Genomic DNA, 132,908 nt, shown 5'->3' with positions numbered 1-132,908 from the left:
ACTGCTGGTGAGAATGCAGATTGGTACAGCCACTGTGAAAAGCAGTGTGGAGTTATCTCAAAAAATTAAAAACAGAACTGCCTTATGACTCAGGAATTCCACTTTGGGAATATATCTGAAGAAACTCAAAACACTCATTTGAAAAAATATATGCATTCCTATGTTCATTGCAGTGTTATTTACAACAGATAAGATTTGGAAGCAGCCTAAGTGTGCATCATTAGATGAGTGGATTAAAAAGCCATGGTAAATTTACACAATGGAATACTACTCAGTTGTAAAAAAGAAGGAAATCGCCCTGGCCGGGTGGCTCAGTGATAGAGCATCAGCCTGGCGTATGGATGTCTTGGATTTGATTTCCAGTCAGGGCACACAGGAGAAGAGCCCATCTGCTTCTCCACCCCTCCCCCTCTAGCTTCTCTCTCTCTCTCTTCTCCTCCTGCAACCATGGCTCAATTGGAGCAAGTTGGTTCCAGGCACTGGGGATGGCTCCATGGCCTCTGCCTCAAGATGCTAAGAAGAGTTCAGTTGCTGAGCAATGGAGCAACACCCAAGATGGGCAGAGCATCGCCCCCTAGTGGGCTTGCCCGGTGGATCCCAGTTAGGGTGCATGCAGGAGTCTGTCTCTCTGCCTCCCCTCCTCTCACCGAGTAAAAAAACAAAAACAAAAAAACTTACCTTTTGCAACAGCATGGATGGGTCTGTAGAATACCATGCTAAGTGAAATAAGTCAGTCAAAGATAAGTACCATATATTTTCACTTATATGTGGAACCTAATTAACAAAATAAACTAACAAACAAAATAGAAACAGACTCATACATACAGAGAACAGACTGACAGCTGGCAGATAGGAGGGGTATTGTGGAGCTGGGTGAAACAGGTGAAGGAATTAGGGACAAAAAACCAAAACTCATCAGCACAGACAACAGTATAGCAGAGGCAAAGTGGGATGCGAGAGGTAGAGGAGCGTAGAGGGAGGATACAGGTTGAAGGTAGGAGACTGGACTTGAATTGTGAACACACAATACAATATACAGATGATGTATTACACACATATACACAGGAAACCTATACAATTTTATTAAACAATGTCACCCTAGCAAATTCAATTAAAAAAAAATACATCTGCGAGAAATCAGAGAGTGGAAATAGAAGGAGGAAGAGATAGTCGTTCTCTCTGCCTTTTCTTGTGTTGCCCCAGCTCTGCATCCTACAGTCATAGCTCTGGGCAAACAGTCTGCTTCCAAAGGTTCAAGCTCTCTGTGGACTCCGACAACAGTTATCTCCCTCTGTTCATTAAGCACTAGGTGTGGAGGTTTCTCTCAGTTGCTAGATCCTAAGGCAGGGGTCGGAACCTATGGTTCGCGAGCCAGATTTGCCTCTCTTGATGACTCATCTGCCTCGCAGACAAATCTTTAACAAAAATAATAATAATAACGTTAAAAATATAAAACATTCTCATGTATTACAATCCATTCATTTCCTACCGCTCATGTTCATGGTTGCGGTGGCTGGAGCCAATCACAGCTGTCCTCTGGGACAGCACCAAATTTTTATTGGATAATGCGTAACATACACGGGTAGTTGTATAGCTCTCACGGAATTACATTTTAAAATATGTGGCGTTCATGGCTCTCTCTCAGCCAAAAAGTTTTCCAACCCCTGTTCTAGGGGTTTCACCTTCCCTTTCTGATTCCCTTAACTTTTCCCTCATTAAACTCTTCTCAGTTAAACACCTTAGAGAGGATGTCTTCTTTCCCTGTTCATATCTTGACTGGTATATAGGCCTTCCCAAAGATTTCTTCACTCCAGAAAGTCTTGTGGTCGCATGTTCATTGCTGCCCAGGCATTCCTACTTCTTCCCTTCACAGATCTAAACAAGAAGCAGCCTCTTTACTGGTTTCTAAACAAACCAAAATTTCACAAAGAAGTCATTCACAGGCATAGTGAAGTTTACTGGAAAGTTGGGGGTAATGGGAAATGGTCATATTCCACACCATACACTCAATAACTTAAAAATCTAATTAGAAATCTATATCCAAGTGCTTTAGACCAGTGGTCCCCAACCCCCGGGCCGCGGACCTGTATCGGTCCATGGGCCATTTGGTACTGGTCCGCAGAGAAAGAATAAATAACTTACATTATTTCCGTTTTACTTATATTTAAGTCTGAATGATGTTTTATTTTTTAAAAATGACCAGATTCCCTCTGTTACATCCATCTAAGACTCACTCTTGATGCTTGTCTCAGTCACGTGATACATTTATCCATCCCACCCTAAAGGCCGGTCTGTGAAAATATTTTCTGACATTAAACCGGTCTGTGGCTCAAAAAAGGTTAAGGACCACCTCTTTAGACCATAGCTGCTAGAATCAACTCTATGAGCCAGACCCCAGCTCTCCCACTTATTAGCTACTATGTGATCTTGGGTAAGTTGACTCACTTTTCTGGACCTCAATTCCTTCCTTCCTTCCTTCCTTCCTTCCTTCCTTCCTTCCTTCCTTCCTTCCTTCCTTCCTTCCTTCCTTCCCTCCCTTCCTCTCTCCCTTTCTCCCCACTTTCTCTTTCGTTAATTGGGATGGTCATAGCTCCTACCCTTAAGGTTATGAGGACTAACAAGTTAGTATATGCAAATTCTTAAAGGCCTGGCAATGATAAAGATACTGTTCATTAGCTATCATTTATTATATATATTATTATCACTAGATATTCTCCCAAGTCCTTAATCATCTGGGTTTCTTGGTTTCTCTCAGGTCCTTTGTCAATTTGGCACCCTATTTTTATCTCCTGCTTTCCCATTTATTTCTCCTTCCTCTCACTTGTTTTCTCCAGGGCCATTGCTAGGGTGGGAGTGGGTGGGTGGGGGAAAGCAACTTTTGGCCAAGGCCTTGTCTATATAACAATTTAAATCACTCAGACTTAGTGTCAGGCCCATACTGGCTGCCCAGTCTCATGCAAGTCCATGTAAGAAAGACTGTGCTGCACAGTGGAGATGACCCCCTTGCCAAGCCTCCCTTCTGTAACCAGGGCCAGGCCCCAAGGTCTCCATAGGCATGAAGCCCCCCAAGGTCCTCAGGACATCTAGTCAACCAATCTAGAGGACTGGAGAGTGTCCCCAAAAAGAGAAATGCCTCTTGGGAACCTAGGCCTCTAAAGAAGTCCTGGTCCAGACTCAGGACACCCCACCTGGCAGACTCTGCCAACCCCATCAGTCCCGAGCCCTGAAGGATGACTCAGGAGACTCTGAGAATGTCACCAGAGTGTGGGACCCTCTGAGCCGCTGGACGGGTCTTCCCCTCGCTTACTTCCTTCTGGATTGCCCTGCAATCTTCTCCCTCTAGGAAGCAGGGTAGTCGAATGTTCCACATTCTCACTCCCAGGCTTCCATGGCTCCACCAGTCAAGGTCCTTCAGAGACAAAGAGGCCTTCCAATTAGCAGGACCAAGCCTCTTTATAAGGCACTCGCAATGATAAACTTCTGATCACGACAAATGAAGAGAAATAAAAAGAGAAAACTTACCTTTGATTCTACTAGTGAGGGTGTCACCTGGCCACACTCAGGCACGTGGAACACTGCCAGCTTACACAAATGGAGGGGTGTCGGGGTGTCGGGGAGTCGGCATGCACAGAGACAAACCCGTTTGTAGGATGTGAGACAGGACTCCCGGTTAAAACTGAACGTCAGATCAACAGTGGGTCATTTTTAATATAAGTATATTTCATGCAATATCTGAGACATATTTATACTAAAAATGTGTTGTTTATATGAAACTCTCATTTAACTGGGCATCATGTTTGTTTGTTTTTTACTTGTTAAATTGAACAACATTGTTAAGTGAAAAAAAGCAAATCACCAAACCTTATTTTTAGATTGCTTCATATACGTAAAGAAAATTTTTTCTATATGGAACATGCTTATGTAGACAGACACACACATACCTTCATAAGTAAAATGCTCTAGAAAAATATATATATAAGAATTAATGCCTCTTGAGTATAAGCTACAGAAGGAAGGGAGTTTTTATACTTTTTATTTTACATGCTTTTATGTTATTTGCATCTTTACATCTGAACATATTTTGTGACGAAGTAATTTGAAAGAGGAAATGAATATAATATGGGTGAAAATATTTAAGAAACAAGTAAAAAATCAAAAGGTATAAATGTAACCCTATATACATTAGTATAGTTACACCTATAATTATTAAAAACCCTCTGTAAGAACATACATTTAAAGAATTAACAGTGGCTCCAGACCTGGTACTGGGGCTTTCTTGTATAACATCAGTCCACTTGAATAGTATGTATTTTATTCTCCTGTTCGATCTGCTTACCTCTCGTTTAGATGACCTCTAATTTTCTGAGAGAGATGGGAAATAAGAGGAACCCTAGGCAAGGCTTCAGGCTACGAGCTCATGGGTAAAGTCCAGGGTGGCCTTATGCATTTGGCTACAACTCAGTTTGCACCGCGGTAACACCAGAAGTCCCTGGGAGGAGGGGAGCTAGTGTTCTCCAAAGAGTTAGAAAACTTCTAGGGCCCCGACACCATTTTAAAGGCCTGTAGTTTCCTCTGAAGACTGAAAATCGTGTCCCTGAGGTGCCAAGGACTTTGCTATATATGAGACATGTCTCGGCAAACTTTAAAACTATCTCATATTTGCAGTGTTTTGTGTTAATCTAATATCTCCAGGTGGCACATAGCCGTGACTTTGGCCAACTGAGCCTTTTTGTTAAAATCACATTCCAGACTTCCCCAGACTCCATACTTCTCATTCCACTTGATAACATCCTTTCATTTTCGTGTCCTCCAACCTCCAGCCCCTCAGAATACTCAACCAGACAGACCATTTGTTGTTCCCTTTGATTCTATTTTTAGAATCGCTTTCCTCTGGGCAGGGCCACGAGAGCAGCTGCAAGAGCTGATGTCTGTCCTGCTGTGACTAAAAAACTGTCACCAGAGAGGGAACACCAAGGCCCACCCCAAGCCATTCCAAATACGGCTCTGCACAGCTGGGCCCTGCTGGCTGGGACAGAGGGTCCCCTCTGCCGAATCGGTTGGTGCTGGATTGAGGGGTATTATATATAACAAAGAAAGAGGACTCATTTATAGCAGTGAATAGTAAAACTTACTTCTTTAGGATATGTCATCAGATAGTATCGTAGTCTTAATAGAAGTAAAGAATATATTTATGTCTTGTGCTAGGTTATATTCAAGGAGGATTCAAATGTTCTGCTTTATACTCTCTCTAGTACTCTCTCTCAAAATAATAAAAGCCTGACCAGTGGGGTGCAGTGCATAGAGCAGGGGTCGAGAAACTTTCTGGCTGAGAGAGCCATAAACGCCACATATTTTAAAATCTAATTCCATGAGAGCCATACAATGACCCGTGTATGTTACACATTATCCAATAAAAATTTGGTGCTGTCCCCAGAGGACAGCTGTGATTGGCTCCAGCCACCTGCAACCATGAACATGAGCGGCAGGAAATGAATGGATTGTAATACATGAGAATGTTTTATATTTTTATTTATTTATTTATTTATTTATTTGTATTTTTCTGAAGCTGGAAAGGGGAGAGACAGACAGACTCCTGCATGCGCCCGACCAGGATCCACCCAGCATGCCCACCAGGGGCAACGCTCTGCCCACCAGGGGGCGATGCTCTGCCCCTCCGGGGCGTCGCTCTGCCGCAACCAGAGCCACTCTAGTGCCTGGGGCAGAGACCAAGGAGCCATCCCCAGTGCCCGGGCCATCTTTGCTCCAATGGAGCCTTGGCTGTGGGAGGGGAAGAGAGAGACAGAGAGGAAGGGGGGGTGGAGAAGCAAATGGGCACTTCTCCTATGTGCCCTGGCCGGGAATCGAACCCAGGTCCCCTGCACGCCAGGCTGACGCTCTACCACTGAGCCAACCGGCCAGGGCCAGAATGTTTTATATTTTTAACGTTATTTTTTTTTATTAAAGATTTGTCTGTGAGCCAGATGCAGCCATCAAAAGAGCCACATCTGGGTTGCAGGCCATAGGTTCCTGACCCCTGGCATAGAGCATTGACCTGGGATGCTGAGGTCCCCCGTTCCAAACTTAAGGTCACTGGCTTGAGTGCAGGGTTGCTGGCTTAAGCCCAAAGGTCACTGGCTTAAGAAGGGGTCATTGACTAGACTGGATCCCCCAGTTAAGGCACATATGAGAAAGCAATCAATGAACAACTGAAGTGCTGCAACTATGAGTTAAAGCTTCTCATCTCTCTCCCTTCCTCTCTCTCTCTCTCGGTCTTTCTCTCAAAAAGAAAAATATATGTGTGTGTGTGTGTGTGTGCTTTTATATGTACATATGCTTTTACACACACACACACACACACACACACACACACACACACACACACACACACATGCTTTCAAGGAGTTAATGCGCTGAGACCCAGTAGTAAGTGACAGGTTTTATATATGACTTAATGTTTCTGCATGCTCACTGTGTGCTCTGTCTCTAGCAAGCATTTTAGCCTATTTTCTCCCACCTTCCAAACCTCCCTGTGAAGTGGGTTGCTAGAGAAACAAACAAGAACAGAGAGAATCATGCAGTTATCGGTAGATTAAGTGACCTTGACAAATGTGACGTTTTATTTCTTCGTTTCCACGTCATTGACTATGTAAGCCCATTTTAAATCCGAGTTAATGGAAGCTCAGGGGAAAGGAGGGCTCCACTTGCTGGGTGTCTGGAAACCTGACCTGCTCCTCTGTTCAGCCTTTGGACCTTCTGTGCCTCTACTGTCTACCCATAGGATCTGAGACCATTCTGGGCAATTCCCTTAAATGGCCAAGGCCAGCAATGTCAGGGTGAGTTTCTGAGATGAGGGACGGAAGAAAAGGGCCAGTCTGCAGTCTGAAAGGCAGGTAGCCACGGAAACTTGCCTCATAAGTGGTAAGATATTTGGCCCCAACCCTGCGCCCATGGTAAGATATTTTTACCCTGACTGCCTTAAAGGAACCTTATTTCTTCCCAGAGGATAACTCAGGCATAGAGAATGAGGCTCACACAATGTGATTCAAATCATATTAAAATGCTTTCAACTCATGAATGCCATTAGGGCAGAGGTTGGCAAATGATGGGTCCACCCATACGCCTCCTTGCTGCGGCTGCTAATATTTAGATCACATAAGCCTGAGCGATAAGACGGGGACAGAGACCCCGCCTCCAGCCCTCTGTGTCCCCCAAAGCACATGGCAGCGCCCGGACACACAGTGCCGATTTAAAACATCAAAACATCGTGGCTGAATTTACCATAAACATTAATTCATCACGGCGTGTCCTGATGTTGAGAGGGGACTCAGAGATACCAGCGTAGAGGATGTATTCTATTTCCTGGTTGGCAGAGGGAACATTTCCATTTATACTTTCCCCTCCTCCAGCACCTGCCATCTGTCCTGGAATATCACCATTCATGCAGGGTTAGCCCTCACGAGCCTTGGGTTTTGTCATGAACTATAAGTAGCAATGATCCAGAAGAGAGATTAGAGACGAATGTACTCCTCACCCCCTTCCTCCCACCAGAGCAGTACTGTAGGGAGGCACGATACTTAGATAGCTGAGGAACACCCAAAAGGAGTGCGTGCTAGAAAGTGCCGGGTAAGTACATCCTTAACACGCGCTTGCATCACTCTTCCCACCAGCTGATGGTCTTCGTTCGCCAACGGAAACCACACACGTCATTCGTTCGTGAAGTGTCTGTTGAGCAGCCTCTGTGGGCACGTAACAGTGGGGGGCACGGGATGAGTAAATCACAGACATTTCTCCACAGAACTTAGAACGCAAGATGGGAAGTAAAATGTGCAATTATAATAATACAGGCAAGAAGTAATGAAGTGCAGGAAGAAAGATACACATAGAGTGATATGGGAGACCTTGCAAGAGACTCGTTTCCTATGTTTAGGAGTATGTGGGGGGCGGTGCCTTGAAGGCATTTGAGCCAATTTCTAAGCCAAGGGTAGCATTTAGTCAGGTGCAGTCAGGACCTGGCAGGGAACAGCAGAAGAAGCACAGGTATGAAGGTAGGGAATTGCACGGACATGCTCAGGCAATAGCTAGTGAGCAATTTGGTTTCATCAGCACAAGGATACTTGAGAGGGATGAGAGATGAAGCTTACATGCCTGTCAGATCAGGGGCTATGTTAAATTACCCTATAAATATAGACTTCCTCCATGGGCAAGTTTTTGTGCACAGAAGTGACATTAGAGCTGAGCTTAAAGAAGTCGGAACCAATGTGTGGCCTCCTAGGAGTCAAGTGTATGAACTGACCAGTGGGTCCTTTTATATGAAACCAGAGGGCAAGGGTGCTTACTGATGCCCTTGGGGCACAGAACAGGGTGGAGAAGGGTAGAGTGACATCAAATGGAGTACACAGAAGGTGTCTAGCACACCAGGTATTATAGCCCAATTTGACAGATGAGCCAACTGAGGCACAGAGAGACTGTGTTGTGTAAGTCTGTGCAAGCTGCCAAGTGACAGAGCTAGGATTTGAACCCAGGTCCATCTGACTCCAAAGCTGGTGCTCTCAAATAGTATTAGCCACGGCATCATTGCAGAAATGCTGATGTTTCATTTGACCACTTAGATATTCAAATTATTAACCAGATCACCCATTTCAGCAGCTAGCCTTTGGGTCATGGTGGCAGATTCCAGCGTGCTGGGAGGTGTTACTGCAGAATCACAGCCTGAGTGCCGGGTTTGGTAGGAGGAAAGAGCACCCAGACCGGTGCTGAGCATCTGTAAAAATAGTGAGGGGTCTAGGTCATGCAGGATAAATGAAGAAATAACTGTACAAATAGTAATAGTTAGCATTCTAATAAGTGCTAGTGGATGGCGAAATGCTGTACATAAACTATCTCCTTTCATAGCAGCTGGATGAGGTGGATGTAATTAACATCACCCATGACACAGGGAGGTTGATTAACTTGCCTAAGATCACACGGCTAAGAGAATGGCAGACTCAGGATACAAACCCAGGCATTTCAGACCTCAGGAGCACCGAACTTCCACACACTGTCCATTTGAAAGATGTCAAGTAACGTAGGGAAAAGACAGACCCTCGAATACGGTGGCCTCCCTTTTATCTGTGGCTTCAATTTTTATAGTTTCAGTTGCCCAAGGTCAATTGCAGTCCAAAATATTCAATGGAAAATTCCAGAAATGAAAAATCCATACATTTTTAATTGCGTGCAATTCTGAGTAGTATGATGAAAATCTGCCATCCTTCCTGAGTGGTGAATCATCCATTTTTTTTATTTTTAATTGAATTTATTGGGGTGTATACTGTTACCCACTCCTTAGTCATCTAGTCGCCCTCTCGGTTATCAGATCAACCGTCCCAGTATCACAGTGCTTGTGTTCCAGTAACCCTATTTTATTTAATAATGGCCCCAATGTGCAGGAGCAGTGATGGCTTGAATATGCCAAAGAGAGGCCATGAAGTGCTTCTTACATATCGCCAGAAGGTCAGTAGCAGCCTGTGGCTACGTCACAGTGCCTACATCATTCCCCTCACTTCATCCCATCATGTAGGCGTTGTGTCACCTCACAACATCACAAGGGTGAGTACAGTCCAACCAGATATTCTGAGAGAAAGAGAGAGAGAAACACACTCATATAACTTTTATTACAGTATATTGTTATAATTGTTCTATTTTATCATTAGTTATTGTTCATCTCTCACTGTGCCTAATTTATAAGTTAAACTTGATCATAGGGATGTATGTAATGGGGGAAACATAGTATACAAAAGGTTGGGTACAATCCCTGATTTCAGGCGTCCACTGGGGGTCTTGGAATGTAGTTCTTGTGGATTAAGGAGGGACTACTGTTCAAAAGAAGACTAGGATTTGGGGGGGGGTTATGACTTTAGGATTTTGGAGGCCGTGCTTACTGATACATCATGAAGCCTGGGACTATCTAAAGATGAATTCTTCCAAGATAAGCATTCATTATTTCTGTCTAGTCAAAGTTTTGTTTCCTTCAAATTTGCCTTCACAAACTGTCCCCCGTGGCACCCTCTCCAAGACAATATCGCCAGTCCCGGCCACGTCTCAACCCCCCTTGCCCCCCACTCCCGTCTTCCATGGCTTCCTCCTTTCTCTCGTGCCTGGGAACTAGCAATTCTGCTTCTGTCCCTTTTTGGTTAGCAACAAAATGATTGGGTTGCTTGAAGCAGAAATTTCAAGTGTACTGTTGGACATGTCTCCCTTTTCTTAAATAACACTTTTCTATCAGTGAATTCAAGACTTATTTTACTTTGGAAAATTCGTCTCTCATGGCATCTCTCTACTGTGGGAAGGGACAGTTGACATTGCCTGGAGCCTATGGTGTGTTAGCTCATTTAATTTCCATAAATAACCCGATGGGAGGCTTATCCTCTCCAATTTGCAGATAAGGAAACAGGATCAGAGAAGTTAGTTTACCTCTTATCTCCTGGTTAGGTATATGTTGGAAGCAGGCAGAATTCATGTTCTTAAATCCTAGGGTTGAGTCAGGGCTCATTTATGGTTCCCTAGAGCCCTGTCGCTGGAAGTTAGCATGGATGTATCTACTCTGAAGTGATGGGTTGGTAGCCCTAGTTCAGGACAACATTCCCAAAAAGCATGGGACTCCGTACACTTCAGTCACTTTTAAAAAGTCACACTTGTAGACCCGAAGGCTTATAAATACACCTGCCAGAGGCACTGTGTTATACGAGGCAGGAAAACTGATGCAGCGTACTTACAGGTGTACACAGCCCAGCGTCCACCTGCCCTGCTGCAGAGTCGCGCTGCCTCGCACAGCGCCACGGACAGGCCGTGCTATGGACTCCTGGACAGCACCATAAACAGCAAGACCCACTGAGACACGTAGTTTCTATTCTTCTTCTTCTTCTTTTTATTTTTAATTCTGTACATTCTTAACAAATGGTCTTTTCAATCTTGGCCTCAACTAACATATTGGCCAAACACACCATGTTTTATTTGTGGTGGGGCATAAGCCCGTCGAGCCACAGCCCCCCGAGGAAACCAAACAATGCGGCATTGCCTGTCCCCCGGCGTTAAATTCCTGAGTCTTTGATGACGTGAAGGGAATATGCTCTCCCCACCCCCCACGCCCTAAATTCCGTGGGACCACGATACTTCGTGATGGACCTGGACCAGGAAAGAAAAACACATTTCTTCAAATAAACAGATTGATTTGCACCCTCAGAAAGAAACATGAAGAGGAACTCCTTCAGGAATGAAAATAGCAACCACCCGTTCGAGAAATGATCTTTTGCGCAAAGTCTAAATAACACCGTCGTCATACCTGATCTGATTCTGCCCTTCGTCTAAGTTCCTGGCAGTAGAACTGTGGTGTTAAAGGGAAAGGCCTATAATACATTTTGCATAACTGTCTTGTAGGGAGGTGTCCTCCGGCTTTATGGAAAAACCCTGCTTTTCCCCATGCTCACTCACGAGTCTTTCTAATTTTAGCACTGAAAAGCATGTTGGAATTCTGCTTACTCTGTTTTTCTTCACTCCTTGGGCTTGTGCTGCACAGACTCTACCCACCTGCTTCGCGTCACACTCTCAGCTCCTGGTAGCAGGTCTCTGCTTGGGCTCGTGCTGCACAGACTCTACCCACCTACTTCGCGTCACACTCTCAGCCCCTGGTAGCAGGTCTCTGCGTCTTCCCCTGTCTCCCAGCGCACAACCCTCTCCCCGCGATCCTTCTCGTCCTGGTCCTCGGCTCTCTGTTTAAACACCTCTTTCTCAGGAATACCAGCTCTGTTCCTCTACCTAGATCAGATACTCCTGAAGGTCCTTTCAAAGCACCCCTTTCTGGTGAAGTTTAATTTACCATCCACTGTACTTTTTAAGGTTATATCTCCATACCTAAACCGTACCTCCATGAGTTCACGAATTTGTTGTTGTTGTTCATTGTATTCTTAGCCTATAAAGATGCCTAGAACATGCTAGACACCCAACAAATAATATTTGAATAAATATTAAGAAAGAAATAGAACTTTCCTTCAAACTGCTATTGATGCAGGAAGAGAAAAAATGCCAAAAAAAACACCCCAAAATTGTTGGCAATGCAATGTGATAAATCTGTAGAATAAAAAAACCCCACAAAGTTCAGTTCAGAAAAGAGAAGGGCTAGGTGACTAACGTTATCTGGAGCAATCCCAGAAGGCATTATGGGTAAGGTCACCTGAACTGAAATGTGAAGGGTTTGCTCCTAATAAATAAACGGTCAGGAACAGGTGGGGTGAGAGCGGAGACAGAGGAGGAAGCAGAGCTGCACAGACCAGAGAGCGCAGAGTGCACAGGCGCTGGGGAACCTGGGAACAGATAGGGCTGGAGAGGCCGCTGAACCTTTACTATGTGCTTCACACAGGTCAGAGAAGATGCCAGTAGAATCTGCATTTTTAAAGGTTGCTTTTGCAAACTGCAGAAAGCTTTGAGAGGGCATCAAGACAGGAAGCAGGGAGACGCTGATGAGGCCGTTGCAACTGCCCATGAGGTCGACTTGGGCTGGACCCAGGGAAGTACATGGTGTTGGAGAAGATGGGGCAGAACAGGATGGGCACGTAACTGGCCGGGCCCAGTGCCACTGGAGAGGCGGGGCCCCTGTTCATGGGAAAGTCGCCCGGGAAGTACACACAAAGCTTTTTCTTGTCTTCCACAGCCTCCCCCTCTCACCTTGTCATGGTATTTTTTGTTTGTTATTTAACACTTTCTCAGCTAAGAAAACTTAAATTCTACATTTTAAAATAAATTTTATTCTTCATCTTTATATCATACAATGCTAGTTTTAAATGCAAATGTAGCCAGACCAGTGGTGGCACAGTGGATAAAGCATCGACCTAGCCTGACCAGGCGGTTGCAGACAGCATCAGACTGGGACTGGAGGACCCAGGTTCAAAGCCCCGAGGTTGCTGGCTTGAGCGCGGGCTCATCCGGCTTGAGCCCAAGGCCGCTGACTTGAGCGTGGGATCATAGACATGACCCCATGGTCACTGGCTTGAGCCCAAAGGTCACTGGCTTGAAGCCCAAGATTGCTGGCTTAAGCAAAAGGTCATTCGCTCTGCTGTAGCCCCCCTCCCCACCTCCTCATCAAGGCACAGATGAGAAAGCAATCAATGAACAACTAAGGAGACTAAGGAGCCACAACAAAGAATTGATGCTTCTTATCTCTCTCCCTTATTGCCTCTGTCCCTATCCATCCCTTTCTGTGTCTATCTCTCTGTCTCTGTCACACACACACACAAAAAAAGCATCTACCTGGGACACTGAGGTCCCAGGTTCAAAACCCTGAGGTCGCTGGCTTAAGTGCGGGCTCACTAGCTTGCGTGAGGGTTAGCCAGCTTAAGCTTGGGATCATAGACATGATCCTGTGGTTGCTGAGATGAGCCCAAAGGTTGCTGGTTTGAAGCCCAGGATCACTGGCTTGATCAAGGGATCACTCGCTCTGCTGGAGCCACCTCCCCCCCCCCCCCCCCGTCAAGGCACATATGAGAAAGCAATCAATGAACAACTAAGGTGTCACAACTATAAGTTGGTGCTTCTCATCTCTTTCTCCCTTCCTGTTTGTTTGTCCCTATCTCTCTCTCAGCTAGAGCGGGCATGTCCCGCCTGCAGACGTTCACATCCACGTCTTAAACACTGTTCTGGAAAAATACGAACTTGTGATGGGCTTGGAGTGGCCCAGAGGCAGTCAGTTTGAGCCCCCCGACATAAACCCTCTGACATCCCAGACACCCTGGAGGGAACCCATACTCCAATTACGTTTTCTAGTCCTTACGACTGAGGCTATTGCGGACTGCCTCTGTGTTGTAGAAGGAACAATTCAAGTGCATTTTTTGATCCTCCATTCCCCACTTGCTCCAGCTGAATGAATAATCTTGTTCTGGAACATGAGATCCAGAGGGCAAAGCCTGTCTGAAGAGATGGCATGGGAACTGAGCTATGAATGACAAGGAGGAGCCTTGTGGAAGGAGTATTCCAGGCAGAGGGAGCAGTAATCCCTCATCCAGCAGGGGGCTCTCTCCTGGGAGGTCTACCGGGAAGACAGTCAGTCCCAGTGACCTTCCATGTCCCCCTCCCTTCAAAGAGATATTTATGCCAACTGGTACATGTAGAAGGTGCTTTTCCACCCATGGCTCACTTAGCAGCCACATTAACAGGGTGCCACTTCTCCGTTTACAACCTTTCAACAGATGCCCCTTATCAGAGTCCACAGGGCCCTTTGTGATCTGACTGCTGTGTCCTCCTCCCGCCTCTTCTTGTACCTTCATCCCCCTTGCTCAGAACTCCTCGGACACATCAGCCTGCTTTCTGTTCATCACACAGGCCTGTGGGCTCAGAACGCCTCGGACACATCAGCCTGCTTTCTGCTCATCACACAGGCCTGTGGGCTCAGAACGCCTCGGACACATCAGCCTGCTTTCTGTTCATCACACAGGCCTGTGGGCTCAGAACGCCTCGGACACATCAGCCTGCTTTCTGCTCATCACACAGGCCTGTGGGCTCAGAACGCCTCGGACACATCAGCCTGCTTTCTGCTCATCACACAGGCCTGTGGGCTCAGAACGCCTCGGACACATCAGCCTGCTTTCTGTTCATCACACAGGCCTGTGGCCTTTGTACTTGCTGTTCCTTCTGCCTTGAATGTTCCTCGCACAGCTCGCTGTTTCTTCTCGCTTAGGTCGCAGCTCAAATGCATCTCCTTAGCGATGTCCTCCCTGGCTTCGTTTGTCACTGCTCGCTCTTTATCAACTTTCCCAGGACAAGAACTGTCGTCCTCTGGCATTCTTTGTTTATTTGCTTACTGTCTCCCTCTACTAGAGGCAGTGACTTAATGTGTTGTATTGACCACCATGTCCCCAGTACCTGCTCACGTCCCAACTAATTACTGTTGAGTGAATGAAATGGATGTTATTTTTCTCCTGCCATTTTTTCTATTCAGGTTGTGACCAAAAAACAAACAAGCAAACAGAAATCACAAAAGTGCAACATGTGACAGTTGAAAGAAAACTGAGATCACCTATCACAGCCCTTCCTCCACTTTGGGACGGAGAAGTAGAGGCTGGAGTCCCAAGGGACAGGCCCCACAGCGCACAGCTCCTCAGGGGCGGAGTCCAGACCAAAGCCAGTGCCCCGGAGTCAGTTTGGTGCTCTCTCTACAAACACAGTGGACAGGGCCAGGCTCCAAATCAAATGGATGTTGTGGCTCCGTGAACAGTAAAAAGGGATGTATGATCAAAGGTAGAAGGAGAGAAGGAGAGCCTGGGAAAAAAAATGTTATAAGATCTCTTAAAATAACCAGGCTGGTAACAAGGTCCCGTAATAACAGAAAAAGGAAAATATGTGTGTGAGGAAGAGGAGTGATTATTGTCAGCAGTGGAAGTGATGGGTACAATCTGGGCTCCACACCAGGAGCCCCACGACAGGCAAGGTGTGTGTGTGTGTGGGGGGGTGTCGTGAGACTGTTGGTGAGGAGACGTTGAGGCAGCTAGAGCGGGCATATCCCGCCTGCAGACGTTCACATCCACGTCTTAAACGCTGTTCTGGAAAAATACGAACTTGTGATGGGCTTTGAGTCAGTTTGAGTCCCCGGACATAAACCCTCAGATTCTGGTTGGTTCCTGGGTTATACCATATACATAATGAACTTGAATTGTGGTCCAGGGCTAAGCAGATTTACTCTGTGGGGAGAAATGATAGAGAAAGCCACTGGGTCACTTCTATATTTAAAGTCAGGGGTCTCAAACTCGCAGCCCGCGGGCCGCATGCGGCCCGCCGAACAATTTTGTGCGGCCCGCAGACTAATCCACGAAGTTCAAAATATTTTGGATAAAATTAAGTAAGCCTAGGGACCTACTTGTATTTTTCATTTCTCTAGCATCCTAGCTAGATATTAGCTTAGTTAACAGCAGTTGTGATGCAAACTACAGTTTCTGGTCGTTTTGTGACACTGAGTAAACTGCATGTACGATTGTGCTTGTTGTACTGATTTTTTTTTTGTTTTCAACTGCAGTGAGAAAAGTGTTGCGTAACAGTTGTCTTTTGTAGACCTAGTGCGGCCCGCCGAATGGCTGTGATCTTGCTCTGCGGCCCACATGCTGAGTTGAGTTTGAGACCCCTGATTTAAGTCATCTTTTCTTCCTCCCAAAGCCATGCCCCGGCTTTGACAAATAAGTGACTGTTAAGGCAGAAAATGAGTCAGGAAATAGTGAAGAGAAGAGGGAGTTTGACTTGTTGGCTAGTATTATGCACTCTGCACTCTAAACACACACACACACACACACACACACACACACACACACACACGCTCTTTTTCTTTATATGAATTCCAGCTTATGGCAGATTATGTCTGGGCCATGACAACTGTCGAAGACTCTAGAAAGAAGTCACCTCTGGTCCCTGGGGTAGGATCCCAGAATTTTTATGGGGTTAGAAAGGGATTCTAGGATTGAGTTAGGTAATAAAAACCGTCAAGGGAAAGGGTACAGGCATTAATATCAAAGATGGATATAGTGAGAGGAATCACACTGGTAGCAAGTAATTAAAGGGAGAACCCTGCTTTAAACGAAAGGATTTTGGAAGGTGAGACAACTTCTCAGGGTTTCACCGATCAGTCTACTTGAATGAGGTTTAGCTCATTCTCCCTGGGAAATGGACTGTGGAGGGAGTTTGAGTTATAAAACATAACTCAAAACCAACCAACAAAACACCTTCTCTAGGGGCCATCAGAAGTAGCCTTGCTTTCTTTGCAGGTCAGCTTGACTCCAGAGGAATTTTCTGAATAGCAGTACGAGATCCCAGGACTTGGCTCTATTCCGGTGGGAAAGTGTTTGCAGTACAATAGAACTTCCTCTGACTCACTGCACTGGTTGACAATGATTACTGCTGTTAGCTACATTTCAATTCAATTAATAGAAGAAGAATGTCTTTAATAAACTGGGAAGGAGGAAAGTTAGAGTAATGATTGCTTTATGGCAGGAGGAGCTGCTCATGCCAACCTTTCGCTCTACTCCCTTAAATAATACAAAGGACAGCTTGGTGGTCTTTGTTCTCTCTTTTATTGCCCACTTGACAATGCAAATAAGAGGGCAGGCTCTCGAGCCCGATGAGGAGGCTGTCCATGTGGAGGGGGTAGCCTGCGTGGGGCTCATAGCCCAAGCGGGGTAGGGAGGTCTGTCGCCCTGGGCCAGTTGGAGCGGGCACTCGGGGCTCACGTGGAGGGAAGGGGGCATCACGTGTGTTGGGGACTGAATAAATAAACAGGACCTTGCCTTCAATTTTTCATGGCTCTCTTTGCTTGAATGCTTGCTATTCATGTTCTTGACCTTGGGCTACATCTCATTGTACATAAACACAGAAATTTGACTCTTTTTTTGACGTAGCACACCCAGAAGGAAGAAATTTAACTGAAAGAAATAACAGAACTTTGGCATCAGAATGGCTCGGACTGTAATTCAAGTCCCATATTGACTAGCCATGCAGGCTTGACCTGGTCTTGAAAAACAATGCTTATTGGGATTAAATAAAATGATGACTGAGCAATGAGTCTATGGCAGTGCTGGGACATCTTAGACTCTCAATAATCTTAGCCTTTTTTCTCAGAGCTGACCACATGATTTCCTAGACTAGGGGTCAGCAACTGATTTCAGTGAAGGATCAGAGGGTTAACAGTTTTTTCTGTGCAAACTCACAGCTACTCACTCAAGCCAGTGAAGCTCATTAGCTATAAATTCGCACCAGTGCCTGACTGGGCAGTGGCGCAGTGGATAGAGCGTGGGACTGGGATGTGGAGGACCCAGGTTCAAGACCCTGAGGTCGCCAGCTTGAGCGCGGGCTCATCTGGTTTGAGCAAGGCTACCAGCTTGGACCCAAGGTCGCTGGCTCGAGCAAGGGATTACTTGGTCTGCTGAAGGCCCACGGTCAAGGCACAAATGAGAAAGCAATCAATGAACAATTAAAGTGTTGCAACGCGCAATGAAAAACTAATGATTGATGCTTCTCATCTCTCCATTCCTGTCTGTCTGACTCTCTCTCTGACTCTGTTAAAAAAAAAAAAAAAATTCGGACCAGCATTGTACATGAGTACAGTATTGCATTCCAAATCATATTGCAACTTAATATTAGCATTACTATAATTCAGGCATTAAGAAGGTCTCTAAATCTTTCTGTCTCCCCTATAAATTCCTACATAGAAATGTAAATGAAGCAGTTTCTTTGTACCTTATTGTGCTTTTAATTTAGAGGAAAATCTACAATGGCATCACCTTTCCTCCAATCTGTCTAGCTTTATAGTCTTAAAACTGAATTACTGATATATAATAGTTTTTCTACTACTCACGGAATAACTCTCCTTTGTTGCAACGCGGGGAGAAAACCCATGCTAGGCATATTATAGCTATGAATTCAAACTGGCCAGAAAAATAATTAGAGAAAGAAAAGGCCGTCTACGTGCCGTATAATATTTATACAAATTTTTTCAAAGAGAATAGGTACCACAAAGGGGTGTCGCTGGACCCTTCACCGTTAAAGAGCCGTGTGCACACAGGAGAGTCTGGTTACGCAGTGCCCCCTCCGTGCTCGGCAGCAGAGTAACCCTGACTGGTCTGAGATCCACACAACCAGCACAGCGTTTCTTCCTTCTGTCTTGGAGACACAATTCATCATGGCTCGTGAACAGTCCCGGAGCTGTCAGTGTAGCAAAGAAAAAGCAGTGTGCTACATTTAATCTAATGCTAAACAAGAACGGCAATCAATATCTTATGGAAACTCTGCCACCTACTCAGTGCCAACTAACCCCTAGAAGAACCCTTCAAGGGTGGTTGTCACCATTTTATATTTAAAGATACTAAAGCTCAGAGTTTAGACATCTGCCCAAATTCATTTAAATGGCACTTAATCCAGGTAGACTTAAAATCCTAGACTTCCGTTGCTTCTCGGCCTTTTGGCTAAGATCAAGTGTAAAATCCCGGACTTCCCAGATCTGAATGATTATTCTGTTCATACCACACCCAGATGCGCCTTCCAAAGACTAGGAAAATAATCATGTAGTTAAGCACCTTGGAAAACCTGCCCTGTGGTGGTGCAGTGGATAAAGCGTCAACCTGCATTGCTGTGGTCGCTGGTTCGAAACCTCTTGCTTGCCTGACCAAGACACATATAAGAATTTGAGCTGATTCTTCTGCTCCTGCCAGCCCCTCCCCACACCTTTCTCTCTTAAATCAATAAATAAGATCTTAAAAAAAGAAATAGCCAACTCTCTTTACCTCTTTGTTTTCTAATTAAAACCGCTTTTGGCCCTGGCCGGTTGGCTCAGTGGTAGAGCGTCGGCCTGGCGTGCAAGAGTCCTGGGTTCGATTTTCAGCCAGGGCACACAGGAGAAGCACCCATTTGCTTCTCCACCCCTCCCCCTCTCCTTCCTCTCTGTCTCTCTCTTCCCCTCCCGCAGCCGAGGCTCCATTGGAGCAAAGATGGCCTGGGCGCTGGGGATGGCTCCTTGGCCTCTGCCCCAGGCGCTGGAGTGGCTCTGGTCGCAACAGAGTGACACCCCGGAGGGGCAGAGCATCGCCCCCTGGTGGGCAGAGCATCCCCTGGTGGGCGTGCCAGGTGGATCCCGGTCGGGCGCATGTGGGAGTCTGTCTGACTGTCTCTCCCCGTTTCCAGCTTCAGAAAAATACAAAAACAAAAAACAAAACAAAACAAAAAAACCGCTTTTACATTATCATCAGCCTTCAAGAAAATAAACCATGTCTTTAATTCAATTTTGCATAATAAGTTCTATTCAAATAAATATTTCAGCTACATTGTGGGTAATATAATCCCTTCTGAGCTAGCCTGAAAATCAACCCTTCTAATTAAGTTTCTTTTCCCTATATAAGTTGGCCAAATTCCTGAGGAAACTGACATAAATATACATTTAGACTAATTTTCAATTGCATACTAGGAATTTTCAATGTCAGTGAGTAAATATTGTCAAACTGTTACATAAAGTATTAAAAGTTCTGCATTTCATTTACATCTATTCATTTTTATTATACAAAAGTATAAAAAGGCAGTTCTGAACAGCTGCACTTTATGATTTGGAGAGATGAGCCAGAGAGTTAAAAATCAATTTAAATCTCAACATTGGCTGTACCTTGGAATCCACTGGGGAGCTTTAAAATGCACGATGTCTGGGTCTCACACCTAGGGACTCGGATATGTCTGCTATGGGCTGAAGTCCTGGTGTCAGGTGTCAAGCTTCCCAGTAAGTCTAAAGAGCAGCCAAAGTTGAGAAGGAATCAAAAAGAAACAAACGAAAAACCCATAGAATGTACAATACCAAGAGCGAACCCTAATGCAAACTATGGTTTGGGTGATTACAATGTATCAATGTAGGTTCATCTCTTGTAATGAATGAATTGTAACAAATCCTCTGGTGGAGAATATTGATAAAGGGGGATGATACGGACATGTGCGGAGGCTGTGTACCTTCCTCTTAATTTTGCTGTAAACCTAATGCTGCTCTGAAAAATAAAGTCTTCAATGATTTAAGAAAGAATATAAAAGAAATAAATATTAGGAAAAAAGAAAATTTCTTCTTTAAGGAAAGCAAATAAATATGAAAATGTTACTAGGAAAATGTTCAGTAAAGATAAGATAATATTAATTTAAGCAGTTCTTTTATTTTCTTTTTAATTTTTCCATTGATTTTGAGAGAGAAGAAAAAAGGTAGAGAAAAAGAGAAGCATCAACCCGTAGTTGCACTTAGTTGTATATTCATTGGTTGCTCCTCACCTGCACCCTGACCAGGGATCAAACCCACAACCTTGGCCCATCAGAATAAAACTCTATCCACTGAGGCTCAGTGGTAGAGCGTTGGCCTGGAGTGCAGGAGTCCCGGGTTCGATTCCCGGCCAGGGCACACAGGAGAGGTGCCCATCTGCTTCTCCACCCCTCCCCCTCTCCTTCCTCTCTGTCTCTCTCTTCCCCTCCCACAACCGAGGCTCCATTGGAGCAAAGATGGCCCGGGCGCTGGGGATGGCTCCTTGGCCTCTGCCTCAGGCGCTAGAATGGCTCTGGTTGCAACAGAGCGATGCCTCAGATGGGCAGAGCATCTCCCCCTGGTGGGCATGCCGGGTGGATCCCGGTCAGGGCAATGCGGGAGTCTGTCTGACTGCCTCCCCGTTTCCAACTTCAGAAAAATACAAAAAAAAAATTAAAAAAAAACAACAAAAAACTCTATCCACTGAGCAGCCAGGCCAGGGTCTAATTTAAGAGTTTTTTTTTAAAAGACTTATTGTATGATATATAAAAACATACTTTAATAAAGAGGTACCTACTATGTGCGAGGACTTTTCTAAGTGCTTTACATTTTCTGTCTCATGTAGCCAAATCATACTTAAAGGAAACTTATAGCTTTAACTGTACAGTTATATATATATTATATATTGGAAAATAAGAAAAAAATAAAAATAAATGATTCCAAAAAATAAAAAATAAAAATAAATGATTCCAGCACAAAATTTAAAAAACTAAAAGATAACAACAAATAAAATCAAAGACAGAAGATAAGGAAGGGGAAACAAAATGAAGATAAAGGCAGAAACCAACCAAATGGGAAATCTAAAGAGAAAATTAAAATAACTTAAAAATCAAATGTTGAAAGAGAAATAAAACAGGCAAGTCTATTCTGGCAAACAAACAAAAGAAAAGAGATACAATATTATGGATAAAAAAGAGTCTAGCCACAGGAATAAAACAATTACAAGAGCATATAGTCAGTTAACTTAAAAATCTGTATAATTTTAAGATACTATTCTTGAAAAGCATAAATTAGTTCAAAATACTTAGAATACCTGACTAGGGAGAACTCGTCTTCAGCAGAGAGGACAACGAGGTAGTTAATCATTTACCTCCAGCAGGAACATTCTCATTAAAATGAAAGATCTGTTCTTTCCTTCTTCCCCTTTTAGGAAACAGACCTCCTCCAAGTCCAGTGTCTGATTTCCATTGCTGTCTCATTGGCCAGAACTTGGTCACATGGCTGAGGGAACTTGGAAAAGGTAAACATTCAGCTGGAAAGGAAAAAGAAGGGGAGCAAAGAGAAGAAGATGAGGAGATATTGGGAGGCGGCTAGAAATATCTATTACAAACGGTAACAATCACCTAGACAAAGTAATGGTAAATATAGATAGTTGAGGTTTTTTAAAGCCACAAAAATGACACCCCAGGAGATACAAATCAGAGTATTAAAAAAAATCAGAAAGCTATACTTAAAGATAGAAAAGAGACCTAAATGAAGGCTTTGGATGACTCAGAATTCAAAGATGTCAGTACTTCTCAAATTAATCAATAAAGTAAATACAATGCCAATTAAGTGTATAAGAGAATTACCTTATAAAATTTTTGAAAATTGTTAAAAAGTTCATCTGGAAGATCAAGGTCACAATATGGAAGATAAAATTTACAAGAATAGAGTAAGAAATTTTGACAGAGAAAAACAATGAAGAAGCAATTGCCATCTCAGGTATCAAACATACGCTAAAGCTGTTACAATTAAAATGCTGAAGTAGTTGGCTTAGGAATGGATAAATAGACCAACAGAACATTGTATTCATGAGAATAAATTCATGTTAATTTAATATTTATGAATAAGGAAGCATTTCTAATGTGTTGTATAAGATTGGACACTTCTACCTGCCCAGGCGGTGGTGCAGTGTATAGAGTATTGGCCTGGTACATTGAGAACTCTTGAGTTCACTGGCTTGAGTGTGGGATCCTAGACTTGATCCCATGGTCACTGGCTTGAAGCCCAAGATCACTGGCTTGAGCCCAAGGTCACTGGCTTGAACAAGATATCACTGGCTCAGGTGGAGATCCCCCACCCCTGGTCAAGGCACATATGAGAAAACAATCAATGAACAACTAAGGTGCCGCAACTATGAGTTGATGTTTCTCATCTCTCTCCCTTCCTGTCTGTTTGTCCCTATCTCTCGCTCACAAAAAAAAAAAAATAAAAAAAATAAAAAAAAATAAAGATTGGACATTTTAGCAAATGAATTGGAATAATTGGAAAATAAAAAAGCTGAACCTGGCCCTGGCCGGTTGGCTCAGCGGTAGAGTGTCAGCCTGGCGTGCAGGGTACCCGGGTTAGATTCCCGGCCAGGGCACATAGGAGAAGCGCCCATTTGCTTCTCCCCCCCTCCCCCCCTCCTTCCTCTCTGTCTCTCTCTTTCCCTCCCGCAGCCAAGGCTCCATTGGAGCAAAGATGGCCTGGGAGCTGGGGATGGCTCCTTAGCCTCTGCCCCAGGCGCTAGAGAGGCTCTATTCGCGGCAGAGCGACGCCCCCTGGTGGGCAGAGCTTCGCCCGTGGTGGGCGTGCCCGGTGGATCCCGGTCGGGCGCATGCGGGAGTCTGTCTGACTCTCTCTCCCCGTTTCCAGCTTCAGAAAAATGCAACAAAAAAAAAAGCTGAACCTACATTTGTCTTATTTAATTCTCACAATTTCACCAGTTACGTGTTATATTGAATTAAGGTATTTAACTAAGGGATGACAGAGTCAGAGAGACAGGAGATACGAGGCAGAGTTCTGCTGATATATTCCATTGCACTGTCTGTTGCTACCTTTCAGACTTCCAGATTTTCATTGGATCCCCTCTACTAATCCTATGAGGGTTATTCAGAATAGCTCAAACTCCATTCATTCTACAAATATTAATTAAGCATCTGCTTTGTTCAAGGCACATCTAGGTTCTGGGCCTAAAGCAGTGAACAAAATCAAGTTCTTTTCTTGTGGAGCTTACTTTACTACGAAACTGACAAAGAAGAAAATTATGAAATGTCAGAAAGGAGTAAATACAATGGGGAAATATTTAGCAGAATACGGACAGTAAGGAGTGCCACGGGCACTGCCATCTGTGGGCTCAGGCAAGAGAGGCCTCAGGCCCCCACTGCAAAAAGGCCCCTGCTTTCTTCTCGCCATGCCCCTTCCCAAGGGGCTGGGAGTTTGGGGGCTAAGGGGTCACACCCAACTGGAGCCCAGGCAGTCACACGTGTGTGCGTAAAGCCCTACTGGGCCTTTTAAATGCTGAGACATACATGTGGGCCTCCATTCACACGCTTGCCCCATCCCTGCATGTTAGGGGCATGTCTGGCCAAAGGGCGAGGGTGGGGATTCCTATTTAATACAAGTAGAACAAGGAAGTCCTCTTTCGTAAAGAAACTGAGTAGACCGCTGAAGGAATGAAAGAGCAATCCTTGTAGGTAACAAAATGAACAAGTGAAATGATCAGATTTAAAGTAATTTAAAAGAATGTCTGACCAGTGGTGGCACAGTAGATAGAGTGTCAACCTGGGATACTCTCTCTCTTTCTCTCTCTCTCTCTCTCTCAAAAAAAAAAAAAGTAGTGCAAAAGAAAAAGTAAATGAGCCTATCGAAATGCAAACCACATACACATTTGTTTAACCTGAAAGCCACTGAGAAGTGGATTCTTTTTATGTTTCTGAAAATCTCAGTTATGTCTATTGTGATCTAGTCAGCCTTTTAAACAGAATTATAAACTCCCAGCAACCTCCACGTCACCTGTGCTGTACGAGTGATTCCAGCCGAGGCCTGAAATGGAATGGCTGAGTGTGCAGTGAGGTCAGCAGCTATGTGTGGTGTGCGGGAGCAAGGGCTTCCTTACACTGAACTATAATTGGGCAGCATAAAGGCCAACAAGCCAGACTGGCAGCAGAAGAAGGGACTGAACTGAACTCAGTAATCTCAGGAACAGAAGTTGCATTAGCATTTCTGCCCATTAGTGAGAAGCATGAGGTTCCTTATAAATATGTAAACCTTCAGCAAAAACAGTTCTGGCATACTGAATGCATTTATTCTTTTAAAAATTACACTCAGTGCCCTGGCCAGTTGGCTCTGCGGCATACTATTGGCTTGGCATGTGGAAGTCCCGGGTTCGATTCCCAGCCAGGGCACACAGGAGAAGCACCCATTTGCTTCTCCACCCCTCCCCCTCTCCTTCCTCTCTGTCTCTCTCTTCCCTTCCTGCATCCAAGGCTCCATTGGAGCAAAGTTGACCCGGGCGCTGAGGACGGCTCCATGGCCTCTGCCTCAGGTGCTAGAATGGCTCTGGTTGCAGTGGACCAATTCCCCAGATGGGCCAAACATTGCCCCCTGGTGGGCATGCTGGGTGGATCCTGGTTGGGTGCATGTGGGAGTCTGTCTCTCTGCCTCCCCGCTTCTCACTTCAGAAAAATACAAAAAAAGAAAAATAATTACACTCAGTTAATCATATAGTGTGACTAAAATTATGTAGAAGAAGCTATATCTGTGATGGGGAACGTATGACACATGTAGCCATTTTCGATGACACGCAGCCACATGTGGCTGCATACCAGAGAAGGACATTTCGTCCTCGGCTCCTACACAACCAAGTGCAGTAGCCGAGGATAAAACATTTGCTGTAGGGTAGAGACTCTGTGCCGGAGGTCTGTAGGCCAAAACAACAGAACTCTGGCACAGAGTGTCTAGTTCTGGGACTTCCGGTTAGGCCGTTAGGGGACCTTTGACCTCACTTCAGGCCAGCAGAGCAGGGAGCAACGGAATGCCACTGGGGACGCATCTCTGGGGGCCCTGTGATCGCCATTACCAGCAACCACATAACCACAGCAACCATCATCCAATCTACTGTTCTGGGGTGTCGTGGATTTCTAATTGACCATCATTACTGAGATAAGTGAGGGGGAGGCTGGGAGAGGTGAGGGCCTGTGCTATGGGTGCCGTTTCCCACCATTAGAAATAGTGGCAGCCATCTTAACTTACATAAGATGCAACTTGCAGAATTTCAGGACAGCATCTGGGCTCAGGTGTTTGTCGACTTGAGGTCAAAGCTTGAGAATCTGGAAAGGTGCCACTTGGAGAATCAAGAGGAGTGCCACTACGAACAGGAAATTTGGAGTGCCTGCAACTGATTACCAGACACTTTTAGCACCCTGAAAAATATAGCAATGGCTTTACTCACAATTTTTCCCTCTACGTACTTTTATGAGACCTTATTCTCAGCATTAAATAATATCAAAACCAACAAAAGAAACAGATGGACAGATGAAGTTAGTAGCACTTGCTTGGGCTTGAAGTGTACAAAATACAAACCTTCAATTGAAGATTTAGCCAATGAAATTCAGCAACAAAAAAGTCGCTAGTAGGCAGGTTAGTTAAAGAATTCCCCCTCCCCCTCACTTATCTTAGTTCACGGCACCCCACACAAGTTAAATAATATCAAGACCAACAAAAGAAACCGACTGACAGATGAACAAAGTCACTAAGCAGGTAAGTTAAATAATTAGTTTTTGGTTTATTAAATACAGTTATATATTACAATTATACATATTTGTTATTTAAACTATAAATATCGCAAAATTATGGTTTTTTTCTCAAAGTGACACACCATCCGATTTATGCTTGTTTTTTTGGCCAATTTTGACACACCAAGCTCTAAAGATTGCCCATCACTGAGCTATATAAATAAAGAATGAAAACAGAGACGAATAAAATGATAATGGTTGTCCTTGGTTGTTGGTATCATTCTTTTCTACATTTCTAATATTTTCTATTAAGTACTTATTAGTTTCACCGTTTAAAAAAGAAACTTTAAAATGCATTTTGTCAAATCCAAACATTATAGCTCTATAGACAGTCAATTAAATTGTTAGACTGTAGGCCTGACCTGTGGTGGTGCAATGGATAAAGAAAGTGTTGACCTGGAACACTGAGGTCACCAGTTTGAAACCCTGGGCTTGCCCGGTCAAGGCACATACTGTACATATAGGAGTTGATGCTTCCTGCTCCTCCCCCCTTCTCTCTCTCTCTCTCCTCTCTCTAAAAATGAGTAAATAAAATCTAAATAAATTATTAGACCTTATAAGAGTCTGATAAGCTGGATATAAACATATTTAAGTCAGTAGCTGTTATATATCATCAATAATCTATTAGAATAATGATTTGAAAAAGTATGTATATATCACCCAGGAATAAACTTAAGAAGAAATGTACAATTCTATATTTGTGATGAAAATATATATAATATAAATCAATAATGTGCTACAGAATTGGCCACCCAAAGTCTGTATTACTTTATTAACCATTGTCATTCCATTAAGTTCAGTTTAAATAAATATATCATATATGTGTTAATAAAGGGATAATACCTTGTTTCTTCATGAAACACTCAATACTAAAAAATGTCCATTCTTCCCACATTAGTGGACCATTAAAATGAAATTTTAGTAAAAATTCCAATGGGAATTTGCTTTCGAGTCTGACATGGGCATTCCAAATCCATGTGGAAAAAAAATAAATGAGAATTTTTTTTAAAAAAAGAAGAAAAACTGGCCTGACCTGTGGTGGCACAGTGGGATAAAGCATCAACCTGGAACACTGAGGTTGCCAGTTTGAAACCTTGGGCTTGCCTGGTCAAGGCACATATGGGAGTTGATGCTTCCTGCTCCTCCTCTTCTCTCTCTCCCTCTCTCTCTCTCCCCTCTCTCTAAAAATCAATAAATAAAATATTTTAAAAAAGAAGAAAAACTAAATAATGAAGAAAAAGTTATCTTTCCAGAAATTCTATAAAATTGCAGAAATTGTAACAGCTTTGGACAGGCACAGAAAAGAGAGAGAGAGAGAGAGAGAGATCAAAGGAGACCAGCCTGTATATGTATAATTGACTATATGACAGAGGAGGCAGTTCACATCCCAGAATAATAATGCCTGTTCAACAAACAGTGGTGAGAACAGTATTTGGAAATAAAAGCAACAACGTATGTGTTCTACTTCAAGTCATAAAGAAAATATGTACTTTGCATATGGACTAATGATCATATGGATTAATGAATGACAAATGTGTGCAAGTAGTAGGTGGGAACACCAGTGATGTATTTTATAATCTTGGGATGAGTCTTTGTTAAGGAAGAAGTAAAATTCAAAAGTTGTGAACAAATATAGACAGACTTGACTCTATAAAAATTGAAAACTTCTATCAAACAAATTAAAAAATATAAAACAAATTGAAAATGAACAGTAGGCTGGAAGGAAAATATTTGTAGCATATATAGTAGATTTAAGATTAATATAAAAGGAGGAATAATTTAATAGGTAAATCAGCCATCATGCATTCAATATGACATGCAAATTAAAACATCAGTGAGAACCATTTTTCATATGTAGGATTGGTGAATATCGAAAAGATTGATCATACCCAATAGTTGCAAAGTAATGGAAGAAAGGCATTTTTATATGTGATGGTAGGAGTGTAATTTATTTTTTTTTAATCAAGAGAGACAGACAGGGACAGCCAGACAGGAAGATAGAGAGAGATGAGAAGCATCAACTCATAGTTGTGGCACTTTAGTTATTCATTGATTGCTTCTCATACGTGCCTTGACCCAGGGGATCCACCTGAGCCAGTGACCTCTTGCTCAAGCCAATGACCTTGGGCTTCAAGCCAGCGACCTCTGGGCTCAAGCCAATGACCATGGGGTCATGTCTGTGATCCCATGCTCAAGCCCACGACCCCGCTCTCAAGCTGGTGAGCCCATGCTCAAGTCAGGCAACCTCAGAGTTTCGAACCTGCATCCTCAGCATCCCAGGCCAACACTATCCACTGCGCCATCGCCTAGTCAGGCAAAAGTGTAATTAATATAGTGAGCCTTTTGGAAGACAATTTAAGTATAGCTATTTAAATAACCCAGCAATTTCACATCCAGAAGGCTTTCTGCAGAAGGACTTATGCACATACCCGTGGAATTTTTTTTAAATGGAGAAATGAGAGTTAACTGAATGGCCACCTCTGAGGGGTTGGGGAGAGAAACTGGTGTAGCCATGCTGTGGAATACAATGCAGGGTCAACAGGAACAAAGCAGTACTGATGATGAAAGTTCTTGATACATCTCTGAGTTAGAAAACTGTTGCATAAGCATGTGCAGGGACAGCCTGATTTGATTTTTTAAAAATTCTTCCTAAGTTATGAAGAATAGAAGATTTTTTTTTTTTTTCATTTTTCTGAAGCTGGAAACAGGGAGAGACAGTCAGACAGACTCCCGCATGCGCCCGACCAGGATCCACCCGGCACGCCCACCAGGGCGATGCTCTGCCCACCAGGGGGCGATGCTCTGCCCATCCTGGGCGTCGCCATGTTGCGACCAGAGCCACTCTAGCGCCTGAGGCAGAGGCCACAGAGCCATCCCCAGCGCCCGGGCCATCTTTGCTCCAATGGTGCCTTGGCTGCGGGAGGGGAAGAGAGAGACAGAGAGGAAGGAGAGGGGGAGGGGTGGAGAAGCAAATGGGCGCTTCTCCTGTGTGCCCTGGCCAGGAATCAAACCCGGGTCCTACACACGCTAGGCCGACGCTCTGCCGCTGAGCCAACCGGCCAGGGCAAGAATGGAAGATTTTTATCTTTTATAAATTTCTATATTTTTTTAGGTTTACAAGCCAGGACCCGGGGCCAGGGCCACAATCACAGCAACCCGGCCTATGCAGGTTCGCATTGGATTTGGACAGTTGGTAAAGAAACAACGGAGCCAAAAGCTAATAGGCCATAGTCTTGAATCCAAGCTTGCACCTGGCGGGGAAGTAAAAACACACACTGGGCTCCAAAACCCAATCACATTCAGTGCTCACAAAGCCACTGACTTATCCGAGTTCCCTAGAATCAAAGGTTTCTAGCTCACCAGACTTATTCGCCTCTGTTCCCCATCTCTTTCCTTATCCCAAATACAAGCTCTACACAAACTGGCATCTCACTCAGCACTCCACCATCTTGGCTGCTTCTCCTGGCCTCCTCCACATGGCCTTTCTCTGCTCTCCTCTGCTCTCCCTTCTAATGATAATCTCAGGAACCAAGAGCAAACTTTCGTTCCGCCCCCATTTTATATTGTAGCTTCACAACCTCTAATCCAATATACAAAATAGGGAAGTCTCCAATACAAAGTCACTTCTCTGAGGCATGATTGGATTGTACCACCCCACATCAAAAAGGGTGGGAAAGGCTTAATCCCAAAACCAAGCCCCAGGCTACAAGGATACTCAACACACATTAATATCACCTGGGCGACGGCCTCCTCATGGGCAGCGTAATCTTTAACAAAGTGAGCATAATATATTTTATCTGCCCAACAAGGTTATATCGCTCTTGACTTTTTAAATTTTTATTTATTTACTTTTTACAGAGACAGGGAGTGGGTCAGAGAGAGGGATAGACAGGGACAGACAGACAGGAACGGAGAGAGATGAGAAGCATCAATCATTAGTTTTCCATTGCGCATTGCAACACCTTAGTTGTTCATTGATTGCTTTCTCATATGTGCCTTGACCGTGGGCCTTCAGCAGACCGAGTAACCCCTTGCTGGAGCCAGCGACCTTGAGTCCAAGCTGGTGAGCTTTGCTCAAACCAGATGAGCCCGTGCTCAAGCTGGCAATCTCCAGGTCTCGAACCTGGGTCCTCTGCATCCCAGTCCTACGCTCTATCCGCTGCGCCACCACCTGGTCAGGCTTGACTTTTTTAAACATTTGTTTTAGCTTAAGTATCTCTGTATTAGTCCACTTCTTAACTTTCCTGCTCTCCCTGGGGTCTAAGCTCCCCACCATCTCTCCTCTGTTTATAAAAGACCCCTGGAGAGCATTAGGAAATAAGGAGGCCTGGGCTCAGACTCAGAACAGGTAAATCAGAATCTGGGGGTGGGTGGTCTGCAAACCAGCAGCATCAGCAGCATCTGAGAGCTTGTGAGAAATGCAGGACCTCAGGCCCCACCCCAGACCTTTTCCATCAAAATATGCATTTTAAATCATATCCCCCAGGCGATTCATTTGCACATTAGAGATTGAGAAGTGCTGACTGTTTCACTTACTGACCTAGAGTAAATTAATCTCTGTAACCTCCACTTTGCTCAAGTGTGAACGAGGCAGGACAGGTGAGGAGTTGGGGAGCATCTGTGAGTGCTAGCTGAGCTTATGTGTGTGAAGTGCCCAGTGCCCCACCTGGCACACAATGGTTACTGAGTAAGTGGTAGCTTTTTTATACTGGCTAATTCAAACTTTGCACCTCAAAAGTGGGGGCTCACTCAATTGACTTCCATTTTCCAACTCAGCAGACTCCGGCGCTCTCCGTTCTGAGAGATACACAGATGGAAAGCCCAGCGTAGTTAAGCGCTCACAGCAGTGGCTACTCTCCAGGACACCCATGGGCTTCTGCTCCAACAAATTCAACTTCTGTGTGTTTACGAAGAGGGAAGAAGCAGCTAGGCGTGTCCCCAAATCTGTTTATGCCAGTAGTACTTGTACTTGTTACTGAATTACATAATATAATTAAACATTATGTAAACTGATGAAATTCGAGCACAAAAAGAAAGTTGTTTCTTTGAAATGCTAAACTGAGTATTGTCAAAAGATATGATAAATGCAAGTTTCCAAAAATGGGTGTGGGTGAGACAAGGGTAACACACATGAAAGAAAGAAATCATACACATTTATAACTATATTCAGGTTGCTTGGCAAGTTTCTTAAAATCTTTACTCCAATGTAAGGAAACCAAAAATAGAAATCACAGCTGTGGTTTTATGGGTGAGTTTAAGAATGAACTGTTCTCCGGTCCTCACAAAGGAGGCCTTGATTCTACATCAAGAGACTGGGGATGAGTGTACATTTATACATTTCAAGTCAAAATAAAGTGTTTCAGGTATGGATAAGTATTTCTTTTACAGATTTCCCATGTGGTCTGGTTCCCCAAGGCTTGATGCACAACAGATAGGAGAAGGAATTCCATTGTCTTCTCTCCACCCTCTCCTGCTTTGTACCCACTGAACAGCTGATTCTTCCTCTGTCCCTATGTGAAGTCTCAAGCAGTTCCCCCAGGCACTCTTAGGTGTTAAATATCCTGAGGTCATCTTGGTCTTAAAGAAGTCTTGTTTTAGTAATTACAATGTTCAGTGTGGTATAATAAACAAACTCCAATTGGTTTCCCTTCCCTGAGCCTGATTCAAACAAACAAGCCTGGGGTGGAGTCTTGGGAGGCAGAGATACAGAGGCCATTAGAGCAGGTTGGCATCCTTCCCCTTCCAACACCTTCCCTTACTAAATTCTTTACAATCCCCCCAGGGCTGGGCCCAGGACAAGGGGGTTAGAACAAAGGGCACAGTCTTCTATGATAGTTACTCTGTGATCTGGTGGTATTGTTCACTGGACATAGTGAGTACTCAGGGTTGACTCTCTCATGGGATACTTTTCCCCATTGAGAACCCCCCACTTCAAGCTCCATCAGACAAGGGTGATAACTCCTCTGCCTGTCCCCTCTCACTGTCAATGCTCAATCCTTCGGTTTTCAGTTTGAGAAACCCTCTAGAAAGCCACTTTTTAGGCTAGAGAGGTCCTTCTTAAGAAGGCTCCAGGCCAGCTCCCCCACATGAACCCATACAACCAACCAGAAAAATTCTCAACTGCCTTGCCTGTCCCATTGTGGGTAGAAAGACAACTTGCTCCCAGTGCTACCACGTAGCTGCAGCTCTAGCCACTGTAGTTGGCCACTTGGAGAGTCAGGCACCCAGAGTCCCCGAGTACAGCTGTGCAGATAATAAACGTTGTTGTTGATGTGACTAGCACCCTGTAGAGTTATGCAGTGCACACCCTGGACAGCCATCCTTAGAGTTCAGACACTAGTCCACTCAATTCAGGGGACCCAGATTAAGCTCCTCAAGTGACCCCCTCGAAGCCTTTCCCACTTGGGATGAGAAGAGAGGAAGCACACCTCTCTACCAACTAAAATAAAAGTAGGAAATGACGTGGCTTTCCAAGAACTTTCTCCATAAGAATCCTGTCTCTGATATCTAGTCTTCTTCATCAACTCCTAGCTCAAACTTAAATTACTTCTAAGGGTCACAAAAAGAGGTTTCTGGCCACCTGATTTACATCGGACATTTGGAATATGAGTGTATGTTTTGTTCTTATACCTCCCTCCAAATGAAACAGGAAGTGCTCTTGTTACACCTTAAAGTGACTCTTAAAATTAATTGACCAACTGTGGACTCAGCTGCTACTGTACGTGGAAACACTATAAGTAGGAGGATGAGCCATCAGAAGGAAGTCAGAAAGAAATACTATTTTCCATGAACACAGTAGAGATTATCCTTGAAACATCTGTCAGAACAAGTCTGAGTAGATGGATAAGGGAGCCAGGTGGGGGTCCTCCTGGTGTAGAGATTGACTTTGAATGTCCATATTCATTCAAATTATGTTAGCATATCTATTAAAATTTTGCTAGGCAAACATCGAAAAGACCTAAGAATGGAATATTCTTAGCTTTTCTTACCACTCTATATTTAGAATGATTGTTTAAGAGGTATCAGGCAAAATATTTACTAATTTGTGTCATGTAACAGGTTTGAGCTATATCAAAAGATCTTGGCTCTTAAACCACCTATGATGTGATAAGAGCCATTTTTAATCTTATGACTCCTATCCTTTTATTCAAGTCATCTTGTTGCTGATTGGAATCTGTTTTTCTATAACTTAGAAGCCGACCTCTTCAGGGATTCTGTACCATAATTACAAAATGATTTTGATAAAATATAAAATAAGTTCAGAGAAGAAAAATAAATGATGATATATTACCTGTTCAATTGTTATTTTTGCAAATCTCTCACTGGAGAAATTTTCGACTATGTGGCTCTGCTGTTCCAGTTTTGATGATTACCTAGTTAAGCAGGTGTCCCCAAACTACGGCCCACGGGCCGCATGCAGCCCCCTGAGGCCATTTATCCGGCCCCCCACTGCACTTCCGGAAGGGCCACCTTTTTCATTGGTGGTCAGTGAGAGGAGCACTGTATGTGGCGGCCCTCCAACGGTCTGAGGGACAGTGAACTGGCCCTCTGTGTAAAAAGTTTGGGGACCCCTGAAGGTTTCACACTGATTATTGATTTAAAATATAAATAAATAATTTTATCAGCACCATTGAATTATTTTTAAGAAGTCTGTTTTTCTCTGCCTTTATTATGACACTTGTCACACAATGCACATAGCTGCAAGAGAAGCTGGGAAATAAAGAAACTTTATTCTACGTGGCCATGTGCCTTGCTAAAAACTAGGTAGTGCTAATACTAAGAGAAATAAGGAAAACAGATGTTAAGGGAGGTAAGTAACAGCCTCTGGTACAATTCAGCTTCTCACTTTTTAGCCCTATCCTCATCCAAACTGCCAGATTTTGCAAATCAGAAGGATTTTATCACAACAAAGACATTACTCCTACAAAATGGCAGAGAAAACTGGTCCTGGTGGGTGTCGCCTACAATCTCATGCTTCTCCAGAACCAGCCTCCCCCTGTGTGACCTCAGGCCAGTGGCCTGACCACCTTTTCTTCCTGCTGAGTTCCTCTTGGGCCCATGTTGTCCTGTTTGGTCAGATTTTTATATTAGGGTTAGCACTGCAAGAGGCAAATCTCCATCACACCCTTTTAACTGCAGTGAAACTTCATTAATGACCCTGAGGTCCAAAGATACTAGAAAGTAGGAGTTGCAAATCTGTGGCCTGTGTTTTTGTTTTGTTAACACAGATGACTTCTTTTTTAAGTTTCCAAGATTTAAATATTAGAACATTATCCACAGAAAACCTAAAATTTCTACTTGCCTTGAAATTAAAACCTAGATATTTATTGACTCTTTTCACATACTAGGCCTGATTCCTGCCTGGCAACAGATAGTTAAAACATTGCTTCTTGGTATCCTATAATAGAAAACACATTTGAAAATGTAGGTCGAGTGATAAAGTGTGTCATACAGATAATCCAGGTAAGCTTAGCTAACTTTCCAACAATTATTCTATAACTAAAAGGTGAAATTAATATTCTTATGGAGGATTCAAGGACTCCCAAAATGCATCATAATCTCCTCCACCCACTGAAGAAATACACACTAGTGGTGTCCTTACCTGGCTCACTTAGCCCAGTCCTCCAATTCCTTCAGGACCTTCCCAAACATTATGTCCTGTGCTGAAACTTCACCAGGTTCCTTAGGCCAATTCCCTGTGTTTCCATCATACTTAATACTGGTTAGCCTTTTTCTGATTGTGTAGTCCTCATTCATTTTTCTACACAATTGGACTGTGAGCCATTTGAGGGGAAGACGGTAATTTATAGTGCATTCCTAGTCTCTGAGCCATAATAGCTGATTAATGCTTATTTAATAGCATATTATCCTTCAGGTCTCAGATTAAATACCATTTCTCTGAAGAAATCTTTCCCGACTCACTTGCTATACCAGAACCCCTTTTGTGTCTCCCAGATGATGGTGAACTTCTTATTCTCAGCACCCATCTCAATGGTAGGTAGTTATTGGGGAGAATTATTTGTTTCTCATTGCCTTTCCTGCTGGACACATGAGGCTAGGGTCTTTATCTTCCTGTTCTCCTATATAATCCCCCCTCTGCCAACCTAGTACAGGTCCCCAGTAGCTACTCTCAAGTGGCTGGACAGCACACTCACAACAGTCAAGGGCCATGAGTGTCCAATGTAAATAGTTCTGTAGCTGCCCCTGGGCTCCTCTTCATTGTCACCTATCTGCATCTACAAGTTCCATGAGGAGGGCCCCAAGCCTCCTTTACTGACCACTGTGGGTCCAGTCCATTGCCTTTTTCAGTGCTCTGTGATCACACCCTCTCAGCCCACCTCTCACTCTAGCCCCCAGTTCTGTGCAAACTCCCACCCATTCTGCATAGGTGTAACCTGTCAATACCTTACCTGGGCCCAGGCCACCTAGCTCTCCCATCCTGCCCTGTTGCTTCATTGGCCCAAGGTGTGGAATCTTGGGAGAACCCACTAGACACACAAGCATCCATAAGCCAGATGCAGGATGTTGATGCTTGGGAGGGTGCATTTGGCCAGTGTGGACAAATACTCTGAGATCCACTTCAGAAAGCTTTTCAGTAGGTCCAGGGGGTTAATTCACAGTAGCCCACAATATTGGCCAGCACCCTAATGAATCTTTGAACTATCTTTTCCTCTTTCCTTTTTCAGTCTCCTGAGTTCTCACTCCTGCCTCCTGGGTCACTTCTCAAATAAACTACCTGTCTCAAGCTCTGCTTTCAGGGAAATCCAGGCTAAAACATAATGAAAAAACTTTTTGTTCAATAAATGAATAAGTGAATGAATAAAAATTTAATCATTTTGGATATGTGAGCATAATTGAATCACCAAAAAAGAACATAAATGATTATTTGCATTTGATATGACTTCTAAGAACAAAATTACTCCCAATAGTAAAAAAATTCTATCCTGAAGGACTCCTTTAAATGAATTCACTTATTAAAAAGAAGAAGAGAATCATGGTTGTCAGGGGCAACAAGAAAGAGGGATGGGTAGTTATTATTTAATGAGAACAGAGTTTCAGTTTGGAAATATGTAAAAGTTTTGGAGATGGATGGTGGTGATGGTTGCACAACAATGTCAATGTACTTAATGCCACTAAACCATACACTTAAAAACTGCTAAAATGATAAATTTTATGTTATATATACTTAAACAACAGTAAAGAATTATAAGCCAGCCTGAAAGCATAACCCACCCACAAAAGGGCCAAGTGCATTCAATACTCACATTCAATAGGAGGGTAAATATAACCCTCAAGAAACATAGAAACATTGCTAGAACAAAGAACTCAGGTAGCCTGGAGTTCAGTACCACTGAGCCATCTTCCTCATAGAAACACCAAAACAAATTTTATAGACCAGAGCCACCTAATACACAGACAAAATTGGAAGACAAAGAAATATGACCCAAATGAATCAACAAGAAAAATCCCCAGGTAAAGAACTAAATGAAATGCAAGTAACCAAACTATCAAATGCAGAGTTTAAAATAATAGTTATTAGGGTACTCAAAGATCTTAAAGCAACAATGGATGATCACAATGAAAATATAAACAAAGAGATAGCAAGCATTGAAAAGGACATTGAAATCATAAAAAAAAGAACCAGTCATAAATGACAAGTACAATATCAGAAATGAAGACTACACTAGAAGGAATCAGCAGTGGGCTGGATGAAGCAGAGGATTGAATCAGCAATTTAGAGGACAAGATAAACGTAAGCACAGAAACAGAGCAGCAAAAATAAAAGACGCTCAAAAAGACTTAGAGGAAACTCTAAGAGAGTTGTGACAACATGAAGAGAAACAACATCAATATCATAGGGATTCCTGAAGGGGAAGAGAATGGACAAGTGATAGAGAACTTGTTTGAAGAAATCATAGCTGAAAATTTCCCTAAGTTGTTGAAGGAAATAGTCACACGCATTCAAGAAGCACAGAGAGTCTCATTAAAGAGGAACTCAAGGAGGCCTACACCAAGACACATCATAATTAAAATGCCAAAGTTAAGAGACAAAGAAAGAATACCAAAAGCTGTAAGAGGAAAACAGTTAATTACCTACAGAGAAACCCCCATAAGGATGACATCTGACTTCTCAACAGAAACACTTCAGACCAGAAGGAATTAGCAAGAAATATTCAAAGTAATACAAAACAAGAACCTACAACCAAGACTACTCCATTCAGCAAATCTATCATTTAAAATTGAAGGAGAAATAAAAAGCTTCCCAGCAAAACAAAAGGCTCCAGTAATTCATTACAACCAAACCAGTACTGCAAGAAATGTTAAAGGGCCTTCTATAAAAAGAGCAAAGAAAAAAGAAATTGAGAGAAAGAGGATTGTAGGTTTAAAGAATAAAATGGCAGTAAATAAGTACATATTAATAATCTTAAATGTAAATGGATTAAATGCTTCAATCAAAAGGAAAAGGGTAACTGCATGGATAAGAAAATAAGACCTGTCTAAAATCAATAAATAAAACCTTTAAGAAATAATAATAATAATAAAAAAAGAAAACAAGACCTGTATATTTGCTATCTACAAGAGACCCACCTAAGAACAAAAGATACACATAGACTGAAAGCGAAAGGATGGGAAAAAATTATTCATGCAAATGAAAATGAAAAACAAGTTGCAATAGTAATATTTATATCTGACAAAGGCTATACTAAAGGACAAAGTAAGGCACTACAAAATGATTAAGGGAGCAATCCAAAAGGAAGATATAACCATTGTAAATATTTATGCAGCCAATACAGAAGCACCTAAAAATATAAAGCAGATTTTGGTGGGCATAAAGGGCAAGATCGACAGTGATACTATATATAATAGCAGGAAATTTTAATACCCCACTGACATCAATGGATAGGTGCTCCAGGCAGAAAATTAACAAAAAACCTGAAGCCTTAAATGACACACTAGATCAACTGGATTTAATTGATATTTTCAGAACATTTCACCCCAAAGCAGCAGAATATACATTCTTTTCAAGTGTTCATGGTACATTTTCTAGGCATGTTAGTACACAAAACAAGTCTCAGTAAATTTAAGAAGATTGGAATCATATCCAGCATCTTCTCTGATCACAATGGCATTAAACTAGAAATCAACTACGATAGAAAAACTGAAAAACATTCAAACACTTGGAGGCTAACTAGCATGTTATTAAATAATGAATGAGTGAACAATGAGATCAAGGAAGAAATAAAAACTTTAAACAAATGAAAATGAACATACAACAACCCCAAATCAATGGGACACAGCCAAAGCAGGGAAGTTCATAGCATTACAGGCATACCTTAAGAAGCAAGAAAAAGCTCAAATAAACAATATAATCCTGCACCTAAAAGAACTAAAAAAAGAACAACAAATAAAGCCCAAAGGAAGTAGAAGTAAGAAAATTATGAAGATCAGAACAGAAATAAATGACATAGAAGCTAAAATAAAATATAAAACTTCAATGAAACCAAGAGCTGGTTCTTTGAAAAGGTAAACAATATTGATGAACCTTTAATCAGACTCATCAAGAAAAGAAGAGAGAGGACCCAAATAAATAAAATTAGAAATGAAAGAGAAGTAACAACTGACATCAAAGAAATACAAAGGATAGTAAGAAAATACTGTGAAGATTTATATGCCAAAAACTAGGACAACCTAAGTGAAATGGATAAATTCCTAGAAACATACAAACTTCCAAAACTGAGTCTGGAAGAATCTAAAAACCTAAGCAGACCAATGGCAACAAATGAAATTTAAACAGTTATCAAAAAAACTCCCAGCAAACTAAAGTCCTAGACAAGATGGCTTCATGGGTGAATATTACCAAACATTCAAAGAAGAACTAACACCTATCCTTCTCAAGCTATTCCAAAAATTTCAAGAGAAGGGAAGATTTCCAAGCTTATTTTATAAGAGAAGCATTACCCTAATTCCAAAACCAGGTAAAGACACTGAGAAGAAAGAAAACTATACACCAATATCCCTGATGAACATAGATGCTGAAATTCTCAACAAAATATTAGCAAACTGGATCCAGCAATATATTAAAAAAAATCATACACCATGATCAAGTGAGATTTATTCTGGGGAGGCAAGGCTGGTACAATATTTGCAAATCAATAAATGTGATTCATCACATAAACAAAAGGAAGAATAAAAGTCACATGATAATATCAATAGATGCAAGAAAAGCATTTGATAAAATCCAGCACCCATTTATGATCAAAACTCCAGCACCCATTTATGAGCAAAGTGGGAATACAGGGAACATACCTCAACCTAATAAAGGCTATATATGACAAACCTACAGCCAACATCACACTCACTGGCAAAAATTAAAAGCCATCCCCTAAGATCAGGAACAAGGCAGGGGTGCCCCCTTTCACCACTCTTATTCAACATAGTTCTGGAAGTCCTAGCCACGGCAATGAGACAAGAAGAAGAAATAAAAGGCATCCAAATTGGAAAAGAAGAAGAAAAATTGTTATTATTTGCTAACGATATAATACTGTACATAGAAAACCTTAAAGTATCAGTCAAAAAACTACTAGGCCTGATAAATGAATTTGGCAAGGTGGCAGGATATAAAATTAATATTTAGAAATCAGTAGCATTTTTATACACCAACAATAAACAGTCTGAAAGAGAAGTTAAGGAAACAATCTTCTTCACTATTGCAACAAAAAAATAAAGTACCTAGGAATAAATTTAACCAAGAGGTAAAAGACTTATACTCAGAAAATTATAAGACAAGGAAGACATCAAGGAAGATACAAACAAGTGGAAGCATATACCGTGTTCATGGATAGAAAGAATAAACTTCATTAAAATGTCTATACCTCCCAAAGCAATCTATAGGTTCAATGCTGTTCCTATTAAAATACCAATGGCATACTTCACAGGTATATAATAAATATTCTAAAATTTTAATTTAATTTGAAAGAATAAAAATACATTTTATAAGTTTGTAGGGAAAATAAAGGAAATTCCCATTAGTATACGTATTTAGTAGATATACATATACATACTTCAACATTAAATTCTGAGTGCAAAAGGAGGCTAATTAACTACCTTGCCTGTCTTTAATAACACTAAGTTAATGATGATATTAGAGAATTTTGTTTTATTCTTTCAATTTTCCATTAATTAGGACTTAAATTTGATAAGAGATAGAAATTAGACTATAACCACTGTATGGCTTGTTTATATAAAAGGTACACTTATAACAAACATTATACTCTGATATAAAATGTGAATATTAAAGGAAGCAGTGCTTTCACTTTTTATCAAAATCGGCTAATCCTCATTAATTACCTCTTTTTTTTTTTTTTCATTTTTCCGAAGCTGGAAACCAGGAGGTAGTCAGACAGACTCCCGCATGCGCCCTACTGGGATCCACCCGGCATGCCCACCAAGGGGCGATGTTCTGCCCCTCTGGAGCGTCTCTCTGTTGCATCCAGAGCCATTCTAGCGCCTGAGGCAGAGGCCACAGAGCCATCCCCAGCGCCCCGCCATCTTTGCTCCAATGGAGCCTCTGCTGGCTGGGGGAGGGGAAGAGAGAGACAGAGAGGAAGGAGAGGGGGAGGGGTGGGGGAGGGATGGAGAAGCAGATGGGCGCTTCTCCTGTGTGCCCTGGCTGGGAGTCAAACCCGGGACTCCTGCACGCCAGGCCGACGCTCTACCACTGAGCCAACCGACCAGGGCCTAATTACTTCTTTAATCTCCTTGTCATCTCCTGTTTTTGTAATTATTATGTATTTTGTTACCATTTGATGTTAACATTGCTGTTTCTTTATTAAGGTGATCATACTTTCTTCTCCTGCTGTTGCAGATTTAACTAAGACTATTTATTTTTTAATATTTCCAAAAGTTGAGTGATCAGTGCATGATGTACTCTTTGAAACAATCCACATGCAGCCTGCTGCTTCTAGAAAAGAATTCTGGGATTCCAACCCAGTTTCATCGCAGCCACAGTTTCTGTGTTCTTGGGCAGGTTGCTTACTTTGTTATGAATGATTATTCAGGAATAGAGTAAGACAAATGAAAGTTAGAAATCCCTAAGAATTCCTATCTGCATTTTTCAAAGTTATTCTGTTGAACCCTTGTACCGTGGGATAGTCCCACGAATATAGGTTTGTGGTCAAATATATATGAAAAAAGACTATGTATTAATCCTCCTCTTAGAGCTCAGTAATGCATATCAGCATTTTAAAGGTACTTTACTCAAAACAAATAAACAGTCGTTCACCTTTGCTGATAAACATATATATAACTGACTACTGAATTTTATTTTACTGTAACACTAATTTTAACATCCCTTGGAACTAAGGTACCACAGGACATACTTTGGGTGACATTGAGTTTTACATAAATAAAGGTTGTTAGTTCTGGGGGGAGAAGCAAGAGGTCTTGGTGCTGCTGAGAATTCCCTGTCACAGCAAAACCAGTGGTGGTTAGGTGACTGCTTGTTCGGGATGTTCTAGTCCAACCTTCTAATGAAAGCAGTCACTTTTTGGCCCTGGCCGGTTGGCTCAGCAGTAGAGCGTTGGCCTGGCGTGCGGGAGCCCTGGGGTTCGATTCCCGGCCAGGACACATAGGAGAAGCGCCCATTTGCTTCTCCACACCACCCCCTCCTTCCTCTCTGTCTCTCTCTTTCCCTCCCGCAGCCAAGGCTCCATTGGAGCAAAGATGGCCCGGGCGCTGGGGATGGCTCCTTGACCTCTGCCCCAGGCGCTAGAGTGGCTCTGGTCGCTGCAGAGCGACGCCCCGGAGGGGCAGAGCATCGCCCCCTGGTGGGTAGAGCGTTGCCCCTGGTGGGCGTGCCGGGTGGATCCCGGTTGGGCGCATGCGGGAGTCTGTCTGACTGTCTCTCCCCGTTTCCAGCTTCAGAAAAATACAAAAAAAAAAAAAAAGAAAGAAAAGAAAGCAGCCACTTTTTATAAAGCTGCTTCTGACTTCAAAGTGGTATGACAATTAGGGAACGGACCCTGATGTGACGTTCTTCATGGCAAACTCAGTTGTCTCCAGTGACCAGACAGAAATGAGCCACACCATTCAGGGGCGGATGTCGGGCAAACCACGTGTCATCAGTGGAGGGACACGTGCCCTATTTAAAGGGTGCAGTGGCCACTCAGCTCCAGCTGTTGTTCCCGTGCAGATGCGCAGCCCTGTATTGCTAGGCTGTGTGACTGTCCATGAAAAGCTAGACACACATACTTCTCTGGAAACGCCCTTATTTTAAAACATTCAGTTTTTAAAACAAAACTGTAAAAGCCTAACGAAATACTGAGGTAAGCCAAATTCAGCCCATGCGACAATGGTTTTGAGTTCTCTCATGTTCAGGAATGAGTACCCCTGCCCTAAATGGTCTGAAGACGGAGAGAGTAGTGGAATCCTGCCCCGTTTTCATCAGTTTTGCCTCCACTCTGATTAATGGGTCACCTCTAGAGGCACCTGAATGCTTGACCGCTTAGGACCCAGTTTCGTTGGAATACGTGGAAAAAAGGAGTAAAAAATCCCTCACTGAGGATATGAAGGGCCCACCTCTGTAGAGAGAGTGTGGATTGCAGAAGAAGGAACGTATACTACGTGGCTTGTGCTCATCGGATTCTTTCCAGTTGTTTTCCTCGTGGAGCCACTGTTTGTTGCCTGAGAGAACTCGCAGACAGCCATCAAGCTTTCAGAACATAATTTTAATTAATTCTTCTGTTTAGAAATAACTTGTGCAGCTTAACGCTACTTTAAGTCAACATATAATAGATCTCAACTTGCATGAACACAAGTTACTGTGGCTTCAAGGTTTCATGATTTGTTGGCCTTCTTTAAAAAAGAAAGTAAAAAGAGCAGGAATAGAAAATGATTGCTAAAACTTGACCACAAAAAAAGGGGGGGGTGTCACATCTTTCCTTTCAGCTTCTCTAAAGCTTCCATAATGATAATAGCTCTTGATTATAGTGAGGCCAAAGAGAAATGTGTTGATGCAGTCAGAGCTCAGGCAGATAGCTGAGTCGGTGAAGAGAGGAAGTATGGTGGGCAACGTAGAATGAGAAAGCAGATATTTAGTCTTCTAATTAGCTTTTTAAGGTAATTTGACAATGCAACTAATGAGAAAGATGAGACACTAATCTTTGGCGTCTTGTTTAATCTTGCTTCAACCTTATTAAGAGTTAGTGTCATTCATTCAGACCAATGGAACAGAATAGAAAGTCCAGAAATAAAACCACATATATATGGTCAAATAATTTTTGATAAAGCGGCCAACAACACACAATGGAGAAAAGAAAGCTTCTTCAACAAATGGTGCTGGGAAAACTGGAAAGCTACATGCAAAAGAATGAAACTCGACTACAGTTTGTCCCCTTGTACTAAAATTATTTCAAAATGAATCAAAGACCTCAATATAAGACCTGAAACAATAAAGTACATAGAAGAAGACATAGGTTCTAACTCATGGACCTTAGTTTTAAAGAGCATTTTATGAATTTGACTCCAAAGGCAAGAGAAGTGAAGGCAAAGATAAATGAATGGGACTACACCAGACTAAGAAGATTTTGCTCAGCAAGAGAAACTGACAACAAAATAAATAGACAGCCAACTAAATGGGAAATGATATTTTCAAACAACAGCTCAGATAAGGGCCTAATATCCAAAATATATAAAGAACTCACAAAACTCAACAACAAACAAATAAACAATCCAATAAAAAAAATGGAAAGAGGACATGAACAGACACTTCTCCCAGGAAGAAATACAAATGGCCAACAGATATATGAAAAGATGCTCATCTTCATTAGTTATTAGAGAAATGCAAATCAAAACTGCAATGAGATACCACCTCACACCTGTTAGATTAGCTATTATCAACAAGACAGGTAATAGCAAATGTTGGAGAGGCTGTGGAAAAAAGGAACCTTCATTCACTGTTGGCGGGAAAGTAAAGTAGTACAACCATTATGGAAGAAAGTATGGTGGTTCCTCAAAAAACTGCAAATAGAACTACCTTATGACCCAGCAATCCCTCTACTGGGTATATACCCCAAAAACTCATAAACATTGATACATCAAGACACATGCAGCCCCAAGTTCATTGCAGCATTGTTCACAGTGGCCAAGACATGGAAACAACCAAAAAGCCCTTCAATAGAAGACTGGATAAAGAAGATGTGGCACATATACACTATGGAATACTACTCAGCCATAAGAAATGATGACATTGGATCATTTACAACAAAATGGTGGGATCTTGATAACATTATACGGAGTGAAATAAGTAAATCAGAAAAAAACAAGAACTGCATGATTCCATACGTAGGTGGGACATAAAAATGAGACTAAGAGACATTGACAAGAATGTGGTGGTTATGGGGGGGGAGAAGGGGAGGGGGAGGGGGAGAGGGACAAAGAAAACTAGATAGAAGGTGACAGAGGACAATCTGACTTTGGGTGATGAGTATGCAACATAATTGATTGACAAGATAACCTGGACATGTTTTCTTTGAACATATGTACCCTGATTTATTGATGTCACCCCATTAAAATTAATTTAAAAAAAAGAGTTAGTGTCATTAATGCAAACAAATGGGTCATTCCTAGAGTGACAAACTTTCTTGGGCACTGCCCACGTACCAGACACCATGCCAGTGTAGAAATTGGGTTTTGTTTGTTTTTGATTTTTTTCCTTTTTAAAGAGAGGCAGGGAGAGTAAGAGACAGGAGCATCGAACTGTTCCTGTATGTGCCCCCACCAGGAAATCAAACCGGCAACCTTTATGCTCTGGAATGACACTCCAACAAACTGAGCTGTCGGGCCAGGGCTTAGAAATTGTTTTTTAATGGACACTACAAGGACTTTGTTTTCCAGGGTCTCACAGGCCAGGAGGAGAAAACCACACTATTATGTGGTAAGTGCCATGAGAGTCAGTGATACCCATGACATTGTACGAACATAGGCACCTAACATAGTCTGGGAGGTGGGCGGGACAGGGGGACACAGGGTGGTCAGGGAAGGAATCTATGAGAAACAGGTAATTAATAAAGAAGATGCACTATTCAAAACTTGTCAATGAAGAAAGTTATGTTATTTTAACTCAGTATGGTCACATGAGCCAGTGTCGATCTTCTATTATGCCAACCACTTTGCCAGGAAAACAAGTTCTCCAAATAATAGGCTTCTACATTTTAGAGGGGTTGAATCTTCAGTCACGCACAGCAAGTGAGAGTTAGTCTTCAGCTTTCAGATGTGGATTGTTCTTATTTGATAGCTAACAGCAACCTTCAGTGACTGTACACTTACAACACACTGGAGAACTGTGCTTTATGATTTGAAAACTACGTCATACTTTTCGAAGTGCTTGCAGTGAACATGTTTTCTCCTTTACAAGGATGTCTTATCCAAAACAGTACTACCACTTTTAAAATGTCACAGCAGAGCATGTGGCTTGCAAGTGTCCTCTTACATCAAGAACCTCTTAACTATATTGAGCGCTGCCCGAGCACAATTGGCATTTCTAGATACTATTGGCATAGGCTGTATGAATTCACTAAATTAACTGCTGTTTAAATGAAGGTTTTTACTTCATTCATTGATCTCATTGTTAATTTTCCAAAAGTAAGAATTTGGTGGGACCCTTGAGCACATCTGTGCTGTTGGGTTCGTCTTATTGCAGTCAATGCTTCCTGCTTAAAATCTATGTGTTTGGATAGTAAAACATTTCCCTTTGTTTCACCTTGAAAACGCAATGTGTCCAGTCTATTATCTGGAAACTCTTGGCACGGGGACTCTCCCAGCTCTGCCCGTCCCGTCTGTACTGTGGAGTCGCTAACAGTCCTCTTGTAGGCAGAGATTACTACTCCCTCAGTAAAGATGGAAACAGTATTCATTATCCCCTTTGACTGATGCCTGAGCCAGTCCTTCTGAGTGAAGACAAATGGATTAATACTCGTGTGACCCAAATGTCAGCTGAGGTCTCCAAGCCTTTTTGATATTTAAAGAAAATTGGCTTGACCTGTCTAAGTGATAGCCATTGGAGAGTCCCATGCCCTAACCAGGATTTCAGGGAACTGCGCAGGGCCTTAGGTCAAATCTGTCACCTCTGCCTCCAAGTTACTGCTCTGTTGAACTCTTCCTCACAGTCCCTCTTCATAGCTCTCCTGTCATCTCTACTCTGTGCTAACCTGGGTGACTTCATTGATTTCCACTCAAAGCACCTATGCAGGGCATGTATGTAGAGCAGACTTTACTGAAACTTTTGTGGCATTAAAGGGTTTGCAGTGCAGAAAGGCAAACAGATAAAAATGGCCAACAGTTCAATTCCTAGCCAGGGCACACAGGAGAAGCGCCCATTTGCTTCTCCACCCCTCCGCCGCGCTTTCCTCTCTGTCTCTCTCTTCCCCTCCTGCAGCCAAGGCTCCATTGGAGCAAAGATGGCCCGGGCGCTGGGGATGGCTCTGTGGCCTCTGCCTCAGGCGCTAGAGTGGCTCTGGTCGCAACATGGCGACGCCCAGGATGGGCAGAGCATCGCCCCTTGGTGGGCAGAGCGTCGCCCCATGGTGGGCGTGCCGGGTGGATCCCGGTTGGGCGCATGCGGGAGTCTGTCTGACTGTCTCTCCCTGTTTCCAGCTTCAGAATAATGAAAAAAAAAAAATGGCCAACAGGCACCTTTACTGTTCCGAGTCCTTCAGCTATCCTGCCATCAAAAATTCCGACTGGCTCCTCTTTCCCAAAAACTCCAGCTTTGTGTCATGTAGCACAGCTCCCTGCGCCCTCAAGAACCCTACCATCTCTATCTCTCTGTTTTCTAGGTGCCTCCTCTCAGCTTCTCTGTCTCAGTTCCCCCCGTTTCATTATGCAGAAGACTCTTGTGCTAGTCAACTGAGTAACTAAAGAAGAAAGGAACCTTTTGAGAAGACACTGGCAGCTCACAGAATCACTGCTGGACAGCCAACAAAACCCGGCAGAAAAAGGAAGGGGTGAATGAAATGCACCTGTAATTTTCAGTTGAGTAGTATGCCTGAAGACTCCATACCACAAAATGAAAAGAAGTCCTTGAGACCAAAAAGGTGCAAGTATAAAATTCCCTTGTATGAATAACAGAAACTCTATTCATCCTTCATTTAACAATTTTCTAACTTATCAATTAATTAACCAGTTATTGAGCACTACTATATGCCAAATACTGTGTTGTTGATAGGGACTACCGCTATGAACAAATCAGACAGAGTCACTGCCTTCATGCAATGAAAGTAGTTAAGAGCACAGACTCCGGAGCCTGACAACAGGGCTGCAAATTTTGTCTCCATCCCTTACCAGCATGTGGTCTAGAATAAGTTGAAACTGCTTCAGTTTTCTTATCTCTAAAACAGGAACCCTATCTGATAAAGATGTCATGAGGATTATATTAGTATATACATGAAAAACTCATAGAAGGGACTATATTAGTTACCTATTGCTGCGTAACTTAGCAGCTTAGAGCAACATACATTTATTATCTCATAGTTTCTACGGGAGAGGGACCCAGGAAGAGCTTGACCAGGTCCTCTGCTTTAGGGCCCTTCACAAGGCTGCAATCACGATGCTGGCCCAGATTGATATCTCATCTGAAGGCTCATCTGAGGAAGGATCCCCTTGCAAGTTCATGCAGTGGTGGTTGGCAGGATTCAAATCTTGGGGGGATCTGGGACTAATGGCTTCATCTCCTAGCTGGCTGTTCTTTGTGTGGGCATCTGCAGCATAGCACTGGGTTTCATCAAAGCCAGCAAGGGAGATCAAAGTCAGAATCTTTTGTAATCTAATCCAGAAGTCACCTCCCTTCAACTTTGAAATATTTTATTGTTGAGAAACAAGTTACGGGCTGTGAAGAGATTATATAAGGCTATGAAATCCAAGAGGCAGAGATCATTTGGGGTCATCTTAGAAACTACCTACCACAGGGACCTGGTACAGAATAAGTACCATCACATGCTAGCTCCTGTAGTTATGTCACTTATTGTCCAATGAGGAGTTGCTGAGTTGTGACATGGAAGAGGAAGTAGAAGGCACTGTAGAGGCACAGAACCGGTGCTGAAAAGTCAAGCAAGGATTCTTGGGTAAGGGATACTTAAGCTAAGCTGCAAAGGATGCATTAAGAGTCATTAAGTAAAATGAGGGAAAAGACCAGTGAAGCAGTTGAAAGAGCAAGTATGGAGACCTTAAGGCAGGACAGTGAGTGTGGTGTATGGGAAGCACTTGGAGAGAACTGGAGAACTGGCTTTGCTAGCGCAGGAGGAGATCGCGGATGTCAATGAGGATCGGATGGCTGAACATCCCTGTGAGCCAGAGATGGAGTTGGGCTCTTAGCTTGAGAAAATGGAAAGCTGTTGAATTTTCTGCAGGAGAGCTACATTTGATCACATATGAAAATATCACTTTGGTTAAACTGTGTAGAAAGTGGACTGCAGGGTGTCAAGAGTGGATAAGCGAAGACCATGTAGGAGGCTTTTTGCACTGGTTCAGATGAGAGGTGGTGATACCTTGGACCAGAATGATAGCGATGGGAGAGAAATGACAGCTATGTAATAACGGGATGTGATGGTCAAACAGTTGTGGAAATGGCAGTGTGGGGTGGTGAGCAAGAGGTCAATAATGATGATCTCAGATTTACCCTTTGAGGAAGTGGGTGAGTGATGGCTTATTCACTGTCAAAGGGACTATTGTAGGAGGAGCATGTTTGGGAGAAAGGATGACTTTACTCTTAGAAGTAATGAGTTGAAGGAGCCTGTGAGACCTTTAAGAGTGCATGAGCTCGTCTTCCAGGTGCAATGTGGAGGGCAGAAGGGAGTCCAGCACAGCTCTGAAGTACTTTGATCTTCAGGAGTGGGTTAGAAGACCTTCCATTTGGAAAGGAGAAAGAGAAAAAACAACCAAGGCATTTGGAGAAAAACCAAAACCAATGGGAAAAGAGCACTTTTAGTAGGAGTGATTGGTCAACTGTGGGGAATATTTCTAAAAGGTCAAACACTGGCAAATGTCCAAAAAAACCCCGGTGACTACAGGTTATTTATGACTTTGGCCAACACATTTTGGTAGAAAGGCAAACAGGGAAGCCTGGATCGATTAAGTTAAGGGGAAAATGGGAAGTAACAGGATAGAGGCAACAGGTGTAGATATATGTAACACATGAGAAGTTTGCTTATGAAGAAGTGGAGAGAAATGTGGCATTAACTGGAGGGGAAGAAATATAGACTAAATCAAAAGTTGTGTTTGTTTTCAATAGGAGAGTAGTGTGGATACCATTAGTGCTGGAAATTGGCCGGGAAATATGGAAAGGAGGCACAGAGGTGAGTGGGGAGAAATAATAAAGCAAGGATCCTGAACAGGTGGTGGTGTCTGTGATGAAAAGCCCTACTGGAAGGGTTGGGTATAGAAGGAGAGCTGTTCCATTTTACAAGGCAAAAAAGAAAGGTTGGGACTTCTAGAGAGATTTGAAAATTTGGTGTTGGAATATTGAGTGTATTCTGATGGAATGGCTTCCCTTGTCTCTTTAAAAATCTTTCTCCTTTAAATGTTTAAAAGCAGATCTTGGGCCCCCCTCCAGACATATCTCATCAGAATCTATATTTAACAAGGTCCCCAGATAATTCCTATGTGCATTAAAGTTTGAGAAACAGCATTCTAAGTGACTTCTTATTGTGAGTATGAATTGAGAAAGTGCTAAATGATCAGAGCTATAATCTATAGCAGATAGGTATATTTTGAGGACCATGGGTTATTGTACAACTGTTCTTTCAGCTATAAAAACATTTTTAAAAGACACTTGTTTTGCTAGAGAATCCCTGTGAATTGTTATAAGAAACAATTAGAATAAGTAAAAATCAAAATTCATAATGCTTTCCATCTTGTATTTTACTGTGTTCAGTACTATTTTTTTTATTCAACAAATATTTATTGAGTACCTATTATATGTGAGGCATTCTCTTGGTTCTGGGGTTATAATCATTAGCAAGAAGTCCCTCAGGACCTCATTTCCCTCATTAGCTCACTTTTACATCTGCCATTATAATACTTCTTGGTATACATTCCCAACTCCCTTGCCCTCTAACATCATCTTATTCAATATTCATTCATTCATTCGTTTATCCATTTACCCAGTTAACAAACAATTATTTATTGTCTACTATGTGTCAGACACTGTCTTAGACATTTAGGGTTCATCGGTGGTCAAAACAGATAAAGATACCTGCTCTTGTGAAGCTTATATTTGAGTTGATCTATGGATGCTTGAAGGTAATAGCGTTGGTTCCAACAGCTACTTCTCTGAAGGTCTTTTCCATCACCATTCATCATTATCATAAATACTGATATAAGGCTGATATTTATCATAGTAAGAATAGAGTTGAATGCTCTGGACCTTTACTAGAGTCAAGGTGGTGGAAACAAGAAGGATAATTTGGGAATCATCCTTTATTAGCTCTATGTAATCCATAGACTTAAAAACTCCTTAAAAGGGGGGGGCTGGTTGGCTCAGTGGTACTGCATGAGCTCAGTGTGTGGATATCCCAGGTTCAATTCCTGGTCAGGGCACACAGGAGAAGCGCCCATCTGCTTCTCCACCCTTCTCCCTCTCCCTTCTCTCTCTCTTTCTCTCTCTCTCCTCCTGCAGCCATGGGTCAATTGGAACAAGTTGGCCTCAGGTGCTGAGGATGGCTCCATGGCCTCCGCCTCAGGCACTAAAAAACGATTCCAGTTGCAACGGGGCAAGGGCCCAGATGGGCAGAGCATCGCCCCCTAGTGGGCTGCTGGGTGGATCCCGATCTGGCACATGCAGGAGTCTGTCTCTGCCTCCCCTCCTCTCACTAAATTAAAAAAAAAAAAACAAAAAAAACAAAAACAAAAAAAACTCCTCTGATTTCTTCTGACACATTCTGGGCTGGAGATCTATGGATGTAAAGAAAGAATGAAAAGAAAAAAAAACCAACCAATGTAGCTTTTTTACTAAAAAGCCAGCTATAATGCAAGTAAAAGTGCTAACTAAGATACTATCCAATGACTTGAGAAGTGTCAGAACTAGAAGCCAATACATAAAGTCTTAGAATTGGAAAAACATCAGAGATGATCCAGTGCGAGTGTCCCACCGGGTGAGAGTCCCTTCTGTGTCACCCCAGTCCCATCGCTTCTTTTACTCCTACCTCTCCAGTCATGGGAACGGCCTCCTTGTCATCATTAGCAGAACCCAGTGGTCTTCACAGTTTTCCTTTCTTATTTTTAAATTTAATTCCTAGGAATTTCTAGGCTATTGGACCTAGTTTTTGACACCTTAAGCTACAAAAATTTTAAATGACTCTCCTTACCGCACAGCAGCCCACAAAACACTGGCACTCAGGAGTCCCACGTGCAGATGGTCCTACGTGCACAGCTCTGACGTTCTCTTCGCCCCAGCCACCTTCTGCAGGGTGCGGACTGATTTCTCAGTGTGCCAAGGTGTCAAAGCAATGCTCATCATGTGATCTGACTAATGAAGAATAACAGAACATTTATTTTTCCATGATCTGTTTGTCCATTATTGCAGCCTAATATCAGGTTAAATTTCTTTAGCAGCCATTTCACACTCTTAATTCCTATTAACCCTTTGAGTAGTACAAATATCTATGTGTATTCTCAAGGGGTTAACAAAATACTACTCAAAGAGTTAATTGTGGTCATTTATAATCCTCTCTATATTTTTTTTCACATTTTTTTATCTTGCCAAAGTAGGTATTTTCCCAGCCTGCCTGTGTACTAGAGTGTGTGTTAATCCTAAACCTCCCTATGAATCGCTGGATTATCAAGGACTGGTTATGAACTTCACTCTGTTGAACTAGACGTTGACTCTAATCATGTTCGTGCCATATGTGCGGTACCATAGAAGGCACCTTGTCGTCGTAAACATGTGCTCCTCTTCTAAAGAACAGTCTATTTATAAACTCAGTCTTCTCAAAGGACCTGAGGTGACCAGGCTATTTACCTTTCTGGAAGCTCATTTTTATCCACAACTTTTCCTTCCTCTTACCAAGTACATGCACTCTAATCCCTGCTCCCATCAATTAAATACCCACCTAATTAATTTTCTTTCCTCACACCCAGGTTGATTGAGCTCTTGACTAGAAAAAAAAAAAGAAAAAAGAAAGAAAACACTGGGCAGGTCAAGAAACCCAACCCCTCTCCTCCAACCAGAGCTCCGCCCTCTGCCGGGAGGCGGCCTGGAGGCCCAGGCCAAAGAGGGAGAGCCCTCACCCGCTCCTGGGGCCACAGAACAGGCTCAGCTGTTTCAGCCAGTGGGACTGCAAAGGGTGACTCTAAAAATTGCTGCTGAGACTTGTCAGGTGGCTGCTGGTGGCTCCCCACAGGATTTGCCTTCTCCCGCTCTCTCTTTCTCTCCACAGTTTACTTCCCAAGAGGAGTCTACTGCTGACACTTCATCATAACAAGTCCGGGACGCCACTCACTCAGGAGGGTAAGGAGCTGGGGCTACACTCTCCAATTCCGTTCTTCTAGACGCTGGGGTGTATGGCTCCATGGGTGGGAGAGGACCGTGTGTCTGGTGTTCGCAGAGCGACCTCAAGTGAAGGCGTCTACAGTTGGGGCACATCGCTCTCCTCCCCAATCTGAACTTGGGAGCCAGAAACCCAAGTAGACAGAAAACCAAGTTTTCTTGAAGTCAAAGGGATGTGGTACATTAGATGAATGTCATACATAGTCCTAGACATTCGTGAAAGGACGCTTTCAGAAAGTAAAATTACTTGTAATCTCTAACAATCATTTTAAGTCTGTAAAGGCTGATGTATGTTTTTCTCCTATTTTTATAGAGATGAGAGGGGGAAATTAAAATTTTTTAAGTGATGTTCACAAAGTTTAAAATTTCTTCTCCATTTTTATCCGGAACCATGTAAACATTTGACACCCAATAACTTTAGATAAAATGCAATTTGTTTTAATGAAATTGGTAGCAAAATAAATAAATAAATCAGAGAACCCTTTGAATTCCCAGAAATATAACCTATTGACTAAAGAAAAATCGCCCCTGGAAAAAAAAAAAGAACAAATCTGTGATTTCACTATAAAATAAGTTTTTGTTCTAAATGTGCACATATGGTTATATTGACACGCGTTTTAGATTAGAAATCACGTTGGAAATGAAACAGTGAAGTGGAACCCTCCCCCTCCCCTTCCATCGGACTTAACTTAAAATGGCAAGCGGCAGAGCCCGGCGTTTCTATTCCGGGCGTCAGGCTGATGAGCCCGCACAGATGCACTAGGAATGCGGCAGGGGCAGGGAGCTCCGGCAGCTGATTCTCCCCTTTGGCAAGAAGTCATTCTGGGATCCCAGCTCATTCTGGCATTGGAATGACAGTGACACTTGAGCACACATGGCTCTTCAACTTGCCCTATCTAGTTTCCCCTGGGAACTAAGGGTTGAGAGCAGCGGGAAAAAGAATGTTCTTAAATATAAAGTGACAATTCTTTTCTATAATCAGTTCTAGGAGCTTTTCATCCGAGATCTGTTTCAGGCCGGGCGGGACTTGGTTTAAGTGTGATACTTTCGCATGGACTTGTGCGCTGGCAGAAGGGGGTAGGGTGTTCCCGTCTCTTGTGAGCATCCTTCTCAGTCCAATGGTTCTGGGTCTGTTGGGGTTGTGGACCCTTTTGAGAACCTCATGAAAGCTCTGGGCCCACTCTACAAAAAAAAAAATGCACATAAACACACACATGCAAACATGTTTCATAGTATTTCAGAAAATTTCATGGAATTCATAGATTCACCCACCCAAAAAAAGGTTGCTAGTTAAAATAATACAGGACACCCAATTACATTTGTATTTCAGATAAACCACAAGCCAGCTTTTAGTATAAGTATGTCCCAAATATTGCATGGGATATACTTATACTAAAATATGATTCATGGTTTATCTGAAATGCAAATATAACTGTACATGTTGTATTTTGAAGTCTTTTTATTAAGATTTTGTTTATTTATTTTAGAGAGGAGAGAGAGAGGGAGTTAGAGAGAGAGAGAAGTGGGGAGGAGCAGGAAGCATCAACTCCCATATGTGCCCTGACCAGGCAAGCCCAGGGTTTTGAACTGACGACCTCAGCATTGCAGATAGACACTTTATCTACTGTGCCACCACAGGCCAGGCTGGACATCTTGTGTTATTATTTGCTAAATCTGGCAACCCAGACCCAGATGCGTGACTTCCAGGTGAAGACTCCTGTCTCAGCTGGTTTATCCACATCTGGTCATGAGCTGATTCTGGGGTTCTAAAAGGTCACAATGGGGAGAAGTGATACATTGACAATTCTGACGGCAAATGACAGCTGTTTAATATAACTTTAAAATTTTAGAATTGAAAGGTATACATCTCCTCATTTGACAGATACTTACCTAAATGGTTGGATATTTTGCTACAGATCTATCAGCTAGTTAGAACAAAATAAACATACACACACTAAAAAAAACCCCAATTTTCAGTTCTATGACAACCAAAGAGACATTAGTCTTAAAAGCTAGATTTCCGATTCTCCTTCCCAAATTTAACACACACACACAACAGACTGGAAAGAGAAAGAGCTACGTAGAGTAAAATTCTCAACTAAACCCAAACCAAAAATGTTAGCACTGGGATCTTGCATCTTGCACCCAGAATTGGAAATATAAGTGAATTTGATGTACAGAGTCTGTATACCTCATCGATGAAAGTCAGGCACAGGCCTCTAAGTTGAATAAGAAATTAATAAAATTTGTCTTTAAACAAAAATTGATAATTTCATGTTCAGCTTAACACTTATAAGGAAGTATTTGATGCTCTGATCAACAAATTCATGCAAGATCTCCTTGAACCTGTTCCTATTTTTGGCTATCAACCTAGTGGAGTTTCATATCTTTATTACCCCTAACAGGATAAAGAAATCCACAGACTCTGTTTGTCCCCAAATAAATGTATCTTACATTTAAAAGGGCAACTCTTTCAGTTCAGTGTTTGGAGCCCTAAAGAACCATTTCATATTCTCCATCTTCAGATTTTGAATTTATAAACCTCAACTCTACCTCACTCAGTCTCTACCTCCTCATGTTAGAAAGAACTAACTGTTAAAAGTGCTATAGATTTTAACCTACCCGGGGTTTAAAGGAGGCAGCATGCGGGTCAGGATTCAATCTTGATTTGAGTGTGACCTTGTATGACCTTGGATATGTTTTTTAAACTCTCTCTGGTCCTTAATTTCTTTTCTTTTTTTTTTTTGTGGCAGAGACAGAGAGAGAGACAGATAGAGACAGACAGACAGGAAGGGAGAGAGATGAGAAACATTAATTCTTCGCTGCAGCTCCTTAGTTGTTCATTGATTGATTTCTCATATGTGCCTTGACTGGGAGGCTACAGCAGACCGAGTGACCCCTTGCTGGAGCCAGCGACCTTGGGCTCACGCTGGTGAGCTCTGCTCAAACCAGATGAGCCTGCGCTTAAACTGGCGACCTTGGGGTCTCAAACCTGGGTCCTCCACATCCCAGTCTGACGCTCTATCCACTGCGCCACCGCCTGGTCAGGCTGGTCCTTAATTTCTTCACTTGTAAAATGCATTTAATATATCCTACATTTTAGGATTTCAGAATTGCTTAAATTAAAAAAATAAATAAAACCACATAAAATACCTACCCAAGGCTCAGCACACAGTAAGCCCTCAATTAATAAATGCTAGTTATATCATTATTATTTTAGGTAGAAATAGAGGTAATAATGTACCTCTATTTCATAATATAGATTTGTATTTGGTGATTTGTACTCGGGAATTATTTATTAACACACTTAAATTTGGCAAGTACAAAAGATGACGAAAAAAATGTGATGATTGACTCAACTGCCCAGTTGTTTATTGAGTGCTGAATACGTGACACTGTCGTCATAGAAATGATGCAAGAGCCAAAATCTGCAGTGAGCAGTGGGAGGGGAGCATGGAATTGAATTTCTGTTACCCTTCTGCCCATTTATGATGGAGGAGACCCAAGAAGCTGCTTGGGTGATTGTGGATGGAGCAGAGAGGGGAGGAGGCTGTGGTGTCTATGACGAGAGAAGAATTCTCTGGGTGTCCTCTGCAGAATGGAGGGACAACTCTGGTAAAAGAGGGAGCCTACCAGAACCCTCTGCAGCCTGTGTAAAGTTTTTTCCCTCACCCAAAAAAGGAAAGACAAGAGACTGGAAATGCCTCCAAATGGCCGCTTCTCCCATTACACAACCTCAGTTGCTATAGCAAGACCTGCTCTTTCCACCATGCCTTACTATGGTAGGGGCCGTGTAAAAAGTGCAAGCCACTTATAGTCTGGGGGTAGAGGCAGAAGAACCAGGCTCTGTATAGAACTTCCTCTCTTTACCTCAAGGGGCAACTCATTAGAGCCCTCTGGATTAGGAAGAAGAATCAAGCCCTTTGTGCTTTAGAAAAAACAGAGATACAGTCTTAAAACACTCCCAGCCATGGGCAACTCCGCAAGGCTATATATAGTCCTCATCATCCAGACCATAACCTAACCCCAGTAAAAGCTGTCTCCTGGGCATGGTCACCATGGTGATTGCCGGGGCTACCAAGCCTGGAGAGTCCCTGAGCAGCTAGCCACAAGGCACTCACTGTTTTAAAAGAATTAATTAAAATGCTTTTTTAAAAACAATAATAATTAAAACCTCCTTGCAACTTTGAGTTAATATATAATTTAATCAATAAGAATGGAATGCTCTCAAAATGTCTTACTCAATGTCGAGGCTATCATCTAAATTATATGCAACTCCTTTCGTAACCTTTTTCCTTAGCCACATCTTGGCTTGTCATTGTGACCATCGTTAGTAAACACTAATAATATGACCAGGGCTGCCGAGTAAACATTTGTATAATTGTAGGAAAAGCAGTGAGAGTTCCAGTACAAATTGTTTTTGACTACATCCTCACATTATGACCTAGTAACTGAGTCATACATTTTTGTTAATATTCAGTTTTTTTCTAATCACCAGCTATTAGCCCTTATAATCAGCCTTATGACTCAGGACCATCACCAAATGAATAAGTAGAAGTGAATTACATTGTTCCTTCCACTTGACTTTCACACATATACTCCTAAGCTGCCCTTTTATAACTTCTTCCTTTTAAAGTCTCCCTTGCTCTTCATTTAAATGTGATTGTGGGAAAATGCTGGTTGATCAAGTGATGTGATGAATGTGTGTGTGTGTGTGTGTGTGTACCAAGTATGACATGCCTTGTGTCTCCAGAAAGGGCCCAGTGTGAGGAGGCTTGGAGAATTTGTCAGAGGCTTCCTGTCTGCGAGTGAGAACAGAGCCTCCTGGGTTTTGATCACCATAATGAGGAAGCCAGCCTTCTGCCCAATGGAGCCGGGAACATGCAATACAACGCGGCTGCCCTACCTTTCTGAGTGGCTTGCAGTACTCCTTCAACTGAGAGAAGTAGTGGCAGGAGCCCCTAGCGGGGCAGATGGAAATAAAAGAGCAGGCCCAGTGGAAGGGCTTGATCAGGCTGCAGGAGCCAGTGAACCTCTCTGCTGCCTAGAGGACATCAGAGCTTTGCCCCGCTTCAAAGAAGTGCCCTGATCCTCAGACCCTTCTGAGGGGTCTGCTGTGACCTTATTGCAGGAACACGGCACAGACTGAGAACACCAGGCAGATGGATGGACAGCTTCACCTTCAAGGTGCAAACCTGGGAACAGGATGTCAGGGCAGCTCTAGTAAAGAAAGAATTTATGAGCAGATCTGGGGAAACACGCCGCCAGGAAAGGAAGTTGTCTACAGGCTGCGATTTCCATAGTCTCTCTTTCTTTTTCATATTTACAATACATTTATTTTACCAAGTGTTTGAGATTATAGGTCACTTCTACTTATGGTGATTAATCAAGACTCTGAAAATGGCTAGGTTAGAACCTCACATCCTAATCCTTTTATTGGGATGTCATTGGTTAAAAAAAATCTAAGTTTCAGGTGTACGATTCTGTAATATATCATGTGCATACTGTATTGTGTGTTCACCATCCAAAGTCTAGTCTCCTGTCACAAGGTCTCCTGCGGTCTCCCCCTCCCCCCTAGAGAGAGCTAAGGAAGCCAATGACTTCTGCAAAGTGATTTTCAGGGCTCTAAGGCCCTTTCTTATTTTTAAAAAATAGAAATTTAAAATATCATTAAAATACTGATAATATTATTAAAATTAAATAAATATTATTTAAAGAATAAAAAATATATATACACACAAGGCTGGACAAAAGTAGGTTTTTAGTCATGAGTACACAAAATTATTATTCTTGTATTATTTATCATACAAACAACTATAAACCTACTTTTGCCCACGTGTGTGTGTGTGTGTGTGTGTGTGTGTTTGTTCCACAGTGGCTACTCTTAGAAATTTGTACAAGGACACTGATAAAAAAAAATTCACCAAAAAACACACATATCTGGAGAAAGAGTAGATATAACCATTAATTGATTAGACCGTTTGTCAGACTAGCTAATGTATGTATTGCCCAGTAGGGCCCTTTAGAAATGGGACACAGGCAGTGGAGTTCAGATAGCGAGAGTCAGGAGGGTTTCCATGGGAACGCAGGGTCAGCACGAAGGCCAGGCAGTGGAGGACAGAGCAGGTGGCAACAGGAAGTCAGAGAAAGCAGGCCATGGAAGATCTTTCACTGATTTCACTCAGGTTGTCCTCTTCCTTCCCGGAGATTTCTGAATCCTACTCCATTTGACTCATTATCAAGTCCAAAACCTTCCTGGCATACAACAGCCTCTATGTACTGGCCTAATAATACCTGCCCAACTGTCTCCTCATGACCTCAGTCTGCACACACTATGCTGAGTCAGCCTTCCTGCTTCAGCATGAGGCATCTCCTCTACCCTTAATGGCCTGCCTCCTGCACCTGTTTATTCCTCTTAAAACCCCTTCGATCGAGGACTGGCAAGATTATTATTATCTGCAAACCTGCCTATCCTAACACCACCCCATCAAAATAGTTCCCTTCATGTGGATGTTTAGGTCCAGGCTCATAGATTCAGTCTACTCCATGTCATCTGTTGTTTTGCTCATACGACCCAGAATCAAATGTCCCAGATTTTTCCAAACTTCCACAATTACCCTTATCGTTTATATCAAAATAAAAATAATCTGTTCCTCAGCCTACATAATTGCATTTCCTGTTGTTTTCAAAATCCTTTAGAAATGGTTACGGATTCCAGAAATCTTTCCTGGTTGCTGTTTGCCTGTTCTCAACCTGGGTCACTCGATGCTCGTCCCACATCACCGCCTGGTCCTCATGTTGTTTCCCCATGTGTGGCGGCTTTCTCTGATGCGCTTCACCCCAAAGTTGAAAGACGTTACTTCCTTTACTCCCAAAGAAACAACCAACAAGGGTTGTTGATGTTAATAAAAATGATTCAAGAATTTTCGAACACTCACTTTTTGCCAGAGCTTTTGTTGACAGCCCTACAGGCAGGAGCTATTATTATCTTCATGTTAGAGATAAGTCAATGGAGACTCTAAGAGGTTAGATCATGAATAGTGGAGCTAGTATTTATGTTGTATTTTTATTATCATTCAATTAGAAATACCTCATTTGCCTTGTGATCTCTTCTTTGATGCATGGATACTTTAGAAGTGAATTGTTTAATTTGCAAATATTGATGGTTTTCCTAGATAGCTTATTGTTATTAATTTCTAATTTAATTACAGTATGATCAGAGAACATACTCTGTATGAATTTAATGCTTTTAAATTTATTAAGATATGTTTAGAAGCCCAGCACAAATTCTGTCTTGGTGGTTGTACTACGGACTCTAGAGGAAAATTTGTATTCTGCGATTGTTGGATGTGATGTTCTAGAAATATCAATTAAGTCAGGGTGATTAACAATGTTCAGATAATCTATACCTTTATTAATTCTTTTCTGTTCTATCAGTTGCTGAGAGAGTTACTAACGTTTTCAAATATAACTGAGAAATTGGCTATTTCTCCCTTTACATATTTTGAAGCTCTGTTATTTACATATATACATTAGGATCGTTATATCTTGATGATGACTTAACCTTTTTATCATTGTGAAATTCCCTTTTTATTACTGGTTATTGTTTTTTTTCCTTGAACTACATTTTATCTGATATTAATATAACCATTCCAGTCTTTTTATGTCTCTATTTCCTTAGTAAATCTTTTTCTATCTATTTGTTGTTTCACCTATCTGTGTCTTTATATTTATAGTCTCTTGTAGACAACATGTATTTTTGGGTTTTGCTTTTCTTACCCATTCTGACAATCTGGGCTTTTTAATCAGAATGTTTTATCCATTAATATTTAATATAATTATTAGGATTTAGGTTTACCATTAAATTATATTTCTATGTGTCCCTTGAATTTTTATTCCTCTGTTCCAACTTTCCTGCCCTCTTTTGAATTCCGTCTAAATTTATCTATTGGTTTTTCAGACGCACTTGGCATTTTTCAGTGGTTGCTCTAGGGCTCTGCTGTGCAGTGGTTGTCAGTCACTTGTGGCTATTAAACACTTGAAGTGTAACTAGTCCCAAATGGGATGTGCTGTAAGTACAAAACACACTCTGGATTTTGAAGTGTTAGTATAAAAAAAAAAAAGTAAAGTATCACATTAATAATTGTATAGCAATTACAGTTTGAAATTATATTTTGTAAAAAGTTGAATAAAATGGTTTTAGGTAGTTTCACCATGAGCTCTTTGCGACAAGCATTTTTGCCACATACCTAATTAAGCATAAGGCAATTTCACAGTAAAAGATAAAAGAATGAAATATAAAAGAGCGGCATTAAAAGGGACATGATCAAACATGAAAAAATTAAAAACAAAGTCAAAGACTTTATTACAAAAAATATATATATTGTCTTCAAAGTCTTTTATTCATAGTATTTTATTTTTTTCTTTTTTGCTACAATTTCTTCCTTCATTAAGAGAGGTATCGGTTTCCAACTAACGAATCAATAATAAATGCTCTCAAAGATGGCTGTGAATTAGTGGTTGCCTCTTTGATATTTGCCACAGTTTGGTAAAATTTTGGTTTTGATGGATGCACAGGATAACTGTGCCGACTGAAGGATTTGCAAGAACTGACATGCTATCATTTTCTAGGATAGTGCACACTCTAGCCCTAGCTTTGCAGTCTGGCTTTCTATGCAGTTGTTTAAAGATCACCAGGTCTACCTGTCACTGTAGAGACCTTTATGAGAGCCAAGATTTACATAATATAAAAAATGGGAGTATGTGTGCGAACTTTGTCAATGAGAAATGAAACCAAACTGGCAGCCAATTATTTCACCTTTTCTAGAAAAATTGCCTTCAGCCAATTAGCTATATAGCAAAAATGACTGCAGAGAAAATGCTCGGGGCAAAGAATTTTACTGTGAAACTACTGGACACAGAATAAAATATATTATTAAAATTAATTTCACCGATTTCTTTGTGCCTTTTTTAGTATGGCTACTGGAAATTTTTAAATTCTGTATTTTCATTTGACAGCACTACCCTAGCAATTACAATACACAAAGTTAAATTTTTTGCAGGTTCTATAGTTAATATTGTACCACTTCTCATACATTGGGAGGGATGAATATGTTTCAGTATAGTATCAGCTGTTAAAATATTGAGAACCTACTGATTGGTAATTAGCCGTATGACAGCTTACCTGACTCCTCCTCTCCCATTCCCTGAATCTGTCTCACCCCTCCAGCCCTCTCCCAGCGTCTCACCCCCTCTGCTTTCCTATAATTCAGTGACTGAAGACTTACACAGGGTACCTCTGGGACCTGCTGGGACCCAGCTTCAGTATTGTGAGTCCGTATTAGTTAGTTAGGAGGTGCCCTGTTTTATCAGTTGTTGAAATATCCACTCCATATACTACCAATGAAATAATCTATTAATGATAAATATACAATACTGAGCATTTAAGTCTAACGCATTCAGAATAGGAGCAAACACAATAGAAAGGTCATGGAATTTTTTAAATAGATATTCCAATAATTAAATTGAAGACCTTCCAAGAGGGATAAAAGCCAAGTTTTACCCCTCAAGGATGATCTCATCAGTGAGACTTAAAGCATACACACCAAGAAACTATAAAGCACCTAAATACCTAAATATTTGGACATCAACAAGAAAATAATTGAGTAGGTTTTATATATTCTTACTATGGGGCACTGTAGCTACATATTAGACAGAATGGGGCAAATTTGTGAATGTATCAATACAGAAAGATGTACACGACCCTGACCAGGCAGTGGCGCAGTGAATAGAGTGTCAGACTGGGATGTGGAGGACCCAGGTTCGAGACCCCAAGGTCATCAGCTTGAGCGCGGGCTCATCTGGTTTGAGCAAGGCTCACCAGCATGAGTCTAAGGTCACTGGCTCAAGCAAGGGGTCACTCGGTCTGCTGTAGCCCCCCGGTCAAGGCACATATGAGAAATCAATCAATGAACAACTAAGGAGCCGCAAAATGAAGAATTGATATTTCTCATCCCTCTCCCTTCCTGTCTGTCCCTATCTGTCCCTCTCTCTGACTCTCTCTCTGTCTCTGCCACCAGAAAGATGTACACAAGTTACTGCTAGGTGCAAAAAGCCAACTACTGAATAATATAGTGTAAACTTGTTTTAATAGAAGTTCTTTTATAGTACGGTGCTGGAGCTGCCTGGTACTGACTCACAAGAACCAGTTGTTACATTTTCAGGAACTTGGCAAGCTGGTTGTTAAACAGTGTGATAGCTTAAAATCAGCCAGCAGAGTATATTTGTACTGAAGAAATTAGCACCTTACCAATAAGGGCTTTTCCCTTCTAATGAGTTGGTTTCCTAGCACACCGCTGCTCAAAACTATGTAGATAATTTTGTGTAAGTATATACAATTATCTGGAATAATAGATAACATACTATGAAGCTTTGATTGCACATACTGACTTTATAACTAAAACACACCACTAATCTCATAAAAACGTGCATGCTACCATGAAGTAAATGAAATCCACTTAAAAGTCAAAAGATAGCATCTTCCGATGATTATGCTCAATTTTTTTCAGAAAGGCTGGAATAATTTAATCTATAATATTTTAAGGACTATGTATATATTTAGTAAACTTAATATTATTTCAAGTCTGTTTAATACTAAAACTATCAGAGCTACCATTATCAAGCTAAATGTACACTTCATATAGGTTTAATAACTGATTCAAATATTTATAATACTGATAATGAAAAATGTTACTATCCTTAATATGTGAGTATTCATATAAATATATCTCTATGTGGTTATATCTCTCTAAGGCACATTCCTACACTTAGAATTTTAGTGTCAAAACATAAATATAGTTTTTGTTCCCAAGTGACTGCCAAATTATTCAAAATCTGAATCAGTTATACTCTCAACAGTTTATAGAGCGCACCACACCAATATATGATATCATGTATATTTTAAAATATTTTAACCGTCAGACAAAAAAATGACCACAAAAAAATAAAAAGAATCTCTTGATTTCAGCTGACAGTTTCCTGATAGTTATTAGTTTAGCTTTAAAATAAAAAATTATTAACTATTTGTGTTTCATCTTCTTTGAATGACCTAGTTACCTAATTGTGGTCTTTGTTTATTTTTAAATTGGATTACCTTTTTCTCATTGATTTGTAGGAGCTCTTTAAATATTCTGTCAATTGACCTTTTAGCTGTCAAAAATGTTACCAGTGTTTGTTTTCACAGTCTCTGTTGCTTGTCTTTTAAACACTTGGTGTTATTTTGCCATTTTCATTTTTGTTTATATTCAGATATTTCAGTCTTTTCCTGTATGGCTTCTGAATTTTATGTTACACTTAAGAGGGCCTTTCTCATTCTAAGATTGGGGGAGGGGGCAAAGCTATTTTGTTCTAGTCCTATGTTAGTTTTGTGTATGTGTGAGAGAGAAGGAGAGATTTAGATATTTAATTCATCTGGAAATTATCTTAGTAAATATGTAGAGTAAAAATCAATTGAACTAATGCTATCATTACAAGTCTTTATCTATTGATTTTTTAAATGCTACATTTATTTATTTATATACATATATATATACACATATCCACATCTATAAATATATATATTCTACATTTTACATATCTTCTTGTGTTTTAGTATTTTATTAAGGAAAACTTCAAAATAGTTATTACTCACTTTTTCATGAGAGTAAATGAAGCCCTTCAAATGATGTTTAAGTCCTAATCCATAATTACTGTATAACTACATCAGAGAATATTTGGTCGTTTCTACTATATAAAATTACTTGGCAATACAGCTACAAAAGTCTCATTTGATAAAATAAGTCTTTCTAGAATTGTCTTCAATGCTTGATGCTGAAGTAAACTGTCAATAAAATGGGCACCTGGTGGAATGTGAGTTTTTAAATCTGTTTTTGAGGATTAAGCTACATTATGCCACTAAAATTTTTTTATCTTATAAAAAAGAAATGCATTTCAATGTAGCAATTCAAAGTCCAAAGAACAATTCAAATAATACCGCGCCTTCTTTTTTCTTTTTCTCACAGCTCTTGCCTGTGACCCTGTGTTTGCCAACATGGCCCCCAAAAAGAAGTCCGTCAGAAAGAACAAAGGAGATATCAATGAGATGACCATAATCGTGGAAGATAGACCCCTCACCAAACTAAATGCTTTCAATGGGATCCTAGAGGGAGGCAATGGCCTTAGCTGCATTTCTTCTGAACTAACAGATGCTTCTTATGGCCCCAACCTCTTGGAAGGTTTAAGTAAAATGCGGCAAGAGAGCTTCCTTTGTGACTTAGTCATTGGCACAAAAACCAAATCCTTTGATGTTCACAAGTCCGTAATGGCTTCGTGCAGTGAGTACTTTTACAACATCCTAAAAAAAGACCCATCTACTCAAAGGGTGGATCTCAACGATATCGCACCACTGGGCCTCGCCACCGTCATCGCATACGCCTACACCGGAAAGCTGACTCTCTCCTTGTATACCATAGGAAGCATTATTTCTGCTGCTGTTTATCTTCAGATCCATACCCTTGTAAAGATGTGCAGTGATTTCCTGATACGAGAGATCAATGTTGAGAATTGCATGTACATTGCTAACATTGCTGAAACGTACTCTCTGAAAAATGCAAAAGGAGCAGCCCAGAAATTTATCCGGGATAACTTCCTTGAATTTGCAGAGTCAGATCAGTTCATGAAACTCACATTTGAGCAAATTAACGAACTTCTTATAGATGATGACTTACAGCTGCCTTCTGAAATTGTAGCGTTCCAGATTGCTATGAAATGGTTAGAATCTGACCAAAAGAGAATGAAATATGCTGCAGATCTTTTGAGCAATATTCGCTTTGGTACCATCTCTGCACAAGACCTGGTCAATTATGTTCAGTCTGTACCAAGAATGATGCAAGATGCTGATTGTCACAAACTTCTTGTGGATGCTATGAACTACCATTTACTTCCGTATCATCAAAACACGTTGCAGTCTAGGCGCACGAGAATCCGCGGGGGCTGTCGAGTCCTCGTTACTGTTGGGGGACGGCCAGGCCTTACCGAGAAGTCCCTTAGTAGAGACGTCTTGTATAGAGACCCTGAAAGTGGATGGAGCAAGCTTACAGAAATGCCAGCCAAGAGTTTTAATCAGTGTGTGGCTGTGATGGATGGATTTCTTTATGTTGCTGGCGGTGAAGACCAGAATGATGCAAGGAACCAAGCCAAGCATGCAGTCAGCAATTTCTGCAGGTACTTGATTCTTTACTAGGAACCGAAATGGTTCAATATTATGAGGAAATTGCCCCAACTTGGAAGTAAATTAGTCATGCCTATTAGCTTAGCTCATTAGCTCAGTAAGTTAATAATAATAATAATAATGCCACATTATATATACGCACAACACTTCATATTATATAAAGTGCACTCATGTACTCTAGATTTCTGAATAAGGCCCTAAAATGAGCAGGGAAGATAGGATTATTCTGTTATTATGTAAAAAATATGATACCCAGAGAATTATACCACTAGTAGGTGGCAATTCACATTTGCTCAGTTCTAGTCTGGGTGCTCTTCTGAAAGACACTGAATATACAAAGTTAGTTTTTTAACATTAAGGGGTAAGAATACTAGTGGTAAGAACGACTGAAAAATAGAAAATATCTTTTGTGTGGCTTATTGATGACTGTCCGATATATAACTGGCAAATAGAATGAGATCATTAAAACTGTGGCAGCTACGGTAATTAATTCTAAATGCTTATTTGAAGACTAAATACCAGAGAACATGTCAGTATGTTAGAAGCATGAAAAAAAGAGTGAACGAACATAATAAATCCTTCAGAAAATTGAATTCAAGTGCCATATTATTTTTATATATTTATGGTAAAAAAATTAAACTTCCATATATATGAAATGTTCAGAAAGCCACGCTTACAATGTTAAGCAGAATTAATGAACAAGATCTGAAAATTGGTACGGTATATGATAAAAAGTATTCTTCATTTCATTGTGTATGTTATTTAAATGAATTCAAACAATTGATTGATTTTTAGCCTTTAATTTATAATTTTACTTAAGTCTTGATTTAGAGGTTAACTGGAACTAAGATGAGTGAACCTCAAACTGCTGGAGAGAGTTCTGTGTTTCCAGTCCTTCGGAACTATGTAAACAGGACAGCATATTGTACTCACTGCTTATTTTCCTCCACTGATAAGTCAACTATTAGTCTCAAGTCACTGTTTTGGCGGTATGATTGCAATGCTTATGGTATAATTACTGTAATATTAAACACTGAAAAAAAATATTCCTCGACTAAAAAAATATTAGCTACTAAAAAGTGCTAGAAAAGAGAAAAGTAATACAAATTAAGGCCTGGTTGATTCCTTTGGATACGAGTCCCATTGATCTCATTCTAACAGATGATAAGAGGACTTGGTTGAGTAACTTAGATTTACTGTTGCAACGGCCAGGATAGTTGTGTGATTAAGACGGGGGCTGTGAGAAATGGAGAAATCCAGTTGGTCAACTCCGATCTTAATTAAGTGGTGAGAACAAGCTATGGATGGTTAGTTTCTGAAAATATATGGAATTGACTTTAATTTAGCAGTATTCCCTTTTCTGATTGCCACAAATGCCAGTTTCCACGCGCTCCCCACGCGCAATCTCATAGATCCTACTGGATGATAGATGCTTAGATATGGAGAAAAGGAAACTGACTGGAAGGCCTGTCTCTGTAGTCTTCTCCATGTGGCCATATAAAGGAGGTGAATCTATAAACAGGAACAGGGGAGTTACCAATGCCTGGCTTACCTTTTCCAAGAGTCACGCTTTTTTACTGATTGAAAGAGAAACGCCAGCCTCCAGGTGAGAGCTGATCTCAGTAGCCTCCTTGCATGGATAGAGTCAAAATTCTCACGTTATGGTTTGTGGAGTAACATGGGTTCCCTGACCGCCACCAACAAGGCTGTCACACTTCCTGTGCCATTCCCAGATACGATCCCCGCTTCAACACCTGGATCCACCTGGCCAGCATGAACCAGAAGCGCACGCACTTCAGCCTGAGCGTATTCAACGGGCTCCTTTACGCCGTGGGCGGCCGCAACATAGTTGGCAGCCTTGCCTCGCTGGAGTGCTACGTGCCCTCCACCAATCAGTGGCAGCCGAAGACGCCCCTGGAGGTGGCGCGCTGCTGCCACGCCAGCGCGGTGACCGACGGCCGAGTGCTGGTAACTGGCGGCTACATCAGCAACTCGTACTCGCGCTCGGTGTGCGCGTACGACCCGGCCAGCGACTCGTGGCAGGAGCTGCCGGGCCTGAGCACGCCGCGAGGCTGGCACTGCGCGGTCACGCTGGGCGACAGAGTGTATGTGATGGGGGGTAGCCAGGTGGATCCGCGCGGGGAGCGCGTGGACGTGCTGAGCGTGGAGTGCTACAACCCCGCGACTCGCCAGTGGAGCTACGCGGCGCCGCTGCCGGTGGGCGTGAGCACCGCGGGCGCCTCGGCGCTGCACGGCCGCGGCTACCTGGTGGGCGGCTGGAACGAGGGCGAGAAGAAGTACAAGAAGTGCATCCAATGCTTCAACCCCGAGCTCAACGAGTGGACAGAGGACGACGAGCTGCCCGAGGCCACCGTGGGCGTGTCCTGCTGTACCCTCTCGATGCCCAACAGCGTGACCCGGGAGTCCCGAGCCAGCTCGGTGTCCTCCGTGCCAGTCAGTATCTGAACCCAGGTAGATGCGGAGACGCGGAAAGAACAAATATTTATTCGTAGTTAACCTTTGAGTTAGCGCAAAGGAAAATATATAACATTTACTACAATGATTGTACTTTAAAATATATCAAGGCGTATGTCTTGATGGTGTTAAATTCCCAGTATGGCATTATCTACCTCTGTCTTTTTTTTTTTTTTTTTTTTTAAGCAAAATTTAGGGCCCTGCCCACAAAGAAAAACAACTTATTTCAACAGCCACTGGGTGGCAGACAGAAATCGTTGTAGGCGCTCTTCCATCGTGGCCTGTTTCCCAAATGTATAGCGGTTACACCCACATTTGAGATTGTCCCTCTACACTCTAGTACACAAACGACACTTATGTAAGTGATTTCACGTACAAAAGTTTATTTTCTTCTTTCTCTTTTATTTTAGGAAGTTGAAAATATTCATCGATAGGTTTTATTTTGAAATGGAACTCTATTCCTTAAAATTTCATTCCAGATTTCAAAGCAGTTTCTTTACCTATACAGGACTGAGTAAAGGGTTTTGAAAGGCATCCCATGGCAACGCCCTAAACCCTAAATCTTAAAACAAATTGTGACTGTTAAGTAAGAAGGGTTCCACCCAGGGGCTGTCTCGGCCCCTTCTACTTCCATGCCTCGAGTCCCTGTGTATTTCCATCGTAAAATTCTGCTCTCAAAAAAAAGGAACTGATTTGGTAATTTCTTTGATAGTGTAAATTTATATCACTTTGTCGTTTCTCCTTGAAGTATTTGCACTTTAACCCATGTTCCCTATTAAAGGAATTGTAAGTGTCTTGGAGGCCTTACTGTCACCCTATAAACTGCAGTGCACCAAGATGATTGAAAGCAACCTTGACCCTGATGTAAGCACCAAGAACACCAAATAAAACTGTGTCCTTAAGGGTCATTAACTTAAAGCTTATAGATAGCCTGAAGGTTATATAGCCTGAAGTCAATACAGCCAACAACAATAATTTATTCTCTCCCACTCTTTTACATGGATGAAAATGAAGGAAACATTTGAAATTCTTGGATTTGGCCATAGCAGGATGAATGGGTTTCCCTGTTGGTAAATGCCTTTGTTTCCCATTTCATAACAGTCCTCCTGATTTCTTAATTAAAAATCCAATACTTTTATATCACATGGAAATATTAAAATAATATATGCCCATTCTGCTATATATTTTTTTAACCTCATCTGCTCCAATTAGCTTTGCAAATTAAAGTGTATCCATTTGATATCATTTTTTTTTTACATGTTTGCAAACTTTTGGAGCAAAGAAACAATTGTAGTAAATGATAAATATTTTTCTTTCTTACAGTTTATCACTTTATTTTTTAATAGTTTATTTGTTTTGGATAGGAAGTGGCCTATCAAGTATGGGTTATGTGCAATTGGATTTTGAAAAATAAAACAAATGGTTTAAATAGTTAAACATGAGCTATGTGGAAACACAACTAGGTTTTCATTAATCCCATCCTCTCCCCACCTGTGTAAATAGGTCATTTGCTAAAGTTACAATATTTGTATTTAAAATATTTTATTTGAACTGAGAAAAGTGGTTCATATAGTACACTTTGTGGAACAGTTTTATATCATTGCCCCTTATGAAAAGTTTGATCTCTATGTATTTAATAGTAACACTCAGGTAAAGGATAAAACACTTACGAACAAGACATCATTAATTAAAACAAACAAACAAAAACACTGGGCTGTTTCTTCACCCTACACACAGCATGAGGAGCTTCCTTGAGTGCAGAGTGGATCTCAAAGGCACCTGTTCCCTCAACATCTTTCCACCCATGCTAGAAAATAAAGCGGTGTGAGAAACTTGTTTATGGAGCAGGTTAAATCATAAAGCTCTCAAATTACCAATGTACAAATATAGATAGATAATCTTTTATCCTTGCAGCATCATTGGTAAAATAACACTTTTCATAGTTACTAAATTATTTTGTCCACAACTTACAAAGCTATGTGAGGGTGACGGCAGCATCTTTTAGTTTGGTTGGTATAAATGTATCTTCTCATACAATGGAGAAGCCTATAGTATACTGTTAATTTTGAAATTTAAAAAAAGGTGGTTTATTATGAATTACAGATCATAAGTGGCAAATAGACATAATTCCTTGATGCATACTAATAGATGTGTCTCCTATTGAGATTCCTAGAAGTACTGTAAAGTAGAGGACCCAAGGCTTAGAATGAAATAAGAATCAATCAGTTGTGACATTTTATCACAGAGGAATGAAGAATGATGCTGGAAATAGAAGCTTTGTCATCTATCGGGTCTTGATGAGACAGGTTGTGCAAAAACTTGGCAGTGGCTTTCTAGAAATGAAACTAGAGACATGTTAGAGCTGGAAAAAATCATCTCAAATGACCATTTCATGTGTTTTCTATATTGTTTATCTGAAAACTCAGAAAACACACAGATCTGGGCTTTCCAGGTTCCTGGGTACAGTGCACGTCCATCTTTTGCTTCAACAATTATACCTATAAATAAAGACCAATCATGCCAGAATTTCTGGCATAACAAATCGGAACATAAAGAGCACGAAACGTAAGGGTTGCTGAATGTTTTATAGCCTGAAACCTCTTGCACTGACAATTGAAAGGTACGAGACTATATGGAATCAAAATATTGTGTGTCACCTTTAATGTGTAAGTAAAATGTGCTCTAACCTAATTATTGAAGCAGTTGTTCCTAAAAGAACTTGACAGTTTCTTCATGTCGTCCGAAAATTACTTCATTTTTATTATGTTTTAACCTTATATTCAATTACACTCCCAAGTCTTAGGATCTAACCCTATAGACCTTCTTTTGTTTTTCTGAAAGAAAAAAAAAAGGACTTGTTATTTTTATAGTCCCAGAGCCCTATGACTAAATAAAAGTATCAGTTCAGTGTATCAGAGAAATAGCATGTTACCCAACTGCGGACATTATGAAACTCAAGCTCTCTTTTTCTGAATGGGCCAGAGACCTGACGTGAAATCTCTAGGAAGCCGGACTTGACTGTTGTCTCTCCATTATTAGTTAGGCTCTTCGTGCACAGTTGGCATCCCTGATGCCCTAGTTCAAGGGTCGGGAACCTTTTTGGCGGAGAGAGCCATGAACACCACATATTTTAAAATGTAATTCCGTGAGAGCCATACAACAACCTGTGTATGTTGGTGTTGTCCCGGAGGAGAGCTGTGATTGGCTCCAGCCACCTGCAACCATGAACATGAGCGGTAGGAAATGAATGGATTGTAATACATGAGAATGTTTTATATTTTTAACATTATTATTTTTTTTTAATTAAAGATTTGTCTACGAGCCAGATGCAGCCATCAAAAGAGCCACATCTGGCTCACGAGCCAGAGGTTCCCAACCCCTGCCCTAGTTGCTTTCAGTGGCATTGAGTGAGTTCTAGTTGTACTTCCTATGTTGTCAGATGGTTATGAATAGGAGTTTAGTGATGGTGCAGATTAATATAATTCTAAACAATGATTAGATGCTAATGGAGTGTGGCGGGTGAGGAGGTGTGATTGAGGTGGTAAGGAAGCGAGATTGTACTGAGTGGCTCTATGATTCACGGCAGAGCACCTAGAGTAAGTGTATTTCATAAACATGCATGTCATTAGGGAATATGTGTTGGAAATACGTGTTGAAGGGTCAATTTTTTGCTGGTTATCCTGACCAAATATCTTCAGAATTCACCCAAGTTGCTAGATAAAAGGAAATAAAAATGACTTAATTCATTTTTCCCTGAGTTTCAAAGAAATGAACTCTAATCTTCTCCGAATTCTTCTTTGAATAACAGTTCTCCGATTGAGTTGGGTGCCCATCCCAGCCACTGATGACTATGTTCTCTAGCACAACGCAGCATTAAAAGGAATTATTTTTCAGTATCTTTCATGTCAATAAAAACTATAGCAGAGGTTCCTAACCGTGCCTCCATGGTAATTATGAGAACGAAAGATTCTCAAATACCAAAGATTTACCCTCCAGCACATTCAGAGGGTAAAGATCATTTAAATTTTCCTCTCAGGGAATTTGAAATAAAATACTTGCGTAGGACACTCCTAAAAAGTGTATAAATTTATTTAGCAAATTTGGGAATTTTTTTTTTTTTTTTTTGCTTAAAATATTCTGGTACTGTGCAAGGAACAACAAATTAAAATGTATGTAGTATTTATAACTTCATACTAGAAATAAAGCTGCATTCAAAAAGAATTTGTTGGTGGTCAAATGTGGGCAGTTTTGAAGTGTCTTTTTGTGATGATTGCGGTGGGTTTTTTTCCGTTTAGTTTTCATGATGATTCACCCAAAAAAAAAACACAACCACAAAAAAGGAAATGACAGATATTGAAAAACTGTTCCAATAGCTTGAAGACAAATGAAAGGAAAAGGAGTAATACATTATTAGTGACTTGCTTTATGATATAAACAAAAGGCAATTCAGAGCTAGAGGAAGAAGTTTTCTTGTAGCATTTTCTCTGCATAACAAATGATTACATTTTGGAAACCTTGGCTCTCATCTTTCTGTATGGTTGTTGTATGGCCAGTTGCCACGGCTACCACTACAGCAGCCTGGCCCATGCAGGTTCGCATTGGATTCGGACAGTCGGTAAAGAAACAACGGAGCCAAAAACTGGTGGGCCATAGTCTTTAATCCTAGCTTGCACCCGGCGGGGCAAGTAAAAACACACACTGGGCTCCAAAACCCACTCACATTCAGTGCTCACAAAGCTACTGACTTATCCGAGTTTCCTAGAATCAAAGGTTTCTAGCTCACCAGACTTGATTCACCTCTGTTCCCCATCTCCTTCCTTCTTCCTGCACAAACTGGCTTCTCACTCAGCACTCCACCATCTTGGCTGCTTCTCCTGGCCTCCTCCACATGGCCTTTCTCTCCTCTGCTCTCTAATGCTAATCTCAGGAACCAAGAGAGCAAGCTCCCGTTCTGCCCCCATTTTATAGTGCAGAAATCAAAACCTTTAATCCAATATACAAAATAGGGAAGTCTCTAATACAAAGTCACTTATCTGAGGCATGCTGGGATTGCACCACCCCACATCAAAAAGGGTGGGAAAGGTTTAGTCCTAAAACCAAGCCCCAGGCTACAAGCATCTTGCCTGCCTACAGCCCACCCCCAACACACATTAATATCACCTGGGCAACGGGCTTCCATGTGGGCAGCGCCATCTTTAACAAAGTGAGCATAATATATTTTATCTGCCCAACAGTTGTCCAGGGAGCAAGGAGCTACCCAGTGAGTGGCCTCCCCTCAGCCACACCCCTCTAATGCCTCACACCACAGCAAGTGCTTTCCTGTCCCCCCTTTGTTCAGTCATATAACTTGCACCCAGCTCCCTATTATTGTAGCAGGAAGCGACCCAGCGGAGGATATCAGACATTCAGATAACTTAATCAGAGGAAAGAAAACTTATTAAAAGCCAGCAGAGCCCCTGGGACTAGAATCTCCAAAGACACGTGCTCCCTGAAGTTGATTTTCTTACGGATTATATACCTTTTACAGAATACAGGTGTTCATGCAAGGGGCTCGTGATCCCTTTGTCTTGAGGTATAACGTCACTCTCATGACTCCAGGATGGGAGGGTGAGCTTAGGTGGGATCAGAAAAGGAAACAGGGTTTTCAGACCTCTGGTCTCAGCTATGTACAAGTCCTATCTTCCTTGCTTTGTGTAGCAAGTGGCCCCAGGCAACCTTTCAGAGAACTAAAGGAAGTAGTTAATCTATAACTGGCTGACTCAGTTACCCCTGCAGGCTCCTTTCCCTTGCATTTTCTTGTTTCTTCCTTCTCACGGAAGAGGGGTGGGGGCCTGACTTCTCGTTTCTTATTCCCCCCTTTGAGACTTCAGAATTCTTTTATGCTGAAGTCTCACATTGTTCATCTGACCTTAAGGGGAAGGCCTGATAGTAGTGGGTATAGTATACATTCATTGCTGTACAGTGGTCTCTATCATGCCCTTTATGCTGTTCATTAGCAGTGTCAACAGACACAGAACTATCAGGCAAATTCCTAGGAGCAGTAGACTGCTCCTATTAGGGTTTTAAACCTACCAAAGGCTGAGAACCATCCCCCGTAAAGGCTGTTGGGGTTCCATCCGTGCCAGACTTGCACAGGCACAAGTGCTAGTTTTGTCATTTTCGTGACAAGGTCCTCAAACGCCTGGCCCTGGTCTTCTATTTGCAGGCAACAGTGAGTGAGATTGAATTTCCCACACACTCCTCCTTCTGCTGCTAACAGATAGTCTAGTGCCAACCTGTTTTGGTAGATGGCGTTTCTCATCTGAGTTTGCTGATGTGCAAGGAGGGTTAGGGCTCTCCCAGTCTCACTGGTAATGATTTCTAAAACTGCCTGCAATAGGATAAGCTAGCTTAACATACAAATGGGGGAGCAGTATCCCCAAGATCCATCCTCTGCCCAGGTGGCAGGTCCATAGTATTGGATTATCCGCTCTGGAGGCCACTCATCATCTTTCCAGTCTCCTATCTGGCGTTCACTTCTTACCCATTGTAAGGGCTGTGGAGCTGGGTAGCCAAGCAGTTCCCTGTTTTTGGAGGCAAGAGGAAAAAGGAGGGCTTTATCATACCTATCACACAGCTTCCTTCCAATTCTTGGGAAGACGGGTATAAGCCCTGTTTCCACAGATCCAATAATGTCCATGTGGTGATATCCAGTCTCTGGCTTTGCTTGGGGAATCTAGCCAACGGATTTCTCTCTGTCTGGTTTCTCCCCCACACACCTTGCTTGGAGGTGGTATTATAGTACCACTGCCTCAGGCAGGTCAGTTCCCCACTGGTTCAGTCAGATCTCCTGCTCCTCTGGCTAAGCAGTGTTGTCCTATGATAGCATGGGTTTTTTTTTTGTTTTTGTTTTTGGGTTTTTTGTTTGTTTGTTTGTTTGTTTTTTACAAGGACAGAGAGAGGGATAGATAGGGACAGATAGGAACAGACAGACAGGAACGAAGAGAGATGAGAAGCATCAATCATCAGTTTTTCGTTGCAACATCTTAGTTGTTCATTGATTGCTTTCTCATATGTGCCTTGACTGCGGGCCTTCAGCAGACTGAGTAACCCCTTGCTTGAGCCAGCGAAGCTGGTGAGCCTTTTTTTTTTTTTTGCTCAAGCCAGATGAGCCTGCGCTCAAGCTGGTGACCTCGGGGTCTCGAACCTAGGTCCTTCCGCATCCCAGTCCAACGCTCTACCCACTGCACCACCGCCTAGTCAGGCTATGATAGCATGTTTTAAAATCCACTGGCTGTCTTCAGAGGCGCAGGGGGTTGTTACATTTGGCCTAGACCCTGTGGGAACTAGTTCCTTGGATTCCCATGGCCATCTGTCTCCTGTCAGAGTTCCCCCACATACATAGCAAGAGGTGACGTTTAGGGAATGGGCTATTCCCTCAGCCATCCTGAGGAACAAGTTCTTAGTTGTTGGCGGGAGTGGTGGTAGGGGTCTAATTGCTTCTTTATAAAAAGATTTATATCCTTGGAAGGCTCGAACCGAGTGGTTCTGTATCTGGCCTTGGATGATGAACTGAGCATAGGGGTCTAGGCCAGTTCCATTAATGCCAAGGGTTAATACCTCATTCTCCTCCAGTGGGGGTCCAGAAGATTGGTTATAACTAACTCTAAGGGGTTGCACCCATGGCTAGTGCAGTTTGACGGGGCTGTTCCTTTTCTCAGGGATACTTCCCTTTGCTCGGAGCTTTTTCCCAGGTTGCCCATAAGACACATGACCAACATACACCACTGGTTTCACAGGTGAAACTGTGCGAGCATATGTACTTTTCCTCTACCCGGTAGCTTCTCTCCCAGCTGAGAGACCTGCAGGTCCTTCCTTCATCCCATGTCGCCTGGCTTATGGCTGCACACGCATCAAACCTCAGTGTAACTTGTCTGGGGTTTCCTTTAACTTTGGTCTGGGCTGTTGTTGGTCCTTCTATTCATTTCCCCCATCCTCCTGCTGCTATTTCTACTTTAAATATTGTTGTAATAGGAGGACCTGTGGGATTATAGCTGACGTAGGGCTGGCTATCCCCTGGGCCTCACACTGAATATGGAGTCTGATTATAGGTACAGGTCCCTTTCTGAGTTCCCTCACACTCATAGAAGCCATAGAAAAGCGAGGTGGTGGAGACCTTTTCACCTTTCTTGGTGATATGGATTCACAGTTCACAGTCCTCTGCCCTAGTCTCCCTCCCTCCCTAGAGTCCCATTATAAGGAGCCCACGGTGAGTTTCCTCAGGTTTCAGTCCTACATGATCCAGCCAGGTCCCGGTTTATGGCTGGAGCAGGGCATGTTGTCCTTCTCAGGGTCAACTTACAAGGGTTGGCAGGGACAGTCTCCATTGTCCATGAGGGCATCTCCACTGGGGCTGCAGGCTTCAGCCAGCTGTGGTGAATCCAGGCAGGTATGCCTTCTACCTTGGCAGCAGTGGGAGTGGTCAGGATCACAGTGTAGGGTCCCTTCCACCTGGGTCGGAGGGGAGTTGGATTCCAATCCTTGATCCACACCTGGCTTCCTGGAGAAAAAGGATGGACGGGGCAAAGAACCCTTCCTGCGTCTCTTGTCCCTCCACTTCTGAAATGCTCTAGACCAGTGGTCCCCAAGCTTTTCTGGGCCACGGACCAGTTTAATGTCAGAAAATATTTTCACGGACCAGCCTTTAGGGTGGGACGGATAAATGTATCACGTGACCGAGACAAGCGTCAAGAGTGAGTCTTAGACAGATGTAACAGAGGGAATCTGGTCATTATTTAAAAATAAAACGTCGTTTAGACTTAAATATAAATAAAACAGAAATAGTGTAAGTTATTTATTCTTTCTCTGCAGACCAGTACCAAATGGCCCACGGACTGGTACCGGTCCGCGGACTGGGCGTTGGGGATCACTGCTCTAAACTCTTCCTGGTTTTACCTCGTCTTGAGAAAATTGGCTGTAAATCGTACATCTGTGACCAAATTCCTCTCCAGCCTCACGAGGATGCTCTCAGCACATGATGGTTTGGGGAGAACACATTATATAGAGTTTTTAAAAGAGGAAATACACGCATCTGTTCTTAATCACCATAAGAAGAGGAGCTTCCTTGGGGAGAGAGGAGGAAGGAAATTGCGATGGTTGTAATCAGCGTCCCTCAGTCTTCTTCCCCAACCTTTATGATGTCCTTTCGTTTATAGCAGAATTCCAAGAAATGTTTTAGTCAATCACGACTCTGCACACGAGTAACAAAGGAAATTCTGCATTTAAAGAGAGTCTTTTCCTAGCATAGCAAATGTTCATTGGTCATAGCCATGCACCAAGCACCCTGCTGGAATAACTAGGACAGTGTGACATCAGAATCCTTGTCCTGGCAGAAAGACTCTGATGCCTGAAGCACACTCACTTATCATTTAAATCTGGCAAAGTCAACTACACCAGGTGCAATTAAATTAACAAGCACTTCTTGTCATGTTTTGATTCCCTTGGGTGGGCGGGGGGGGGGGGGCAGAGAAAGGTAAACCCTACTTACAGAATGCCCTCAAGGAGCTCAGAAATGGGAAATTTCCTACTTAACATAATTGCAGATTATTCTCTTATTTTTTAGTCCGGTGCCCCTGGTCATGCTTTCTGTTTTTCTGCCTTGTTCAGTGCTCTGGGAGGCTGACCCCCAAGGACTGTATCATCCACACTCAGACTCTTTGGCCCATAGGTTGTATTTCTCTAATGGGAGACATCAGCAGAGCAGAGAGCGGAAGAAAAGTCCTTCCTGTCTGTTGGAGGCTCCAGCTGGCCTTCTCTGCAACTCCCTGCAATGACAGCTCCTGCCCGCAGCCCTGCTCCCGGCCCCTGGCTCCCGGCCCCTGGCTCCCACTCACCCACACCACCACGTCATAGTTTCCTACTCTGGATATTCCCTCGCTGGTTTATGTTCTGCCATCCCTTTTAGAATACGTCCCTTAAGAGTGAAGACCTTGCCTGGATGGTTCACTGCTGTACCTCCCATGTTTGGAATAATACCTAGTGTACGGCAGGGGACCAATACTTTTTTGTTGAGTAAGTAAATAAGTCAGTGAATGAATGAAAAAAATAAAACCATCATGACTTACTGCTTGTGAGATTAATATTCCAATATTTTTATGTAGTTAATAAATACTAACTGCACATCTACTATATTCAGAGCACATTTCCTTTACCCCAAGAAGAATTGACCACAATCAAGTATACAACCATGTAACTATGACTTCTCCAAACTAGCTGGAAGCCCAGAATTACATTAATAAGAGACATTACCGGTAGACAGAATTATCCAACCAAACCTTTACTGTACATTTATTTGTTTTAACCTCTCAGGAGATTAATAATATCTGTATAGTAATTTCTCCATTAAATTGTTTTAATTTGCATGCTTTTTACAGTTGACAAATCTTTAGAAGTAGGTTATGACTACTTTCAGCCTTTAGCCAGCATTGTTTATTTAGTGTAATTATTAATTAAAATCTAGTGTAACTAAAATATTTAGGATATTTAAATATGTACACATACAAACATCGCTTGATATAAAATGTTTTTCAAGTTTTTAATATGTATATACAGGAGAGCACTAAAACCCTGGCTAAATGCTGAAACTAGTCTTACACATTATCTTCTAGTTACATATTGTATATCTAGTTTTGATGTATCTAGTTATACAGTCAGGACTAAATGTGTCCCCTCAAAATTCACATGTTGAAACCCTAATTTGGAAGGTGGGACCTATGCGAGGTAATTAGGTCATGAAGGTGGATCCCCACGATGGGATCGGTGTCCTTATAAGAAGAGGAAGAGGATTCGCTCTCTTCACCATGTGAGGATCCAAATAAGAAGGCGGCCATGTGTAAAGAGGGCCTTCCCCCTGATCCCAGACCATACTGGGGTCTACCTCAGACTTCCCATGCTCCAGAACTGTGCAAAAGAAATGCTTCTTGTTTAAGACAGGCGGTCTGTGGTACCTTGTCACAGCAGCCGTAGCCCAAGCAGACTAAGCGATAAAGGATAGAGATATAAAGAGACAGAGATAGAAACATACATGTAGACATTCCTTTTTTCCCTTTTTTTACATTTTTCCAACAAGCGTTTATTACTAGTTAAGCCATGATTCAAGATCCAGGGTGGGGTGGGCTCTGGTCCCCCCTCACCTCCCTGGGACAAGGGTGGAGGACAGGGGCCAGGGGAGGTGGAGGCAGTTCAGACCTTCCCAGAAAATGAGCCTTCTGCCTTGTGGTCATCCCAGGCCAACACCCAGGATAGGGGCAGAGGGACTTGTGCACATGCCGGTGCCATCCCCCCATGGAGACATCAATGCCCCCTGAGCGGCCACTGCCGGGTCACAGTGGGGGAAGTCCAGGTAGTCCACCAGCAGTTCCTGGTCCGGCTCTGGCGGGGAAGCCACTGTTGAAAGGGCCGCCTGGTAGTTCTTGCCTGGGATCTCAATGTCTGCTGCTACTCCTGAAGACGCCCCTGGATCAGCTGGCAGCTCAGTGTGCCCTCCAGCAAAGGCCAGATGGAGACATTTCTCGGTCTCTATCTCGTGTTTTTCTGCTTGCATCCTGCGATTAAGAGACATTCTGATTCCATTGCCGTCCCTTACGTGATTGCTGAACAACTTCATAGGGGGTGTTCATTTCTCTAAATATTTCTTCAGGGCAGCTATGGTCGTCGTCCCGTGGAGAGACCTGGGACAGTTGGAGCTTACTACCCACTGACACCCAGAAGCCTTTCTCTGATCGAGGAATAGGAGCTATTCAGAGGGATGAGGAGCAATCAATGAACAACTCTGAGTTGATGCTCTCCCCTCCCTCCCTTCCTGTCTCTCTGTCTCTCTCTCTCTCACTAAAATTAAAAAAAAAAAAAAAGGATTTTCAGAGGCACTTCAGAGAGCAGGGCACCTGCAGCTCAACCCGGGTACCCTGAGAACCCTCAGACTGGCCTCCATGGACGGGTCTCTCGTTTCCCTCGTGGGTAAAGATATTGAGGACAAGGCACTCATGTCAGAGCCCTGGGTAATAGGCAGTAAGGCTCTTGGCCCTTGTCTGCCAGAGATACCAGGAGAGTGAGATGTTGTAAATAAATAAATAAATAAATAAATAAATAAATAAATAAATAAATAAAATAAAAGGTAGCAAATTCAGCTGAAAGAAGGACCTGCCTGGAGGTGGGTTCAGAGCAGGTGAAACTTCAGATATTACCTGAGCTGTATCAAAAATATGTGACGGAACTTTACAGCAAACCAATCGAGGAGGTCATTTACCCCTTAGAGACCCAGGAGTCTGGCCTGTGGTGGTGCACTGGGTGAAGTGGCGGCCTGGAATGCCGAGGTCGCTGGCTCCGGGCCCTGGGTCAAGGCACACACCTGCTCCTTCCCCATCGCCTTTCTGTCTTTCTCCTCTCTTTAAAATAAATAAATAAAAAATTTTAAAATAAAAAGAGAGAAAAAGAAAGAAAGGAAGAAAGAGAAAGAAAGAAAGATAGAAAAGAAAGAAAGAAAAAGAGAAAGAAGGAGGGAGGGAGGGAGGGAGGGAGGGAGGGAGGGAGGGAGGGAGGGAGGAAGGGGAGAAAGGTAAGAAAGAGAGAGAGAGAGAGAGAAGAGGAAAGACGGGGAAAGCTTTCTAAAATTCAGGAAAGCATGAACAGTGTAAATTGGAAGCTCAGCTCCACCAGGCAGAGGACTAAAGACATGGGGAAAGAGTGGCGACAAACAGCTTCCCTCTGCAAAAGTTGGAGTGATTATCTCCCATGGGGGTGGGGGAAGCTCAAGGAAACTCGGTTGGCAGCTTTGTCAATTGAGAGAAAGCTCCACAAGCTTAGAAAAAAAATATGGCCACAACAGGCAAAAATTAGCTGTGGCAAAAGTTTAAATTCTGGCCTTCCCCTAGCGGCACTGTAACGGGCTGATTCATGTCCACACCCTAATGTCTGGACCTGTGCTCGGGTTATGTTACTTGGCAAAAGGGATTTCACAGATGTAAATAAGGTTATGGATCTTGAGGTGTTTTGGATTAACCAGGTGAATCCAATCTAATCACTTAAGCCTTTAAAAGCAGAGAGATTTTCCAGCTGGAGACAGAGGGCTAGAGCTGAAGAGGAAGTCAATGAGCTTCCAAATGTGACAAGGGTTCGCTGCATTATTACTGGCTCAGAGATGGAGGCTCCACGTGCAAAGACCTAAGAACGGCCTCAGGAAGCTACAGCCAGCTCCCAGTTAATAGTTAGCAAGGAACAAGGACCTCAGCCCTACAACTGCAAGGAACTGGATTTAACTAACCTGGATTTAACAACAACTACAGAAGCATGTAATAAGCCTCCCCAGAAGAGCTCATTCTGTCCACACTCTGATGACAGCCTCGTGAACCCTGGAGCAGGGCAAGCAGCTGAGCTCACTCAGCCTTCTAACCCAGTGGTCCCCAACTTTTTTGGGCCATGAACCGGTTTAATGTCAGAAAATATTTTTGTGGACCGGCCTTTAGGGTGGGACGGATAAATGTATCACGTGACCGAGACAAGTGTCAAGAGTGAGTCTTAAATGAATGTAACAGAGGGAATCTGGTCATTTTTAAAAAATAAAACATCCTTCAGACTTAAATATAAATGAAACAGAAATCATGTAAGTTAGTTATTCTTTCTCTGTGGACCGGTACCAGTTTGTGGCCCGGGGGTTGTGGACCACTGTTCTAACCTACAGGACTATAGGATTGGAAATGCATGTTGTTTTAAGGCCCCGAGTGGGGGGGAATTTGTTTAACAGCACCAGGAAACTAATGCCCCTGTGTAAAGCCAGTAGCCACGGCCACCATCACAGCAGCCTGGCCCATGCAGGTTCGCATTGGATTCGGACAGTCGGTAAAAAAACAAAGGAGCCAAAAACTGGTAAGCCATCATCTTTAATCCTAGCTTGCACCCGGCGGGCAAGTAAAAACACACACAGGGCTCCAAAACCCACTCACATTCAGTGCTCACAAAGCTACTGACTTATCTGAGTTTCCTAGAATCAAAGGTTTCTAGCTCATCAGACTTATTCACCTCTGTTCCCCATCTCCTTCCTTCTCCCTGCACAAACTCTGCACTAACTCTCTTCTCACTCAACACTCCGCCATCTTGGCTGCTTCTCCTGGCCTCCTCCACATGGCCTTTCTCTGCTCTCCTCTCTGCTCTAATGTTAATCTCAGGAACCAAGAGCGCAAGCTCCCGTTCTGCCTCCATTTTATAGTGTAGATTCATAACCTTTAATCCAATATACAAAACAGGGAAGTCTTTAATACAGAGTCACCTATCTGAGGCATGATTGGATTGCACCACCCCACATCAAAAAGGGTGGGAAAGGCTTAGTCCTAAAACCAAGCCCCAGGCTACAAGGATCCTGCCTGCCCACAACCCTCAGAGACACACATTAATATCACCTGGGCGATGGCCTCCACGTGGGCAGCGCCATCTTTAACAAGTGAGCATAATATATTTTATCTGCCCAACACCCTGCTAATCAAGCAGCCCTGGGCTCAGGCCCCAGAGAATTGGACCACCCCCTGTATCATCAGCAGGAGTAGGGGTGAGCAGTGAGGACTCTGGAATCCAGGGTCACATGCAGCTTTGACTCAGCTTTCAAAACACCTGACCCCTGCATAGCATGGCTGCAGGAGATTTGCGATCTCCCTTTGTATAAGTCATTTTGAGGTATAATTTTTTAGTTTAACTACTATTATTTAATTGATGCTACATTGGCTCTGATAAAATTATAATTCCTAAAGCAGTATGTTTCAAATACAGGAATGGGCAAAAGTAGGTTTAAAGTTGCATTATATTAATACAATAATTAATAAATAATAATACCAAAATAAGCTGTTTCACACACTCAGAATTATAAATCTGCTTTGCCTACCCCTGTATAAATGGTGGTTATAACTCTTATGTATACATTATTTCCAATCAGTGAGCCTGTAAAGTATTGATCATACAAATATTGTATTCTGCTTGAAATTAAGCCCTGACCAGTTGGCTCAGTGGTAGAGCATCAGCCTGGTGTGTAGAAGTCCCAGGTTTGATTCCTGGTCAGGGCACACAGGAGAAGCGACCATCTGCTTCTCCACTACTCCCTTCCCACTTTTTCCCCCCACTCCCAACCTGCAGCCATGGCTCGAATGAGCAAGTTGGCCCTGGCACTGAGGAGGGTTCCATGGCCTCACCTCAGGTGCTAAAATAGCTTGGTTGCCAAGCAACAGGGCAGTGGCCTTGATGGGCAGAACATCGGCCCCAAACAGAGGTTGCCGGGTGTTGGGCAGATAAAATGTATTATGCTCACTTTGTTAAAGATAACATGAGGAGGCCATCGCCCAGGTGATATTAATGTGTGTTGGGGTGGGCTAAAGGCAGGCGGAATCCTTGTAGCCTGGGGCTTGGTTTTGGGATTAAGCCTTTCCTACCCTTTTTGCTGTAGGGTGGTACAATCCAATCATGCCTCAGAGAAGTGACTTTGTATTAGAGACTACCCTATTTTGTATATTGGATTAAAGGTTGTGAAGCTACACTATAAAATGGGGGCAGAACGGGACTTGGCTCTTGGTTCCTGAGATTATCATTAGAAGAGAGAGCAGAGGAGAGCAGAGAAAGGCCACGTGGAGGAGGCCAGGAGAAGCAGCCAAGATGGCGGAGTGCTGAGTGAGAAGCCAGTTTGTGCAGAGTTTGTATCTGGGATAAGGAAGGAGATGGGGAACTGAGGAGAATAAGGCTGGTGAGCTAGAAACCTTTGATTCTAGGAAACTCGGATAAGTCAGTGGCTTTGTGAGCACTGAGTGTGACTGGGTTTTGGAGCCCAGTGTGTATTTTTACTTGCCCGCCGGGTGCAAGGTAGGATTAAAGGCTATGGCCCACCAGTTTTTGGCTCCATGGTTTCTTTATCGACTGTCCGAATCCAATGCGAACCTGCATGGGCCGGGCTGCTGTGATGGTGGCCCTGGCCCTGGCCCTGGCCCTGGCTTCTGGCTCTACACCGGGTAAATCCCAGTCAGGGTGCATATGGGAGTCTGTCTCTCTGCCTCCCTGCCTCTCACTTGATTAAATAAATAAATAAAAATAAAGGTCTATTATTACTTAACTACTTTTGAACTTTGACATGACCAGGTGGAGACATTTGCAAGAATAAAAGCCATTTCTATATCATAAGAGCTGTTATTAGAAATTGTAAAGGTAGGCTAATATTTACCTTAAAAAAAATTATGGGTGTTTAAAACAACACACACATGCTTGTGTATGTACACACACACACACACATAGATGACAACACCACTACCAGGTAAACTTTTTTTAATTAATATTTTTATTATTACTAACTCATCGATTACATTAGAAGAATTTTGCAACCATTTATTTCTTTGTTCTTCAATTTCTTTTTAGTCTTTATCTTGTTGAGGATGTTTTTCTCTTTAAATGTTTCTAAATTTTATAGAATCAAAATAAGTTCTCCCTTTATTGAAAAAAAACAAAGAGCCTTCTTGAGTTTTTGTTATGTCTAGCAACATGCTTGGTACTGGAGAACCAAGATGACCATGTGTGGGAGAGGCGGGAGGGAGAAGAGGTTGGGTAGACAGACGTGTAAACAAATTATTGCTGGATGACGCAATACGTGAAACCACAGGGGAATGCACAGAGCCTCATGGGATTGCCACAGGAGTGGCAAATCCTATCTGGAGGAGTCAAAGCAGAAAGGCAGACTTTCGGCTCAGTTTTTAAAAAGATTTAGAAATTCAGTGTTACTGTGGATCATATACTATGTTCAAAGAGTCTTATAAAGTCTATACATTTGCCTCTCCTGAATTTTGCCCAGAATTTAACTAATGTTGTCACCTAATTGCCTCTTCTATGGAAAGTAGAGTTTAACCTGAGAGTCGAAAGACTGCAATTTTGTACCTTGGTCAAGCATTTTCTAAACAATGATTTAGAAAATGGTTACAACCAGGCAGTGACACAGTGAATAGAGTGTTGACCTGGGACACTGAGGACCCAGGCTTGAAACTCCAACGTATCTAGCTTGAGTGTGAGGTTGCCAGCTTAAGTGTAGGATCATGGACATGACCCAATGTTCACTGGATTGAGCCCAAAGGTCACTGGTTTAATGGCCAAGGTTGCTGGCTTGAGCAAGGTGTGACTGGCTTGAGCAAGAGGTCACTGGCATCGCTGGAGCCCCTCATCAAGGCATCTGAGAAGCAATCAATAAACAACTAAGGTGCCGCAACTGTAAGTTGATGCTTATCTCTCCCTTCTCTCTCTCTCTCTCCTTCACTCTAATATGTATAATATATGTATATGTATATGTATACATATATAGTTATATTTTATATATATGTATATATACTATACATTTATACATTTTGTGTGTGTGTGTGTGTGTGTGTGTATAATTATACTGAGGGTTAAGGCTCTGATATGACAGTGTTCCTCAGACAGTATTTTCTAACCTATACAGTTGAAATTACAGCTCAAAATCTGGAGACTGAAGAAACAGAAAGAAAGAGAGCACCCAAATGTGCAATGTCAGGAGGCTCAGGGCTGGGGAGGCAGCAGACGGCAGTGTCATGTGATGCATTCTCACCTCCACTCTGCTCCTAGAAGACGGTCATCACCTCCTCCCTGATGAAAAGAGAGAGAAGGACATTGGGGAAGGCAGCGCAAGAAGGGAAGAGGAGAGGGAAGAAGAAAGGTGAAGAAGAGCGGTGGTGGAGGGGACAAGCGGGATTTGTGAATAAGGAAGCCCTCGCCTAATGGGTGTCAGTGGGAGTCCTGCAGCCCCTGAGATGGGAAAGCAGCGTGGATCTGATTTGGTAGGCATTGTGGAATGCATGCATGGCATGGCCCCACAGCTCAAAGAACAGTCCTGCATCATATTACGGTCTAATTAATTCAGATAGGTGACAATTCCAGAACCCGACTCCGTTTTTCATGGTAACACATAGATGTGTGTTGTTGGTTTTTTTGCTTGCTTTCCATATAAGCTGAATGTAAAGCCAGTAGCCACAGCCACTATCACAGCAGCCTGGCTCATGCAGGTTTGCATTAGATTCAGACAGACGGTAATGAAACAATGGAGCCAAGAACTGGTGGGCCCTCATCTTTAATCCTAGCTTGCACCCGGCAGGCAAGAAAAAACACATACTGGGCTCCAAAACCCACTCATATAGTGCTCACAAAGCCACTGACTTATCCGAGTTTCCTAGAATCAAAGGTTTCTAGCTCGCCAGACTTATTCACCTCTGTTCCCCATCTCCTTCCTTCTCTCTGCACAAACTCTGCACAAACTGGCTTCTCCTTCAGCACTCTGCCATCTTGGCTGCTTCTCCTGGCCTCCCCCACATGGCCTTTCTCTGCTCTCCTCTTTTATGCTAATCTCAGGAACTGAGTGAAAGAGCAAGCTCCCATCTGCCCCACTGTATAGTGTAGATTCAAAACCTTTAATCCAATATACAAACAAGGAAGTCTCTGATACAAAATCACTTATCTGAGGCATAGTGGGATTCCTCATGAGAGTGCACCACCCCACATCAAAAAGGGTGGGAAAGGCTTAGTTTTAAAACCAAGCCCCAGGCCACAAGGATCCTGCCTGCCCACAGCCCGCCCTCAACACACATTAATATAATCACGCCCATCCCAAGTAAGAAGGGCAACTAATATCACCTGGGCAACAGGCTTCCACGTGGGCAGCGCCATCTTTAACAAAGTGAGCATAATATATTTTATCTGCCCAACACTGAATATTCCAGTTATGATGCTAAAATAAAAGGGGAAATGTATGTTGCTTTGTTGACTTTTTTTCTCATCGGGGGAAGATTATACATTGTTTCGCTAATAACTTTAGTTTATTTCTCACTAGAGAAAACACCTCTTTTGTGTTAAGGCCACTCATGATGTGTGAGTCACACACAGTCTTGTATCATTCCGTGCTTCCAGACGTCACATTTGTGCAGTGCACATACGGCTGCAAGCATTTGACTCATCATAGGATTTTAACTGTAGTTGGCCGGGATCAGTAATATCAAACTACATAATTTCCATTTACTCTTTCATTTTTTCTTTATGTTTCGGTTGGGGCGTTATATTTTTAATTGTGTGTATATTTGGGTTCTATTATCTGTGAAAATCATTTTAAGATAGTTAAGGGAGTTTTGAATGTTTTTTGTTAGACTGGAGGTATTGAGGGTGACGGGGTTGAACCCCTGCCCTAGGAGCAGTTCTGGCCCATCCTTTATCCCTTCTGCTCTTGACCACCTCACCTGTAGGAGCTGCTGACCTGAGGAGCTCCCAGAACAAGTGTTGGGCTCTAGCCCTTTCTTTCCTGGGTCTCTAACATCCTCCCCCCAAAATGTATGTTCTGTAAGTATGACAGAAGACCTACAAACTGCCACTATCACTCATTTTATTATATAATGGCACTATAAAAAATAAAACAGTTTTTAGGAAGATGTGATATTTTTAGTGAGTGGGCCTATTCGGAGAAAATAAAATAGGTTAAAAATGGTACCCACATGGCTTTGATCATTCAAAACTTCAAAGCTCTATAACAAATTTCAATCAAAAATTCCCAGAGCTGGACTCCAGAGACCATCCTAATTCTGTCCCCTTCTGGCAAAGGTGGTCCGGCAACCTTGGGCAAGTACACAGAGCCAGCTTTTGCATTTGCTGAAAAGGGTGTGAAAAACACTGGTTTTCTTTCAGTGAGAAAGATATTACAACCTTTAGATCCAAGATGGCGGTGTTTCGCAGGCAGAAAGCCAACAGAGTCATGATTAAAGTAAAGACTTTGCAGACGGACCACCTGGCTTCATAACCTTAGCCCTGACCCTCACCTGCCTTGTGACCTCAGGCAAGTTTTACTTACAGCAGTCATTCCGGTTCCTTAGCTGTAAAGTGAGGACAGCAGTGGCGCCTGTCTCAAAGGGACAGTCCTTGTGAGAACAGAGTCATCTGTCAAGCACCTAAAGGAGTGTTTGCCCATAAGAGTCACATAATAAATGTTAGCTATTCTTCCTCTTCTTCCTGGGAGATTTCCTTCCTCTGACTGTACAGTGGGCCCATTGTAACCGTGGAGCATTGCAGAATGACTTTCGCAGTGCTGGGCAAGTCTGCTCCACCAGGTACTGGGTGTTCTCTTCAACCATGTCATCAAGCACAGATCAAATTAGAGGGGAAAGCTCTACAGGAGAACAAAGACACCAGAGAATTACCCTTTGGCAGGCACAGACTAAGACAAAAGCAGTTGTGTGAACACTAGCCATATATTCAGAAGCGTCCGGACAATGCAGTGCTTTGTTATATTTCATGAGTTCATAGAACCCAGAGAAGCTAATACAGTAGAACAACAGCTGACATATCAAGTTTTTCAGTCATATTATCAGTTGCTGACACTTGGCCAAACTGCCCTTGGCATCGGCTCTGAAGTCACATAACAAAGCAAGGGAAAGCCTGAAAATGATCACTTCCATTTGAGTTTGAGTCCCAGATTATCTGAAAGATAATCCAAAATAAAACCAGCAGCTAGCCTCTGCGTATGACGACGGGATTGTTGAGTTTATTCCATTATTGAGGTATCTAAGGAAAAGAGGAAGGTGCTTAACAAACATGAGCAGAGAGAGGGGAGCTCTACAGAATCTGGGCTGTTATTTTATGTCAGCCCTACGCTGGTATATTAGTTTTCTAGGACTGCCATAACGAATGGCCACAAAAAGGGTGGCTTGGCACAATAGAAATGTATTCTTTCACACTTCTGGAACTGGAAGTCCAAAATCAAGGTGCTAGCAAAACTGGTTCCTTCCAGGGGGTCCTGAGGGAGAGCCTGTTCCATGCTTGTCACCTAGCTTCTGGAAGTTAGCAGCCATCCTTGGTGTTTCTTGGCTTGTAGCTACACCACTCCAATCAGTGACTGTCTCTCTGTGTGTCTGTGTTTTCACATGGCATTCTCCTCTATGTGTATTTGTATCCAAATTTCCCTCTTTTACAAACCTGAGTCATATTAAATTAGGGCCTACCTTAATGACTTGATTTTACTTGATTACATACACCAAAAGCCTATTTCCAAATGTGACATTCACAGGTACTGGGAGGTAGGATTTCAACATATCTTTTGGGAGGCCACAATTCAGCCAATGACAGGTGGTGAATTGGCTAATTGCTGGAAAAAAAATTTAGAGTTAATAAAGTTCTGCCCATCGGTCTGAACATCTTCATTCCATAGATAAGGTACAACAAACATGTTGAACCTTTGGACTTGATTCTTTGAGTAGCGAGTCACATTTCACTCAAGTTCCGTTTAGGTGTTTTTCAGAGTTTTTAGGAGAAAGGGATTTGCCTTTGTCTCTATATCTATTAACTCTTTATATAGGTAAGTCAAACTGGAGAAGGAAAAACTACAAAAGCAGTTTAGCTGATCATTGTTGCAATGAAGAAAGAAAGAACACAGGCCATCGAAGGGAAGATACTCAACTCTTCTTACCAGAAGCTGACTACGTGCAAAAAAACTTCACTAGATGGGAGGGAAAAACAGCAAATGGGGGTCCCCCTCTTTAAAGAAAACTTGAAACAACACATTCCAACTCTTCTGTGTCTTAAAAGAAGGCAGGTAGTTTGGGTTAAGGCTGTTAGCTTCCAAAGTTACAAATGCGAGGCAGAAGGAAGTGACAATGATTTTCAGGTCTGTGCAGGCAAAATGGCCTCTCCCCTCCCTATCCTTTAGGAAGAGACAATTAAAAACAAAAAATTGCTCATGGAAATCATGAAACTTATCTGTTCATTTATTTATACCATGGGTCTGCAACCATGGCCCACATGCCAAATCTGATTGCTCCCTGATTTGTGGATAAGGTTTTACTGGAACACAGACACAGCTATGTTTTAATTGTCTATCACCGCCTCCCACTACCATGGCAGAAATGAGTGCTGCCAGCTAAGCTCAAAATATTTACCATCTGGCCCTTAACAGAAAACGTTTGCCCAACCTTTATTTGGATTTAGGGGTTTAGAAACAAAAGAATGCCACTAGACACCAAACACCCTACACATGAATTATAAGCAGCAACTTGCAGTGAAGCCGTTTATTTGACAATTTCTATGAGCTTAGGGGTAAAGCTTGTCGTTAGCATCTATTGATACAAACCAGGATAGGGTTTAAACAACGGCAAACTCCTAGTAATCATAAGAATAGGGATGTCACATAGTACTATTAGCTTGGTTGGTTAGAACATCATCCTGATGTGCAAAGGTTGTGAGTTCTATCCCTGGTCAGGGCACGTACAGGAACAGAACAATATTTATGTCTCTCTCTGTTTCTCTCCTTTTCTTTCTCTCTAAAATAGCTAAATAACTTTTTAAAAAGGAATCAGAATCCCAGAACTAAGGTAAAAGACTGAATCACAGTCCAGTATATCCTTAGGCCTGAAGCAAAGATAAAATCCTGAAATTGGAGATGACTGCTATTGTTATCATTGTACCTTGTCCCCTTCTTTGCCTGAGTCACTAAAGCACCGAAGAAGACACCCGAACACTGCTGGAGACCTCTTCACAGAGTTCCCCCGAGAACCCCAGACACCGGGGCTCTACAAAAAGCGCCTGCCTTTTCCCCTGAGGGGCTAAGGCCTCTGCAGGCCTCTGCACACCTTCCCATGCCTCCTGCCCTAATCTGCTGCGCCCATATTCTCAACTCGATCTGCCCTTCCAGCCCCCGCCCCCATGGATGAGTGCCTCCGTTAAACTGTCTGGCTGGCTTCCCATCAGATCACCTTTGAATAATCTAGGCTCTGTGGCAAAAGTGCCAGACCTGATCCGTTCCAGTCTGTTCTGACCTCATCATTTTTTCCCTAAGGGCGCAATGCCCCGTCTCTACCACTAAGCCACGGGGACTTCTAGGATGTATGTTGGCTGTTCCCTTTTGGCTGAACCTGTTTTTTCCATGACAGCTTCATCTTAGAACATAATAGAAACAGAAGGATCTGATAATCCTTTGTGTCTTAAGAAAATAAGTCAATTAGCAAATATGCAGCCACTTAGAAGAGTACCTGCTGATAATAAACACCCAATGTATGGAAGCTATTATTTTAGCAAGGTCTAAACCAATGATTATAGTTTCTTCAGTGCTATAATGTTCAGAAAGCTTCTGGAACTGGATATCTATTTTCTTTTCTTTTTTGTCACAGAGAGACAGAGAGAGGGACAGACAGGGACAGACAGACAGGAAGGGAGAGGGATGAGAAGCATCAGTTCTTCCTTAGTTGACTACTTTCCCATATGTGCCTTGACCAGGGGGCTACAGCCGAACGAGTACCCCTTGCTCAAGCCAGCGACCTTGAGCTCAAGCCAGTAACCTTGGGCTTCAAGCCCAACGATCTTTGGGCTCAATCCAGCAACCATGGAATCATGTCTATGATCCCATGCTCAAGCCAACAACCCCACACTCAAAATGGTGAGCCCATGCTCAAGTTGGCAACCTTGGGGTTTCAAACCTGCATTCTCTGTATCACAGTCTGATGGTCTATCTATTGTACCATCACCTGCTTAGGCATTTTTAAGAATAGGTTTCATCTTCAGGTTGGTAAAACTCTAGTTTTATCTAGTATGACTTAAATATTTATCTCCCTTTTTTTCTAGGTGAGAGGAGGAAGATAGTGAGGCAGGCTCCTGCATGTACCCCCAACCAGTGGGGCCAATGCTCAAGTACTGAGCTATTTTTAGTGCCTGAGGCTGATATGCTCCAACAAAGCTATCCTCAGCACCCAGGGCAATGCTTAAACAAATTGGGCCACTGGCTGTGGGAGGGAAAGAGGAAGAGAAGGGGGAGAGGGAGGAGCAGAAGCAGATGATCACTTCTCCTGGGTGCCCTGACCAGGAATTCAACCTGGGATATCCATATGCTAGCCAACTCTATATCCACTGTGCCACTGGCCAGGGCCTGAATATTTCTCAATTACTGCTTTCAGATGAAGAGGAAAGGCTTGAGAAATTTGCCTGTTAGGTAGAATGAGATGGTAAGTATACTTGTATTTATTTTTCTTATTTATTTTAAGATTTTTATTATTGATTTTTAGAGAAAGGAGAGAGAGAGAGAGGGAGAGAGAGAGAGAGAGAGAGAGAGAGAGAGAGAGAGAGAAAGATAGGGTGGAAAATGAGAAGCATCAACTCATATTCTTCTCATATGTGCCTTGACCAGGCAAGCCCAGGGTTTTGAACTAGCGACCTCAGCGTTCCAGGTCAGTGCTTTATCCACTGCGCCACCACAGGTCAGGCTCTTGTTTTATTTTTAATCCTCCAAAATTCAGTTTGACCAACAATAGGTGATCCTTGGACTTTTACAAGCTTTGTCTAAAACAGAAGCAGCCTGACCTATTTGGGAGAATTATTTTTTCCCAAATACTAGCATGGAAAGAATTGCTAACCATGACAGACAGCATATTCATCCAGCACAACTCATAGCAAGGATCATCTATTTTAATGTGCTACTAAATTTTCCGTGGTTATGATGTGCTCACTGTTTACTGCTGATTTCCTGAGCTTCAGGTTTCTCTGTTAGTGGTTTCTTGCTCTTCAACCAACTGGCCTTGGGAGACAGGGCTACAGGGAGTGTGATAGAAACCAGCAAAGATGCCAGTCCCCAGCAACAGCCGGACTGGGAATGGGCCTCTTTCAAAGATCATTTGGAACAAACACATGCCGTACTGTTCCTGACACGACCTGTCAGATGTCTGCTCCAGAAGCAGCAATGTGTGGTTAATAACAATGAATGGGCCTGTAGAGATCAGTCCAATAATTTTATAGCCACTAAGAAATTAAGACAGTGGGCATGATTCCAGGTATGAGATCACTGTGATCCTTAGAGTCAGGTCTCATTTAGAATAACTGGAGTTGGGCCCATACTGGCCTGCAGGTAAAGGGCACCCAGAGATTGTTTGTTTGATGCAAAATCCAGAAGATTCCTTATACAGGTACTTGCTTTATTGTTGAGCTTATTATGCAACATCATAAATATTTATCTGTATTCCCCATTCAACTATGAGCTCCTGAAGATTAATGATTATATACATTTCATGTTTAGATCCTCAATGCCCATCAATTAATCAATTTATTAGTCAATTAATCATTCAATCTTAGGTTAAAAGAACACTACGTTACAGTGTTAGACCAAATAGTTGAGACACTAATGGGGTCATAGGGAATCCTTCAGGGTGGTATCTTTCTCTCCCTTACCTCATTCTCTGGGGTCATCCCCAAATGGACTGGAGATATTGGGCCTGCTTTTGCCTTAAAACTAAAAGGCTCTGGACGCAGAGCCCTAGAAGGACACTTAGGACTAATGAAACCTCCCACTCACCTGCCAGGTTATATGACCTCCCTCCAAGCCTAGATGGAGGGATTCACGCAAATGCATGTTGTCATCTATTCATCGTCCTCTCCAGGAAGGAAGAAGATTTCTTTCATATCTGTGTCCTTGAACGTTTTAGTCTCATCCGACCAAAGCACTGACCATCCTAGTACTTGCAGTGGCCCCTTGAACAAGCACCTGGGATGTATGGCTGGCTCATCAAGTCCTACCTTCTGTAACTTACAACCATAGTATGGACAGTAGGACCAGAGTCTTTGCAATAGAAGTGACCAGCCTGCCATTTATCAGAGAACCAAGACCCCTGCGAGGTCTTTCCATTATCTATCCCTTTGAATAATAGTCTTTTTATGTTTTTCTTTTCAGTGAAAACAAATTTGCTTTTCGTTTCCTCAATCTTAGTCTCTCACTCTAGTGCTCTTTATGAAGCTATTTACAACCCACCAGTTCACATCTGAGCCTGACATTCTGGACTCTGACCTCTGGTCACATATTTGATACAAGATGATGAGTATACACACGATAAGAACCAGAACAGCACACCCAGCCCTTACAAGTCACCATGTGGGTCAGGCGGAACTATTTGATTGAAACAGAAATAACCTTACACACTACATTCCCCTCATTAAACTGCGTATAAAATGGGGGAGGAATATAAAGGAGGGAACAGAGGAGAACGAATTATGAAATATGCTGGCATGAAGACACCTGCGTGTGGAGAAACAAATTATTTGACTACCCCCAAAAATGATGCCCAACCTCTTTGGAATTCTGATGCCCTATCATTATCTACGTCTCAAGTCCTAATATGACTGCCTCCACTCCTGCACTTACATGCAAAACATTATAAAGCATGGGTTCATTTTTTTTAATGAATGTGAATTAACTTGACTTTTATTGCAAGCATTTTACAGTGTCCCTTGAAACAACTTGCAACACCTTGGCTGAAAGGAACTCCATCTTTTAAAATAAACTTGAGCTGTTGAGTAGCTGTTACGGCCCTGTACTCGCTAGATGAGCGTTACTGCAACAGTCCTAGGAACTAGCACAGAGTCATTGTAACCTCTGCCTGGGAGACACTGAGAGAGAGGGAGAGTTCCCAGGAGGTATAGACATACTCCCTCCAAAGGTATTCCAGGACATCTACTCACATCCTTCCAATAACTCCCCTTTACTGGAGCTAGTTTCAGTCCTTGCAAACAAATGATCTTTGTCCGGATCATGCTGCATTGGCACTCAGTGAAAGGATACGTGGAGACCAGTAAAAAGCTTTGAGAGGCCCATCATCTACCTTCTCTCTTCTGACCGTCAGAGCACAGCCCCTTGGGGCAGGCATGAGGGGCAGGGAGACTTAGTGATTCCTCGGCTCAGGAATCACTGCTGGGCCGTCTCATCTTACTATAACGGATCTTACACTCTCCTCCCTAACAGAGCCATCTCCCCACATTGGAACATTGTAACTCTGGATAAGAGGGGGTATTTTGTTTGACTTCTTTGACTAGTATCTTTGGATAGGACAGAGGAAAAAGAGACATTATATAACAAGGAGAAGAAAAATGAAATCAAGCACAGAGAATTGTGGCAAATATATTCCCAAACATGCTCCATTCAACAAAGCACATAGAAGAAAAGACCCTGGATTTAGAAGAAGACTGTTCCATGAGATTAATACCTCCTGGGCTTTTCAACAAACACATCTCCGCTCTATAGACCAGTCTGGCACCCTCATTTCTGCTATAAACCAAGCTCCACTTGGTCTAGTGGTAAGGGGAAAAGGTGAAGTTTGAAAAAAAATAACTTTCCCCAGCTCCTTTCACTGTCCCATATCCCACTTTATTGGGGTGACTTTCCTGACTTCTACTGCCAGGCACCCACAGTGACTTCATGGCCCTGCTACCTAAGGTCTGGTCAACACACAGTGGTCGATGGCCCATTTCCTCAAGGCCCTGCTTTCTGCCATCAGGTTCATACTGTTTGTTGTGCAGAAAAAGGCTTTGGATTAGACAAACTGACAGCACACAGCTAAGTAGCCCAGTGCCTTCTCTGGGCCTTGGTTTCCTAATGTATAAAACGGTGTATTTCTTCCCTAGTAGGGCTGTTGACAATATCCGATGAGACAACGATTACCAGGTACCGGGCTAGGAACAGGCACGTGGAAGGCTCTACACAGTACACTGTGAGGATCCTGGACTTCTCCACCACCTCCCCAAGGGAACAAAGTACCGTGTCCTTAGAGTTACGGTACAGGTGTCCAAAAGCGTATGGGACTTAAGTTTTCCAGGCAGTGAGAAGAGGGGGGGAGATAGAGGACTTCCGCTCAGGGGGGACTTCTGCGCCCTCCCGTCCGACTGCACCGACTGTGGACCTAGATCCTCAGAGGAGGTTCAGGAAGCCATTCAGCAGAAAGGCTGAGGAAGGTGAGCCGTAGAACTCCACAAAATTCTGCATAGAGGTCAAAGTTGAAATTCTACAGACACAATTGTATTGTGAAAGAAAGATGTGTGAGACAATGGGCATTACAGTTTGGTGAATTTAGCATGGAGACACCTGGAGATGAATATGCTAAGTGAAATAAGCCAGTGAGAGAAGGACAAACACCATGTGATCTCGCTTCTATGTTGAGTCTCATGAACCCAGTAAACTAATGAAGAAAATATATAGAAACAGAGGCGTGGCCACATGAAACAGATGGACAGCTGTCAGAGGCAAGGCAGGGGAAGAGACTGGGGAAAGAGGTGAAGGTGGAGGTGGGCAAAGGTGGGGAAAATGGGGATGAAAAAGACTTTGCTTGGGACGATGGGCACGCAACGCAGAGTGCAGATGGCGTGTTACTGAGTTGTACACTTAAACCTGTATGGTTTTGTGAACCGATGTCATCGCAACAAATTCAATTAATTAAAAAATGAAAATAAAAAGAATTAACTACTGTCTTAGCTGACTTTTAATATACTGAGTTGAAAGACAGTTTAAAGTCATTCTGGTTATTAAATGGTTGGCCAATTCAGAGTTCTTTGGGTGAACTAAAATATCTTTTAACATGTTAAGGGAATTAAATTACTTTTTGTAGAGCTTTAATAATAAAGCCATTTGACTCTTTGGTAGCAAAAACTTTAAATCCATCATTCATTAAAATTAATTTTATTCATTCGATAATTTTTAATCCCTCAAAATAGCAAATTTATGAAGCTTTACTCATACAGGCTAAACAGCCATATCCAGTTAGGGAATTTGAATGAATTTAGCTGGTGCTGTGGCTGGGAATTTCATTCTCTGAAGTATCTTGGAAAATGAAGTCCATGATTGTTCACGTGATGGTAGCAATACACGTGCACATTATTGTCAATCTTTAGTTTGTTGTAGGTTTTTAATTTAACTCATTAGTTAATTTGTTATCCCCACTTAGAAGGTTTTATAAAATATAGCTTGATAATATAAGATACATGTAGGTGTAAAACAAAGATAAGTACATGAAAGAGAACCCAACAAAAAATCAATTGTGTTCTATAGGAAGCTATTGAGTCACTTTGGTACCAACTTTTTAACTCGGTAAGGAAAAAATAGTTTGGCTTTTTTTTTTTTTTCCACAAAGAGTCAGAGGGACAGATCGGGACAGACAGACAAGAAGAGAGAAAGATGAGAAGCTTCAATTCTTTGTTGCGGCACCTTAGTTGTTCATTGATTGCTTTCTCTCTTTTTTTTTTTTACATGTCACTAGCCTGGTGACTGGCTATGCCATAGGGGGCCACAGTCAGTGAATAAGGTCAGTGGTCACTCTTCGAGGACTCTAGCACACTAAGGCCATAGTTGATACCCAAGCGTGACTCTAGCCTCGATGATTGCTTTCTCATATGTGCCTTGACCAGGGGGCTACAGCTGAGCCAGTGACCCCAGGCTTGAGCCGGCAACCTTGGGGTTTCGAACCTGATTCCTCCGCATCCCAGTCCGATGCTTGATTCACTGCGCTACCACCTGGTCAGGCTAGTTTGACTTTTTATAATTATATTTCATTTTTTACTGTATCCAGTTTAAACTTCTTTTATTTGAAGGACATTCTGAAAGTATTTTAGTGTATATCTCAGAGTTTTCTAGTGAGTCTTCTTAGAATCAAAATCAAATCTTATTGTAAAGCTGAATTACTATTTTTCTACCCGATCATTTGAAAACAGAGACTGTCACATGATCAGAAAATCATTCAAGAAAGCAAATCTCCCCAATAATGTGAACTCCTGATAAGTGAGAAGATTTTTTGTTTTGAGTGACTGATACAGAGATACATTTGAACCTATATATTTTTAAGATGGAACATTGCTTGCAAGTTTCTGTTTAAAGGCTTCTAAGACTTCACACATATCCTAACCCTCCACTTAATAAACAAACTATTTTTGTATTTAAAAGATTTTTCCAAGCCTTGGCCAGATAGTTTGGTTGGTTAGAGCTTTGTCTGGAAGTACAGAGTTTGTGGGTTTGATCCCAGGTTAGGGCATATACAGGAACAGATTAATGTCCCTTTCTCTCTCTCCCTTCCTCTCTCTCTCTAAAATCAATAAAATAAACATTAAAAAAGGGGTTTCTCACATAAAGCTTTAGTTTTACCAGCTGCGTGGTTTTATTCCCAACAAAAGCAGTCACCTTGCAAATTCCAGACACACATAGCTATTAAGTAGATTGAGCACTCACAATCTTAGATTTTCTAAATTTTACTTTTAACTATTCTGTCCCATATTCTGTACCACTGAATTATCAACTATCCCCAAAGTTCCAGTGTTTGGGCAAAAATATATACGGAATGCATATTAAATTTTAAAACCATTGATGAGTGGGTAAGTGAAATTAATCCTTTCAGGGGGAAAGTGTAAACACACACACATACACACACACACACCCCTCAGAATTAACCCCTCATAAGTTGAAGAAGCTGGGTATTTATTCATCCACTTTATTAGCCACTGATTAAGGAATACTTTTGCAGCACTAATTGCCTGGCTCTTCTGTCCTTCCAACCTCCTTCAGTGAGCAGAGCAGCCTTCCATGGTCCATGGAAAGAAAGCTCCTAGGCACAGAGGGGCAGCTACTGGCAACTGGAAGTCAGGCTAACCACAATGAAAGCACAGAAGATAGGGGTGGGCACCAATGGCATCTGCTACATACACTCCTTCCTGTCCCTCTTTGCCATTTATACGGTGAAGAAACGGGGTCACCTTTGTCCTGTAGAGTTGCCAACATTCCGGATTTTGCTGATTGCAGCCGCATAGTGTCTCTTAATACATTTGCAGTCCCTTGCATTTCCTGTGCGCTCACCCCCTGATGGATAGTTTGTTATAGACTTGATCTCTGAACAATTCGGCTATTTTAGCAAAAAGACATCATTGATGACAGTGACAGGACTTTTCATTAGCGGATAATGTCCAACTGTCTCTCTCTGCGTGATGTTAGAGATTTAACTAAAGTCCATTATTTCATTAGTGTTCAAGTGTTCTGCTTCTTGTTCATTATTCATTTATTAGCAGGAATACTTCTACGATGGAAAAATTCCCTTCCTCAAATAAATAGGTGATGATGGTTACTCTGAGATACTCTTAGTACAAGAAAGGTAGGATGAATGCTTGATCTGGTCCTGGCATGTGCCCGTTCTCACAGCCCTGCATGGGTTACTGCAAGTTCTTTATGTCCTATGAACTCATAGATTTAAACATATCTGCTCTTTCAATCTATTGCTCAATTTTTTCTATCTTTGGCCACTGATAAACCCATTCAAACTGGCTTCTGAGTCCTTTTTGTCACTACTTTGGGGGTCATTGAAAAGTTCTTGCTTCGTTGTTTAACAGTATGTTCCAGGACCTTCTCGAACTTTCCCTGTCCCAATCTTGAAATTGGCTGTTTCCTCAAGAATCTAGGTTCGTTGAAATAGGAAACAGCGTTAGAGACCACAGTCTGAGTGCTGTGGAGTGCATTGCTACTAGGCTGGTCATGTCTCTAGGCCTTGTTGATGGGTAAAGCTAAGAAACACGTTTGGTGGTGGTGTTATTTGTTTGTTTTTTAAGAGAAATATATTCTGAGCTCATACTGATGTTTTTAATTCAAGTTTGGGATTATAGGGTTTGCACCTCTTTGGTTTTGTATCTTTTTTTCACATTCTAACACCTTGATTTTTAATAATATAAAAACATAATTATTTATTTGCCATATTCTATATCATATACCATAGTTTCAGAATAGCAGTGCTAATATTATTATGAGCAGCATGATAATTGAAAGTCACTTAAAGTATATTTCCAATTCTTTTTCTTCTTAGGTTATATTCCATTGTTTTATACATTAAATTACTGTGTTTTTTTTTTTAAATATTTTATTTATTCATTTTAGAGAGGAGAGAGAGAGAAGGGAGGGAGGAGCAGAAAGCATCAACTCCCATATGTACCTTGACCAGGGAAGCCCGGGACTTCGAACCAGCGACCTCAGTGTTCCAGGTCGACGCTTTTACCCACGGCGCCACCGCAGGTCAGGTTAAATTACTGTTTTTTTAAAGTAGAAATAATTCTTCTCTCTGTAGTTCAGCCACTGACTCATATACACTCTTGATTTTGCTTTCTGTTTTTAGAAATTATTTTTATAATTTTTTTTTTGTTAACTTTAGAGAAAGAGAGAGCAAGAAAGAGGGAGAGAGAGAAAGAAACATTGATTGCTGTTTCCCTTATTTATTCTTTTATTGGTTGATTTTTGTATATGCCCTAACCAGAGATTGAACCCACAACCTTGGTGTATCAGGGACAATGCTCCAAAGCTTTAAGAATTATTTTAAAATTTTAATTTGTTTTTTATGATTACATAAAATCTTTACACGGTTTCAAAGTCCAATTTACACAACAAGGTCTAATCAGAAAGTATAATTTTTATCCATATTTCCTCCCCCCCTCTTCTCAACATAGTTAACCAATTTTTAAATATTTTTTCAGTTTTTTAAATGATGCTCTTCTTTCATTGTTGTGCTTTATATCAATATATTCATATCCCACCACCTTTATTGAATAAATGGAAGCATATTACATATTGTCCTCTATCTGGTCTTTTTAGGTAATAATGCATCCTGCACAGTGTATAGAGGTAACAGCCTATAGAGACACATTCCTCATTTACAGCTGTAAAATTATCCACTGATGGGTGTCAGAGGGCCCCTGTTGGGTTATTTCCAGGATCTTGCTGTTACGAACAGAGTTGCAATGAATATCCTCCTCTAGATTATAAATGACGTTTGAAGTTTCAAAAACATAAATATTCTAAGACCTTATTTTGGAAATTGTTAGATGATTGATGGATCGATTGTTTGTTTAAACTTTTCTTAGTATATGCTAGTTATGATCATATAAATGTGGCTTCTACATTTTCTCATTTTTATCATATAGTAAAACTCCCTTTGTGTCCTCATATATGATGAGTTGCTGCAAATGGTTCTTGGGTGCTTGGAAAAGGTGTAGTGTCTGCTTGTAAGATTAAAGTGTCATATTTATCTACTGAATCAGTCTTCATTTTTCAGTATCCACCAAATCTTGAGAAAGATATGTTAATGCCTCTTACAACAATTATATTTCTGTCCATTTCTCCTTGATTTTTCAGAAACTGTTTTCCTTAGTTAAGTCTACATTACTATTATATAATGGTTCATGAATTTTATATCTTCATTGTGGATTACATATTTTATCAATATAAAGTGATCCTTGTTTTCCCGTCAAATAAATTTTGTTTTGATTGACACTAATATTACTTCCATTGGCTTCTTTTATTCCTTCATCATTTTTCTTCTTCTTCTTTTCTTTTTTTATTATATTGTTCACTCCTTTTTTTTTTTAACCTTCACAGCAAAAGACCAGCTGCACTGTTTTCCGGCTGATACTGGTCTTGAGTCCTGAACCGGGAAGTAGAAAGAACCCTCTCTCAACCTCGAGCAATATTTTCTGTGTCAGGGCAAAGCTTTGACGGCTCCTGACAGGGATTTTCACTTAATGATGTTTCCTCTCAAAATCTGCTGTCACTCAACCTTCACTTCAAGCGTCACAGTTGTGCAGAGTCATCATTTTTCAGTGTCTGGATGAGATCATGGATGTATATATAAAATTAGAAACATTTGTATTAGAAGACATTCCATTTTAAACAGGAAGCCAACTTGTCATGCTTTGAATATTCCCTGCGATTGGTAATATAATTTTAAATAAACTTTGCATTATAAAAGCTTATCTAAAAGAGAACTTAATAGCTGAACACGACACACAAAAAAACTATCACAGATGATAAAATTTACTTCTAGATTTTTATTCTATGAATGTAAATATTTGCAAACTAAAGAAAGCAGATGACTTTGTCCTTTCACCTCTGGGTATTTTTATATTAAGAACTTATATTATATTATTTTATTTTATTTTTATTTTTTTCTACAGAGACAGAGAGAGGGTCAGAGAGAGGGATAGACAGAGACAGACAGACAGGAACGAAGAGATGAGAAGCATCAATCATTAGTTTTTCGTTGCGCATTGCAACACCTTAATTGTTCATTTGATTGCCTTCTCATATGTGCCTTGACTGCGGGCCTTCAGCAGACCGAGTAACCCCTTGCTCGAGCCAGCGACCTTGGGCTCAAGCTGGTGAGCTTTTGCTCAAGCCAGATGAGCCCGTGCTCAAGCTGGCAACCTCAGGGTCTCAAACCTGGGTTTTTCGCATCCCAGTCTGACGCTCTATCCACTGCGCCACCGTCCGGTCAGGCAAGAACTTACATAATTTTAAGAACATTTATATTTTTATATTAAGAACTTCAGATAAATTGGAATTTTGAATAATCATTTAATTCTATTATGCTGCTTTTTGCAAAAAGATTGGGAGAAATGAGCAAACTAGTTCTTCAAACAATACAAATGGATCAATATGCCATGGACTTTAAATGGATGGATAACAATTCAACTCTACTATTAACCAATAAATGTAGTTTATTAGATTTTTATTTCTTCTCATATATTTTTATTCTTTTCAAAAGAAGTATATTTATTAACATCCCTTAACTTATCCTCTTTAGAGGATTTTATATTAGAAACATTAAAAGAGATTCTGCAAACAAAATTTTCTAATTTGCAAGTCAGAAAATATTGTCATCCTTTCTAAAGACCATAAATTAAAATTCATCCATATTTCGAATTGGAAAACTGAATCTCCAAATTACAGGACTATTCTTTTTTCACTTTTTATTTTTTTGAAAATTTCAAATTTATAGAAAAGTTGTAAAAATACATGAAAGGAAGAAAATGGGAGAAAGAAGCCTGTATAATGCAGATTAATCAAATGTAAACATTTTTTTACACTGACTTTTTAGATCTTTCTTCATCTCTCTCTTTTCTCTCTCTCTCTCTCCATGTGTACATACACACATCCACACATTGCAAGAATAAGAACATCTTCTTGCACAATCACATTATAGTCATCACAGTTAGAAATTTAACATTGATTCAATAGTCATTATTGTATCAGTCTGTATTCTAAATCTCCCAATTTTTCTATTATCTTTTATAGCAATCCGGAAACCATCACAGGACTATCAGGTGCATTTAGTTGTCCTGCCTCTTTAGCCTCCTCTAATCTGGAGTGGTTCCTCAGCCTTTTTTTTTTTTTTTTTTTTTTTTTTTTGTCTTGACATGAACAAATTTGCAGAGTGCAGAGTACTTGTAGAATAAGAACTATTGATAGTTTTTTTTTGGGGGGGGGGTTGTTGTTGGGTTTTTTGTTTTGTTTTGTTTTTTTTTTTGCATTTTTCTGAAGCTGGAAACAGGGAGAGACAGTCAGACAGACTCCCGCATGCGCCCGACCGGGATCCACCTGGCACGCCCACCAGGGGGCGATGCTCTGCCCATCCTGGGGGTTGCCATGTTGCGACCAGAGCCACTCTAGCACCTGAGGCAGAGGCCACAGAGCCATTCCCAGCGCCCGGGCCATCTTTGCTCCAATGGAGCCTTGGCTGCGGGAGGGGAAGAGAGAGACAGAGAGGAAGGCGCGGCGGAGGGGTGGAGAAGCAAATGGGCGCTTCTCCTGTGTGCCCTGGCCGGGAATCGAACCCGGGTCCTCTGCACGCTAGGCCGACGCTCTACCGCTGAGCCAACCGGCCAGGGCCCAAGAACTAGTTTTTGCTTTACTCAACCCCTTCTGGAGTTGGCTTTGCCTTCATAGATATAACCTGCTGTGTGTTATTCTAACTTTCCAGAATCTATTCCTTAACGATCAACCAACCTAACAACTCAGTTTCATGAGTCTTTATGTGTTGCATCTGAATCCACACGCACATACAAAGATTTAAGGCAAATGTAAACATAGTGTGGCTGAGGTAGCTAGAGCTAGTACTTACATAGTGCTTACTCTGTTATATACATTTAATCCTCCTAGCCATGCTAGGAGATCAATACAATTGTCATCACCCCCATGTTAGAGCAGAGGAAACTGGAGAACAGAGAAATTAAGTAACTTGCCCAAAATCACATAGCTAGGATATAGGAAAACCTGAACTTTGACCCCAGCAGTTCGGCAGGAGAGGCTCTGTGGGTTCCATCTCTCCCAAATAAACCTCATCACCCCTTTTACAAGCATTCAGCCTGGTGAGTACTTTATGATAGGTTGGCATGTAAGTAGGTAACAAAATGCATAAAAACAATACCCTGCTCTACTTTGTAAGCCCTGCCTTCTCCCTCTGAGCAAGGTAGGGAAAGACCAGAGCAGCAACGAGTTAGCAACAGAAACAGGTTAGCTCCCTGGAAGCAGGAAACGGCATTGTCTGGGCCAATTGTCACAGAGTCATATTAAGTAAGTTAAATATTTACTCAGCTGGCAGGAGTAAATATTACATTTTTAATCGTTATCCACTTTAGCCCACATTTAAGTAGTGCCCTGTGTAGGAAAGGCCATATTATACATTCTGGAAAGTACCCAAATAGAAGAGAGACTCTTAGGGAGCAATATGGATTCATGAAAACACAAAAGCTTGAGAATATTTGTAAAGATGTATACATGCAGAGAAATTAGAATAACACAAGTAAAACACTGTTCCCGCAACCCTAAGAGAGCTGTTAGAGTAGCAAAAGTTTAAGAAGGTATTTGTCCTTGAAGATGTAAATTTCTTTACAACCAAGAGCCCTCTGCCTGACCAGGCGGTGGCGCAGTGGATAGAGCGTCGGACTGGGATGCAGAAGACCCAGGTTCAAGACCCCGAGGTCGCCAGCTTGGGCGTGGGCTCATCTGGTTTGAGCAAAATCCCACCAGCTTGAACCCAAGGTCACTGGCTCCAGTAAGGGGTTACTCGGTCTGCTGAAGGCCCACAGTCAAGGCACATATGAGAGAGCAATCTATGAACAACTAAGGTGTTGCAACGCGCAATGAAAACTAATGATTGATGCTTCTCATCTCTCTCCGTTCCTGTCTGTCTGTCCCGGTCTATCCCTCTCTCTGACTCACTCTCTCTCTCTGTAAAAAAAAAAAAAAAAAAAAAAAGAGCCCTCTCTCCTTTTCTCTCTCTCTCTCTCTCTCTTTCTCTCTCTCCCTTCCTTCCTCTCTCCTAAAGTCAATAAATTAAAAAAAAATTTTTTTTAAATAGCCCTGGCCAGATAGCTTGGTTGGTTGGAGCATCATCCCAAGCCGCAGAGGTTGCTGGTTAAATCCCCAGTTGGGGCACGTACAGGAGCAGATCTATGTTCCTCCCTCTCTCTCTCCCCCCCTCTCCCTTCTTTCCTCTCTCTCTAAAGTAAGTAAATTAAAAACAAATTAAAAAACTAAAAAGAAAGAAAGAAAACCAAGGAGCCACGTGGAGTTATGAGACTTCTGAGTAGGATAAAGATGAGGAGCCAGGAGTGGACAGGGAATGGGGTGTTGTCGAGAGAGTTGTGGGCTTGCCTCAAAAACGGAAAGATTTACAGCATGTCTGACAGTGAAAAGTCAGCACTGGCCCTGGTTGGCGGCTCAGTGGATACAGCACTGGCCTTGCGAATGGATGTCCCAGGTTCCATTCCCGGTCAGGGTACACAGGAGAAGTAACTATCTGCGTCTCCCCTTTTCCCTCTCCCCCTCCTCTCTCTCTTCTCCTCCCACAGCCAGTGGCTCGATTGGTTTGAGTGTGGCCACAGGCACTCAGGATAGCTCAGTTGGTCTGAGCACATCAGCCTCAGTTGCTAAAAATAGCTCAGTACTTGAACAGTATCCCGAGACAGAGTTGCCTTGTAGAATCCTGTCTCAGAGCATATGGGAGTCTGTCTCACTATCTTCCCTCCTCTCACTTAAAGAAATAATAATAATAATTTTAAAATAAAGAAATAAATAAAGTCAGCGTTAACTGATTCACCAGCTAGGTTAAAACATGCAGTTTAGCTCAGGGTCACAGATGTCAGGAAGAAGAGGCTATCTCAAAAGTGGGAAAGCTTTTGGTTTGGATTTCTTTTTTAAAACAATGTTAAATCAGCTAAGTAAGCATGAAAGAGGGGTATGCAAATCGCCCACTGGATCAAGGTCAGAAGAAAAGCACCAAGGGTTTAAGAAAAAGCCCTGTGTTCAGCCTGACCAAGCCGTGGCACAGTGGCTAGAGCATTAGCCTGGGATGCTGAAGACCCAGGTTCAAAATCCCGAGGTCGCTGGCTTGAGGATGGGATCATAAGCATGACCCCATGTTCACTGGCTTGAGCAAGGGGTCAGTGGCTTGGCTCAAGCCCCTCCAGCCCCTCACCCCACCCCATCAAGGCACATATGAGACAGCAACCAATGAACAACTAAGGTGCCACAACTACGAATTGATGCTTCTCGTCTCTCTCCATTCCTGTCTGTCCCTGTGTTTCTCTTTCTCACTCACTAGAAAAATAAATAAAAAATAAAAAAGGTAGATTAGATGGTAGATGGATTTATTCACTAATTCAAAAAAACTTTTACTAAACACTAGGGATACAGAAATGAATTCAGTTTAGTCTCTTCACTCAAGGAACTTCCAACCCAATGGAACAGGCAGACGACCAAAGTCTGGTGCCTAATGACTCAAATGACAAGGGTAACAAATGTAAGGTAATGAAAATTTGTTCTGCTGAGGCATGAGACTCCTTTAGACTTCCAGGAACTCCCAGCATCCCAGCCCTCTTTTCCGCCGAGAGGATCCTGGCTCTCTCGTGGTGCTCCTTGACATTCTCAGCATTATCCTGCTACCCGATGACTTTAACTCCACCGTCGCCACTAGGACCATCTCAGCTGATTCTTCTATCCCCCTTGTCACCACCACTTCTACCACAACAACCAATCTTGCTGGGGACCTTGCTGTTATTACCAAGAGGGGCTTTACCTCAACTAAATTGGAGCTCTGTTATTGGCATTCCAAAAGGCTGTCTGGCTCCTAAAGATTATTTGTTTGTAATTTCTCTCTAAAGCAACTTGAAATACTCTACTGAGTTCAACCTTGAGTAAGTTTCTTAACCAGCAGAGAGGATAAGAAACACAGACACACACAGATACATACAGACACAAAACTGTCTCTCTGTCTCTCTCCCCCTCGCTCCCTCTCTCTCTCCCTTTTCCTCTCCCTCTCTCTCTCCCTCTCTCTCTCTCCCTCTCTCTCTCCCTCTTTCTGTCTCTCTGTCTCTCTCCCTCTCTCTCCCTCTATTTCTCTCCCTCTCTCTCTCTCCCTCTCTCCCTCCCTCCCTCTCCCCCTCTCTCTGTCTCTGTCTCTCTCCCTCTCTTTCTCTCCCTCTCTCTCCCTCTCTTTCTATCCATCTCTCTGTCTCTCTCTCCCTCTCTCTCCGTCTCTCTCCCGCCCCCCCCCCCTCTCCCTTTCTCTCCTTCTCCTTGGCTCATTAACCTAAATCTCAGTGTCCTGATGCCTGAGTATTAAGCCCAGCTCTTCCACACACCTGCCTGAGGTTCCCAGGCAAATCTAGTTCAGAGTCTCAGAGGCAGCCAGGCCAACTCGTCTTGCCCCAGTGACATGACCGGCCTGCCAGGTGCTTTGCTGTTTTGTTTTGTAAGAGGGAGAAACACCTGAAATGTGAGCTTTAGTGACTGAAAGGTGATCGTGTGGCTGTGTCTCCACAATTACTTCAGCAAAAGAAAGAGAGAGCTAAACTCTCCACATATCCTTTTCATTAGAGAATCACCAGATCACAGTGACTCAGCACATCATAGTATTTTGTCATTGCTTACTGATATTATGTCACTATGACCCAAACATTGCTCCAAACATGTTTCCTTGTCACAACTCACCACTGTTGCTAGCAAAACATACTCAGTGTGAGGAAAACGTACTTGTTACACCAAAAGCAAAGATAAAAGACTGCGTGGCGGAAGCAGGCAGAGATCTGGTCAAGATCAAAGTTCCCTTTCACAAGGAATTTGGATTGGTTCACATGCTCACATGTAAGCTCTTGCTGACTTATTGGACATTACTCAAAGCTGCACTGAGCTAATGTTTAGAAATTCATTTGATATGGGAACAAAGTCCAATATCAGATTCTTAAAAGCATGTGACTTGCCCTGTTCAGACCTAGGAATATACTTAGTCATGACTCCAGGTACATCCACCCACCCTCCCACCCACACACAGCATGAGGGTAGAAAGATAGAATGGTAACTGGGCACTAAAGTGAGGCACAGGGGGTCAGAACATGTCACCCCAAGATACGCTTCTGGGGCATGCAGATTATCTTTAAGCTAAAGGCAACCAAGATTCTTTGGGCTCAAGAGCCACTTCACCACTCCCCTTATCCCCAACTACATAGAATTTAAATTAGGGTCTTTGCCCATAATGAGCGAGGATCAGGGATAAACTTTATGACCCATGTATATGGCAAAGAAAACGAATTACTATCTGCTCTTCTTATCATCCTGCAATGGCCTTTTCCCACCTGGAGCCCCTGGGAACTTGATTTCGTTCTTAGCTCAGAATGCCAGGTATAGATCATGGTAAATCTCTGGCCCTGATCTCCTGTGCGTGTGCGGGGTTTCTGACTCCTGCATGTTCAGGGGTCCTCATACCTATGTACATAAGTAAATTTGGTTATTTTCTGTTGTTAATCTGTCTCACGTAGATTTAACTATTAGACCAGCCAGAAGAACTTGGAAGGGTAAAGTTTCTCTCTCTCCCACAGAGGTCAACAAAGGGTTATTTTTAATTAGAAATAATAAAAATCACTAGAGATTGGCCACAACTTCCCTCTACATTGATATTCACATGTATACACACACATTCTCACATGCAAACTCTTTTTTAAAAAACTTAAAACCAAATAAAGGTAAACAGTTAAAACTTTAAGACTATAAGGCAGGGGTCCCGAATCTACAGCCCGCGGGGCCGCATGCGGCCCCCTGAGGCCATTTATCCGGCCGCCGCCGCACTTCCGGAAGGGGCACCTCTTTCATTGGTGGTCAGTGAGAGGAGCAGAGGATGCGGATGCTCCTGGAGTACCGTATGTGGCAGCGCCGCAAAGCGCGGCAGTGTGCATAGGGATTTGTTTACAGTTTTTTTTATAGTCCGGCCCTCCAATGGTCTGAGGGACAGTGAACTGGCCCCCTGTGTAAAAAGTTTGGGGACCCCTGCTATAAAGAGTTGGCGCTGGCCAGAAGCTTGGGTGGTTAGAGCATCGTCCTAAAGTATAGAGGTTGCCAGTTCGGTCCCTGGTTGGAGCACATATAGGAATAGATTGATGTTCCTGTCTCTCTTGCTAACATCAACCAATAAAAGTTTTTTAAAAGACTAAGGAGTTTATACAATAGAATATTAGTATTTCACTGTATACAGTAGTCCCCCCGTTATAGACTGCTCACAAAAATTCGGGGATATTTTCAAAATGAATATGAAGCGAGAAAATACCCTCTAATTTTTGTGAACGGTATATATGGTTTCACTTTCCTCCACTTGAGTTATCAGTGGTCAGCTACAGTCTGAAAATATTAAATGGAAAATTCCAGAAATACGCAGTTCATGTTTTAAATTGTATGTTGTTGTGAATAACATGATGAAATCTCACACTGTTCCTCACCATGCCCTCCTCCCGGCCCTGACCATGAGCAATCCCTTTGTATAACTACCCGCCCCGAAGGTCATGGTGTCACAGTGCCTGTGTTCAAGTAACCTTAATCTTACTTAATAATGCCCCCAAAGCCAGTCCTGTGACTTCTATTATAGTATATTGTTATCATTGTTCCATTTTTATTAGTCATTGTTCATCTCTAACTGTGTGTAATTTATAAACTAAACTTTATCCCAGGTGTTCACTTAAAAATAAAAAGCCATAGTGAGAGGCAACAAGTGTTTATTTGAGATCCAGAAGATTAGCCATTAGGGAAAGGACAGCACAAAGTCAGGCATGAATCCCAACGATGTTCTGGGTAGGGAGGAAGGCAAGGGGCGTTTAGGAGAGAGGGAAGGGAACAATCACACAGAGAAGGAAGGGATTTCTGTGGGTGCAGATAAGGTAACACCTTGAGGCTAATCCTAAAGAATGTCTTGAATTCTCCGTCCTAGTCATAACACACGGTTGTTTGGGATACAGTGCTGCTTTAGGCCCAGACCAAAGGTTAATTTGCCCGTTTTAACATTCCAAAGATGTGAGGAATAAGACAAGCAAAGCGGTTCGCCTGGGTGGCAGCTCCGTTTACAGTATTTTGTACATAGGTACGCACATATAGGAAGAAACACAGTGCATCTCGGGTATTAGTACTGCCGGTGGGGTCAGGATCCGCATACCCTCCTGGGGTATATCGATTTCCTTTCCCATTGTTCAAATTAGCTATGTGTTAGAACGTATTGAGGTGTGCCGTACATATTGTAAAGTTCACAAATGTTGAATATGGAGCCGATGGATTTCTCCACATGCATTTACCTATGTAACCACCATCTAATTAATTCAAGACAGAGGACAGCTCTGCCCTCCTCCTCCAGGAAGGCAGCCGCTTGCCCTTCCCCAGCGCCTCCCCACAGAGGTCATAGTATTGTGACCTCTATCACCACAACTTGTTTTATCTGTTCTTGAAACCTACATTATTTTCATCTGTAGAACATATACTTTTAATTTTATTTAATTTTTTATAACACTGTACTTTCAAAAGGTAAGAAGGTTTGTTTGTTTTTTCTGCCAGTTCCAACCTCTAGCCACTCAGTTCCTCTACCAAAGGCAACCAAAGATACCAGCTTCTTGAGCATCTCTGAGAAATATTTATTCAGAGACTTTTTTCTTTAAATATACATTTTGTAGAGAAGAGAGAGGGGGAGAGAAAGAGAGAGAAGGTGGGAGGAGCAGGAAGCATCAACTTCGCATATCAAGCCCCGGATTTCGAACAGGCGACCTCGGCATTCTAAGTCACCGCTTTATACACTGTGCCACCACAGGTCAGACTATTCAGGTACTTTTAAATGCATATGTGCATACATCATTTTCCTCGTCTCACACAAGTTCTAAACAACACTATATACACAGTGTTTCATACCTTGCACTTTACACACACACACAAGATATTACGGATATTGTTTCCTATTCAAGACTTTCCCTATTTTCACTCGGTTGCAGAGTATTTGCTAAACATTTAAGTTATTTCCCTTTGCTATAATACATCTATTAGAGATGATATTTCACACATGGAAGTAAGTCTATTGGAAAAAAAATTCTTTTTTTACATTTTAAACATAAAAAAATGTTTTGAGAGAGGCTGGGAGAGAGAAGGACAGGAACAGTGAGCTGCTCCTCTATGTGCCTTGACTGGGGAGTAGGTCCGACAACCTCTGTGCTTTGCTCTGGGACGTCACTCTACCAACTGAACTATCTGGCCAGGGCTTGGAAAAAATTCTTAACATTGGAATTGCTGGGTCAAAGGACATAGACACTTGCAATTATTTTTATAGATTTAAAAAATTATTCCATTAACATAGAAGTTGTTTCTATTTAAATTCCAATCTAAACTCCAGGGACCTGTTTTCTCATGCCTTTGCCCATGCAAGGTATTGTTAACTTCTGGATCTTTGCCGATCTGATAAGGAAAAATGGTTTCACTGAGCCTACCTAATTTGCATATCTCTTATTGTGAATGAGATTGAGCATATTTTCATTTATTTAAGGGCCATTTCTGGCCCTGGCTGGTTGGTTCAGCAGCAGAGCTTCAGCCAAGAATATGGAAGTCCCGGGTTCGATTCCCAGTCATGGCACACAGGAGAAGCGACCATCTGCTTTTCCACCTCTCCCCCTCTCTCTTCCCCCCCCCCCCATAGCCATGGCTCGAATGAGCAAGCTGGACCAGGCTCTGGAGGACAGCTCGCTCCACCGCCTCTCCTCAGGTGCTGGAATGGCTCGGTTGCCGAGCATGGAACAGCAGCACCAGATGGGCGAACATCACCCCGGAGGAGGGTTGCCAGGTGGACCCCAGTCAGGGTACTTGCGGGAGTCTGTCTCTCTGCCTCTTTGCCTCTCATTTGATTTTTAAAAAAAAGAGTCATTTGTGTGTTTTGTTTTTTTACATTTTTTGTTCATTTTCTTATTTATTTAATTGTTGGTTTATTACTTTGGAGGTGCTTCTTACATATTAGGAAAATTTAGACTTTAACTGTGAAATGTTTTGTAAACATTTTCCCTGGTTTATTGTTTATCTTTTTGTCTTTGCTGATGGTGGTATTTGCCATAAAGACTTTTATGTGGTTGAATTTTATTGTATAGAGTCTGACCTTTCCACTAAAAGGTTATAAAAGAAGGGCCTTTCATGGATTCTTTTGGTGTTTCAATAGTTTTTTTCCCCTTTGTGTTTAAATGTCTGATTCATCAGGAATTTATTTGGGTAGAAGATGTAAGGTATGAATAGAACTTTATCACTTTCCAAATGACCATTCACGTTTACAAAATGCCATTTATTAAACAACTATTTTTCCCCTCTTAACTTGAAATGTCATATTTATCATATCCTAAATTCTATGTGTTGGGTCTATTTCCAGAGTTTCTGTCTCCCATTAGATCAATAGATCTAGAGTTTCTATCTTCCAGAAGTTTCCAGTATAAAACTGTTTTAATTATTAACTTTTAAAATGTTTGGCCCTGGCCCATTGGCTCAGTGGATAGAGTGTCGGCTCAGCATAAGGACGTCCTGGGCTCGATCCCCGGTCAGGGCAGACATGAGAAGCTATCATCTGCTTCTCTTTCCTTCCCTCCTTCTCCTTCTCTCTCTCTTCCTCTCTCACAGCCAGTGGCTAAACTGGTTTGAGCATCAGCCCCAGGCGTTGAGGATAGCTTGGTTGGTCTGAGCATCAGCACCAATGGTGGTTCCCGGGTGGATCCTAGTTGGGGCACATGCAGGAGTCTGTCTCTGTATCTCCCCTCTTCTCACTTTAAAAAGAAAAAGTTTTAATATCTGATAGAGCTAGCCATCTTCACTCTGCATCATTCCCCATAGTCCTTTTTGTCTTTTTTAGAATATTTTTGGTTATTTTTGCTAATTAACTTTCCCTTGTAAATTTTGGAATCATCTTGTCTAGTCTTAAATATTTTATTGGTATCTTTATTTGGATCTTATTACCTTTGTAGATTAATATATTTAAGTATTCATGTTATCTGTTGTTATCTAACAAAGTACTTCAAAACTTAGTGGCTTACAAAGTTATTATTTTTTTCTCATAATTTTATTGTTTAACTAGGCCCCTCAGGAAAATTCTCACTTGGGTTGTCTCAGCAGTTGGCAGTGAGATGACGATTTCTTCCCTCATAGATCTGGTGTCTGAGCTGAGACAGCGAGAATAGCTGGGAGCTAGCCAAACATCTTTCTCTCCACAGAGCCTATCTACATGGTCGGCTTGAATTTCCTCACAAAATGGCGGGATCATAGTAGTCAAACTTCCTATCTGGTTTCTAAGACTTCCCCCTTCTAAACTTTGTAACACTGGCAAAAGTTTCAGGGCTTCTCATGACCTCGCCCAGGCGTGGCCAACATACAGCCCGCGAACCGGATGAGTTTATGTGGCCCGCAATTAAATTTTTAATATTCTCCGCATGATGCACTGTGGAAATGACATGAGTGGTACTTTTAAATCATTATATATAAACAACTATATCTAATCATTGTACAACAATGAAAGTTAAAATCTCAGCTACTCAGAAGCAGAAGAGTTTTTGATTATTGGAAATCGAGATATTTAAGAAGATAATGATACGCGGAAAAGAATTCTGCATGTGACTAATCTAGGGTTAACTTCCAATAATTGGTCGAATGGATTCACAATACTTCTTTATTTTTTAAAAAAAATGGCCTGACCTGTGGTGGCGCAGTGGATAAAGCGTCGTCCTAGAAATGCTGAGGTTGCCGGTTCGAAACCCTGGGCTTGCCTGGTCAAGGCACATATGGGAGTTGACACTTCCTGCTCCTCCTCCTTCTCTGTCTCTGTCTCTCTCTCTTCTCCCTCTCTATCTCCTTTCTAAAAAATGAATAAATTAAAATAAAATAAAATAAAATAAAAACAAAAAATAAAAATAAATAAATAAATAAACTCCATTATAAAGATTTACAACTTTTGTACTCGTCTGTGCAATTTTTATAAGCAATCGAATAATGCAAAATATGGAAATTTAAAATAATTTGCCAAGGAATATTTAGTAATCTTCAGCTCAATTTATATTTGTGAACAAACTTTCTTTAGTGAATCTAAATAAAAATACAAGAAGATCAAGATTGAATGATTTACATTTAGAGGCTATGTTAAGAATAGCTACTACAAGTATAGAGCCAGATATTAAAAAAATAACAGGCGATGCAAAGTGCCTCAACACATCACATTAGTTTTTTTGTTAATTTGTTGTACTAAATTACTTACATTTATTCATAAACAAATTACATAATAAAATTTTGCTTACTTAAATGAATCGTTTTTGTATTTAACATTTTTTAATTTTAATATTTCGTCTGGCCCATGAAAAAAGTTTTCTTTCTAATCTGGCCCGGGGCCAAAAACTGTTGGCCACGCCTGACCTAGCCTCAGAAGTAACACATTGTTACTTCTGCCATAATCTATATATCAAAATAAGTTACAGGTATACCAAAATAAATTACAGGGATCCAAATAGAGGGCACCACACAAAAGTGTAAGGGGACATTCTTGAAGACTAGATGCATAGTTAGGAGGAGCAACAACATGAATGTCTTTAAAGGAGCTGTTGATAAGCTTTTATTTGATTTGGCCCTTGCTCTCAAGTAACTTCTTGACAAAGAGAATTTTTCATATAAAACTCAAGACAAACATTCATTCACAAGTATTAAGAAATAACTTCTGGCCTGACCAGGCAGTCGCACAATGGATAGAGTGTCGGACTGGGAGGCAGAAGGCCCAGGTTTGAAACCCTGAGGCTACCAGCTTGAGCATGGGCTCAGCAGCTTGAGTGCAGGGTCGCTGGCTTGAGCACGGGATCATAGATATGACCCTATGGTCACTGGCTTGAGCCCAAAGGCCGCTGGCTTGAACCTAAAGTCACTGGCTTGAGTTAGGGGTCACTCACTGTGTTGTAGCTCCCCTGTCAAGGCGCATATGAGAAAGCAATCAATGAACAACTAAGGTGCCGCAACAAAGAACTGAAGCTTCTCATCTCTCTCCCTTCCTGACTATCTGTTCCTCTCTGTCCCTCTCTCTGTCTCTGTGTCTGTCACACAACACACACAGAGAAATAAGTTCTGAGGTATAAAAAAGAAAATTAGGGAAGCGTAAGTGTTAATACTATGTGTAAAATGACACTAATATTTTAATAACACTTGATAGTTCCCAAAATGCTCTCCTCCCCAATCTCAGTTTCTTTCATTTTTATATCAGGAAATTTTATTGTTCTGATTTTACAGATTATTACTGTAAATTGAGGTCAGAAGTTTTCTAATTTGTCCAAGGCCCTGTGAGTTACTCGGACTCTAGAGCCATCTTTCCAGCAGCAGAAAAACTCAAGTGTCTATAGGCACCAGGCTGATAATTAAAATGAGTTAACTGGCCCCATTTTATTTTTTCAAAAGAAACATATTTTGTCTGAATACTGACTGCATAAGATATTCTTCATTCTCTCTTATTTGTTTCTATACATGTTATTGTCTTCATCTACATTTGGTTTCTTGTTTTTTTGTTTGTTTGTTTGGTTTTGTTTTTTTTTTTGTTTTTTTTTGTTTTGTATTTTTCTGAAGCTGGAAACGGGGAGATACAGTCAGACAGACTCCCGCATGCGCCCGACCGGGATCCACCCGGCACGCCCACCAGGGGCGATGCTCTGCCCACCAGGGGGCGATGCTCTGCCCCTCCGGGGCGTCGCTCTGCCGCAACCAGAGCCACTCCAGCGCCTGGGGCAGAGGCCAAGGAGCCATCCCCAGGGCTAGGGCCATCTTTGCTCCAATGGAGCCTTGGCTGCAGGAGGGGAAGAGAGAGACAGAGAGGAAGGAGGGGGGGGGGTGGAGAAGCAAATGGGCGCTTCTCCTATGTGCCCTGGCCGGGAATCAAACCCAGGTCCCCCACACTCCATGGTTTCTTGTTTTTAATAAAGAGAGTTACAAGAAATAATTCACTTTCTTCTTAAGTCTCCAAAAAATAATAACACACTACCACAAGCATGATGCTAAATGACAAACGAAGGTTTTGTCATTGGGAGTCAACAAGAGACTTGAGAACTAGGAAGGGCATCTGAGTCTAACGGGAGCGACTCTTTCTCTCCAGGTTGTCATATAGGGCTAGGGGCCTAGTGTTCAAGGTCCTCTGATTTTCAAAGCTGTTATAAATCCGTATTTTAAGAGTAGTCTCAGGGTGAAGTATTGCCAATAGATTGAATTTGGTTTTGAATATTGAATGGGCTAACACTGGATTGAACAGACAAAACCTGTCTGAGGGATGAATAGCCTAAGGACTGCTAGCTTACAAACTCTGATTTGGACTTACCATCTTTTATCATTGCACAGGTGGGTACCACATTCTTCCAATCTCTCTCTCCACGGTATGAAATCCTCAAACCAAGAGACAACGGTAAAAGTGTATACAGAACGTTGAACACTGCAGAGACTATCTTTGTCTGGTCAGGCTGCTATCACAGCGTACCATGCACTGGGTCACTTTTTTAAAAAAAATTTATTTTTCACAGTTATGGAGCCTGGGAAATTCAAGATCAAGGCATTGACAGATTCAGTTTCTGGTGAGAGCTCTCTTCCTGGTTCATAGATGGTTCTCTTCTCACTATAAGTTTACATAATGGGGCCTTTTTTTATAAGGCACTAATCCCATTCATGAGGACTCCATCCCTAAGACCAAAGTACCCCCAAAGTCTCCACCTCCAAATACTATCACACTGGGGATTAGGATTTCAACATGTGAACTTTAAGAGGACACAAATTTGCAGTCTATAGCAGAGTTTCAGCTAAGGCAACAAGAAATCAACCAGTGAAGGTTCTTCTAAATAAAGGTCATACTTACTTTTGAAGATATGCTCATGGAAAATGGAAGGCCACGGAGAGAGTCAGCAGACACACACAGATAGGAGCAATCACACTCAATGAACTATACACAGTAGAACAATCTAAAAGGAACTTTAAAATAAACATTTCAAGCCTGGTCTCTGGTGGCACAGTGGATAAAGCATAGCCCTGGAATGTTGAGGTTGCCGGTTCAAAACCCCGGGCTTGCCTGGTCAAGGCATATAAAAAAAGCAAGGAGTTGATGCTTCCTGTTCCTCACCCCACCTCTGCCTTTTTCTCTCTCTTCTCTCTCTAAAATCAATAAATAAAATCTTCTTAAAAACCCTTAAAACTAAAAAAAAAAAAAAAAATTTCAAATGTCAAATAGAGGAAGAGAACCTGTAAGGTAAGAACAGCACATTTTGAGAAAAGAACAAGCATATTTGAAAGGGAGTCAAAAGAATGGATTGAATTCTAAAGTACTAATTGGACCTGAATTGAATACTCAACTGACCAATTATTAACTAGTTTTGTTATTAACGTTGCCTAAAAATAAAAAATAAAAAAAAAAAACAGAAAAAAATGAAAACAAATATGAATTTTTACTACTGCCGTATAATTTTATAGCATTTATAATACAGATTTTTAAAATTCTAATTGTATTTTTAGTACCTAATAATTTAATACTTCTTTTTTATCCTCCCCTAGTATTTCATTCTTCTATTCTCATTTCATGTTGCTTCACACAGTCTGAAGATGCTGCATTTTGAACAGGCTGAACTTATGGTCTTGGTTAGAAATGCCACTTCACTATATATTTTTTTAATTTGTCTTATTATTATTTTTTTTACTTTCTTAATGAATTTATTGAGATGACATTGGTTAATAAAATTTTATGTTTCAGGTATACAATTCTGTAATACATCACCTGTATATTGTATTGTATGTTCACCACCCTAAGTCAAGTCGCTTTTCACCACCATTTGTCAATTAAATTTTTAAATCTAAAGTTATTTAGTAAAAGATTTTTTAAATAAATCTAAACTTTGTCTCAACTTCTAGTTATTTGCTTGATGGTGATTTATATTAGAGGGAAAAGGGCATTGTTTTACCTGAGTTAATATTTAAGAGCAGAGTGGCACACAACAGGAGAGAAGAAGCATTATGCAGGAATTCTTCACAGATTAAAAGTAACCTTGAAACTAACACAAATTAAAGGTGTTCCTAATTGGTAAGGTAAGTAATAATGGGAATGGACATGGGACTGAGCTGTAATTACCATGCCTGGGAGTGCATGTAGGTAGAGTCAATTTATTGTATACAAGAATAAATGACAGCCTGACCATGGTAGTGCACTGGTAAAGCGTTGGCCTGGAACACTGAGGTTGCCAGTTCAAAACCCCAGGCTTGCCACACATACAAGAAGCTACTACTATGATTTGATGCTTCCTGCTTTAACCCCTCTTTCTCTCTCCTCTCTCTAAAAAAAAAAATCAATAAAAAAAAGAATAAATGAGAGAAAAAAGGTTGTGACATAGTGTAGCATTTAAAAATGTGTTTGGCTACAAATAACAGAAACTCAAAAACAGTAGGTTCAGTAATAAGCTTGCCCTGTGCAATAGAAACTCTGGGGCAGACGAGGAGGCTCAAAAGGCTTTTTCTGTTTTCTACTTCCACCAACCTGAGAATGAGGCTTTTGTCTTCATGCTTGTTACTTCTTTGTTGCAAAACTGTTGCTGCACTTCCAGGTGTTTAGTGCATTTAGTCTAGGCAGGGAGAAGAAGGAAAAGGGCTGAATCGTGACAGGAAAACAAAGGCTTTCCCAGAAAACCTCCACTTACATCTGACAGGACACCACAGGGTCCCCTGGTCCCTCTAGCTGCCTGACAATATGGTGAAGCAAATATTTCTTGTCGGGAGCCGATCTACAACTGCTGGCTGAAAAGGTCACAGCAGGAGAAGACCCACAACTGCTGGCTGACAAGGTCACAGCAGAAGAAGATCAAAAACTGCTGATTGACAAAGTCATAGCAGAGAAGACCAACAGCTGCTGGTTGACAAAGTCACCGCAGTGAAGACCAATGGCTGTGGGTTGACAAAGTCACCGCAAAGGAAAGGCACAACGATACCTCCCCCTTTGACCTTTTGAATTAATCTGGCCTTATATCCCCCCCTTCTCTGGGTGTGTGCTATCATTTATAGCACAGGGATAATAGTACCGTGCTTTCCCTGTAGATTCGTAGTAATTTCTTTGGAAATGAGACAGAGGGTGTGAGTTCCACAGAAAAGCCTATATGCCCCTTGAACTGGGCTCATAGACATAAGAGGCTGGCTATGATATTCTTCATAAAGGGTTAAGTTTGTAGAAGAATTTCTTCTTATTAATCATGTTAGAAAGAATAGATTGTGACTTATGAATAGGTAGGAAACAGTAACTATACACAGAGCACCTTCAGCCTTCATTTAATTCATCACTTTACCTCCCTAGCTTTTTCATGTGGTAGAGTAAAGAAACTTTCCATTCTTCTTGCATACCTGACCTGCAGGTGGTGGAACACTCTGAGAAAAGTAAAGTTAGAACTTAATTAGTGTATGAATATAGTAAATAAATAAAATTTGACTAGACAATAGAATCCTAGACAAGGTAGAGTTATTAATCAGTACTGACCTTTTGGAAGTTTGTACCAATATTGTTATTGCTGTTCAAGTTATTGTATAATTGTACTTTGAATGACTTACCACCTGATTTATAGTTTATAGAAATGAATTAACTGTTACCTAGAAAATGTAACCATAGTGAAACAAAAACAATGATTAATCAATGTATTCTGAATACCATGTGATTGTAACTTAGTGTGTGTACATAAAAAGAAAGCTAGACCAGCATTTCAGCAGAGATGCCTGGCAGTAAATGCTAACCAGAGAATAAAGAGAAAGAGAAGAATCCGGCTCTCTCACTCGATTCGTGCCAACGCCGTCTCTTCCTGTGGGACCCCTGGATTCCCCCCGGGGCTGGACCCCGGCAATTTCTCATTTGGCACATTGGGTAAAATTAGGCTCTTTTAGGAAGAAGTGATGAGAACGGGCATCAGCAGGTATAGGGTCAGGCTCAGCCTCATATACTATGACTATGCTGATTATTTACATATTGAGAAAGTTAGGAACTAACTATATCGAGAAATCTTAGCTTTGAATAAACACCTATTCACATTAATTTTTGCTAAGTTCTTCCTGTTTGCAAGAAAAAGGTGAACTAAAGCTTTCCCAAATTTTCTTTTCATTTTGTTACTATTACCAGATTTAGTTTACCTTTTTTTTTTTTTTTTTAGCCACAATTGCAAAATGTAAAAACATGATAAACGAAAACTCCAGCGCTTGAGTGTGGGATCATAGACATGACCCCGTGGTTGCTGGCTTGAGCCTAAAGGTCACTGACTTGAAGCCCAAGGTTACTGGCTTAAGGTCACTGGCTTGAGCAAGGGGTAAATGGCTCAGCTGGAGCACCTCCCCTTCCCCCGTCAAGGTACATATGAGAAAGCAATCAATGAACAACTAAGGTGCCGCAACTATGAGTTGATGCTTCTCATCTCTCTCCCTTCCTGTCTGTCAGTCCCTGTCTCTCTCTCTCTCTCTCTCTCTCTCTCTTTCTCTCTAAAAATATATAAATATATTAATAGATGTTTGATTAAGGGGTGCTACCCGAGATCTTACTTGGAATACTACATAATAAATAGTCTCTTTTAAATAGAAGAGTTCTGTGTTCCTAAAGACTGTGGGGTCCAATAGTTTGAATGGGAGATTGTGGAACCATACTTACAAAGATGACCTCAATGTAAATACACAGTTTGACTGAAAGCAAAGGGCAATCACATAATAACTTTAAATTAAAGATTTAATAAATCAAAATGTTTAAATTCTGAAAAGAATACTGAAATTATAAAATCCTGGACTAAGAGCAGATAAATATGTTGCTTAAATATGAGTAATTTAAGCCATTTATATAAATCAGTCACTTAGGATAAAGCACCAAGAGTTATTTCTAAATTGTAAACATTACATATATTTAAATGCTAAACTAGTCCCAGAAATATCACTGACCAGTATGACTTAATATTAATATTTGCCTTTCGCAGTACCATCACAGGATGTCACAAGGATAAGCATACAACACTTGTACACAAATCCTTGGCTTTTCTTTGTTACTCTGAGATGATCCTCTATCTGAAAATGTTTAGGTACATAATCCTCAGCATTGGAATACAGATGATATCTACAACCCCTCTGAATACTTTGTGAGCTTATCAAAATTCTGCCAAAACATATTTACATGCTAAATGATAGCCAAAATATTCATCGTACTATCTTGTTCAATAGCCATATTATGTTGTATAAGCATTGTATTATACAAGTAGTGTAGAAATAATGTTTAAGTACAAAAACACAACAAATTAACCTTAACTGAGCTCTTTGCAGGGCTGTGGTGGCAAAATTGAAAACCAGGTAAGAGATTAAGCTAAATGGCAATTACAACAGCGCTCCTCTGATTTTAGTGTGCACATTGACCGGGGTAGGAGGGCAGGTAAAATGTGTTTCAGTAGGCCTGGGGTGGGTCCAAGATTCTGCATTCCTCCCAGACTTACAAGTGACGCAAATGCTGATTGATGGGCAGCAATTTGATTAGCAAAGCCCTAAAGCTTTCTCCAACCCTGAGTTATCATAATCCTCTAGAAAAGGGTTCACATAATCTATCTGTGAAATGGAATAGAAAAACATAGACTAATAATTGCCACTGTTAGTCACTTAGGAGGTAAACACCTCTCAGAATATACAAAGTCTCAGAGAGAACTCTATGTGATTTAGAAACCCAGCCAGCTTGCTAAGAGGATAATGGAAAACATAATTGAGATGTGGACAAAAACTTCCAAAGACTAGAAGCCTTTGCTCTGACATGCACCCAGAATATGGCTGTCCCTATGCCAAGATTTTACTAAAAGTAATTAAGCCCAACCTTAAGAAAACATGCATTCAATAGACTCTCTTAAGCTCTCGGCCTCGGTGGAGTTGGGCAATTCTGGAAAACTCAACATCTCAGGCCTATTGCTTGCAAGGAACATTTAGACCAGGGGTAGTCAACCTTTTCATACCTACTGCCCACTTTTGTATCTCTGTTAGTAGTAAAATTTCTAACTGCGCATCGGTTCCACAGTAATTGTGATTTATAAAGTAGGGAAGTAACTTTACTTTACAAAATTTATAAAGCAGAGTTACAGGAAGTTAAAGCATATAATAATAATTACTTACCAAGTACTTTATGTCGGATTTTCACTAAGTTTGACAGAATAAATCTTTATAAAACAACTTACTATAGTTAAATTTATCTTTTTATTTATACTTTGGTTGCTTCGCTACCGCCCACCATGAAAGCTGGAATGCTCACTAGTGGGCAGTAGGGATCAGGTTGACTACCACTGATTTAGACTCTATAAACAAATAGATTATAGACCATAAAAAAAAAAAAGGTAACCTGACCTGTTGTGGCGCAGTGGGTGAAGTGTCGACCTGGAATGCTGAGGTTGCTGGTTCAAAACCCTGGGCTTGCCTGGTCAAGGCACATATGGGAGTTGATGCTTCCTGCTCCTTCCCTCTTCTCTCTCTCCTCTCTCTCTAAAAATGAATTTAAAAAAAATTTTTTTTTAAGGTAGAGCAAAGTGGAAAACACAAAAATCAAAGATAAAAAGGAATTCAGAGTGAACATTTCTACAAGGGATTCTTATACTAGATTTAAACCAGTGTCCTTGTCTCTGGAATCCTTTTATATGACTGATATTTCAGACCATAGCTGAAGAAGTGCTTATCTGTAGTTGATCATGATGCCAATGAGGTACCGTACCTCTAACAGAATTCTTAGACCAGACATAATAATGTTTTATCTATTCCTTGAACTCACAAAATATGGACAGATGCTATGTACAATACCAAAAACTGTTTATATTTCAAATGACAGAGTTAATAGTTTTGCATATTAAATTAAGATTATGAGCTGAGTACTGCAGAAATTTGGCATCATCAACTTAGAGAGGAAATAATGGTTTATGCACTCTTGTATACACCAGCCACCTTTGCTCCATTATCATATTCCATGAGCATTTTTATATTAATATCATTTTTTAAATTTATTAATAATTTTATAAGTTAGGCCATATCAAGATTTTTTATTTCAATAAAGTAAATATAACTTTCCTTCATTGATGACATTATTCTTTTTAAAAAAATCAAATATATTGGGGTAACATTGGTTAATAACGTTATATAAGTTTTAGGTGTCAATAGTAAGGTACATTATCTATATATTATATTGTATGCTCACCACCTAAAGGCTAATCTTCTTCCTTTACCGTATATTTGACTTTCTTTACTCTCTTTATCACCTCCCACCACCCACCCCTCTGGTAACCACCATACTGGTGTCTGGGTTCATGAGTTTGTTATGTTTCTCCATGTATTGTTTGCTATTTTATATCCACATATGAGTGAAATCATATGGTTCTTGTTATGACAGTATTATTATTATTATTATTATTATTGAGAGAGAAATAGACAGGAAGAGAGAGAGATGAGAAGCATTAACTCATAGTTGCAGCACCTTAGTTGTTCATTGATTGCTTTCTCATATGTGCCTTGACTCGGGGAGGGGGGTAGATTCACCTGAGCCAGTGACCCCTTGCTCAAGTCAGCGATCTTGGGCTCAAGCCAGCGATCATGGGGTCATGTCTATGATCCCACAGTCAAGCCAGCAACCCTGCATTCAAACTGGTGAGCCCGTGTTCAAGCCAATGAGCACACGCTCAAGCTGGCGACCTCCAGGTTTCAGGTGACCTTGGTTCTCAGTGTCCCAAACCAATGCTCTATCCACTGCATTTAGATTTTTTTTGATTGATTGATTGTTTTAGGAGGAGGAGAGAGAGTGAGAGAGAAAGAGGATGAGGAATGGGAAGTATGAATTTGGAGTAGTTGCTCCTATATATGCCTTGACCAGGCAAGCCCAGGGTTTCGAACAAGTGACCTCTGCATTCCAGGTCGATGCTTTATCCACTATGCCACCACAGACCAGGTATTGTTATAAGATTATTCTTAATGTGAACATATCTAATAATCTGACACACCTATCCACAATAGGCTACATCTGGTATAAAGTCAAAATAAAGTATTTTGCTTTTTTTCAATAGCATTTCATTTTTACTATAATTTTCTAGTAGCATAACTAATTTGTTTTGAAATTCATTAGACAAATAAGTCATGGATCCCTTTTAATGATTAGCTTATATGGTTAGCTCTATTGACAGTAAAGTTCAATTAAGTTTAGAAACATTCCAGCATCTGCACTTCCAATAATTTTTTGTCATTTTCTAAGAAGTAAATTGTTTATGCACCAAAACCTAATAATATCTAAAAGTACTTGCAAAAATATTCCACTGTTTGTTTTTTTAATTTTATTTTCTTCTGCAAAGCATCATCTATTAAACTGTCAGTTTGAGTACTTACATTTTAGAAAGCATAGTGATGAAACATGAAATTTCTCAGGCCCCCAAAGTAGTTAAAATTCCTTAAACCTGTTTTGAATTGTAAATGTCTAATTTTGTTGTATTATTGCTAAGAGATATGCATGAAAAACAAAATCAGGACAAAGAATCTTAAGAATAAACAAGCTGATCACAGTGAACTTGGTTGCCTTTAGAACATAAACAAACATTTTTTGAAATCTTCAGCCATCAAGTGAAATAGATTCTCTATGATCTGTGTCTTATCCCGAGTTTGGTCTTTATTCTATTAAAATAATTTTTCTTTTATTGGTAATAGTTGGCCACAATGGAACATCATCAAAATGTATTTTATATTTAATGCCATAAGAAATGGCATTTTCTTATGCATATTATTGTTTACTAGTTACTAAAATCTCTAACATTTTCTTCAGTTTTGTCTTCATTCTAACAATAATTCTCTAGGTAACTCAAAATTTACTGATTGTTCTATTTTAATAATGTCACTACTAGAGACTCAATTATTTTCAGTGGTTGAAATGCTGTGTTTTCTAGCCAACTTTGTAACTGCCCCATGTCATTTCAACCCATTTCTACATTCATTCTTTCTTCTTTTTCTGACCATTTCATCATTTGGTTTTTAGATGTCATGTTTCTGAAACATAATTTTACGCATAGATTTACAGTATATTTATTTTTAGTCAATACAAGGTTTAATTCAAATAAATATAACACCTAGTGAATTAGAAAAAATTTATGTGAATTAACTTACTTCATATAAGTTATAATGTTTAACAATCAAATAGATGTCCTGTTGGTAAAAATGATACAGCTACTGTAGAAAACAGTATGGCCATTCCTCAAAAATATCAAAGATAGAATTCCCATATAATCCAGCAATTCTACTTCTGGATACACACCCCAAAGAGTTGAAAACAGGGTCTCAAAGAGATAGCAGTACAATCATAGTCATAACAACATTATGCACAATAGCCAAAAGGTGGAAACAGCCTAAGTGTCCATAAATAAACAAAATGTAGTACAGACACACAATAGGTAAAATTCAGCCTTAAAAAGAAAAAAGAAAAAAATCAGACAAATGCTACAACATAGAGAAACCTTGAGGACATAAGGTTTCTTATGTGAAAATAACCCAATCACAAAAGAATATACTGTAAGATTCCTCTTATATGCTGCACCTTCAAGTAGCCAAATTCATGGGAACAGAGAGGAGAGGGGAGGTTGCCAGGGGCTGGGGAAAAGGGAAATGGGGAGTTAATTCAATGGTTAGAAAGTTTTCTTACTGGTTTTAAGTTTTTTGTAAAGAGACAGTCAAGGAACCATATTTGAGATATTCTTGGACAGCATTTAAAAACCAAGTTTTTCAAGTCTGAGTAATATGTACCTCTCAGCATGCAGACACTGTCAAATGGCTGACCCAAGAGCTAGCCACACCTCCTAGTGTCCAGGGGCTGCGGGTGGGGAAGGAAGAGTGGCACCAGCTGCTGTATCATTTATGGAAGTCAGACAAAGGTCCCTTTCAGACTTCAGTAGTACTGCGATGCTAGGGAGCTTTTTTCAATAATTCAAAGGAACCTGAAAGGGGGACGATTAGATTTCCTGTTAATCTGACAGCTGAGGTTCCCCAACAATCTTAAACTCAGTATGAAAATCTAAAAGAATGTGATTGATTGTACTTAAATTCATCAAGCAGGTAAAGCCAGTTACGCATATACCCGTTTATCTGAAACAATATTTGAAGCAGTATCGCTGGCATTATAATTTAGTGGTTAAAGGCATAAACTTTGACTACAGACTGGCTGAGTTCAAGTTTTAGTTCTGCCACTTACTTTGAAGGTAATCCTTGGAAACATCAGAAAGGAAGTAAGGAAATAAAAATGGGAAAAGGAAGGAAGCTCATAAAAGGTATTATCAAGTCAATTGTCACAGGCCCCACGGAGCACAGTTACAGGCATAGACTATGTCTAAAGGCATAGACAGAACACAGCATAGCTCTGACTTGTCCCAACCAAGGGCTGGGAGGCTGGGTATTTATTCACAACTTCTATCCATCACTGGTTCAGAGCTCTTTCTGGGGGTGTTAAATCTGGCACTCTGGCTTGTCCCACGTGCTGCTGAGCACATTCCAAGGACCAGAACAAGGCCCTCGGGTAGAGAATCTCAGGTATTCACAGTGAGCAAGCTTGATCAGGTAGATTGAGAGTGTCAGGAAACACCATAGTTGGCCAATGACCATGTAAGCCACACAAGGTACCCAAGTTCATCCTTGCGTAGTTCAGAAAGCACTCTCAGAGATGTTGCCATGTTCTACCTTCATTACAAATTCGAAAGCTGGGTTTTTATTATCCCTATTTCACAAGGAATAACTCTGAAGATAAAAGTCATTAAAAGTCTTGTCAAAGTCACAACTAACTGGCACAGCAAGAACCTGAGTTCAAATTTTGTTTCCTAACACCATTTTTTTTTTTTTTTTTTTTTTTTTTTTTGTATTTCTCTGAAGCTGGAAACGGGGAGAAACAGTCAGACAGACTCCCGCATGCGCCCGACCGGGATCCACCCGGCAGGCCCACCAGGGGGCGACGCTCTGCCCACCAGGGGGCGATGCTCTGCCCCTCCGGGGCGTCGCTCTGTCGCGACCAGAGCCACTCTAGCGCCTGGGGCAGAGGCCAAGGGGCCATCCCCAGCGCCCGGGCCATCTTTGCTCCAATGGAGCCTCGGCTGTGGGAGGGGAAGAGAGAAACAGAGAGGAAGGAGAGGGAGAGGGGTGAAGAAGCAGATAGGCGCTGCTCTTGTGTGCCCTGGCCGGGAATCAAACCCGGGACTTCTGCACGCCAGGCCGACGCTCTACCACTGAGCCAACCAGCCAGGGTCAGGAGTACACTGAACCCTGTTCTGTTTCAGATTTGCCTCCTTTCCTGTCGCCTCCCTCTCTCGCTCCACCTCCCCCGTACTGACCTCCTTGCTGCCTTTGCCCCTCTAGCCATGCTCCCTGCCCAAGGCGTTTTCACTGGCTGCTTCCCTGAAATGCTCTTTCCTCAGCCACGTGGCTGAATCGCTTACTTCCTTCAAGTCCTTGCTCAAATCCTTCTTCTCCAGGACGCCCACTGACCCCGGGCACCCTGGCCAGGCTTGACCATGTTCTGACCGTGCACCCAGCCTCCCAGTCTTGATTCCTTGTTCTAATTTTTCTTATTTTTCCCTAACACTTATCACCTTCTATTTCCTATAGAATTCCTTATTTACTGCATGCATTGTGTGCATTTCGCATCTCTACTTGTTAAAACGTAAACTGCACAAGGGCAAGCCTCTTTGTTTCTGTTTTTGTTTTTCACTGATGTGTCTATCCAGAGCACCTAAGAGCATTACCTGGCCAGTGGTCAGCGTTCCATGAACACTTGTTGAAGAACGAATGAATGAATGAATGACCACTTTCCTATAAGGCCACAAAGAAACAATCCATGTTTTGTTCTACACCAGGGGTTGGGAAACTTTTTGGCTGAGAGAGCCATGAATGCCACATATTTTAAAATGTAATTCCATGAGAGCCATACAACAACCCGCATGTTTTGCATTATCCAATAAAAATTTAGTGTTGCCCCGGAGGACAGCTGTGATTGGCTGCAGCCACCCGCAACCATGAACATGAGTGGTAGGAAATGAATGGATTGTAATACATGAGAATGTTTTATATTGTTAACGTTACTATTTTTTTTTTATTAAAGATTTGTCTGCGAGCCAGGTGCAGCCATCAAAAGAGCCACATCTGGCCCGTGAGCCATAGGTTCCCGACCTCTGTTCTACCCATTGACCATAACGGAAGGTAAAGTGGCCCCATGCTTGTGAAGGGAAAGAAAAGTCTTCATTTCCCTACTTCCTGTCCTCCACCTCTGCCGTGTTTCCCACTCCCCCAGCCCCAGTCTTTCCTCCCCGTTCGGTCTGCAGCAAGAACCCTTTGCCTTGTGAACGCATGCATTTCCTCCTCAGTTTGCTTTCACATTAGTGCTTTTGTTTGCCTTGTGAAGCAGATGATAACCGTCTGTTTAATAACCGTCTCCTTTTTCTATTTTTGGGCCCCGGGCATGCTATGAACCACATTTTGCTCTTGGTTGTATTTGTCGAAGAGAAGATAGGATCTGCTATGTGTTCAGCATTAGGTCTGGACACTGCCTCTATTTGTCAACACTCTGTTTACTTTGATATATTAACAGTGTCTGAAAAGTTTTACTCCAGCTCCAATGGTCAAGGTTAAAAAATAAGGATCTGCATGGGAGACGAGGATGGGAAGCTGTCCGTGCGGGGAATATCGGGGAAAGGTCGGAGCGGCTGGCTGGAGAGGAACAGAAGCTTACTCCAGAATGAAATCACCACGCAAACAAAACAAAACAGGAAAACCTTATACCAAAGCATTTAAACAGTTCTCATATGTAAGCTAACGACTAAAAATTGTACTTAAATTCATGAAGCAGCATTTAAAATCCTGATGCACCCTGGTAAGGGTTGTAGTGTTGCTTTTAGGATTTAATTAACTAAAAAGTAACTAGCTCCATTTCCGGAAACCTAAAATCATAAGCACTTGAGTATGTGAAGAACACAGAAAATACAGAATAAAGAAAAATCTTCAATAACACTCACTTTTAGTCTTTTTTTTTATCATCCACTATACTTTTTTTTCCACACTTTTTTTTTATTGAGGTACAATTGAAATATAATATAGTAGTTTCAGGTATACAACAATGATTTGGTATTTGTATATATTGCAAAATGATTACCACAATTCTAGTTAACATTTGTTATATAAGCTAGCAAAAAGATTGTTTTGTGATGAGAACTTCTAAAATATACTCTCCATGCAACTTTTAAATATATAATACAGCACTATTCACTATAGTCACCATGCTGTACATTACATCCCACAACTTATAACTGCAAGTTTGTACCTTTTGACCTTCTTTGCCCATTTCTCCCCCACCCTCAGTTCTGGCATCCACCAGTCTGGGCTCTGTATCTATGACCTTGTTTTTCCCCCTTTAAATTCCACAAGTGAGATCACACAATATTTGTCTTTTCCCGTCTGACTTATTTCGCTTAGTGTAATGCCCTCAAAGTCCATCCAGGTTGTTGTGCTTTTCCATCTTAAAGATAATAATCTGAGTAGAGAGAGCAGAGGCTGAGAGAACGCCACAGGACACCGAGTAGTCAATGGCAGACCTGCGCGCACTGGTTAAAATTCGGACGGATCGCACAGCACCCCAGCGAGTTCATCATGGTATGTCATTCAGATCAAATCAACACATAACGATAGAACAAACAGTTCATCCAACCTTGAATATTCAGTCTTCCCATCCATTCATCCATCTATCCCAACACTTTGAGTGCTTACTAAAAGGCCAGGCAAATGAGCTTAAAGTTATTGAAAAAGAAAATAGCAAGAAGCAGCCCCTGGGCACAGGGAGTTCCAGCAAAGTGGGAAAGGTGAGTCGGGGAACGTTTCAGGAGCACGCAGGCAGGTTGGCAGGGCCTGCGCCTATGAATGAGCAGCACCGGTGCCCTGGGCATGGTGGCTTCAGCACAGCTGTTTACTCACAGAGCCTCTATATTTACATATTCGTTTTAATCAAATTACTTCTTGTTTGACTAGTTTATAAATGTACCATTGGCAGAGTAAAAGAGGGTATTTTGTTGTGGTTGTTCTTGTTCTTGTTCTTTATATTGTTTTTTCCTTAATCCCCTCCACGAAGCATTTAGGATTTTCAGCTTTGGCCTGAACTGCTACGAAACCGACATAGTCAAGAAATTATTCCATTAATTAAATGCCTGCTTTATAGATAAGAAAAAAAATGCATTCAGAAGCTTGCTCAATATCACCCACTAATAACTATGGAAAGATTTTTTTTTTTTTACCTTTTTGCTCCTACTTAATCTAGAAGAAGTTGTGAGATTTTTCACAATGCTGCATTTATACTAGAATGAGTGCCATCTTAAACCATAAAAAACAACACAGGCCTGACCAGGCAGTGGCGCAGTGGCTAGAGCATAGGACTGGGATGCGGAGGACCCAGGTTCGTGACCCCGAAGTCGCCAGCTTGAGCACGGGCTCATCTGGTTTGAGCGCGGGCTCATCTGGTTTGAGCAAAACTCACCAGTTTGGACCCAAGGTCGCTGGCTCAAGCAAGGGGTTACTCAGTCTGCTGAAGGCCCACGGTCAAGGCGCATATGAGAAAGCAATCAATGAACAACTAAGGTGTTGCAAGCGCAATGAAAAACTAATGATTGATGCTTCTCATCTCTCTCCGTTCCTGTCTGTCTGTCCCTATCTATCCCTCTCTCTGACTCTCTCTCTGTCTCTGTAAAACAAACAAACAAACAAAAACCACAACGACTCAGTCTGACCCTGTCCGTAGGGTACATTGTCAGGCAGAGCAAGAAACATGTGGCACACGTGAAAGAGGTCAAAGTGACGAGCGCAACATGTGAGAGAAAAGTCTAGTTAAAGATGCAAGAAAGTCAGTAGGCAGCCTTTGACCCGGTTAACTTATGCTTAAAACTGAGCGACGTGCTTTTCCACCATAGCCTGTAAAAGCGGGTAAGGAAGTGCTATTACAATCTTTTTTTTTTTTTTTTTTTTTTTTCATTTTTCTGAAGCTGGAAACAGGGAGAGACAGTCAGACAGACTCCCGCATGCGCCCGACCGGGATCCACCCGGCACGCCCACCATTGGTGGTGCTCTGCCCCCCGGGGGGGGATGCTCTGCTGCGGGAGGGGAAGAGAGAGACAGAGAGGAAAGCGCGGCGGAGGGGTGGAGAAGCAAATGGGCGCTTCTCCTATGTGCCCTGGCCGGGAATCGAACCCAGGTCCTCCGCACGCTAGGCCGACGCTCTACCGCTGAGCCAACCGGCCAGGGCTACAATCTTCATCTAAGTCTTCCCCCTTATCTCTATGCCTGTAACCTCAGTTGATCCAACAACACGACCAACCCAAGCCACAGCGACAATTCTAAAATCAGCACTGCCTAGCAACTCCTAAGCTGTCCTGTATCCAGTAACCACACCCCGACTGGCCTGATTTGAGCCTGAATTCCCCTCTGAAGAGTAGGATGTTGATGACTGAAGCACACTCAGAGCTGGGAGAGGCTGGAGGAGGAAGCACGGGGATTACCTGGAGAGAGAAGGAAGGGTAGATTGTATGGTTGGAAATTGCTGAGTCACAGCCCCAAACGTCCATTCCCTGCTTCCGCCTCTCCCCGCAGGGGCTGCAAAGGTCCCAGGGGCTACCCACACCAGTAGATCATGGCAATGTCTCTGGCAAGGTCTTCCACACACACCTGTAGCCTTGAACATAGTTAAACATAGCCATCACCATTCCTATACTTCTGAAAAATGAAGTTCCTATCAAGTTTGAGGTCACAACCTCTGACAGTGGTTCGGGCAATGTGTCAACAAACTCTTCCTTGTACTTAATTTCACTAGATGGGACTGACTTAAGCTAGTAAAAATTTAAACCCTTTTCTGATTGAGCAACCTGTTCGTGCCAGTCAGAGAACCTGTTGACACTTCGGCTGCCTGGGCTAGAGAGTGAAGGGAGGGAGCAGTCACTCGGCTTCCGCTGAGCTTTCTTTCCTCCGCTCCAGGGTCAACAAACGTTCGGTCAACGATTGTCTTCTGTAAGGGGCCTGAAAGTAAATATTTTAAACTTTACAGTCCACATAGAGTCTCTGTTCCTTCTTCTTCTCCTCCTCTTTTTTCTTCTTCTACTTTATGTTAAACCCTTTAAAAATATAAAAACCATCCTCAGCTGCTGGGCCACCCAGAAGTAGCACTGTCCCACACACAGGCCACACTTGATCCATCCTGTTCTCACCCAGCAACTCACAGATAGCTCAGTAATGGCCTTCAAGCTGAGTTTCCAGCCAAAGTC

At 41.8% G+C, this 132,908-nt stretch overlaps 1 protein-coding gene, 1 long non-coding RNA gene and 1 other non-coding gene across 6 annotated transcripts; 1 reads left to right on the top strand and 2 right to left on the bottom strand.

The window, feature by feature from the left end:
• Window positions 1-17,078: 17,078 nt before the first annotated feature.
• LOC136319491 (uncharacterized) lies at window positions 17,079-51,904 on the bottom strand. 3 transcript variants are annotated; one of them, XR_010728199.1, is made up of 6 exons: window positions 51,720-51,904; window positions 25,820-25,989; window positions 20,153-20,269; window positions 19,077-19,161; window positions 18,514-18,705; window positions 17,079-17,426 (listed from the first exon to the last, which is right to left on the bottom strand). It is a non-coding gene; the product is annotated as an uncharacterized lncRNA (long non-coding RNA). The 3 variants fall into 3 exon arrangements; XR_010728197.1 differs by lacking the exon at window positions 17,079-17,426 and having other exon boundaries at window positions 18,000-18,705; XR_010728198.1 differs by lacking the exons at window positions 17,079-17,426; window positions 25,820-25,989; window positions 51,720-51,904 and adding an exon at window positions 21,855-21,965 and having other exon boundaries at window positions 18,000-18,705.
• Window positions 51,905-52,469: 565 nt separating this feature from the next.
• KLHL31 (kelch like family member 31) lies at window positions 52,470-100,475 on the top strand. 2 transcript variants are annotated; one of them, XM_066252713.1, is made up of 4 exons: window positions 52,470-52,861; window positions 64,960-66,160; window positions 67,901-68,639; window positions 100,381-100,475. In XM_066252713.1, the coding sequence occupies exons 2-3, from the start codon at window positions 64,989-64,991 to the stop codon at window positions 68,631-68,633; spliced, it is 1,905 nt and encodes a 634-aa protein (XP_066108810.1). In that variant the 5' UTR covers window positions 52,470-52,861; window positions 64,960-64,988; the 3' UTR covers window positions 68,634-68,639; window positions 100,381-100,475. The 2 variants fall into 2 exon arrangements, with proteins under 2 accessions (XP_066108810.1, XP_066108803.1); XM_066252706.1 differs by lacking the exon at window positions 100,381-100,475 and having other exon boundaries at window positions 67,901-69,250.
• On the bottom strand, window positions 97,721-97,851 carry LOC136321175 (small nucleolar RNA SNORA3/SNORA45 family). The gene has a single exon (XR_010728463.1). It is a non-coding gene; the product is annotated as a small nucleolar RNA SNORA3/SNORA45 family (small nucleolar RNA).
• Window positions 100,476-132,908: the final 32,433 nt, after the last annotated feature.

The sequence above is a fragment of the Saccopteryx bilineata genome, chromosome 1, assembly GCF_036850765.1.
Source record: "Saccopteryx bilineata isolate mSacBil1 chromosome 1, mSacBil1_pri_phased_curated, whole genome shotgun sequence".
NCBI lineage: Eukaryota > Metazoa > Chordata > Mammalia > Chiroptera > Emballonuridae > Saccopteryx > Saccopteryx bilineata.
Note: the sequence above shows the minus strand (reverse complement) of the source record. Positions and strands in the feature narration are given on the sequence as shown.

Coding starts and splice junctions, on each gene's coding strand:
- KLHL31 (XM_066252713.1), top strand. CDS start 64,989: ATGGCCCCCAAAAAGAAGTCCGTCAGAAAGAACAAAGGAGATATCAAT. Junction 66,161..67,900: donor GCAGTCAGCAATTTCTGCAG/GTACTTGATTCT, acceptor TGCCATTCCCAG/ATACGATCCCCGCTTCAACA.